The 144,179-nt window shown below is 39.3% G+C and overlaps 1 protein-coding gene across 1 annotated transcript; it reads right to left on the bottom strand.

The window, feature by feature from the left end:
• Positions 1–74,414: 74,414 nt before the first annotated feature.
• On the bottom strand, positions 74,415–142,192 carry CACNA1I (calcium voltage-gated channel subunit alpha1 I). Its single transcript, XM_053470282.1, has 28 exons — positions 142,172–142,192; positions 127,050–127,201; positions 125,608–125,793; positions 124,987–125,104; positions 119,490–119,645; positions 117,798–117,888; positions 116,213–116,391; positions 114,407–114,805; positions 113,279–113,379; positions 112,478–112,601; positions 105,016–105,084; positions 104,731–104,915; positions 103,436–103,562; positions 102,620–102,745; positions 102,426–102,515; positions 101,569–101,761; positions 98,456–98,607; positions 96,765–96,874; positions 92,066–92,199; positions 90,991–91,061; positions 88,384–88,462; positions 87,902–88,023; positions 87,183–87,503; positions 86,771–86,917; positions 84,546–84,662; positions 79,655–79,829; positions 76,485–76,657; positions 74,415–76,375 (listed from the first exon to the last, which is right to left on the bottom strand). The coding sequence occupies exons 1-28, from the start codon at positions 142,190–142,192 to the stop codon at positions 75,692–75,694; spliced, it is 4,602 nt and encodes a 1,533-aa protein (XP_053326257.1). The 3' UTR covers positions 74,415–75,691.
• Between the last annotated feature and the right edge of the window lie 1,987 nt (positions 142,193–144,179).

Raw genomic sequence — 144,179 nt, 5'->3', positions numbered from 1 at the left:
TGTTGCAAAAGAAAATAGTAAAGTATCCCTAAACAAGCCTAAATCCGTTCATTATTTTATGATTATATATTGAAAATTGCGTCTTAAAATATTTTATCCTTTTGAAGTAATTTACATATACTTGCATAAGAGAGGAGGAAACCTGTATTAAGATAACCCTATTGTTGAATATTTCACAGTTGATGAAGGTGAAACATAATGAAGAAAAACCATTATTCAACAGTATGATTGAAGTCACTTAGAGTGAGAAATAAAAAAGGTGTAATTATCCTTTTCCGCTAAGAATTATATATAATTATATATTGGAGAGTCATGACCGTCTGATGTTTAACAAAATGAACAATAAACAAAGTCTATGGTATATTTCTTTATGATAGTGTCAAAATCAAACACCTATGGGAAGACAGTCTTCAAACGCAATAGGTACAACAAAATCAATTGCTTTACCTGCCACATCATTTGATCCACTTTACTATCCAAGCAAGTACCAAGTTACCTGTTTGATTACCACCAATCAGTTTCCTACTTACCGTATTTATCCAGCAAGTCATTTAATGAACAAAGGAGTAATGCCAACAGCATGGCGATTGCTCTGCTGCTACAAAGTCCTGTGTATACACACCAAACCGTCACAGTACAAACCCCTTTATGCTGAAAGCAATGTTTTATTCTATGCTCAAGATTTTACTGGGAAATAAACCCAGCAACAAAGAAATTTTTTTCACTTTTGAAGCAATCCAAGTTTGTAACAGAGCTGGCCAGGCTATATAGGCAAAATAAATGGCAAACCACAATGGTGTGTCAGGGGCGCCACCACCTTGTTACCTCCGTAATAGTTTCAAGCATGCACATGCAGGAGTGGAATACTGGAGACATGGTTTACATTGGGCTCTAGAATTCCTAGGGCAGGTCCTGGTTTTCGTCTGTCATCTTTAAATTTATTTAACGTAATTAGGTATAAAATAATGGAATATTCTACCTGTATGCTGTTTCTTTATTGCATTGATTATGACTGGAGGCTTATCGTTAGATATCTGATGCTAGACCAAATATGGGCTTTAAGATATTTGGTACATGTCTCATAAGAGGTTAATCACCTTTGCAATAGGAACTTAAAAAACATGCAGAAGAGTCTCAGTCTTCACCAGAAGAAACACAAACATAAAGAGGATAGCGTATGTCCTATTTTGTTAATAATGTGCACACCATATCCCCTGTAAAACAAAGGCATTTTTCACTTAGCTTAAAAATCAATTATTGTAGTGCACTCATATGCCTGGAGACCACAAAGGTTTTTAATGTAAATCAATAAGTAATAATAATAATAAATTGGCCACCTGTTCATAAGATATTTTGGAATTGGAGAGTGCACAAAAATGGCTACCAGGTTAAGGAAATGGAAAATGGGAAATTTTTGATCAGCAGTTGATGGCATAAATACACAATGTGCGGCTGGCTGGGGGCAAGATGCAAGGGTGTGGGGGCATTAATTCACAAGCGATTGGTGGCTGGGGCATCACATAAATCAATACTAAAGGAGACTGGTGGCATCAATACACAATGGGGGGCTCGCTGGAGTGCACAAATACACTTGGGGCTGGTGGCATCAATACACAAGGTGGGCAGCTGAGGCCATCTCATGAATCAATACCATAGGGAGGGACAGGCTGGGGGCATATATACACATAGGGCTGGCTGGGAGCAATATACAAGGGGGGATAAACACAAAAGACATAAGCAGTGTGGAAAATAAAAAAAAAATATTGTTAGCTTAGCACGTCCGGATGTGGGTGTCAGTGTAGCAGAGACTGTCCTAGTGTGTGTGTTTGGGTGTCGGTGTTGCAGAGCCTGTCTTGGTGTGTGTGTGTTTGGGTGTCAGTGTGACAGACCCTGTCCTGGTTTGTGTGTGTTTGGGTGTTGGTGTGGCAGAGCCTGCCCTGGAGTGTGTGTGCCGTGGTGGCAGAGCCTGTCCTGGTGTGTGTGTATTTGGTCATCAGTTTCCTGTAGGAATAAATTAAACTATTTAATTTTTATTTATCTAGAGATAAAATGTGCTCTTGAATTTGTAGTCACTTCAGAGGACAAAACTTTCTAAGCCCAGAAATCAGTGAGAGGAAAAGTAAAGGTTTTGTTATTTAATCTATTCCATTGTTTAATCTTCATTAACGCCTTTCCACTCTGGTCTGCAAATAAAATATACTCCCTCTCTCCCTTAGGTCTGATCCGGTCCCCAGTCTCTCTCTTTTATCCCATCATTAAGTCCCCTGTTCCCCTCATTAACTCGCTCCCACCCTCTGGTCTGCAAATTACCGTATTTGCTCGATTATAAGACGAGGTTTTTTTCAGAGCAAATGCTCTGAAAAATACCCCTCGTCTTATAATCGAGGTCCTCTTCTAATCAGACCTCAAAATGTCTGCTGGGGCCATGCTACTTACCGGGCTTTGATCGCGAGCAGCAGGAGAACAAGAAGCTAGCAGCGTGTCACATAACTCTGCCTCCCCCTCCTTCCTCTGGGGGCGGGGCCAGAGAAGTTGCATGCACAGCCGGGACCCTGCAGAAGTCTTCGAGTGGGAGATCTGCAGTTCAGGTAAGGGGGTGGGGGAGGGTTTTTGTGATTAATGTGTGAAGTATGTGTGATTAATGGAATGAATGAGTATTTAAATGTTTGTGAATGAGTGTGTGTTAGTATGGATGTGTAAGGGTGGTGGTGGTGGTAGCATGGCATAGGGAGGCTGTACTCACACCCCTATCATCCTCAGGTTCCAGCATGTACTGGCTGCCTTGGCTTGATAGGAGTGTGATTGCTGTTAGCAGATTATATATATATATATATATATATATATATATATATACCTCCAGAAATGCCTTTTAACCCCCTATATGCCACTCTGCCCCATGATATGCCTTTTAACCCCCTATATGCCACTCTGGCATATAGGGGATTAAAAGGCATATCATGGGGCAGAGTGGCATATAGGAGGGTATAAGACATTTCTGGAGGCAGAGTGGCATATAGAGGGTTAAAAGGCACATCATGGGGCAGAGTGGCAAATAGGGGGTATAAGGCATTTCTGGGGGCAGAGTGGCAACCCTGGGGGCAGATGTGCATAACTGGGGGGGCAGGTTGGCAAATAAAAGGAAATAAAAAAATATATATTTTTCTCAATCATAGCTTTTATTAAATATGAAAATATTGTTTACATGAATTAATATTTACTAGTAAAACTTTTTTTTCCTATAGGGTAGTCTTATATTCAGGCTTTTTGTTTTTTTCCTAAATTAATATTTAGATTTTGGGGGGTCGTCTTATAATCAGGGTCGTCTTATAATCGAGCAAATACGGTAATTAAACTCCCCATCCCTTTTTTCCAGGCTTCAGTCTGATTTAGTCCCCAGTCTCTCTCTCTCTTCCCATCATTAACTCACCTGGTGCCCTCATTAACCCCTTCCCACCTTTAGGTCTGCAATTTAAATAAACTCCCGCCCACCCTTCTATATGACCCGGTCCTTAGTCTCTCTCTCTCATCCCCTCATTAACCCCCTCCCACCATCTGGTCTGCAAAATAAATAAACTCCCTCCACACCTTTTGGTCCGAGTCCGGTACCTTCATTAAATTATTTTAAATAAATGAAAAAATTGTGTATTTACTTTTTTTTATCAGATTCATTGACCAACTAACCGATTAAGAAAATGTAAATAACAAAATGTATTAAGAAGCTGCCATAGTGTTATAAAAAAAATAACACAACATGTAACCAATTTTATGATCTACTGATTAATGTCAGGGTTATTTTTGGTGAAAGTCCACTTCCAGTGCCACTATGCAGTACACTTAGAGGGATGAGGGCCTGGCTGCACAGGAAGCACATGACAGCCACCTTGTGATGTTCAGTTTCTGAAGATGCAAGCATGTATTTGAAAAAAGTATGTTTTTTGTTTCTCTGAATGTAAACTAAATGACTACCGGATACCTGTAGATCCCTATTTATTTTTTATTCTATTATTATCAGCAACAGGAATAGCACTCATAGAGTAACCTTGACCTTCTATCCAATCTGCACAATTTAGAAAAAAGGCACCATGCTGCATTATAAAATGTACTACATTTGAGATGGTCTGAATGAATTAAGTGTTAACAAAAATAATCTTGTTGTCAAATGGAGTAAATATACCAGTGATAAAAAATAAACTCTGCAATCATAAGGGTTTTCATTGCTGTAATGTGGGTTACTTTACATATTTTTTACATACAGGTTTTAGTGCTTATGGGATATGGTTATTCTTACACCACCTACAACATTTCATAGTAAAAAATAAAGCACTTACCCGGCACAGAATTTGAAGCCATGCTGCAAAATCTTAATTCATCCCCCATGATCCAACATTTCATGTTTCTTAATGCTTAATGTTATATCTTTCACTTAGAGGATGACTGGTTGCACCTTTTGCTTCTGGTTAAATTTGTGTACACAACCAACTCTATACAGACCTTTCCATTTATGAGCTATGGGTGTCAGCAATACCTGGGTAAAGCGCCCCACCTGCATGTCACTGCAGGGAAACTCCAAGGAACACCATGCCCCACTCCCTGTCCAATTCCTCTCCAAAAGTGATGTGACTTCAGCAGGACTGCTTGTGACATCAGCGGGAACGCACACCAATGTCAGATGTAACACCCCCAATGTCAGCAGGACCTCCAGCCGGCATCCTGCAAGGTATGTGTCATCCATGTGTCATACAAGACCTGCCTGATAATTATACTATATTAGATGTTTCTAGTCAACTTCTTGCAGACCTTCGCATCGAGTTATGTGCTTCGAATAATATTGTTTGGTTGTTCACTGTGTGTGCAGAAAACCATATACTTCCATATCCCCCCAAGCTGTTACTGAATGTTACAATTTTAGAGGAACATTAGGCTTGATTCAGTGAGACATCCATAATCCAGGTTCTTAATCACAAAATGACTGACAAGGTGCGGCTATCGACAGCTCACTTAAAGCTGCCCCACTCATGCGCCCATGTAGGTTCTTTGAGTATTGGACCCTCTTCCATCACTAGCTCAATCAGCCCTTTCCCTGATGAACTTCACCGGCCCTCCCTCTTATTGGGTAAATCCTGTCTTACATGTGTCATTGTTAAAACTCTCTAAACCGTATAAGTCAGGATACAGATGGTCTGGTCAATGTAGCTGATACTGGGGAGAAACGGACCAAGAAAGAGGACAGAAGAAGAAGCGGCAAGAGAGGAAGCTGAGCTGCTGGAAATTAGACAGGGACGATGAAGCAGTCGGCAGAGAAGGTAGGGAGACTCAGTCTCGGACACTACATTGTCCTGGAATGAAGATGCCCGTGACCTGGGTCTGTAGACCATCCAAAGGTCAAAAACTGTAGGCAAGCATAGAGAAAATTAATAATGAGCAAAATATAGGCAAAGGGGAACAGCAGGTGACAAGACACTACAACTGGGCAACTGGTATAATCAAGCAATGATGGAATTGCTTGGTGCACTTTTATAGGGTCATCCATTGGCGCTATTGCAACAGATGGCGTTTAGAGCTTTCTTGCTCATTGTTTTCTATTCCCTGTACTGCCTTTCAATGAGGTTTCTATTTGATTCCTCTGGTGAGAGAGCAGGTCCATGTTCAGATGCATGGCATTTGTTGCCGCCATTCTATCAAGAGTGAAAATCCTGACCTACTTAATCTGCAACCTACTTGACCTTTGGCACATCTAACCTTCCCTCTCCTTTGATGCTTAATTTGGCATTTGGATACCTAGTCTCCACTTTTCCCTTTGGTTCAGACAAATGATACAATGACTCCTTGCTTGAAAGTTTCCTACCTGCATTGAACCAGAAGGCCTTATGTGTCCTTAATGTGTACTACTGTCCTTACATGTTACTGACCAAACATGCTCACAAAGGATTTGCCTTAATCTAACAATAGGCACTGGTTATTTTTAACAGTCATATCATGTCATCGACCAACAAGGAAATCGAGCAAAGTATTATAAATAGTAGTTTTAATCCTATGTACAAGCTTTGTTAAGTAGAAATGGATCAGGTATATTTTATAATCTATACCAAACAATACCTTTCTTAGCTTTTACTGAATTAAGAGTTTTCAGTGTCATGCTTCTTCCTGTTGCATGCTCCTCTGCAGAGCCATAGCTAGCTCCTTTTGTGCCCCCCAGCTACTTTTTTTTACAGATGTTATTTTATTTACACTGCACTTACACACTGCCCATACACGCTGCCTTTACACGCAAACACTTCCCATACACTCATCTGCCCATACACACACTTGTCCATTAACACACATATACACATACACTGCCCTTACAGACGACTGCCCCCACATGCTGCCCTTACACACACCTGCCCATAAACACACATATACTGCCCTTACACACACCTGCTCATACACGCTACCTTTACAAACACCTTCTCATTAACAGGCATATACACATACACTACCCATACACACACCTGCCCAGTAACCCGCATATACACACTACTGCCCATAAACACGCATATACACATACACTGCCCTTACATACTGCCTTTACACACACCTGCCCATTAACACACAAATACACATACACTGCGCTTCCACACACCCTAGAACGCCGGACCAGTCCTGCAGCTGCTGATCGGGCGGCTGTGTGCCCCTTCCAGCTACGACCGAGGTGGGTACCTCTCTCGCCTCACCCTTCCTATGGCCCTGCTGGCATGCAACTCATGACATTGTGACGTCTCACTAGTATAGCTAGCAGTGATATATCACAGAAGAATACAATCTATGTTCTTTAGGGCTTGGTCGGGAGATTGTTACATTTAAGAGTATATTTTCTCACACACAGTAAAATAATTGTATTTTTTAAGGTTCTGGAACATATATTAAATGCAAAAGAACAGGACCTACTGTCCAACTGGAGCTGGAAAATTACCATAATAAAATGTAATTAACTACATAAGTGGATGGTAAACAAGTGGATGGTAAATGACTATAGTAACTAAAGTGAAAATAGCTGCACAGTAACATGCTAATAAAAGCCATTTCACTTAAATTATCATATTTTTAAGAAGGGCATAATACATTCCTGCAGCATAATTGTAATCAATGTGGTTAAATTTAGAGAAGGTTTTAGTGAAAGACGAAACAATTTATCATTTTAAGGTATCCAAAATCCACTGACAAATCCTATGCGGCCCAACAGTTCATCGTACAAGTTAAATAGACCACTGTACTCTTTGAGCATTCGACATAATTGATCATTTCTTGTTGTTCTTCTTAGGTTATTACCAAGCTAACCCTAGCATCACTCTCAAATTAACCATTACCCAGAGAAGGAGTAGGACACAATGCCAACCCAAGGTTAAGTTCAATTTTCCCACATCAGACATCACATATTTCATTATGAATATGATTACTGAGGCTTTTTGCCTAATCTGTTAGAGTGAAGGGGCAGATTCTCAGCTTCACACAGTATGGAGGTGAACTCTCCCTTTTCTACACTCCAGTGGTCACCAACAACCAACAAGACCACATTAAAGTGTTTAAACGTAACTCCTATTGTGAGCCAGCGACAACACTGCACTAAAACAGTCACAATGCATCAAAACATGATCCTCACCACACCTCACAACCTCCTTCTGCTTTGGCATCATAAAACAACTCTAGCCCTACACAATAAACCCCAATAAGAACACCAGTCAAAACCATGCCAAGAAATTGCAATGTTCTCTAGTATAAGCACTGCAGCAATCCCTCTTCTATAAAACATCACAACAATGCAACAGGGTCTCTTCCATTAGTGATTTAAAAGAAAAGCAACAAAAACTGTATTACAAAGTGTGACTGATACCAAAAGAGATTCCCCAACAGGGGCACACTAGGGGTTAACCCAAACTTAATTGACACTAGACGCTGAAATGTGTCCCCCCATAAAGCATAACTTTTAATCATAATGTAAATTAAAAAGTGGCTATAAATTGCCCAAAGGAAATCAAGGAAAAAGTATAAAATAAATGCGTATAAAAAAAATGCGTATAAAAAAAAATGCCCTATAAGAAATTCCCAGGAGGGAAAATCCATTACTAGCCTCCGGGTTACCTGCTTAGCAAGGTATCAGTTGGTGTATATACTAAAATGAACAATTTAGTATTTCTGTCTGGGATTAGCTAGACTGAATAAACCAATTGAAACTCTGAGTACCAGCTAGTGTAAAGTAGAGAGGGAGAAATTTAAAGAAACAACTGTCCACCTGAACTTTCCCTAATAGGAATTAAAATATAAACTTTCCCTCCAACTCACAGAAAAAAACAAAACATGCCCAATATATATATATATATATATATATATATGCGCATAAATAAAACACTGCCACATGTGCAGAGTTGCACACCGATTTATGTGCTTCTAATAATATTATTTGGTTGTTCAGTGTGTGTTGCAGAAAACCATATACATCCATGTCCACCCAAAGCTATTACTAAATGTAACAAGGTTAGAGGAACATTGGGCTCTAATCAGTGAGACAAAAATCCAAAATCCAGATAAATGATAAAATTAGTAAGTAATTCAACTCTAGGGGAACATAGTTAAGCAACAAGCTCAACCTAACATACATATTCAGCAAACCTGAGTATTTTGTATGTGCTATTTGGATAGGTTACCTTACAATGCCTCTGTTTTCTTACAAGGATTATGCAGCTGGAGCATACTGTGATTAATGAAAAAAAGTTAATGCCTTCCATGCTACTAAGATGGAATGATGACAGGACAGGTGAAGGTTGTTACAGAAAGATTAGAGATAGAGACAAGAACAGTTATCTTAGACAATAGAGAAACATAATATGAGACATGGAGGACTTTAAAACATGTGTTTATTGAGCAGCCAGTTCGGGGACAGAGGTCATTTTCATGTTGGGATACATTTTCTACTCAGCAGAAGACAGGAAGTATAAGGGCAAACTTACGGCAAATCTTCAAAAGTTCCATGTAACTTTCAAAAATTTTAGCAGGACATTGATACGTAACCTTGACCAGCATTTGTCAGAGCCTACCCTTAAAACTTATCTTGTACATGAAGGTTCAGCAGGCTAAGATTAATCTGGTACAGATCACTGTGGAATCCACTCTCTAGTGACTGCACAGTACAAGATCACCATAATATCACATCATATTGCAGCTCTTCATTACAGTGTAGCAGTGCAAGGGAGCCTGCTGTGATTTTCACATTATTCTTTTGTCTAGGCCTAAAGAAGCCTCCATATATATATATAGGTTATTTTATGCTCGTATCAACAAACTTGATATGGTTCATATCAAGTGTAGATTTGGTGGCAGGTTGTTTTTGTTTTTCGTTTAGGAAACATCTATTAAAACTTGTTTGAGTTTTTAAGTGTTACCACCAGTAACAAATTATGTAAATGCTTCAGTAAAACTACAACAGTTTTTTTTGAAGAAACCTGCTTTGTGCTTATGTATTTTTGTGCCTGCTTCCAAATCTAAATCTAGACAACTAAATCATTCAAATAATATTTACCTGCAATAGGCATTGAGGACAGACCACTTGTGTTTCTTTTAAACAAATCAATTAAAAACACTCACTTCATTGGTATTTTGTATAGCTCTGAACTGTGTGCTTTAGTTGAAGCTAATTGTATAAAAATATGGACAATATTTTGCTTATGGTTTTATTAAATTACATTAAAAGTACCATATGTGCCTTATTTTTAAAGGAAAAAGTCATTTTGCCAAGGATCAGTTAAGAGATCGGTGTCCCCTTCAAGGAACCCTCCAGGCTGTATTCAATGTATTATAGGCATATTTGCCTAGACTCCAGTGGATTGTCATATAGTTACAGGGCAAGTAACATCTCTTTTTAAATGGAAAACGAAAATTAACCGGTAAATGCCACAGCTTTTGTGGTAAGATTCAACTTATTCCACACATATTTTAATTTGATTGCAACCTGAAGCATTTGCTTTGCAGTGGTAGACCTTGAAATGGTCCATAGCTTTCCTGCCTCCCTCTTGCTGAGATCTGGGTTGCAAATCTTTTAAACTTGCCTTAATCGAATAGTGTCTTAGAATTCAGCAGCATCTCATCATCTGGAACTACTGAGGCAGCACTTGTGATCTTCCTGACCCGCTGAGTTGTAACAGATGTAAATATTTGTACACTATGCCACAATCTTACTGTTCCTATAACCTCTTCCTCAATACTAATCATCCACCTCCGACAAGGTTTTGCTGTTTACCAAGCATTTTATATATAAATACATTTTCATAAGTAATGTGGAAATTAGGTTATACGTGGTTCTATCAAGTTGCCATAGCAACACTGTTTCGGTTTCATATACTGTAGGCGCTTATGTGCATACAATTTAATTTTCGCTGTGCTCTAATATATATATTTTTACAAACTTACAAACCATGGAGAGAAAAATCATAAGGGTCATTGATAAAACAAATTAACGCAACTGTGTTGAGAATGGCAGAGACAAATGTGATCTTACCAACCAGTTACAGTATAATATATCAAATAGAGAGTTATGTTTGATGCTAATAGTAAATGAACCTGTTTATAGCATGTACTATTTCTTCCTCTGTCATGGTATTTAATATGCATACATATATAACATGCACAAACACAAGTATGCAGGTGAGAAATCGCTACAGAAGATAGAGGGTGTCCATATGGATCTCTATGCATGCATTTTATCCTGCTTACTAAAAATATAAAGTTGGTCTCAAAACAGAAATATCTCTGTCTCTTAAGTTCCACATACATTTGTCCAACTGCAGATGATAGAACATAAATCTAAACTAGTTAGTAAATAAGGGAATATGCAGTGAGATGCTCTTCAAACAATTAGGTCAAAGTATTACTCTATACAAATCTCCCAAATGGGGCGCACATCCACAAAGGGAAAAAGAGATATTTGACAAAAAGTAGTGTAACTCTGTATGCAAATAGGGGTTTAGCAGCATTGCAGGTAAGTAATGCACTCCAAGGAAATAAATTAGCTCATCATAAAATATTCTTTAATTCTTCATAGAACAGATGAAATGTACAAAAAAGGCACAGGGAAGTCCGCCATCCAGCAGCAAGAGCTTCCCAATATATCCCTCTCTCTATCTCAACGTATTTCACCGGACAACCGGCTTCTCGTGACCATAATACACCAATAAGATGGAATTTTGTCAAATATGTGGATGTGCGCCCCATTTGTAAGAGTTGTATAGAGTACTAAGTGTTGAAGGAACGCTTATATGGGTGCTGCTGCCTAATTAGGGAAAGTATTATTTATTCATTTACACCAGTGGTGTGTTTTTGCTTTTCTTGTGTTTAAAGTATTACTCTCCCTCATTTTAAAAAAACTATTATTAGTTTGTCACTGACATAAATCGCATGGCACCTCTCAGTCTAGTACTAGAGCTAGAATATGGTGAAATGACTATGATTGCCACCCATTATTTATAAAGCATCCACTTACTCAACAGTTCTAGATAATGGTGGGCATTGCAACAAATTGCAGCAACCTAGGGGAGCACCCAACCATAAAAGCATACATATTTATATTCCCAGGTTGCTGCTAAAATGATAATGACCAATAAGTATACAAAACCAAAGAAGAATGCAACACATACCCAGTAAATACCACCTAAGGCATAAATATTGGGGATTCCGTCATGCGATATAGCCATAGAGTACATTAGCTTGCCACTAGGTCAAAGTAGGGGGATCATCTATCATTTGAAACCAGTCCATTAGATAAAAGCTAAGATGGTTGAACAAGGACAATCTAATCTGTGCTGTTATTTTATTCTTGGAGCTTTGTTCCTGAAGCCCAAAAGGTTAGGTAACCAAAATGCCAGTCAGTTTGGCTATGCTCTAGCTACACTTAGTAGTGGCATCCATAGGCATTACACAAAATATACTTCTCCCTGCAAACAAAATTCCTTAGCATTGGTGGAAGCAAGAAGCATTTAGGTGCTTTTTGGACATGGGGGTTCCTCTATAGCCCTAGGCACCCCCCACTACTCAGAAAATATAAAAGGCTGTGTAAAGTAGATGTATGTATAAAATATCCATGGAACAGCTAAAAGGGACAGTAACTTTGAAGAGTTGTCTGCTTTGCAAAAAAAAAAAAAAGTGCCACAGACATTCCAGCAAAGTACAATAGGTATATTAGCCAGATTCAGTCAAGTTAAGCTTATAACATAAGCAGGGGTAAATAATGCACCTCAATGCAAATTTACATGCTTCGGGCTTTTATATTGTGCCATGAGTGCTTTTCTAACTTGTCAGACCCTTACAGCTGTTAGTATGCTGCAAGGTCAGCGTGCATTCATACATTTGTATAGATTAACATTTTATGCATATACAATTTGTTCATTAGTCCAACTTTGCATATTCAGTGAAGTGACTTCCAAGGTTACACATTTCTAGGCTAAACTGGAATGAGATGCGTACAGAAACGGTGTGAAGGGTGGTTACTGCTTTAAATTAAGCTGCTGGTCACATTGAAAAATGTATTCTAATTGAATTCAAAATTGCATATAACCCACATTGAAGGCAAAAAAAAATCAGGAACAAGGAGTGTTACCGTCTACATAATTATGTCTGGCCATTAATACCTTGTTTTTCGTAGAAGAAGGTGCAAAATCTCAAAAGGTCAATTGTTACTAAAAAGTTAAATTACTAATCATACAGCAAGAAATATGGAAATGTGTGAGGGCCACTATCTTGAATTCAGCTAAATAGAACCATGGACTCCCTGTGTAATCCACAAGTATATTACAAGCAAAGATGCTATTTAGACCATTTCAGAACTCGCTGGGGCATCAAGCTGATCAGTAGGCATAAGTGCATGGACAGATGGCCAATTAAAGAGAACTCCCCAAAGGACATTAATGCAGGCAAAAGGGTCTGCAGTAGATATATCCCTTCACTAGTTCAGGTTGGGCCTATTTGCACAAACTTTGTTGGGAGCTTTGAGGCTAAAGCTAAAGGTGTTTATGGACTCTTACTAGGAACACACACAGAGGATCCCATTGAGGATGCTTGGTACCAAATATGCTGTGCAACGCATGTGTTGTGGTTTGCCAGGAATTGAGGAGGGAGCAAGATGGAGCCCAGGGCTGCCACCGTCCCACTATGGTCCTGGCACATTTATATTTTTTAACCCCCTTATTCACTACACATCATGCCCACACCACTGACCCAACCCCTGTGACACTAACACTCAAGTGTTATTGATTTATACAATGTATTATATATTTTTTCCTGGGAATGCAATTGTAATCTTCTGTTACTGTAAATGTTATTGTATTACTGAGTTATTGTGTGTATTTTATTGCCCAGCGCTGTGTCACAGTGCCTACATTATATATCCAACGTCATCATTGGATTGTGCTTATGATGATGCTGATCTGCACAGTATTGCCGTACATTACATTTTGGGAAATTGTACTTTTTATTTGTACAAAATTACATTTTCAAATCAAAATAATCATCCAGAAACTGTAACAAAATTTTACAATTGAATTGGAGTGTCTTTATATTATATTAATCATCAATTTAGTACATCACATTGTGTATTAGCCACACATTATTTAATTAGTCACTACATAAGCTGCATGTACTGCTGGGTTTGATGTGGAAATGGGGCTTTCTGTGACAGTTTGCGTGTCTGTCTCATAGGCTTTAGAGAATCTGTCTGCTTTATAGGGTGCCTCTTTTATATATTCAGATCCAAGTGAGTAAGGGCAGTATACTTATGATTAACATAATTTATACATTTCTCAGTTGGAAATTTCAGTGATGATGTCTGTTCATTCTAGTTTTAATCTGTATTAGTCTGTAAATAACTAAATCATCCCTAAATACAGTTAAACCTGTAATCTAGTGTTTTTATGTCTACTTTGAGTAATTGGACACACATAAATATATACAATATATTAATATTAACATATTAATTTGGCTACAGTGTCGGTGTAGTGTGAGTTACCCTATAAAACAACATGGTTTTATGTGATTACATAACCACGCATTGTCCATACGCATAAAAGATATTTGGGAGTGGGGGGAGAATGACATAAAAAGCTCATCTTCTTGAGCATAAAACATAGTGATGTATACAGTAATGTATGTTAGCATTGACAAAACCTGGTTTTATCTGGTTTTGTTCCAATAAACTCACTTTATCTGCAGAGCTGTAGGCTGAAATTGTTGTCCCTGCTCAAAACACCACATACGAAACAAATTTTTAATGGCAGTACCAATGTAGTCTGTTCCTTTCTAGACTATCATTAGCCAGAATGGCAGGCTACGTGTTTAATACCAAGTCATTCTGTTGTTTACCACAAGCAGTATCATAAGGAGTTATTGTGCTTGTCTAGTGGATTAGGCTACGATAACAGAGCTAGAACACAAATAAATGGCTAACATGCAGTTGCCTTAAAACATATCATGCCAAAAAAACAACAAAAACAATATAGTTGAAAAAATATTTTAATTTTATACTAATAACAAAAATATGTGGTGTTAGTTCCCCTTTAAAGGCAGTCCTGCTGGTGTCTATGTGCCATCTGGCAATATTTATATATTTCATGCTGCGTTACCCTTGTTTACCTGCTGTGGTGTGCTTGAAACTGATATGATGTGAATTTCATTTTACTACAGCTGTAATGTACATACTATTTTGTCCCACGCCATTCTATTTACGTTCTTTATTCTTGATTACTGCAAGACCTACTACAGATATTGCTTAGAAAACCAGCATTACCTCAGTTTCACTTTTGAAAAAATCCTGTGCTCTTATTTACATCACATAACTGAAAGGTACAGTTATTTGAAAGCTCTGTTGTTTTTAATATGTCCTATGGGTAAATGATATAGAAATAAGCAGTAGAGCAGAGCATTGAACTGTTTGCACTACTGTTTACAATGGGTATGAATACATTAGGAGAGGGCCCTGTCTCTACAGTTAGAAGGCACTCCTAAATTTTGTAGGGTTGAAGTTTGCAGTTCCAGAGATTAGTAGAGGTAAGGAAGTATGATGGATACACTGTCAGAAGCCGCTCCTTGAGCCCAGAACAGGAACCAGGGACCCTGTATACGCAGAGTTGGATTACAGCGCTGATGGAATACTAGCGATTATAGAATATTACTCCAAACATCAGACAGAACCAATGTGGAGGTGGAACAGGAACTGTGTTTATTAGCGGCACACCAACTTATACACACACAGATTTTGATAAGAGACAAAGACAGACAAAACCCTGCCCAGACAGCCATGCGCAAAAAACCTGTAACCATAGCCAGCAATACCTGCACAACACAATGGATCCCGAAGGAGAGGCGACAATTCAGGGGTACTGATTGGTAGCTCGGGGTCCCAGGAACGTCTCAGTCCAAAAAGTGCCCTAATTTGTGGGCAGGGCCCCGAGCAACAGCGAGTTAAGGGAACAACCAGGGGTGTGGAGGACATGATGATATGTACTTAACTGTAAAATACACATGATTAACAGGGTAAACAGATGAAATAATAATGGAGTCAAGATAATTGTATTTGCAGCCCTATATCTGTAACAATGCTCCCCCTCCCCGACCTATAGTCCTGCCTGACCTGGCTAGATTTTGTTAGATCGTCTTGGGGCTGCCCGGGTAGATTTTTTTCCAACTTGGTTTGAGCATCCACCTTGCTATTCTGTTTTCCCGCCCAATATTGAATGGAGAAACTGTAGGGCTGCAATGCGAGGCTCCAACATCGCAAATGACAATTGTCCCGGGATACCCTGTTGAGTCAGACTAAAGGGTTTTTGGTCAATGAACACCGTGAAAGGACATCCATTTACCATATTTGCTCGATTATAAGACGACCCCGATTATAAGACGACCCCCCAAAATCTGAATATTAATTAAGAAAAAAGGAAAAAGCCTGATTAGAAGACAACCCTATTGGAAAAAAGTTTTACTTGTAAATATTAATTCATATAAACTATTTTTTCATATTTAATAAAAGCTATGATTGAGAAAAATATTTTTTGTTTTAATTTTTTCCTTTTATTTGCCATCCTGCCCTCAGAGAGATCAATGATCTGCCCAACCGGCTCTGCTTCCCCGACAGTGGGCGGGCTATTCCGGCGCGGAGGAGGCGCCCCCCATGCTATGCGCACGCTAAGCCGGGAAAGGTACGTGTGTAGACAACCTCCGCTGCCCAGGTTTTCGCTGGTGCTTGGTGATAGATGCCCTGTGGAAGTGCCGACAGCAGCTAAGGTTACCAGACAGGAGGATCCAGGTCTCCTGCAGCGCTGCAGAGGATCTGGATCTTAGTCTTGAGGTCCGATTAGAAGACAAACTCGATTATGAGACGAGGGCTATTTTTCAGAGCATTTGCTCTGAAAAAACCCTCGATTTATAATCTAGCAAATACGGTAGTTTCTTGAGAGCCCATACCAGCGCCAAACATTGTTTTTCTACTGCTGTATACCCCACTTCCAGAGGCAATAGCTTCCGGCTGATATATACTACTCGGTGCCATCGTAGGCCTTCTGGCTCAGAACGGCTCCTACCTCAAACATGGATGCATCTGCGTGAACAAGGAACTGTTTGGAGGGGTTAGGAGCAGCCAAATTGAGGTAGATGTTAAAGCGTTCTTAAGCTGCTGGAAGGCAGTCTCACACTCTGGGGACCACAGGACCTGTCAGGGTAAGCTCTTTTTGGTAAGGTCGGTAAGGGTTTTGACCATGGTACTATAGGGACAAACCTGCAGCAGTATCCCGCGGTCCCTAGGAAGTCTAACACCTGTCTCTTCGTCCTGGTGGTAGGCCATGGACTACTTGACGACTCAACAACTCCTAAATCGCGCATTCCTTCCTTCAATGCCTCAAAGGCACCTGCCCCGGTGTTTCACCAAACGCTGCCTAATCACCTGCCTAACTTGCTAACGGAGTTCTGGCTGAACAGTTCTACTAGTATTCATATATTGGTCAGCCGGAACTGATGCTTGGTTAGCAGTGAGAGGTCTCCGGTCCCATACCCAATCACATACCAGAAGTGCAGTGTTCATAAGATTGCTCCAGCGGAATTAGTTGAATCGTGTCAGCCAGAGTCTCCACTTGAGATCCAGTCATCCAGCTATCTAAAGCCCAGGACATCTTGTGCACCCGCTCTTATGAAGGTGGGCACGGGGCAACACATTTTAAAAATTGCCCCCGAATTTTCAGCTGAACCGAATGGGCAGGAAGCATAATTCATTGACCAACAATGAATGGGCCTAAAGCAAACAAAAAAAATACATATATATATATTGAATGGCTCCAACTATGGAGATGGATTTAGGAGTAGAAGATAATAGGCTGTCTAGTAGTGCACATTCAGAGACTGATAACAGTAAAATGTTTGTAGTTTATTTTTAATGAAAGTTGTCTGTTTCGGACAAACCACACTGAGACCCAAACATACACGCCAGGACAGGCTTTGCCACACCGACACCGACATCCAAACGGGCTAAGCTAAAACAATTAAAAATAGTGTTGTTGACCCCCCTTTTGTGTTTTTGCCTCCTTGTGTATCGCCCAATCCTGCTTTTCCCTTTAGTATTTATGTAATGGCCCCAGCTGCCCCCCTTGTGTATTGATGCCGCCAGCCCAGACAAAATGCTGCCCCGCAGTATGGCGGATGTATAGCTGACTAATTGGTTCCCTTCCATGAGTCTATACATCCCCCATACTGCAGGGCTCGTCAGCAATATGTGTCCTGGAAAACATGGCCAATGTGGTCACCATAATGCCCCCAGATTGCCCCCAGCCAGTCCCACATTGTATATTTATCAATTTAGTACTGATTTATGCGATACTTCCAGCCAGCACCCCCTTGTAAATTAATGCCCCCACACCCTTGCGTAGTATCATGTCAGCCCTGGCACATTGATTGTATCCACAGGACCTGCCTAGCACTCAGATTGGAAGCATAGGACATTGCCATCTTTGCACCCAAAAAGCCTCCCTGTGGCAAGGATGAGAAGAAAAGCATTCAGAAAAATGTGATATGTGACATACATACATACATTGATCTGAAATGTATCATATATATATAGACTTGCTGCAGGGCATGTCTTCAGCAGTTATGGCCCAGATTTTTGTGTCTTCATTCCAACCACCTGTGGTAGTGGTAGGCATCCAGTTAGGGCAACAAATCAACTAGGTTTCCAGGGCATATATAATTTTCACATATTGCTGACCAGCACAGGTGAAGTTTTGCCCTGCAGTGTGTGAGATGCATAACAGAGTAACTTGTTCCTTTCCATGAGTTTATACATTCAGGCCAGGGACTAGCTGCAACTATAAAGGCTACATACATTCATATAGCAGAAGGAGAGGGTGTCTCTGATTAGTGATAAGGCCTAGCACAGTTAGTACAAGGTTTAGGGCTATGAGATGTTTGGCTTGCCACCACACCAAGGCAACTCACTATAGGCAAGTCCTAACACTAATCCTGTTTAAAAACACCAAACTAGATTCCTGAAACAAAGTGACATGTCAACCAGGAAGCTCCCCAATAAACTAAGGTGAACGTGAACTGAGTGACTTGTGTAGGACTAGCTTACTACATGAGAGTCAGGCACAGGTCAATTACCGTATTTGCTCGATTATAAGACGACCCTGATTATAAGACGACCCCCAAAAATAAAAATATTAATTTAGGAAAAAAAACAAAAAGCCTGAATATAAGACTACCCTATAGGAAAAAAGTTTTACTAGTAAATATTAATTCATGTAAACTCATTTTCATATTTAATAAAAGCTATGATTGAGAAAAATATATTTTTTATTTCCTTTTATTTGCCAACCTGCCCCCCCCAGTTATGCACATCTGCCCCCAGGCTTGCCACTCTGCCCCCAGAAATGCCTTATACCCCCCTATTTGCCACTCTGCCCCATGATGTGCCTTTTAACCCTCTATATGCCACTCTGCCTCCAGAAATGTCTTATACCCTCCTATATGCCACTGTGCCCCATGATATGCCTTTTAACCCCTATATGTCCCTCTGCCCCATGATATGCCTTATACCCCTATATGCCACTCTGGCATATAGGGGGTTAAAAGGCATATCATGGGGCTGAGTGGCATATAGGGGGTTAAAATGCATTTCTGGAGATATATATATATATATATATATATATATATATACTGCTAACAGCAATCACACTCCTATCAACCCAAGGCAGCCAGTGCATGCTGGAACCTGGGGATGTTAGAAGTGTGATTACAGCCTCCCTATGCCATGCTACCACCCCCACCCCCCCTTACACATCCATGCTATCACACACACACTCATTCACAAACATTTAAATACTCATTCATTCCATTAATCACACATACACACACGCTCAAACCCCCCACCCCCTTACCTGAACTGCAGATCTCCCACTCGCAGACTTCTGCAGGGGCCCGGCTGTGCGAGCAACTTCTCTGGCCCCGCCCCCAGAGGAAGGAGGGGGGAGGTAGTGTTATGTGAGGACTGTGCTAGCTTCCTGTTGTCCTGCTGCTAATAGCACAGACGCTGCTCGCGATCAAAGCCCGGTAAGCAGCATGGCCGAAGCAGAATGAGGTCTGATTAGAAGACGACCTCGATTATAAGACGAGGGGTATTTTTCAGAGCATTTGCTCTGGAAAAAACCTCGTCTTATAATCGAGCAAATACGGTACATGGAAACTAGGACAGGAGCAGAATTAAAACACAGGGAAACTGATGCAAACCATGCACCGTAGCAAGGGCTGAAGTACTGTTTCAAAATTGAGACCTTTTTCACAACTCAAATGATGAAAAGAAGCACATAGCATTAGCTTTTCTGTAACCATCAGTGGGTTTCTACTGGATTGCTTCACAATACCTTGTCTAGGGAAATAAGTAATCAATAGGACAAATCAATTAAGCAGTCACTATAGAAACCACAGCCCACAGTGTGCGATAAAGAAATGATGACCTTTAACTCTTAGTGAGAGCGGAATCAGCTTTTCTTTCCAATTAGTCTACTTTAAAATACAAATCCTTTTTGCGATTATAACTTTTGTTCCTGCAGTTGACTTAATTTGATTGTGATTTAGGAAGGAAGCAAAAGAACATTCATTGATTGTTAATTTTCCTAACTCCTCCTTTACAATATTTTTCACAAACCTATCATTTGTTCCATGTACAACATTTTAGCAAATTGCGCAATTATATAACAAAAAAGCACCAGATGCACCAAAGAATAATATGCAATCCAAAATAGTTGGTATCACAAATGATCTATTCAGCAGCATCACTCACCTGCTGTCTTACACATACTGTACCATCAAAGGCGCTACTTCCACTGTTATTGTTAAAACCCATTATGGCCGACTTTGACGGAAGATCATTTCAAATTACATTAGACTTTTTAAAATTTTGTATTAAATAAAATGTATTTCCCTGAGCTGATCTTTTTGTTGAAACTTTTTTTATTTTTCGGGGAACTGTTGAGGTAAAATCTCTGTATTAGTATTTTTATTTGAAGTATACTTTCAACTTAACAATAACGAGTACAGAAAAGCAAATCCTTAGGGGGTTATTCACCAAATTGGTCATTACCAGGAGTGGCAGTTTCAATTCAATAACTGCAGTCTGTGCAGTCATCTCTTGTGTACAAGAGGTACTTGGTTGACCCTGCAGAATGCATAAATAAATCTGAGGTTTTATGAATGTCACCAAATTGATGGTCACGTTCTACAGGGTTAGGCAGGGGCAGGCTTACTGGTACCTAGGTGCAAGATATTTTTGTGAGTGTGGATGTAAGTCGCTACTAGTGGAGGTTCACACGACGTGTCGTTAGTTACAGGCCACCATGCTACAAAAGAAGGCACAGTGGGTTTGTACCAGATCATTTTGGAGGGGGAAACAGGAGTAGGTAGAAGTCCAATAAAAGTCTATGGACAATATACTTATTTTAATTTTTTTATTAAGCTCAAAATAGGCATTATATTTAGTAGTATCCATAAGATATGCAAGATAGTCATAATAGAGTGTATTCACAAACCTTTACCAAATAGGAGGAAAAGTGTGTGTTTAAGCCCCACATCTACCATGTTCAGGCTTGGTACATGTAGAGAACTGCAGGATATAGACTCACTGGCCACACTGTTCAATTGCTTGTTAACACAAATAGCTAATCACCCAATCACATGGCAGCAACTCAATGCATTTAGGCATGTAGACAACTTGCCGAAGTTCCAACCAAGCATCAGAATGGGGTTAGAAGGGGTATTTAAGTGACTTTCAATGTGGCAAGGTTGTTGGTGCCAGACAGGCTGGTCTCAGAAACTGCTGATACACTGGGATTTTTCACGCACAGCCATCTCTAGGGTTTACAGAGAATGGTCCAAAAAAATAAAAAATATCCAGTCAGCGGCAGTTGTGTGGATGAAAATGCCTTGTTGAGGTCAGAGGAGAATGGGTTCAAGTTGACAGAAAGGCAACAATAACTCAAATAACCACTCAGAATACCATCTCTGAACGCACAACTTGTCGAACCTTGAAGCAGATGGGCTACAGCAGCAGAAGACCACACCGGGTTCCACTCCTGTCAGCTAAGAATAGGAAACAGACTACAATTCACAGAGGCTTGCCAAAATTGGACAATGGAAGAATGTTGCCTGGTCTGATGAGTCTCGATTCCAGCTGTGACAGATGGCAGGGTCAGACTTTGGCGTAGACAACATGAAAGCATGGATCCATCCTGCCTTGTATCAATAGTTCAGGCTGTTGGTGGTGGTTTAATGGTGTGGGGGACATTTTCTTTGCACACTTTGGGCCCCTTAGTATCAATTGAGCCTTGTTTAAACGCGACAGCCTATCTACTTCCAACAGGATAATGCACCATGTCACAAAGCTCACATCATCTCAAACTGGTTTCTTGAACATGACAATGAGTTCACTGTACTCCAATGCCCTCCACAGTCTCCAGATACAATAGAGCAACTTTGTGATGTGGCCTTACGGATGCGCAGCTAACAAATTTGCAGCAACTGCTTGATGCCATCATGTCCATATGGACCAAAATCTCTGAGGAATGTTTCCAGCACCTTGTAGAAAGTATACCATGAAGAATGAAGGCAGTTCTCAAGGCAAAAGGGGGTCCAACCCAACATTAGCAAGGTGTACCTAATAAAGTGGCCAATGAGTGTATGTGCCATTAAGGGTTAGGAGGAGAACATGCTTGTGTTCAGGGTGATGTTTCAGTTGCTGTTTTTCCTGTCTGGCAAAATAACTTTTGAAACATAAATTTTGTTCACAATAAATTAAAAAAATCACAAGTAGTATATTTGCTGGACAGGGTTCGTAACAGATGCATAATATTTCAGTGCTATATCTTTCTCAGCTGCTGCTGTCCACAAAGAAGCTATTCGTTGCTTTTTTACATTTTCTTTCAATATGTTTCTCGTCAGGGTGCCATTAGGCAGTCATAATGATTTCACTTTTATTCATACAAATCAAAAAGGCAGCTGCTCTGATGAGTAACTTGTTTTTTAAACCTCTGAAAAATATTTATATCTCTATCCAAAAAAAATAAATATAGCATCAAATGACTAGTCTCTTTTCATCTTAGCAGTTGTAATACCAATCCTTAAACATTGTAGCAATGCAAGAGTCAACTCTACAAGACTCCTGTATGATCTCTTAAAGGTACATTCCAGCCATCTCTATGGGAGATTGTTCTTGCCAATGACTGGCTGCTACAGTGTCTGCTAAAGATAAGTGGTTTGTTTGTTACTTTTTTTTTGGTTCAGCAACCTAATGCATATTTAAGTACTTTCACGTCCCTAATTTGACAGACAGGCTGCTGCCAGAAGACACAAACGTTCCAAGCGATGAGTACTCACCTGACTGGCCGTACGATGCCATTTGCAGAGGGATGCTGGTGGCGCCGGGTACGCCCAGAGACTATATATCTGCCTACACCGGAGCCTTCACACTGTTGGGATTATCCAAGCCCCTGTCCATTTATCTTGGGGCTCCTAAGATAAAGGCCACATGATAAGTCAATTAAAATTATTTTAAAAATTAAAAGCTTACTCCCCATCTACTACCACTTACTTCCTGCCCACTTAAGGCTAATTGGAACTAGCATCATCCCTACTTGTGGCTAACCTTACACCACAATAGTATAAGCTCCTGGTTCCCTATCCTGGGTATGTCTGCACTGCTAGTTTTTTATATGGAAGAGCTGTAGGGCCCCCAGAAAACAGAGAGACACTCCTGAGGCAGGAATAAGCTTTGGTTTGTCAAAACTGAGTTTACTAGCAAGTGGGAATTAACTAGACTTGTGCATTCGTATTCGGGCGAACATGAAAACGAACATGAAGAGTGTGTTTTCGTTGTTCGTCCCGATGAAATGAAGAAGTGAAGATAGCGGCGGTAAAACGTACACGAAGACGAAGATGCACAAAACGAAGAATCTTGTGTTCGTCTTCGTCTAATAATCTCCCTGGTCCCTCCCCCATCTAGCCTACCTTATTTACACAGCATCGCAAGGGTTACGCGCGACGCAAGCGGAAATCAGTAGGTTCGCCGTCAAGGGTAAAGGGGCCATGAAAACGACTCTATTGGTCGCCTGTAGGGTCCTCCTCTGGCATCAACCAATTGGTTGATGCCAGAGGAGGACCCTGCAGGCGACCAATAAGCTCACTCTCGCTGCCTTTTTAACTCCTGACAGCGAACCTACGGATTTGCTGGACCAGGATTTTAAAAGTCTGTACGAGCGACTCTATTGGTCGCCAGCAGGGGGCTCGTCTGGCATCAACCAATTGGTTGATGCCAGAGGAGGACCCTGCAGGCGAACAATAGGCTCACTTGCACGGCCTTTTTAACTCCTGACGGCGAATCTACGGATTTCCACTCCCGTTAACCCCTGCAATGCTGCGTAGATGACAGGAGCAGAAATCCGTAGATTCGCAGTCAGGGGTCAACTTGGACCAGTGGTTGCCAAGTTGCGGAACCAGGATTTTAAAAGTCTGTACGAGCGCCTCTATTGGCCGCCAGCAGGGGGCTCGCCTGCCATCAACCAATGAAGTACAGGTGTACTTCATTGGTTGATGGCAGAGGAGGCCCCTGCAGGCAACCAATAGAGTTGATCGTATGGACATTTAAAATCCTGGCACCAAAGCAGCTGCGTAGTCCGTAACGTGTTAACCCCGTATTAACCCCTTCTACAAAAAACGGGAAAAAAAGAAGAAAAAAACCGAACACGAAGAATGTACATGAATATAACAAGTGGCTTAATACATTGGCATATATTAAGGCATATCAGGTGAGTGTACTTGTACTACCATTAATACTCTAATTGTAGGTTATCTGAATTATAACTGAGTGAATAACATGTTTTTGAACCTATAACAGAAACATAGATAGATTATTTATATTGGAATAGCATCTTTTTCTTAATCTCAGGTACTATGTTACTGTGCATCATGTATGCCCCTGTGTTATAAACAGCCAAAGCCTGTGGATTTTAGGTAATTCCTAGAAGCATTGTGATAATTGGTGAATTCTTACAAAAGGCTAATCAATACAAAGCTGATTTAGCTGTGATGTCTACATTAATGGTAGAGGTTACTCATGTACACACGTACTAGTCCTTAGGGAGCAATAAGCACAGCAAACCAATCATTAAAGTGAATCCATCACTGTTCTCAATTCTTATATTTTATTGTAAATAATTATAAATAAATCTGTGTTTACAGATTGAATAAGCAATGCATGTAACTTAACTTCCTGTTCCCAGTGCCTGAATGATTTTTTTCTCCCCATTGTTAAGCTGATTGTTGTTGATTGGTTCAGGTAGGCTTTGCAAGAATGGGTGAGGGGAAGGGAGAGAGCATCTGAACAGGAAAGTGATCAAATAATGGAGGATCTGATATAGGCATACCTGGGAACTGCCAGGTGAGCGCTGCTCCTCCGGTTCTCCGGGTCAAGACCCGAATCCTCCGAGCCCATTTTTTTCCTTTAAATGGGGGTTTCCCACGACATCAGCATGCAGTCCTGGCAGCGTCCCGCAAGGGATGGACATAGGCTACCACTAATCTCAGTTTCCATGAGGTAAATTATTATGCCATGTATCTCTAAAACAGTTATACAAACTATGTATAGTTTTAACTCAGATTTAGTTATGCCAAACATTGTGACAGCACCCCTTTAACATTTTCCGAATCAAATGTACTTATAATGCATCTGTATTTAGCTTTGGTTTTTTTGGAATAAAGAACCTTTATGTGTAAAATGTACGAGAGAGGTCTTTGTGCCTTGGTACCGTGTGCTGTCTGATTGGAGTGCTGACCGAAATAAACAGTGTCCTCTGTCTCAGTCAATATGCAAGTGGTTCACCAAGGTAGGCACAATAAAGATAAGTGTCTGAGATAAGGGAAGAGATCAGTTCAATGTTGAAACACAGCAGAAGCCTTTATCCTGTCACTGATTTATGTTTGTACAGCAAGACAGTTTTAAGACAAACTGTGGATCAATTGACCTGCTGGCTTGCAGTTAATCTCTGACAGATAAAACATACAGTTGCATCCTTACATTGGCAAAAAGGGAACTGTTCTGCTTTGATATCATTCAAAGTACGACAAAAGTGGTTTAGTGCAGCATAAATAAACAACAAATGTAAAAATGTTAAAATATACATTAAAAAAGGATAAGTATAAAAAAAATGTATAAAACTATAAATAGAATAAAACAGCTATCACAATACTGAAACAAATATCCACATCCATTCAGCAAGAAAACCACATAAATCTTGTAGCGCTACCACCATTGCAAAGGATTCTGGGTATGTTTATGCAAATAAGGCCAACAATGGTCACCTTTTGCCTCTATATCCACTTCATACATGGACCCCTTGAAGCAAATGTACACTGTACTATGTACTAGAATGTACTAGACTAGCCTTTAAACAAAGCCCAGGGCAGAGGTGCAAAAGCCAGATAACCTCATGGACACCTGTTTTTGTCCTTAATGGGACTCATTAGCATGAGGTTGGATACCGGCTTACTGCTTGAGGCTTGGAGCAATACATGAAGCACACATAAGTGATGCTGGATCATGGGGCACCCCCTTAATTTTAAGTGGTGGGATTTCCATCACCTTTATCCCACCACAACTTATATTTTATGTGCTGAAACAAATACACTCTCCAGGGAATCCTCAATCCCAATCAAACAAATACCAACAAGAGAGGTAATAGCAATTCTTAGTATCTGGGTGAAAAATGTGTAAAAGAGATCAGCTCTGTTTGAAACTCACACTTTTATATATATATATAGATTACTGGTTGCAGCACTCCAGCAGCAGAAGCAGCAGCAAGAATGAATAATGTCCTTTGCAGACTTCCTTATTAGAAGGTCAGTGCCACCATCAACAGTTCTCCTTTAGCAAAAAAGGGCTTTGGGATAATACAGTTATCCACAATAAAAAATCTGCAAACCAGAAATAATTTCACACAAGGTTGCCATTTCGGGCAATTTTTTGGGAAACAAATATTTTTTTTCTTTCGGTACGGGTGAATAGTGATGGGAAGTTCAGATCAGTAAAGTGAATCGGATCATTTCGAGTCGTTCATTGAAATGATCTGATTCATGATCCGATTCTTCGGGTCACTCAGTGTGACTCACTGACCCACATTTAAAAACGTGGGACGAAGTGCTGAGACACTGCCGTTGGGAGGCGCAGTGTGTGCACACCGGCCCCCTTAACTTCATTAGCGCTGGCGGCGGGAGGAGGCGGCCTGGGTGCCGCTTTTAATCCCGCTCGCAGATGCTCAGAGGCTGGTTTGAAGGTTGGTCTTGCGCCGACCAGTCCACGGACCGACCGGCCCACCAGGAAATTTCCCGGTATCCCCATGGGCCAGTCCGGCCCTGGGCTCAGCCCCCCCGTGTCCCATGATGCCATCCTCCGACCTCATGCACATGCTCACCCGCTGTAGGGATTCTGCTGTACAGAGGCGCAGCAGATCCGACTTCTGTACTGCCATATCTTAAAGAGACAGACCTCTTTTGCGGTCCATGCCTCATTTTCACCCCAGGTTGGCAGCCTATTTAAACTCTCCGGGAGTTCCAGTAAACTGCCTGTGATAGTGCTTCATGCATCTTTGGCACCAATTGTATTTTCACGCTTATTGTTTCATGCTTGACCTCAGCTTGTTATTTGACCATGTCTGAACCTCTTCACTGCATGACCTCTACTTGTTATTCTTAAGTAAAAGTCCTTATATTAAATAAAAGTAAAACTCTCAGGGGTTCTGTGGACCTCAAGCTACTAGGTTTTGATATTTTAGTATGTACTTTTGTACACGAGATTCCCCAAAAATAATGAACAGTAGCTTGAATAGAAAACTAATGTTGCCTTACTCAGCTGCCCTAAAATATAATAGAATCCTTGCTTGACCACTTGACCCAAGTGGTGAAGGAAGTCAGGGGAAATGCGTTGGTTCACACTTCATACACGTTACACTTGGGAACCCTGCTATTTTAATTCTAGAAGCTTGAGGCTCAGAGAACCCCTGAGGGTTTTACTTTTATTTAATGTAAGTTTTACTTAATGTAAGGCAGATTTACTTTACTGAGGGAGTGGTGGATATATGAAACAGCTTCCCAGCAGAAGTAGCTTGAGGCCCACAGTACAATTTTACCCGTACAATTTTAATTTAATTTTCCATTTTGGCACTACTTTAATATAATTTGGTGTTTTGATTGAGATTTTTAAATATATAATTAAAGGTTTAGTTTTTGAGTGATCTGAGGCTGGATTCTTTTCAGTATAGATATCTCTGGCATTGCAATGGCTAACCATTGCTTTTTTTATTTCTTTTACTGTATATAACCTATGGCATCGTGGTCTTGATTGTTTCCTGAAGAGGTACATTTTGCTAATACTTAGTAAGCAGCACCAGTTAGATTTATTGGACTCGTGAATGCTTAACACATTGAATCTTAACCGCATTTCTGGGAACATTGCCAAAATGTTCACAGCTTATTTAAGTCTGTCTGACTTATCAACACATTTAACATCTTCTAGTTAACTGGCAATCATCCCAGAAGATGTGAGAGGAGTTAAACAAATGAACAAACCTTAACAATATTTCAGAGGTTTTGCCATTCATTTTTGTTTGAATTGTTGGGAGCCCTCCACGTTATTAGAGGGTTGTAGGAATTCAGGGAATTGGCAAGTAACTCATAATGCATAAATCTACTGTATAGCAATGGTATGTGTTGATAAACCTTATAGGGACTCTATTTCACACAAAGCCACCGATTTATTTGCCAAACTTAGTGCTTGTAAATTGCTGCCCGCAGTAGGTGCATACTTGGGAACTTCCCTGGGTAGGCCATCCATATGTCTTTTGTGGCTAGGTTGCGGTAGCACATGTGGAAGTGGGACTAGATGTGTATATGGGCAGTGCTAGCCCCAGGAAGGATTAAGTGGGCTGAGAGTAGGAGGGGGAGTGGGTATGACCAAACATTTCTGCCCTGCCGAGAGATCTAGGAAAGCGGAAATTCACCCAGAGACTCTGGGTCAAAGCTGGAGCGTCCACTGGTGTAAGTATATGTCAGAACTTTACATGTGCTAGTTAGCAACTTGGGAAATGTGTATGTGTTCTGGAAAGAATTGACTCACAAAAAGAATGTTCACTCTCGTTCTATTATATGTGGGAAAGTAAAACTAAAATCTGATGTCAGTTTCTATATAACTGCTATTTTTAGGACCCCGCATGTCTTACAGGTTAGTGGCTGTAAGAAGAAACATCAGTCCCCTGAAAGGCTGAAGAGGACTAAGGATCCTAATGTGCTAAAAGTCTGAATATATTTTTTCTGATTAAAACTCTGCCTTGTATTTAGGCAAATGTGCAATTTTTCAAAACATTCTGGATCAAAAGCAATAACTACTGCTACTGACTTAATTCACTAGTGGTTTTATTTCCTGCACCCAAATGACCCTCATCTTTCAAAGAGTGAATGCAAACGCAGAAACACTCAAATAGCTTTGTTTTTAACATCAAGAACATCAAGCCCTAGTCTGAAAATTCAATACAGTCAAAGAGACAAATTATGAAGTGATAAATGAAAAAGGGGTGATGAATTCATGAAGTGATCTGAGCTGCAAAGAAATAACATCATTCTATACAATTCGATTTTTGCTGCCTGCTATATGTTAAAAGGAAGATCTGATGAAGTTGTAATGCCTTGGAATAGAAGCTTCCCTGCTGCAGCCTGTGTATCGCAAATGTGAATAAGATGCTGTTCTGGAGTATCCAGTACAAGTAAGACATGCTTTTGATTGTTAAAATACTTAGTTCACTTAACTAAGGCGAAATATAGTACTGTGCAAAAGTTTTAGGCAGGTGTGAAAAAATGCTGTAAAGTAAGAATGCTTTAAAAAATAGACCTGTTAGTAGCTTATTTTATGATTTAACAAAATGCAAAGTGAGTGAACAAAAGTGAATGAATCTAAATTGCAAATATTTGTGGGATTGTCACCCTTTGATAGTTCTTAATGACATTGGCTGTATGTTTGGGGTTGGTGTCATGCTGCAGATTAAATTGGGGGCCAATGAGATGCCTCCCTGATGTTATTGTATAATAGCATTGAGGAAACCAAATCCCCAACTACATTTGCGGAAGTGCAGCCCCAAACTTGCGAGGAACCTTCAACATGCTTCACTTGCCTGCAAACACTTTTTTATTGCTCACAACCGTTCAGTGAACAAACTGCCTTGTGCCATATATTTCAGATTTAAACCAATCAGCCCAGAACACCTGCTGATATTTTTCTGCACCCTATTTCCTGTGTTTTTGTGAATCGTTGAGCCTTTTTTCAAGTCAGAGGTATGGCTTTTTGGTCCCAAGTCTTCCATGAAGGCCACATCTGACCGGACATCTCCGGACAATAGATGAGTGCACCTTATGTCTTGTTGCTGTGCTCAGTCTTGCTAAGGTGTTTCACTTTTGATATTAAACCATCATCCGCAACCTTACCTTGTTATTGAGTTTGGCTGTTCCTCACCCAGTTTTTTTCTCCTACACAGCTGTATACGTTTCAGTTAATGATTGTGTTTCAATCTACAAAATAAATTGATGATCATTAGCATATGTTTGGTATAATTGTTAATCATACAACTAGCTATATGTCTACAAAATCCCTGTATTTTGTTAAATGATAAAAAATAAACTATTAACATTTTTTCACATCTTCCTAAACCTTTTGCACAGTACTGTAAATGTTGGAGGAAAAAGGACCAAAGACTTGAAATATTCACCACTTCTTAGATTATACGCTAATTTGGAAAATGTGCCATATAAGAAACAATATATGTTTTTTTTAAGATATTTGCAGCATGGATTTGTTAGAACATTTTCTGCCTCTTCTCAAAGTTGAATTATACCAGCATACACCTTATACCTCCTACTTATATGGCTGTCAATTTAATAGCTTTATTTTAAATGTTTGTAACCTAATATAAGAACTCATGAAGGGTGAGGTGTTCTGCGTGGGAGTCCAATATGCAGAGGGGTTGCGGTAGTAGGCATCCAGTACAAAACACATGGATAAATGAATGCCATACCTGCAGGATCCATGGTCAGGCCTGGTGCAGGTGCCGAGGCAGATCCAGATAGAAACAAGCATGGCAAACCAAAGAAAAAGACTGGGATACAGGCAAGGTTAAAACAAAAACAAAGGTATAAAAAGAAACATACATGCTAGCACCTAACATTAAAACAAAACTGAAGATTTAGTTGATCCTATAGCCATAAGATACTTCTTCATAACCTTGTCCCTTACCTGTTTGGAGAACTCCTTGGTCTTCATGGTGCCCCTTGCTTAGTGGTGTTGCAGACTCCATGGCCTTTGAGAGCAGGTGTGTATTTATACTGAGATCATGTGACAGATCATGTGACACTTAGATTGCACACAGGTTGAGTTTCTTTGACTTCTGAAGGCAATTGGTTGCACCAAATCTTTTTTATGGGCTTCATAGCATAGCATAGCATAGGGAGGTGATTGCAAGAGGCATCTCAAAATATATGCGATCTTGGGGACAACAGGGAAAAGAGCACCAGACAGATGGCTGGAATGTTTACTCTAGGCGGGATAGAGGGAGTGGAGGCTATTGTATTTCAACTAGGTCTGTGTATAAATGTGTTTACTGTAACTCAATAAAAAAAGTCTTGTTCTCACCCTTCATCAAGTTTCGACTGATGTTTGGGGTGCGAGCCATATACCACTTAACACTCTAGCCGAGTATTGGAGCTCTACCACATTTCTTTAGATTGTGGCATCATGTGCTGCTTTTTGAGACTTTTTTGCTTACCTTAGTTTGCAAGACAGGTTCTATTAAAATCCCTTCAGTCCTAGGGGTTTTTGTTACCTCAAGTACTGGAGCATTTTTGGGGTATGTCAGTTCAGAAACTTTTCCCCTTTCCTGCGAAAAGTGTACCCATGTAAACTATATATTATTTTTTTCAAGGAGAGAGAGGGCTTTCTTTTGATACCATAGTTGTAAATTTAGGATGAGAAATTTAGTAAACATTAGCGAAAATTAGAAAAAACGTCTATTTTTTGTATATATATTTTCCCCTCTGAATCCTCACAAAATTATGTAAAGTGATGGAAAATTCCCTCCAAATTTATCAATTCAGGTGTCCTGATTTCTGAAAGGAACCCGCAAGGTTATTATTGAATTATGTCAAGTATATTGGGCCATATTCTCTCTGTGAGGTTTTACAAATTGCTATGTACTAAGTATTCATACATGTACCCAAGATGGAAATTTGATTGAATTATTAGAAAAACAACGTTACAATTATTACATTCTCGGATCCCACACAGACTCCAAAAAAAAATAAAGACTCTTCTGTCATTTGCAACAGTTATAATCTAGCTCATTACTCCTTTCCTTCCATAATCCTGCTGAAGAAGATTTGTGCTGCGCAAAGAAAAGCAGATGTTAGGGGGATTAGGTATGAGTGGAAAGTCTTCCAATGTGATCAGTTCTGTTGTCACTCCTTTACTGTAAGCATGATTTCGGTACTTTATTGTAATGCCTTTCTTCAGTCAGCTTGTCACATACTCACTTTGAACTCATAGACATGGTGTTTTTTATTTTTTATTATTTGCTATCTGTCAAGTAACGAGAAGAAAAAAGATCAACCCCATGTGTAATTGAAAATATAATAAAAATTGGACTTTGGTCCATTTTCCATGATTTTAAGGATACCGGGTGTAACATCTTTTATGTGTTCATACTTCTTAATGGGAGTCTCTTAATGGGAGTGCTCTATGCAGCTCCACCAATGAAGAATGCATAAGTACTTTAATATGCATTTTGTTGTGCAAGGCTGTGCTGGAGCTGCCTGCTGGTTAGTATAGCGGTCATGCACACTGAAAAGCTGGCTGAACATAAATCAAACAGCTAGGAATGCAAATGGTGAGCAAATTCCTAGGAGGGGCTGTGATGAATCCATCCAGGCATTTGCACCGGAGATTTTTTTTTGTTAATTCAAAGGTAATAATCAGCTATTATAAGCATTAAAGTGCATATCATGGCTGGAGTGTCCTTTTAAATGCATACATACAACAGAAGTATCGAAAACAGATTGCTTTTACTGGGAGATCGGTGCCAAAGACATGTTACAACTTAGAAATCAAGTACAAGTGAACAGACTCACTCATCATAGAACATCCTATCCATCGGGATCATACATTAATTTACTGCCTTCCACACTCAGCAGCAAGGCCAGACTTGGGATGCCACTTTAAAGCTAGCAGCCTCCTGATAATATAACAAGTGTGGCTGACTGCTGGATATGGTTAGCCTTACACTATGTTTTTATGCTCACATAGTGTGCAGCTTGGCATATCCAGCCGGTGGAAGCAGAGGTGAGAGCACAGTGGGGTCATGTAACACAATGTTACCTACCCGCAGTGAGGATATTGTCTGTGTATTAGAGTGAGTGTATAGTGTAAATGTGTGAATGTGCTAGTGTGAGTATGTACAGTTAGGTCCAGAAATATTTGGACACTGACACAATTTTCATAATTTTGGGTCAGTACGCCACCACAATTGATTTGAAATGAAACAATTGACACGTAATTGAAATTTCAGCTTTACTTCAAGGGGGTAAAAATATCAAAAATATCATATAAAATATTTGGGAATTGCAACCATTTTCACACAAGCAAAATACATGCTTAAGCAGGTTGAGGTCAAGTGATTGACTTGACCATTGCAGAATATTCCACTTCTTTTCCTTAAAAAAACTCCTTGGTTGCTTTCGCAGTATGTTTTGGGTCATTGGCCATCTGTAAAGTGAAGTGTCGTCCAATCAACTTCACTGGCTTGATGTTGTGAAGGGAGTTTTCTTTTTACCATGAAAAGGGTCGTACAATCATCCACCACTTTTACCTTCCATGGACGCCAAGGTTTTTTTGTGTTGCAGAGCTCACTATTGTGTTCTTTGTTTCTCAGAATGTACCAAAGGGTTGATTTTGGCCTCTCCTTATGTTCCTGCTATCACTCTGATTGTTTTTTCTTTTTTTGCAGCCTAAGGCTAGGTTTCCACTTGGGTTTTTGTCCGGTGTTTTTTTCTTGATGAAAAACGCCAGGAAAACTGCCAAGAAAACTGCCACTGCATTTACCTGCGTTTTGGCGTTTTTTTCGGCAGTTTTTTCTGGCGTTTTAGCCTTTCTGTGGAAATTGCTTTTTTTGACCTTAGGCAGTTTTTACAAGTTAGAAGTTTCACCCAGCTAAAAGGGATTAGGATAAATGGCAAGTATCTGCCCTCTCCTGATGTCATTTACTTGGTAGACCCTTTTGTCTCTTTTCTGTGGTTTGTAAGGCATGCTTTATTTCGAATGTCTGCTCCTCTGGGAAGATTGACCCCAAATGATGGTGCCAATTGTTTGCTGTTGCTTTTGGCACGCAGGATCCGGTCGCGTATGTTTGTTTGTAATGGCATGTTTGTTCCAAATGGTGTAAAATTCAATATGAACCAGTCCAGGACTTTGTTTTGTGTGAAACTGTTTGTTTTCAGCCTATTTCTCGTAGGACACACAGATACTGGGTCCATCCTCTGCATTGTAACTGTGGAAAAAACGCCATAAAAAACGCCAAGGCAATAAACCCACATGGCTTTTTCATGGCGTTTTTTCTCTCCCATAGACTTCTATTGGAGAAAAAAAGCCAAGATTTCTTGCAAAAAACGCCAGAGTGTCAACATGCTGCAGTTTTGAAAAACTGCCACAGAGCCCAAAAAAGCAGAAAAACGCCAAAGAGGACTGAAAAAACGCCAGACAGAAAAACGCCAAGTGGAAATTGCATTCTGCGATTTCCTATTGAAGAACAGCTAACATCTGGCTGCAGCCGTTTTTCACAAAAAAACGCCAGGTGGCGCTATTGGCGTTTTTATAGGCGTTTTTAGCAAAAAAACCCCAATGGAAACCAAGCCTAAGGGTGGCCTGTTTCACTTGCATTTAAAGCTCCTTTGACCACATGTTGTCGGTTCACAGCAACAGTCTACAAATGCCACACCTTGAATTAACTCCAGACCTTTTACCTGCTTAAATGATGACGAAATAACAACACTTGTCCATGAAACAGCTTTTGAGTCAATTGTCCAATTACTTTTGGTCCCTTGAAATAGAGGAGGCTACATATTAAAGAGCTGCTATTCCTAATACCCGCAAATTAAAGCTGAGAGACTGTTCTTTAAACCCATATTCATTATTTGACTGTACCTTGAATTTATTTTGGTAAACAGATAAAATAACAAAACTTGTGTCAGTGTCCAAATATTTCCAGACCTAACTGTATGTGTTATATATGTGGGAGTATATATAACATATATATGTGTTATATATGGGAGAATATATGTGTAAAAGTGTATTTTTTTGAGTGTGTGTGTGTGTATAAGTGTTGGTATATGTGTGTTAGTGTGCACTAGTGTAAGTGTGTATATATATATTTTTTCTACTGTGTGAGTGTGTAAAGAGTTAGTGAGGTAGGATTCCGGAGAGTGGAGCGTGCCAGGGGAAAAGGGTACCGAGAAGCAGGTCAGGGAACAAGGCGGGTCAAACCAGAAAAGCAGGACAAGCCGAATCAGAATCCAGGAGCATAGTCAACTAGCTCAAAACAAAGAAATCTGTCACAGAAAACACGCACAGGCAAACTAGGAGAATACACCAACCAAGGGTGACCCAGAAGTGGAAGATCCAAGGTTTAAACAGGGAGAGATGGAGGCGTTTCCTGAATGTAGAGGTCACCCGAGGTTATAAGAGCGCGTTGCAGGTGGAACGCGCAATATCCGGTCTTGACCACACGAGATACTAGTTTGAAGCACTGGCAAACGGTGCGTCACGAGAGCAGCCACGGAGCGGGCCCGGAGAGGCAGTTAAGTCCTTTCAGAGTGTGATTGTATCTATCAGTGTGTATGTGTCTTTGTATATATAGATCTGGCCACCCAGCTTGTTGGTCTAAAAAAAAAATACGTCCCTACACACCAATGAAGTTGGACATCACTGAATCAAGACTCTAAAATCAGTTATTTGAACCTTTCTTGCAGGGGTTTAACTAGACTTTTACAATAAATAGGGTGAGATTTCTGATGCCTCTAGAACAGATACAGACATTGTGAGATGTAAAGCTGGGTAAGTAATTCCAATTCTTTGAGTTCATACAGTACAATCTATATACTGAGGGAAATGCGAAATGTATATGTATCAGGAAAAAAAGCAAAACATTGTCACCCTAAATTGTCTTAACCTTCCCAAGTTTACTGTAAATCAGATTTTTGTGTAACACAATACACAATGCCAAGAAAAAGTAAGTAGATCTAAGTTACATTAATGAACAAAGTATGTTTGAACAAATATATTTAAATGTATTGTTCTTGTCTATATTGAATACATCATTCAAACAATCACAGTGTGGGTTGGAAAAAGCATGCGAACCCCTAAGCCAATCACTTCAACAAAAAAGTCAGGAGTTAGCAAACCTAGAGTCCAATAAATGAAATGCTTTGTGACATCAAAACACTTGTACATTTTGAGTTTGTTATTGTCAAGAAGCATCTACTGATGTGAACCATGCCTCACAAAATAGAAATCTCTGAAGACCTACAATCAAGTATTGTTGATTTGCAGAAAGCTGGAAATGGTTACAAAGCTATCTCAAAAAGTTTACATATCAGTTCACAGATGAATTGTTTATAAACTGAGACAATTTAGTACTGTGACTACTTTCTAGAAGTGACCCACATGAATACATCATCCCAGTGGTGAAGTGTGGAGGGATCATCACGATTTGGGGGTGCTTTATTGCCTCAGGGCCTGGACAGCTTGCCATCATCGAGGGAATCATGAATTCCCAGGTATATGAAGGTATCATACGGGATAATGTCTACCTTTTGGAATGGCTCAGTCAAAGTCTATACCTTAACTCATTAAGATGTTGTGAACTGACCTCAAGAGAACCGTTCACACCAGGCATCCTAAGAACATAGATTTTCGAGCAGCAACCCAGGAACCTGAATGTGCATGCCTTTTATGCTTTTTAGGTTGTGCGCTCCATAGTTTATATATTTTGTATCCTAAGAATCTTGCTGAGCCTAAGCAGTTCTGTAAGGAATAATTGTTTAAAATCCAGCTACTGGAAGCCCTTGTTATTGGCGCCTAATGACATTCGACCATTTTTAATTGGTTTGTCTGATAAAGACATAAAAGATTATTATTGGTATTATTATTGTGTTATTAGCTTAAGTACAATGTGTTTGTCTATACCTGTGACTTAGATATACACTGCAGAGTATGATCAAAAGCATGTGTACATCTTAATTAATTAGTTTACTTCTAGCCACACCAGGTGTATAAAATCAACACAGACATGTCCTCTCCATAGACAAACATGGCAGTACAATTGGTCATACTAAACATTTCAGTGAGTTTAAAAATGTCACTGTGTCAGGACTGCAGGTACCAGGTCAAGTGTAGGGACAGGCGGATGTAGATGTGGCCTGCGATCTCTTCTTAGGCCATCTACAACTACATAACTGGCAGATGGCAGCAGAGTAAGGGGGAACCAGCAGACGGCAGTGAAATTCGGAAGGTATTAGAGTCAGGCTAGCAAAAGTCATACACAGAGAGGAAACAAATACATAGTACCAAAGGATAACCCAAAGAATAATCAAAGTCAAAAGGTAAAAAATCAGGATAATCACAATCAGGCAAGGTATAAAGGGCAAAAACAGGATCATAGTCAAGGCCAGGGGTCAAAACCAGAAAATACAAACAAACAAACAAAAAGGATCCACAATACTGCAGGGCTAGGAAGCAAAACGCTCCAAAAAGGAAGTATGGGAGCAACCCTTGTTAAAAAGGCATTTTGAATAAACGGACAGGGCACATGTGCATCAGAAACCTGAAAAATAGTCCAAAAGTAACAAATGAATGTATCCTTTGCCTAATGTCCATATTAGCTGCAGTTCCCTCTGGTGTCTCAACCAGCAAAAAAGCAATAAACTTAAACAAGTGGGTTGTGCTTTTATTATACATTATATATTATTTGTATCGGCCAGCTTCAAAGATACCCAAAATAGCACATGGGGGAAGAATTACCAGATTTGGAAAAAATGGTTTTGAAATAGCAAAACGCTACTTATTGCCCCATAACATGCAAAAAAGCAAAAAAAAAAATTGTGTATTTCTAAACTCAGGACAAATAGTAAAATCTATTTAGCAGGTTTTTTCATTAGCTTTTATAGATGATGAAAATATTTTTTTCAAGTAAAAGTCAGAAAAAGTCATTTTTTTCTAAATGTTTCAGCATATTTTATACTTTTTTAATGGTAAATGAGATGACACAATCAAAACAATGACATCTAAAGAAAGCCCTTCTTGTCCCGAAAAAAACAATATATAACTTGTGTGTGTTCAGTAAATGCGAAAGAAGAAAATTACAGTTAACCACGAGCACTGCAGAAATGTTAAAACAGCCACGAAGGGTACAAAAAAAAAAATCGGCCTTTGTCATGAAGGGACTCATGGAGAGTTCACATAGAAAGGGTTCTCAAAATCAATCTTAACAAAACGCTCCTCCACTCCTCGCACTACGCGTTTCACCCTCTGTTGGGCTTCCTCCGATGCGCATTGTTCAGTGAGGAAAGCTCGTTTTAGCCCATGACCTCTTGTTCTAAAATTGCTCCTTCTTTAAAATAATCTTGCCTCCTGTACTTTATTAAATCCCTTTAAGTATTTAAAGATTTCTATTGCACCCCCTCTCTCACAGTCGGCCCAAGACATTCTGCTGCTTGGTGGCGAAGTGTGAAATGCTGCCCCTATTATGTTATATTATGATAGTTAAAACTAAAATTAAACTTATCAGGAAGTGAGAATTGACATGCAACAGCACCTTGTCTATATGCACAGGGATCACAGATAAAATATCTGTCACTGCTGGCCACCGGTGTAATTGGTGTCAGCTCCAGGATTCACTCTGAGTGAACGCCTGACGGAAACTCACACCCATACTGCCACACGAGAGCTGACCTCCAATCACGGAGGAGAAGACACTCTGTGCAGTGCAGCATGCATTAGGTCCGCAGATAATAGCTAGCTGAGGGCTGCGGCATCAAAAATAATTTCTTGGGGGCGGCAAAGTGCCGCCTGGGGCAATTGCCCCACTCTGCTCCATAGCAAGGCCGGCCCTGCCCTCTCTCTTCTTTCCTCCAAGCTATAAATATTAAGATAATTTCTGCAGTGTAAACCACTTACCATTTTTGTAGCTCTCCTCTGAACTCTCTCTAGTGTGTCAATATCCTTCTATAGATGGGGTCTCTAGAACTGTACACAATACTCTAGATGAGGCCTGGCCAGAGATATGTAAAGTGGCATAATCACCTCCCTCTTTTTGTTACTAATGCCTCCCCCTATGCAACCCAGCATCCTGCTTGCTTTTTGAGATGCTTTATTGCATTGTCTGCTAACCTTTAAGTCATCAGAAATAACTACTTCTAAATCTCTCTCTTCCAATGTCACTGACAGAACAATGCCTTCAATGCTATATTTTGCCTTGGGATTTTTACATCCCAAGTGCATTTTACATTTATCAACATTAAACTGCAGCTGCCACACCCTTGACCGTTCTTTTAACCCCTTCAATCCCAGGGGTTTTTGGTACCTCACGTCCCGGAGCAATTTTGCAATTTTTTGCGCTATGACGGTTCAGCGATTATTCTCTTATCCTGCGAATAGTGTACCCATGTAAACTATATATAAGGAGAGCTAGAGCTTTCTTTTGATACCATAGTTGGATGATTAGCTGAAAATTTAGAATGAGAAATTTAGTAAAAACTGGCGAAAATTAGAAAAACATTTTTTTAAAATTTCCCTCTGAATCCTCATAAAATTAGGTAAAGTGATGTACTGTACTGGGCCCCTCTGATAGCAGCCTATCTGGAACCATGGGATGTGGGCCAGGGACATTGAGCATGGCAGACCCTTCACCTACAGTTATCAGCACCAGAAGGCTCTGTGGCTGCTGGGATTCCTGTCTCCCCGGTGTCCTGTGTTTTTTACTAGGAAATTAAGATGATAGACAAGGGAGGAGCTGTTGATAACACCTATCTAGATTTTAGTAAGGCATTCAGCAATGTCCCTCATAGAAAGCCGCCAGAATAGTTGAATGAATTAGGCAATGATTGAGTGATAGGAGGCAGAAGGTTGTAGTTAATGGTGTATATTCAGAGGAATCTGTACTTTTTAATATTTTTATTAGTAATATTACAGAAGGTCTTAATGGTATTGTATGTCTTTTTGCAGATGATACAAAGGTCTGCAACAGGGTAGATGTTCTTGGTGGAAAAACTCTAATGGTAAATGATCTAAGTTAACCCCTTCAGTCCCCTATGGACATACCGGTACGTCCAAAAAACGCATCCCAAGAATCCCCTATGGACGTACTGGTACGTCCAGCCCTTCTTGCAGCGGCAGGAACACATGTCGTTTGACAGCCTGGACTCCCCACTGACAGCTGAAGCCGGCATCGCTGGCTTTCTGCTGTCTGATCTGATGTAACAGCTTCTGGCATGAAAGCCGTAAAACTATTACCGTATTTGCTCGATTATAAGACAACTCTGAGTATAAGACGACCCCCCAAAATCTGAATATTAACTTAGGAAAAAAAGAAAAAGCCTCAATATAAGAAGACCCTAAAGGAAAAAAGTTTTACCAGTAAATGTTAATTCATGTAAACTATTTTTTTTAATAAAAGCTATGATTGAGAAAAATATTTTTTTTGTTTTTATTTCCTTGTATTTTCCAACCTGTCCCCCAGTTACGCACATCTGCCCCCAGGCTTGCCACACCAATATGGCACTGTAGCCCATGATATGCCTTTTAACCCTCTATATGCCACTGTGCTCCATGGTATGCCTTTTGACCCTCTATGTGCCACTCTGCCTCCAGAAATGCCTTATACCCCTATATCCCATTCTGGCATTTAGGGGGTTAAAATGCATATTATGGGGCAGAGTGGCATATAGGGAGGTATAAGACATTCCAGGAGGCAGGGTGGCATTAAGGGAGTTAAAAGGAATTGTATAGAGCACTCTGCTTCCAGAAATGCCTTATACCCCTATATGCCACTCTGGCATTTAGGGGGTTAAAAGGCATATTATGGGGCAGAGTGGCATATAGGGAGGTATAAGGCATTTCAGGAGGCAGAGTGCTCTATTAAATGCCCCCTTAACGCCACTCTGCCTCCTGAAATGCCTTATACCTCCCTATATGCCACTCTGCCCCATAATATGCCTTTTAACCCCCTAAGTGCAAGATTGGCATATAGGGGTATAAGGCATTCCAGAAATGCCCTATGCCCCCATTTAACACACACACACGGGCAGCGGGTTGACGTCTCCTTCCGCTGCAGCCGGAAGGAGGTGGAGTTGGCAGCGAAGGGTTTGTCTGCGTCCGTCGCGCATACCTTCCCCGGCTGTCAGAGATCTCTGACAGTCGGGGAAGGTCTGCGCGACGGACGCAGACAACCCCCGCTGCTAGCCACACCTCCTTCCGGCTGCAGCGGACGTTGTCTACGCGGATCGTGTAGACGTCAACCCGCTGCCCCGGCAATACAGCAGGAAGCACCGGTAAGTGTGTGTGTGAAAACAATGCATTTTGAGCCCGTACATGTATGGGCTTTGTAATTAAGAGGTTAAATACTTTAGAAAGGGGCCTACGAACCTGTACCATGCACTGGCCCTTGCTAAACAATTTTGAACCAGTACGAGGAGACAGGAACACGGGCCCCATTTCAGCCGCGACCCCTGTTATTACAAGAGTGATAACACCATACAGTAACAGACGCACATGCACACATCATATTATCACTAACACCTTACAGCAGGCATGTCCAAACTTTTTTGCCAGATTTGATGAAGTGAACATGTGCGAGGGCCGACCATTTTGCCTGACATTTTCTGAACCATTAAAATTAAATGCAAATTAACTATTTTATGCAAAGTTTATTGAAAACGGCATACCACATCTATCCCTTTCTCACTATCTCCCCTCCCTACCCCCCTTCTCACAATCTCCCCTCTCCCTCCCTACCCCCCTTCTCACAATCTCCCCTCTCCCTCCCTACCCCCTTCTCACAATCTCCCCTCTTCCTCCCTACCCCTCCTTCTCACAATCTCCCCTCTTCCTCCCTACCCCTCCTTCTCACAATCTCCCCTCTTCCTCCCTACCCCTCCTTCTCACAATCTCCCCTCTTCCTCCCTACCCCTCCTTCTCACAATCCCCCCTCTCCCTCCCTACCCCCCTTCTCACAATTTCCCCTCTCCCTCCCTACCCTTCTCACGATCTACCCTCTCCCTCCCTACCCCCTTCTAACGATCTACCCTCTCCCTCCCTACCCCCTTCTCATGATCTACCCTCTCCCTCCCTCCCTACCCCCCCTTCTCACGATCTACCCACTCCCTCCCTACTCCCCTTTGTAGGTCACTTACCGTCAACTCCTGTGTTGGGAGCGTGAGGCGTTTGTCTCGGGTGCCGGTGCTTCACTGCTGAGTGCCGGCATATGACGTCATATGCCGGCGCTCAGCGTGAAGCGCCGGCACCCGAGACAAACACCTCACGCTTCCAACACTGCACTCTGGGCAGCGCAGAGGCAGGCGGCGGCAGCGGCGAGCAGAGGAATCCTGGATTTCTGTCAGTCAGGGGGGCCCAAGAGGTGCCCAGCGGTCGTTTTCAGCAACCGCTCGGCACCCCTTGGGCCCCACTGACTGGCAGAACTCCAGGGCCCGGTCGCGGTCGCGACCCCGGTAGTTCCGCCACTGCCTACAATTTCTTCATCAGATGCCCTTGTGGCTGTGTGTGCCGGCGCAGGGAGAAGGAAAGCCCAAATCTAGCGACGTCCGAGATCGCAAGATTTGGGCTTTCCTTCTCCCTGCGCCGGCACACACAGCAACAAGGGCATCTGATGAAGAAATTGTGTAGGGGAGGGCAGGGGCGTACCTAGAGTATTTGGCACCCAGGGCGGATCCTGTATGTGGCACCCCCCCCCCACACACTTTAAAACTACCTGGCCGAAACTGAATATGACCCCCCCCCACACATCATAAAAAAATCTAACACTTTTATTTAAAGTAAGTAACACACCAAAATAGGACAAAACAATTAAATAACAATATATATATATATATATATATATATATATATATATATTGCTAACAGCAATCACATTCCTATCATGCCCAGGCATACCCAGATTCCAGGAGGCACTCGCAGACTTGGCATGATAGGAGTATGATTGCCCTATCTACCCCTTCTCGCTCCCTTCTGCCCTATCTACCCCTTCTCACTCCCTTCTCCCTATCTACCCCTCCTAACTATCTACCCTATCCCTCTTTGAAGTTCACTTACCTTTCAGGAGTCCTGCGGTGGGGGTGCAAGGCCTCTGTCTCCCAGCTCTGCCACTGTATGGAACAGTATAGAGTGATGGGAGTTATGATGTACTTAAGAGCATAATTATATAATGAAAAATACATTGGAAATGGTACAGCATAACACCCATCACTCTCACACACTTACCAATCCACACATACCAATCCACACACACATACCAATCCACACACACACCAATCCACACACATACCAATCCACACACACACCAATCCACACACATACCAATCCACACACACACCAATCCACGCATATACACCAATCCACACACATATACCAATCCACACACATATACCAATCCACACACATACACCAATCCACACACACATACCAATCCACACACATACCAATCCACACATATACCAATCCACACATATACCAATCCACACACATACACCAATCCACACACATACACCAATCCACACACATACACCAATCCACTCTCACTGTATGGCACGGACAGCGGTGGACGCGGCTTCAGTGTTGTGCGCCGGGATCTGACAACAAACCCCGGCGCACAACAGCTGTTGCCGCGCGGATCGCAAGGGAGCGGTATCGGAGGTCTTTAACAGACCTCCGGCTCCCTTGAGTGATTTTAAGACGGGTTCAAGGGAGATCCTTGAACTGGCTTAAAATCACTCAAGGGAGCCGGTGGTCTGTTAAAGACCTCCGATACCGCTCCCTTGCAAGCCTGCTCCTCCAGCGGCGGACATTACTGTCCGTCTCTGGAGGGGTGACGGGTGCCGGCAAGTTGGCACCCCTCTGATGAGCGGCACCCGGTGCGGACCGCCCCCCGCTCCCCGCTCCCCCCTAGGTACGCTACTGGGGGAGGGTTAGATTTCAACCCTCGTCTACAGTCAAACATGAACCCTGTTTAAAGTTACTGTAGACGAGGGTTGAAATCTAACCCTCCCCTACACAATTTCTTCATCAGATGCCCTTGTGGCTGTGTGTGCCGGCGCAGGGAGAAGGAAAGCCCAAATCTCGCGCTTTCCTTCTCCCTGTGCCGGCTGATGACGCCAAGTCCCGTGGCTCACTTGGGGGCCGTATCAGTCCGGAACGCGGGCTGCAATTGGCCCGCGGGCCGGACTTTGGACATGCCTGCCTTAGAGTAACACAAACACCATACAATGATGCACAGGCATGCTAACACCATACACCAATACAAACACTCTAACACAACATATGTTAATGCCACACAGTAGCACACACAACATCATACGCTCACACTTTTTCAAGTTAGGGCAAAATGACAGCGCTTACGGCAAGTTCCGCGATCTTGGCGGAAGTTCTGCAGAGATCCGGACAAAGATAGAAGATTGCAGATTGAAGATAGAAGAAGGCCTTCTCATCCAACATCAGGGCCTGGCCTCATAATTGCTGTTTTGGCTGAATGGGCACGAATTCCAACAGGCACACTCCCTAATCTTGTGGAAGGCCTTCCGAGCAGAGTGGAGGCAGTTATTACTGCAAAGGAGTGAGCAACTCCATAGTGATACCCATGTTTTTTGATTGGGCAGTCCAACCAGCTATCGTATCAGACTAGATATGATGGTCAGATGTCCACATACTTTTGGCAATATAGTATGACTCCAGGGTTCTGTGTCTATTAAGTCTTCTGCATATCCAGGGACATCAGTGAGATGGAGAGCAAACAATGAGTCATAGTTCTGAACATCCAGACAGAAGGATGGTGGTTATTGATCTGCTGAGTTTCATTTTGTCACTGAATCGTACCTCCCAATGAGTCCCAAGTTCTGCTCTGTCAACTTCTGCTTTGTCAGTAATTATTTTCTTATGTAACGTATGTAGCTATAGATCTCATGGACTGCAGTTATATTACTGATATCCCTTTTAAATTTAGACCCATTTCCCAGTACATGATTAAATGCACAAACTGCACCTCCTCCAAGAGCAATTAGACAGCTGCATGATATATTGCCCCTATTTATTTTATAGTAGACCTGATTAAACCCAAAAATGAGTTAATAACCACATAAATATTATATATAGTAATATAGTCACTTAGTAATACATTTCTTTGAGTACTGATCGGTGTTGATCTATTGGCACTTTGGTCTATAAAGCATTGCCTTGTTACTAGACAGAGCTGTAAATAATGTTTTTCTTGTTTGTGAGCAAACAAGGTTACAATTAAATGTTTTAAACTAGTTTCTTACCTTTTGGTCTACAATCTCAGCCTTTTATCCCCTGGCTGTCTAATTGCTATAGAAACCATAATCCTGGCCAATGTAGCCCATCAAAAATGAGCTGCATTCTGTTTGTGAAGGTCCCTCCAAGCTGAATGCAGTGTTCATTAAATGTAATCTGTCAGCCTGATTCTGCATCTTAGCCTACATGTTTCTTTGAAGCACTACAGTTTGCATGTAACATCTTAACACTTTAGCAACCAAAGTGGCCTACACTGTCCTATGGTGCTTTATATAGTTAATATATTTAGGAATAATATGCAACACAAAATACCAGCACAATGCAAACTTTGTTGATGGAGATCTTTTCCTCTACATCTATACCCTAGTTGAGGGTATCAAATGGCAGACAACATCACTGCTCAATTCTGAGTTTCTTTTTTATGTAAATCAAAGTTTATTCAAAACATAGAAAAAACGAGAAGGAAGAGGGTAACAATAGCATACTTAAAAAATCTGACCTGTAAGTACATGCTTTACATCAACATAAAAGATACAGCAGACTGAATTGAGGGTGTACCATATGTTTTCAAGAATACAAGAATGGCTCTCGAGGGAGAAGAACAAGTAGAAATGTTGTCACAAAGTATATCCCATGAGGGTCAAGATCGGAGGTGCCCCCATAGGGTAAGAGTCAAACTTCCAAGCCACTCAAGGGGCAAGCGTAATAACTACCAAGGCATAGGAGGGAGGGTGGTAAATGGATAAGGGAAGAGATGAATGTATAAAAAATGGGGATGGGGAAGAAGGAAGACAAGGAGATGTTAGGGAGTGAAAGAGAGATTCAACTTAAACAGGACTTCGCCCCCCCAGGGCACCAAACTCCATAGAGGCAGTAAATTGGATCCAGATTAGTCAGGTTCCCACGTAGACCTCATACTTGTCATTTGACCAGTTTCTCCACTGCCCTTCTCTCCCAACCCAGTCAACCCATTCCTTGATGAAAGGGGCTCTGGTGGACTTCCAATGTAGAGGGATCATGCGGTTTGCTGCATTGAGTGGGTGTATCATAATAGAGCCTCCCCCTCCCATGAGACAACGCAATAAATTCTAACTGGGAATTGCCAAGTGGACCATGAGTTATGGCTACCCTGAGAACTGGCGAACCAAGCAAGTAGCCCCTAGGAATAAGATTTTATATAGGTCGATTCATGTCATCTTTGTGTGTGATGAGCCCCTATCTACCATAAAGAATAGCAATATGAATGAAAAGTAATACCATTTAAAATTCCAGATTTTTCGAACGAATAGTGACATAAAGTCACAATTTTATTAACCCCTTAAGGACAATGGGCGGTTCCTAAACCCATTGAAAACCATGCATTTTGAGCCCGTACATATACGGGCTTTGTCATTAAGGGGTTAAAGACAGGAGGCGAGTATTATGCTTTACTTTCTTTACTACTCCCAATAGCAGCAAAAATGGAGTAAACTTTTTTAAAACATATATAAAGAGAAAAAAGACTTATCAAGTACATATACATGTGCATAACATAACCTAGATAACTGATAACCAATCACAGTGCAGCACAGGCTATAAAAGGTAAAGTCACAGAGTGTAGTTCCTCTTTCTTTCTGCGACCGTATACGATGAAACAACAGGTAACATGAAGAAAACCATAATCTCTTCCTTGAAACTCAGCATAAGAAGAGTACTGGAGCCGGAATTTGAAGAAAACGGAGGGACAATCCAAGAGATGAATCTTGAATCCGAAGGGCATGGAAAAAATAATCAAGCTGAAAGGATAAAACACATGCCATTAACAAATGTAAACCGGACTAAGAAATATATAACAACCTGCGGTGGGACTACTAAATATAGTCATTAGACATATAGTAAGTGGAGGGATAATACTCGCCTCCTGTCTTTAATAAAATTGTGACTTTATGTCACTATTCGTTCGAAAAATCTGGAATTTCATTAAAGACAGGAGGCTCATATTATGCTAGTTTAAAGCTAACACTGACATAAAATAAAACTATACAAATACGTGACTAGAAACATGTTGAATGGGTTTAAAATAAAATGTTTTAAAGGTAGACTCTGCAGACCAATTGGCTGCTTTAATAATGTCATGTAAGCTACCGCCTGCAATGTAAGTCTTAGAGGTCATTGCGGCACGTGAAGAGTGCGCTCCAAATTTAGTAGTATCAATCCCTGCCCTAGCCATAATTAACCTGATCCACCTAGCTATAGTAGCTGTGGAAACTGGCAAAAAGGGCTTGCGAAAAGAAATGAGTAATTGAGTACATGAATGTGATCGCAAGGGTTTAGTCAACGATTCATATATTTGTAAACATTGCACAACACATAATTTTGGATTATGTGGGAAAGCAGGGTAAAAGACCTCAGCTAAATTAGTCTTAGTGCGTCTAACGACATTAAAACGTACACCATCAGGACTAAAGATTCTATTTGAGACATCTAAGGCCTTAACATCAGAGACTCTTTTAAAAGAAATCAAACATAACAAGGTGGATAATTTTAAAGTCAAATCTTTAATAGACAATCTATCATTATCTTCCCAAGATAGAAACATGTTAAGGATTAAGTTAACATCCCAGGTGTCTTGATATTTAGGAATAGGAGGTCTCTTCAAACGGATACCTTTCATCAGTCGAACGATATACACTGATGGTTCGATATGCTTTGCCTTGGTCGTAAATGGATGACAAGAAATTCATTATTCGTGGAATAGGTGCACATACGGGATCCAAGTTTCGTTCCACGCACCAGCTAACCCAAATTTTCCAGGCTGATCGGTAAGTACTTCTGGTACCTGGTGCCCATGCCTCTGATAAGAGTTCATGAGTAGATGATGAAAAGTGCTCGTGGAAACCGGATTCCCGGAGATCAGCCACGCCATGAGAGAAAGGTTGTTCTGTAGAATCAGCGGATGATGATCCCCTTTGGAGTTTGTCAAAATATTCTGCCACCTCGGAAGTAGACGAGGTGTGTCCATGGTTAATTCTAGAAGATGGGGAAACCATGGTTGAGACGTCCAGAATGGGGTGATTAGGACTAAAGTCGCCTGTTGATTTTCGACTTGAGACAGAACTCTCGGGATCATGGCGAACGGTGGAAAGGCATAATTTGTGCCGATGGACCAATCTTGAAAGAAGGCGTCCAATCCTGACGCTTCCGGGTCTGGGCGCCAACTGAAAAACTTCGGTAATTGGCGATTTAAACGAGACGCGAACAGATCGACGTCGAGAGGACCCCAGAGATGATAAAGCTGATCGAATATTGATTTGTGTAGTTTCCAATCGCTGTGATCCGTTAGGTATCTCGAGTTCCAATCTGCTATCACATTGGATAAACCCGGCAGATATTCTGCTTTCAGAGTGATCCCGCGATCCAAGCAAAAATGCCAAAAGTCTTTTGACAACTCTGCCAGTTCCTTCGATCGTGTGCCTCCTAGCTTGTTGATGTATTGAACTGCTGAGATATTGTCCATGCGAAGGAGGATACAGCAGTTGACTTTGTCTTTGGCTAGACTTTTCAAAGCAAAGGACCCTGCCAATAATTCCAGACAATTTATATGAAGATCCGCTTCCTCCATGGACCATTTCCCGCCTGTAGAGGTCTGGCCTGCTCGAGCTCCCCATCCTATGAGGCTGGCATCCGATTCTATGATAAAGTCTGGAAGAGAGTTGAAAATGGCTTTTCCATTCCATGCAGTTATATGTTTGAGCCACCAAAGGAGTTCCTCCCTGGCTTCGATGGTCAAATAAATTTCGTCGGAATATCCTAAGCCTTGACGAAGGTGTCGAGCCTTCAACCTTTGAAGCGCACGATAATGAAGCGGAGCTGGAAATATGGCTTGGATTGAAGATGATAACAGGCCCACTATTCGTGCCAGCAGACGAAGGGATAACTTCTCCTTGCGAAGAACTGCTTTGATTTCCTTGCGAATCATCTTTAGTTTTGTTGACGGTAGACTGAGAGTTTGATGAATAGAATCTATCGTAAACCCCAGGAATTCCATATGGGGAGATGGTCGGAGATTCGACTTGTCCCAGTTGATGCAGAAACCTAGTTGCTGAAGCAAAGTGAGCGTCCAAGAGGTATGAATGTGGATAGTTTTCCAATCCTGGGCCATGATGAGGATATCGTCCAAATAAATGATGAGACGTATCCCTCTGCTCCTGAGGTTTGCCACCACTGGTTTCATCAACTTGGTGAAACACCAAGGCGCTGAAGATAGACCGAAGGGAAGGCATGTGAATTGCCATTTCGTCCGTTTCCATATGAATTGAAGGAATGGTCTGGATTCCGGGTGAACAGGTACTGTAAGATATGCATCTTTTAAATCTATCTTCACCATTAGATCGTTGGGCTTCAGGAGGTCCCTTAGACAGTGGATTCCTTCCATCTTGAAATGATTGTACTTCACCCAATGATTGAGAGTTCTCAGGTTGATGACTGGTCTCATGCCTTGTTCTTTCTTCTTCACTAAGAAGATGTTGCTGAGGAACCCTGGAGCATGAAAAGGTACTTGCTGGACAGCACCTTTGGTGATCAATTCTTGTATTTCGTTGTCTACAAGTCTGCTTTCTTCCTTGGAGAAAAGGAAGGGAGACGGAAGACTTACCTGTTCCGGCCACGCGTAAAACTCTATTCTGTATCCTTTGATCGTGTTTAAAACCCAGAGGTCGGAACTGAGTTCCGACCAGGTCTGGAAAAAATGGGCGAGTCTGCCACCCAACAGAACACGAGAAGAATTCAAAGCAAAATGTCTTACCTGAGGAAGGTGTTGTTCTAGCGAAACCTCGCTGACCCCGAGCACGCCATGGTCTTCCTCGTGACGGAAAGAATGGGTAGGATTGGTTCCCAGATTGGTAATTGGACTGATACCCGGGTTGATATCCGGAATAGCTTCTGCCTCTGTTTGAGGAGGAAAGCCTCTGTAACCCTGTTGGAATGAATCCCCGCGGCCGGAAGAGCGGCCTCTACCTCTTCCGGCCCGGCCAAAAATTTGGGGCTGAAAAACCTTTTTTAGAGATTTCTGGGCCTTGTCCAGAGATGAGAAGATGCCCACAAATTTCCCAATATTCTTTAGAAACTCATCCCCGAATAATAAGCCATCAGCAGATGGTCCTGGCTCCTCAGTGGCCATATGGGCCAATTGGGGGTCAATTTTTATTAAGATAGACCTACGTCTTTCAGAGGATAGTGACACATTAGCGTTCCCTAATAGGCACATTAATCGTTGCAACCATCCACGTATAACATGGACATCGACAGGAGTGTCTGTGTTAAGGGACTCCTCGGTTAGATCAAGCATTTTAGTGACAGGTCCAACCAAATCCAAAAGCCTGTCTTGGCAATTTCTAAATGGTCTATCCATCCCTTTTTTGGGATCTTTGCCAGATTTTTTCAGATATTGGACAATTTTCGGATCAAGTTCTGGCGTCCAACAAGCCTTATTAGCCAACGTTGGACGGGGGCATTCAGCCCGCATTTTATTCCTAGAGGCCTTGGTTAAAGCTTTCCGGACCCAATGCTCTACAAATTTCCCTACAGTGGAATTTGGAATCCATTCGGCTGATCTAGGATGCCTGATCTTCTCAGGATTAAAAAAGGGATTCCCTAAGGAATCTACTAAGCCAGAATCTGAATCTGATCCAACCTTTTCTGAAGGATCACCAGTATTGTCGGCATCCTCCCATTCAGAGTCAGAATTATGATCAGGCTCTGATTTATCATCATCCACCTCGCTATCACTAGTTTCAAACGAGTCTGGTTTCGCTCGTCGAGAAGGTTTACCTCCGGTTTTTTCCTCCTCCCGGGGTGAGGGTTTTTTGTGTGAACTTTGTGCACACGTCAGAGAACTGCTTGAACTTTGCAGCATACGCTTAGATTTGTCTTGGTCCAAGTTACACTTTTTAGAAGAGTGAGTAGTGGGACCGTCAATGTGTTTCCTCTTCTCGAGTTTTTTGCGAGGGGTATAGTGTTCATCCGAATCACTATTAACATCAGCTACAGACCAAAAGGTTTCAGCAGGAGATAAACTAGTTTTCTTACTCTGAGGCCTAGCCTTAGACATTGCCACAGCAGCTGCAACAGATTTCGTTAGGGTATGTTGCATATTAATCATTGCTGCATTAACAGCATCCTGAACAGACTTCTGGACAGAGGCATCCAAAAGGGCTTTAATTTGCTCCTCAGGCATGTTATCAACTATATTAGATAAGTCCTCTTGAGAGGACAGTGCAGATCCTTTAGAGGTCATGACAGATATAAAGGATAATAATCTGAGGGGAAATATTTTTGCCACAATGTACTTATATATACTATACTAATAACTGAGGGTAAAAGACCACAGGGAACTAAAGGCCAATGAAAACTAATAGAAAAATGAACTTCCCACACTAAGGGGAAAGAAAAAGGCAAGCTGACAGGCTAAACTGATATTTCTGACAGGAAAAACGCTGTAACAGCTGGAAATGGAGCCTGCCCAGTAATAAATATTCATAAGACCTGTTTTCCCGCCCAAATTATGAGGCGATACAAATATACAGGGACTAAATGTATAAAATAAAAGGTACAGAGATTCAAAATAAAGGTATTAAATATGATAAATATAATAATATATCACAGAAATATAAAGGAAATTAGGCTAACACCAGAAAAAATTTTGTCTTGAGAGAAACACAAAATTGTACTTATCTCTGTGCTGGAGCAGCAAAGAAAGAGGAACTACACTCTGTGACTTTACCTTTTATAGCCTGTGCTGCACTGTGATTGGTTATCAGTTATCTAGGTTATGTTATGCACATGTATATGTACTTGATAAGTCTTTTTTCTCTTTATATATGTTTTAAAAAAGTTTACTCCATTTTTGCTGCTATTGGGAGTAGTAAAGAAAGTAAAGCATAATATGAGCCTCCTGTCTTTAATGAAATTATACTTACAGCATCATAATGTATGTTTACATTAATGTTGCCTGAAAGACAATATAGTATCAACCACCCAGTGGGTCAATAGTAAATATATTTAAGCCAATAACATAACACCTCTCTCTTATCTTAAATATTGTTTCCCCCCATCTAATGCTATCGGATGTTAAAACTTCATTTTAGTCTGAGCATTTATAATTGACTGAACACAAGCAAAACTAATTTAATGCACACATAAACAAGATACCTTTCATCAATAATCATTTTTACCGTATTGGTTCATGCACATAACATGCATCATTAAGAAGAAAAAAAACATTTTTCTTTCCAATCAAAACGCCTTATTAACGTTGGATTTTTTTTTTTTTTTTGATTTGCAATCTAAGAACTGCGTTTAGCCTTTTAAGGATTCATTAGTTGAGCAGAGCATGTCTGGCACTTTTATGATTAAAGAGAAATTATTTAGAGGTGTAAGAACAGGAGAGACAGTTTGAAGAGTGAGTGATAGCAAAGTGTGTGAATGAGATACAGGATTGCTGTAGTGTGAAAATACCTGTCCTAATGAGCCAGGAGTGTTCTTGTAAGCCAAATGATGAGCCCATTGACTATAGAATATTATATATTGTTTCCTTTCATGCCTTGCGGGAAATTAATAAATAGACTTGATGGGGAGTGCAAGTCTTCAGAGCGAGAAATATAAAAAAGATAGATGTTTCTAATGACCTTTGAATTTTTTTCCAAGTCCTTTTGCAGAATCTTCCGAGTGCTGCAACTAGAAGTAGGAGAAAACAAAATGGAATTGATGTGAACAATGGTTGACTGTTTTATAACCCCCTGTTTTTTTGATTTGTAAATCAACTACTATCTAGAGTAAGTCAGTCATCATTTAAATGAAAGTGCTGTTTATCAAAACAGAACTCAAGTCTCTTTATTATGAATTTGTGAAGAATATAAAAGAAAATTGACTATTTTACCTAGCAGGAAATAACCAAATATCTGGTGACATATTTCACTGTTATACAAGTGGAGTTAAGCTGCTGTTATGATGCTATGTAAAGAAAGATGACAATAATTTTAAAGTAATACACAGAGCCTTTTAATGCAATTATATGTTACATTACTGCCAATGCTCTGTTCTGGATCAATCTTTATGCAATATAGTTTAATGTGTTGCCCATAATACTTAACCTAACAATGTTCAGATAAGTAATTTGTCTTCTATACTATATTATTGATACATTATGTAAGGGAGATAAATGAATAAAATAAACTGGTAAGTGTTTATTATAATACATTATTATACGGATATTGACTATGGTTGACTAACCTAGTTTTATTACCTTTACCATTAGTTACCTTAAGTTTCATACAGTATCAGGGAACAGAAGGCTCCATATCCATCTGCCGAGATATTTTTTGCAATTGGGAGCTTGCCTTGGGCCCCATAATGTTTAAGGATAGCCCTTAATGCAACCTGTATATCAGCTCTGTACCTTTTTCTGCTAGCTGTAAAGCATACAAAAATATTCAACGTTTGTCCTTGTAAGATAACACACATGCCTTGGGATCAACATTTTTTAGAATCTACAAATCTAACATTTAGTTTAAAAAAACAGTATAAAGTATACAGAGGCATCTCCTTTGCTTACTTTAGCAAGGATGATTCCAAAACACACTAAATCCCTTTATTTGGAGTAGTGCACGTTTACAATTGCAAAATGTTCTCCCAAAACAGTATGGAGCCTCTTACTGCTTATTTACTTAATAAGAAACTTTACACACATTGGGATGAAAAGACCTATGTTGCAGAGCAGCATAGCAAGGCCAACAAACAAAGCCCTATTCCAACGCAAAAGTCTCTGTTTTGTGTGCTGTTCCATTTCTCAGGTACTTAAACAGCTTGAAAATGTATTTTTGCTGCAGATTTGTGGACTTCTTTATCTGCACAATGGTATGAAAATAGTATAACTTCACAGGGAACATTTGGCATTTACAAATACCTATTATAATGTCTCATGAATATGATTACAATGTAAATAGGCGTGTATATGTCTATTTAGTGTGGATCAGAATAATAACCATTATCCTAATGATAAGTATAAAGGCAATCGATACATTATATCTATACTCACTCCTAATTTACTGAGAGGTGGTAAGACATGAAACTTAAAAGTAAAGGAGAACAAATTAAAAGCACTCAAATCCAAACCCACAATGCATACTTTTAAAACACACTAGGCATTAGTACTTTATTTTTGCCAATGCTCATTAGCTCACCTACTATGTCAGGGCACCCCACAAGAGGGGAATACTAAATTAAATACAGTATCACTAAACCAAGACAAAATGTTCCAGCTTCCAAATAAACTACGAATAGCAAAGAAGCAGGCAGGCTATGACCACCTGCCTAATATTGTGTAGGTCCCCATTTTGCCAAAAAAACAGCCCTGACCAATTGTGGCATGGACTCCACTAGACCTCTGAAGGTGTGCTGTGGTATCTGGGACCAAGCTGTTAGCAGCAGATCCTTTAAGTCCTATACGTTGATAGGTGGGGCCATGTGTTCTCCAGGTAAGTGATAGACACGCAGCCGGCCATCCACATAAGGTAAAAGAAAATGTGATTCATCAGACCTGGCTATTTTCTTCCATTGTGCTGTGCTCCAGTTCTTATGCTCACATGCCCATTATAGGCGCTTTTGGCAGTAGACAGGGGTCAGCATAGGCACCCTGGCTGGTCTGTGGCTATGCAGCCCCATACACAACAAACTGTAATGCACTGTGTATTCTGAGACCTTTCTATCAGAACCAGCATTGACTTTGTCAGCAATTTGCGCTACAGTAGCTCGTCGGTTGGATTTGACTTCACCGCCCACGTACATAAATGAGCCTTGTCTGCCCATGGCTCTGTGCCAGTTCACCACTTTTTCTTCTTTGGACCACTTTTGATAGGTACTGACCACCTCAGACCCGGAACACCCCACAAGAGCTGCAGTTTTGGAGATGCTCTTACCCAGTCGTCTAGCCATCACAATGTGGCCTTTGTCAAAGTTGCTCAGATCCTTATGTTTGCCCATTTTTCCTTCTAACACATCAACTTTGAGGACGAAGTGTTACCTTGCTGCCTGATATATCCCTCCCACTGACAGGTGCCATGATAACAAGATTATCAGTATTATTCACTTCACCTGTCAGGAGTCATAATTTCATGGCTGATCATTGTATATTAACCGTTTAATTTTAATAGAGAGCTCAAATCTAAAAGAAGAGGGACTTATTACTGTTTTTCTAAAAAGAAAAATATCTGATAAGCTTTAAAAGAGGTTGGCAGCTGCTGGGTAAATAGACATATAAAGTTAAAAACCATGATTATAAGGTAAAAAATCAGCACTCAAATCAAGTATAAAGCCTTTCTTATCAGAAATACCTGGTTTGGAAGGCCATCTATTTTCCCTTAGTTTAGTAACACTTTATTTCAGTTAGGACTCACCTCTCATGGGGTACCTTGACATGGTAGGTGAGCTTATGAGCTTTGGTCAAAATAAAGTACTAATGCCTAGTGTTTATTGAAACTATGTATGTGTTGGTGTGGATTTAAGTGCTGACAATATTTTGCTATTACAATATATTTGAATTTATTTTCAAGCAAAAATACACATTTGCACTTGATAAATGGATGAGTATTATACACACACGCAAAATATATGGCATTTATAACAGTTATTTCCCAGAATTTAGGGTCAGAATTTTATTCATTGGTAGACTAAAACTATATGTTACAATAACTACTCTTTTTATTTGTATGTTTCGGAGGAAGCTCTGCTCCTTTAAGAGGGACAAGAGCAACAGTTTTATTTTTAATGTCAAGCAAGTTAATTAAAGCGCAAAGGCACCACAGTCTGATTGTAATCATTGGGTTTCAGTGAACCGCACGCACTGATTATAAGGGACAACTTTAGACCTTGTCAATCAATGAAATTGCTTATCTAAAAGAGTTTCTCCTGAAAGAAAAAGCTGTTTATACATGTAAATGTATGTTACTTACATTACTATTTCAATTTCATCCTCACGCTGTTTGCCCTTCATCTATTCATTTATGTTGTCAGACGTCTCCATTTATTCCCACTTTCACTCCATTGACATTCAGTAAATATTATTGTTTTCTCTGTAAATGATGCAAAAAATGGATTTTCATTTCCAATGGAACATTTGCTTCCTAAATGCCAAACTAAAGAGAAAGAGTGTAAAGATTTTGTAGAACCTCTTTGAGAAATCACAAATTTTAGGGCCACACAGAACCCTGCTTAGTCTATTGAAATCACAACAGCTCCTTGTAACCCATGATTACATGGTCTCTGACCTACCTTTATCCTTTAAAAGTCATAAAAATACTGCTTCACTCCAGCTGGATAGCCTTTCATTCCTCTGCGAAAGCGAGGGAACTCCTGCAGTAGATTGCCCTGACCAGCGTTCATCGCGCTTCCCTTCTTCACACCATGACTTCCTGTCTTCCCGTCTCCTTACTTTCCTGTTGTCCAACATGCTGCAGCAAAAAGCCCCCCCTGTACTATAAGGAAATGTCTGCTGGCCCAGGCCTGGCTCAGGGGTGGTCATGATAACTGTGGCCCTCATTGGGCAGTGGGGACAGACACTTTTCCTTTGTTGCACTTCTACTCAGCTATACATTTTTTTTTATAAATGGCTGAATCCGGGCAAATGGAAGCCCTGATGAGGGACTACATTGAGAAACATGAATGTGCCACTCTGAAGAATCTCTTGGAGAAGGCACATGTGATGTCACCACACAGAGAGCCACAGGAAGCTGCAGGGAGAAGAAGGAGAAGGGCCAGGAGGTCAAGGCCTCCTTCCAGGCTAAGCCCCAGTCCGACAAGAAGCCGGGATCGCAGGTCTGGCGAAGCGGGAGCAGGAAAGGCGAATGGCAGAGCTGAACAAGGCCTACCTACTTGACGAAGCAGCAGATCCAGTTCATCGACCAACAGGTAAGCTCCAGCGACGAGTGGTCGAGGAAGCCCGGTTCCCAGGCCTGGGGCAGAGCCAGCTTGACCTTTCAGGGGCCCACACACCTGTCAGTGCTTCCAAGGTAGTGACATGTGGCGCATGCATACACATCTGAAAGTATGCGGAATGCACAGAATAGGGGAGCTGAAGCCGGTTAAGTAAGGGAAAGGGCCGCTTCGCATCACAAAGTAAGGCTCGTGCCTCTGGAAGCCAGAAGTGAGCCAGGACAGTGATTAACGGAGTGGCAGGCAAGGATAAGGAGGCGTGCCGAGCGAATGGTGGCTGAAGAACATCAGGATGCTGATGCCGAGTCGACATCTAAACTGCAGTCATGTGAGGAGGAAGATCCTGCAGCGGCACACCCTGGTCCTAGTTCATCTGGAATGCAGAGACCCAGCTCCAGTTTTTCAGTTGTGAGTCATGGGGTTGTAGAGTTTCGGGTGAAGGGTTAGGTGAGACGAGTAGTGGATAGGTTTGCTAGTCCTGGTGACACACTGGGTTGTACTCAGTGAGCTTTAGCTTCTGTGTCAGGGCCCAAGGCCCCTCCTTTTGTTCCCCTTGCACCCGCAATAACATTTAGATTTAACTTGGGGAGCGTATAAGGTTTATGATGGTCAATGCTGATTTAAGTATGACCATGTCAGAACTAGAGACAGAGCAAAGCGCAGGGTTGTGATCAAGGCTTTAATAAGCAAAATAAAAACAAACAGCAACAGCAAGATGATAATCCGAAGAGTAGTCAAAAAGCCGTTCAAAGGTCAAAGCTGGCAGCATAGGTTCAATAAAGAGGTCACAGTCCAATATCCGGGGCACAGGCAAAAAGAGGAATCCAAAGGGTAGGCAAGGGTCAAGACCAGTAATCCAAATAAAGTTCCAAATAGCCTGTAGAAGGGAGTAGGGAACACTAGCAAGCATTCTGTGAAGGGGTTACAGGGTTTTTATAGTGTCAGTGATCAGAGACCCCTCCCCTTCACACCTGGTTTCCTCCCCTCCACAGCTGATCTCCTCCTCTTCGAATGGTAAGGATAAGGGTGAGGTAGGATGACTGCACCCCTTCTTCCTCTGATTAGCCACTCCTCCCTGCTTCCACCCTTCCTCTGGAGTACAGCCACGCCACCAGGAATGTGCACGCTTTTGCCAATCGTGGCGCACGTCAAAATCGACGTCGTGATGCGGCCTACCCCGCAAACGGGCAATCACGCCACGAGGAGACTGCTGCCTGGAACCTGTCCCCTGAGATGAAGACCCACTCGATGAAGTTGGTGGAAGTCCCCGATCCTGACAGACCAGCAATTCCACCAGAAAATGGCAGTTAGACTAGGGCTTGAATTCGGTATGCAGGATTGCAATTTATGGGTTTTGTTGATGATGGTGGAAGCAAAAGAGGTCTGTGTTGGCACTAATGAGAGCCACTGCAGGTGGTACAGCTCTTGCGCTTTAGGCATTAGTGCTCACACTGAGGGCAAGGAAAAGAGTACTCTGGTAGGAACGATGCCGGTGAGCATTCAAAGGATGCTCCCATGGCTAGATCAATGCATTAGGCGGTGGGATGCATTGTTGTTGGAGGATGACTTCAGTAGGGGGTTTTGGATCCCCTATAGTCCATTAGATTGTCCGTTTGCTGGCAACTTAGTCAGTGTTAAGTAACAAAAAATTTGTGGAAGAAAACTTGTTGAAAGAGGCCAGGCCTGGCAGTGTTGCGGGCCCCTTTGTTATTCTCCCATTCCCTAACCTTAGAGTTTCCCTATTTTAGAGAATATTGACACTTGTTGGATAGGATAGGGAGCTCAAAGAAGGTTCAGTTGTAGGAGATTTAGTGCTTGTTAGGGCATCTGACATCAGAGCCGGGGCTTAGGTGTTCTGGGGCCCTGTGCGAACTACTCCTCTGGCGCCCCCCTTCAAACTACCCCCCTCTACCCCTTCAAACTACCCCCCCCCCTGTCCCTTCAAACTACCCCCCCTGCCCTTCAAACTACCCCCCCTGCCCTTCAAACTAGCCCCCATCTGCCCCTTCAAACTACTCCCCCCCTCTGCCCCTTCAAACTACCCCCCTCTGTCCCTTCAAACTACCCCCCCTCTGTCCCTTCAAACTACCCCCCCTCTGCCCCTTCAAACTACCCCCCCTCTGCCCCTTCAAACTACCCCTCCTCTGCCCCTTCAAACTAATGAGAGCCACTGTAGGTGGCGGACCCCGCATTGTCGTTGGGCGGCGTCGGCGCTGGACCCCGCGCACACCCCAAAGGCTGGCCCTGCCTGACATTTCCGTGCAAGGTTATGCTGATGGGTAGAGCCTTTTGTAGGCGCCTTTTGCTGGAACAGAAAATTCCCCCGGAGGGACAAAGGAGGGACGATTTTGCGTTTCAGGTAGTTTCAGGAAGACATCCATGAAGAAATAGCGGACAAACAGTTGGTAATAGGGGACATGAGAGATGGAGAGCGATCAGGAGAAGACAGGTAGATTTGAGTGTCATTTGAATATTGATGATACTGGAAGCCAAATTAGTTCATTAGTTTCTCAAGAGATGAAGAGTAAAGAGAGGACGAAGGACTGATCCTTGCAGGACGCCAACAGAAAGTAGAAGAGGTGATGATGTCTTGCCAGAGAAGCAATGGTTAGACAGATATGAGGAGATCCAGGAAAGAGAAAGTCAAGAAGAAGGTGGTGATCAACAGTACCAGAAGCACAAAATACAGCAGTATTAGAAGGAAGATGTAAACTTTTGCTTAGACAGAGAGCAAGTCATTGAATACTTGGGGTATTTCGGTCAACTCAGCTACTTTTTTTAACCATTTTTTGTTATATATTTTATACTAAATGTTGGATTATTCATCTAAAAGTGGTTTTTCATATCTGAAAAAAAGATCAATTTGTATGGGTACAGTAAAAATGAAAAAGAGGAAGAGTTAAACATATTGCAACGACATGCAGCAATGAATGGGTTGAAGTATATATGATGGCTGGAATGTCCCCTTACCACCCACACATGCATATACAGACAGTGACAACTTGTAGATCAGACAGAGTTTACAGTGCACGTCAATTTTGCACAAAGAGATATAAGCAATTATTAGTCATGCTTTGTCACCCTAAATCCACCTTTATTCATACAGCAAACAATACCAGATGTATATTGTAATAGAGGTAGGGAGAAATTAAAGTTTGAGCTTTCTAAGTGCAGGCTTTTTTAATAATTTGAGATCTACGTTTCCTTATTTATCTGGCAAGATGGCAGCTGTTTTTTTAAGTGCAAAAACACTAATTTATTATTCACCTATTTTGCTAAAACGGTGCACTTGTATATTTTGAAGCTTTGGAAATGTTCTAATATTAAAATAACAATTTCAATTAAACATAAATGATACCATATTTCCCCAAGTATAAGACTCTCCTATGTATAAGACGCATCTTAATTTTGGGGCCCGAAATTTGAAAAAAATATATTACATAAAATTATTGAACTGGCTGCCTGGGCATTATATGAGTGTGATTGATGTTAGCTGCTAGCAATTGTTAGCATTCACACTCTTATCATGCTCAGGCAGCCAGTACATGCACATCACTTTCAGCCTCCCTGTGCCCCCTACACTTGCATCCATGCTATCACACACACACATACATATATATATATATATACATTCAATTACTCCCCCACCCTTACCTGAACTGCAGATCTTCTGGTGCGGCTCGCAGACTTCCCTCTGTGTTGCTCGAACAGGAACTGAGCGGAGTCATGTGATGTGATGTACATTCACATGACTCCACTGGGTTCCTGTGTCGCCGCGACGGATCAAGAGACGCTGCTGAACAACACAGAGGTAAGCAGCAGGTCCCCTTTTCACTGTATAAGACGCACCCAGTTTTTAGACCCCAAGGTTCGTCTTATACATGGGGAAATACGGAATATACCTTACTGTATTTAATGTTATCATGTACCTATTATTGTGAGCACATATGCAATGGTGTAGGAACTGTCCCTCATTTCCATTGAGGTGTATAAAAAAGAACAGTTGGTGGAGGCAGTAGTGATATATTGGGCGAATAGACAGGTGAGGCTCCTTATACAATGGGCAGCTCAAATGTATTTAGTTATTAAATATATTAATTGTACTAAGCAGCCTTCATCCCTATGGTATCTCTTTCTCACCATGACTCAGTTTTGAGACTTTTCGTGCACATTTTTGCTTTCCCCCATGTCTTGTCTTTAAACCTATCATTGCTGCCTGCTGCATAGTGGCTTGCCTTCACCAAATACCATTATATGAATATGTTATTCAGTGTGTTGCTCTCAAACCAGCACTGCTCCACTGTTATCATTTTGCAACATTCATATATCTGTCAACAAAACAGCACATATTAAATCCAACACACATTAATTAAAGTACTATACAATTATTCGGAGAAGTAATGCATCTGGTGTATAACTATTTGTTGTGTTTTAAAGCAAAATCTCAGCCATATCTGATGTGGTGGGTTTGCATCTGCAATAAAAGTATAAGGCTTTGGATTCAATTTATACATCACACTTATAACATGCTTGCGCAATCTTCATTACATTTGTTTCCTATCAAATACCAACACCATCTGAAATTACACAGGTATTTTAATATATCTGGCACAATCGGATGTACCTGCTGTTGAGAGCCTTTTCTATACTACTTTGCAACAAAACTCTTGTTTTCTGACAGTGATGAAGACAATGAAACACAACACAAATTCCTATTGGTGTATTCTGACCTTTATTTTTTTTTGCTTCGGGCTACATATATTAAAGCATTGCAGTTATTCATATATGATTGATGCATCCAACAGTCTGGAAATTGAAATGTGACCTGCTGTGAAGTATAACTGTAGCAAATGTTTATGGTAATCAAAACAAAGCAAGAATTCAATGCATACTCAGTAAATACCATTCAAAAACATCTAACGCATAAATATTGGGGACTCTGTCACACTACACGGACACCGCTATGTCAAAGTACCCCAACTTGTTCATGGTTATATTGCTTACCCAAGAGCTAAATCTGTGGGACTGAATTGCATTTTAACCCAATGAGACTCTCATGTGACGTATAGCCTTCTCTGGACACCATTAAAAAAAAAGACACCTGTGTGGCAGGAGGGGCTGCTCAACCTTAAGGTTTGGTCAGAACCTGCAAGTATGCACAGAAAAAATATATATAAAGAACTGAAAGCGCACAACTGAAAAAGCATAAAAAGCAACCGTATTCAAATTTCCAGGTTGCTAAAAGAATAATAATGACCAATAATGTCAGGAACTGGGTCCATGCAGATGACTGTAATGACCCAGGGCGCCCAAAGATGGAGTTCAGGAGTTCAGCATGTAGTAGCGGAGTCACAGGATAGGGCCTGGTGCAGGGCGACTGGACTCACCCAGGTGGTGAGCATCTAGGGTTGTGCAGCCACATACCAGCGCCCTGATATAGCAGCGGATGTAGTCCAGAACGAAGCAAAGATATATCCTGCAGGCACCCTGGAGCAGGCATGAGACATAGCACTAGACTCATGTGTGGGATGCTGCAGGCTGGGAGTGTGGAAGCTAAGCAGAGTAACAGCTGAAACATAGCGAGCAAGGGACAGGGAGCCCAGGCAAGAAACATAACCAGACAAGATATACATAATACAGGGCACAACAGGGAACAAGACAAGGACTACTCAAGATCCAACATGAACAGGACACCCCTCTACCGGGGACACAAGACCCCTCTACCCTTATACATGCCTGTCCATAAACACATACACATTGCCCGAGGTGTGCCTTTACACACACACACACCTGCATATACACACACATATACAAATACACTGCTCTTATACACACCTGCCCACACACACACATATACAAATACACTGCCCTTACACAAGCCTGTCTATACGCACAAACACACATACACATACACTGCCCTTACACAAGCCTGCCCATACACACACACATTTACTGACCTTACACACAAAAGCTTACAAACACACGCACACATACACTGCCCTCACATCCCTTTCTCCTCATCTCTTACCTTCCTCATCTTCAATCATGTCATAGGAGCGTGAGGTCTGTCACTTCAGATCTCTACTTTAGTGCTCCCTAATCATTATGCGCCAGCTATTGATGTAGAGTACCAGGATTAGACATCATATCCCGGTGCTCCACATCAATTGCCAGCGCATAGTGATTAGGGAGCACAGAAGTCAAGGTCTGAAGTGACAGACCTTCCGCTCCCTAATGGTGTGCGAGTTAGAGGGAGGTTGTGATCCTCCGAACCAGCCCTGCTCACTGGGTACTTCCTACACAGACCAGCACTTATGGTGCTTGGGTGCGCACTGCCAACAGGGACGCCCGATGAGCAGGGCTGGTTGGGAGATCACAATCTTGCACCTGCCTCAAGACCGTCCCAGGGAAGGTGGCCTCACCACTCGCCCCCTCCCCTGTATATACACTACTGTTTTAGGGGCTCCGTGGTGAATTACAGGGCTCTTAGAACTGCCCATTGTGCCCATGCGTTAACACAGCACTGCCCCAATTGGTCCTGCAGCTGTAGGGTTCCAAATTCAGTGGGGGCAAAAGAGTGGAGAAAATAGCCCCCTTGCCCCCTTTAGTGATGTCTATGGTCATTATTACTCTAGCAGCAACCTGGGAATCTGAATAAGTTTCCCTTTTATGCTATTTAGGTTGTATGCTCCCTTTCTGTATACATATTTACATATATATTTTTAAAATAATGTTTATGGTAACGTTTTCCTGTGTAGAGTGACAGGTAGAACAGGGTAGAAACACAGATTTTTACTATGTTGATCATTTTGTGATTAAAATAGGAACCAGGGAGATTTCAGTTTGTTTATGTAATTTCCCACAGAAGTTATATCAGGGAGAACCTTTGTAAGCAGTCGCTTGTGTGAGAAATTCCACTGGCTTTCCAAAAGAGCATTGGAAACACAGAACACCCACACACAGACTGACGGAAGCCCCCACGTGTACATACACATACACAGACATGCAGCGGTGACAGATTTACTCTGCAAAGTCACAATATTACGATTCAATGAAATCACACACTTTACATTCATATTTTGTAATTATTATTTTCTCAGGTAGGTAAAACAAAAACTGTTGTTTGTAGGCGAAAAGAATATAAAGTAGAGTTACAAGCTAAAAGTTATATATATGGGATTGTTTAAACATGGGAATTCCAAGTGGTTAATGTTCCTCCCACGCATCTTCTAGCTATTACCATCTAGAAATTATACATAGATGCGCAGTGCATCTTGAAAAGCCTTTACATATGTTCATTCTACTGATAGCAAGGGTAACAGACAAAGCTAGAATAGCTGGACTGCTGAGAAAATATTTTTAAACTTGCACTTAAGAAAATATTTTAACAGGGCATCCTTAAGTAAAAAAAAACATCACTGTATTAAAGGGGAACTGTCACCAACACAGCTTCTAGCATCATTATATCTGCCTACAGATGTGCATTTTGCATTTTGCTTGTCATTTCTAAAGCTTCAAACTGTGGAAATAGATTGCGGAGCTAGCATTTTAATCTATTTCTGTTAAGAGTGCCTACTCCTTTTGTCAAGAGAAGGAATACCTTTGTGTGGGAATAGGTAGGGATAGCCATGCAGTTGCTGAACACATAAAGTCAATGATGGCTGAATATATAATATGTATATAATAAATAAATAAAACATGGTCAAGATCCTGAAACAAAAGCACCCAAAGATAAATTAGAAAGGAGTAGAATAAACTGTAGTGTTTGGCACTGGCTTAGAATATAATTAAAGACTCAATCCTTAATCGATCTTTGCCCTTGCCTTAGATCCAAGATTACCGTTATGCCTATACCTGGGAACTTTTCGGCTTCGCGGGACGCGGCCAGGACTGCACACTGACATCAGCGGGCGGTCTCGCTGATGTTGGTGGGCGATCCCACTGACATCGGTGGGCGGACCCGCTGACGTTGGGGGAGTTCCCACTGACTTCAGTGGGCGGTCCTGCTGATAACAGCGGGAAACACCCCCATTTAAAGGAAAAAATGGGCGGGGAGCGGAGCGTGTCAAAACCCTACTGCCGCGACCCGGAGGATTCGGGTCTTGACCTGGAGAACCAGAGGAGCAGCTCTCACCCGGCAATCTCCAGGTCAAACCCGGGGAGGTCCCAGGTATGGTTATGCCTATCCCATGCTTGTTTTCATTTCTGTACTTTATTAACCCCTTAAGGACAATGGGCGGTCCCTAAACCCATTGAAAACAATGCATTTTGAGCCCGTACATGTACAGGCTTTGTCATTAAGGGGTTAAACTCTACCACATTACCACATTTAATGAGAGGCTGTTCCACTTATCTTTCATCCTCTAAGTAAAGTAAAACTTTCTTATAGTTTGTCTGAACAACACTGTGTGGTATAACAGGAGGGTCATATAGAAATTCTCTATGCTAATGCTACAGGTCACAGCATGCAAAATGATGCAGAATATACATTTTTTGACCAAACGTATGTGGACGCCTAACCATTACACCTGTATGAGCCCATTCATAAACCATAGGCCTTAATATAATAATATATAATATAATATAATGTCGTGTCCTGCTTGTTAGTACAGCAGACGCCACTCTTTGAGGGAAGCCTTCCACAAGATTTTGAACTGTGTCTGTTGGAAGTTTTGCTTATTCGGCCAAAAAGGGAGCATTTGTGAAGTCAGGCACTGATGTTGGTTGAGAAGGCCTGGCTTGCAATTGAACCAATTTATTATTCATGGAATTCACTGAATTTTCCCAGACCATGATTGAAGAATTCCCTTTCATGAGTATATTATTGCTACACATCGCCAGGCATTCCTTTGAATGAGTTGTCAGCAGCTTGTCAACAATATGTATGTTGGTAAGAAAAGTGGCATCAGACAGGAAGACAGTAAGTCAAAGACAGACAAGACTGAACAAAGAATTCCAGTGTACAAACGTTGTATGCTGGGAGGGAGATTGTTTGTTGACAGACCTGGCTGGGAAAGGCTGTCAGCACCAGCCATCTCCAAAAGCTAATAAGCAAACTAGAAGAACAAAGGAAAGAACATTGAATACGTAAGACGCAGAAACACTATTTGAGTTGGGAACATTATGGAAAGAATGTCAATCAACTTGCCAAAGTGCACATCAGTGAAATATGTGCCTATCATGCAATAATATCCTTAAAGGGCAGTGTATTTACAACCATAAGGAAATGGTGTTCCCCCACTATATATGGCCTATATCAGCTGGTGCAGGCAAAAATAAAACCTGATATTACTATGTTACTGCAGAATATATGGCCACAGATACCATTCAGAGATTATGGGTTTCCTATGCTGGAAGTCATGGTAGGATAAGGTATTTTAGAGCTATCATTTCTCGGTTGATCTAGCCTTTCACGATTTCTACAGATTATGAGCAGTTGCACTTTGGTTAAAGAGAGCCATATCCTGGGCTTAAAATTTCATAATTCCCAAAACACATTATGATCCAAATTGTAATGGCCACAAAAGTGACTATAGCCAGGAATTGGGAAACTTCATATCAATACAAAATGGAGAAATGTATTGCCATCCAATTGGATAATTTAGATTAATTCAATGATTGGTGGACCCCCTGGTTAAGTCGTTATCAATCATAATGACACGAGAACACAGAGAATAAGTTGGAAAAAACAAGGGGAATTTCCCCTGGGATTCTAACTTATAACCTCCGATACATAGAGCATTTCGATTAAAAGTAGTCAGACAGCCTAATTATTTGTTAATGTTTGTTTTGGCTATTTGTTGTTTTTCTGTTATATATGTTCACTTGCGTTAATGTTTGTACTCCTCCAAAAGAGCATTTGTGAAGTTAGTAATGGGAAAGTAAATATCTGTGATAAGAGGAAAATACACAAAAGTCTGAAAATTTACATAAAGAATTTTTTTTTTAAAAAAAAGATCATTGATTAATTGATTTAAGATCATCTAACCAGTCCACTACTATCCCATACCTCCCAACCTTTCAAAATGTGAAAGAGGGACACTTTTTTTTTTAAATCTCGCGGAACTCATCAATACAAGCAATTGCACTTTACGTCGTGCTCGCATCACCACTTAAAACACGCTTTGTTTTCGTCAGCACAGTCATGCATATTACATTGAATAGAATTCCCATAAGGCTCAGCCAGACATACTGCTTCCATTGCCTTTCCACCCACCTGCCCATAAACACACATATATACTCCATTTACACACACATATATACTGCCCATACACACACCTGCCCATAAACACACATATACACCGCCCTTACACACATATATATACACGTACACTGCCCTTACACACACATATACACGTACACTGCCCTTACACACACACACACACACATGTAGACTGCCCATACACACACACATATACATGTACACTGCCCTTACACACACACACACATATATACATGTACACTGCCCTTACACACACACATATACACTGCCCTTATACACACACATATACACTGCCCTTACACACACACATATACACTGCCCTTACACACACATATACACATACACTGCACTTACACATCTAATTATACTGCATGAAAACAGTCAATGTAAGGTAAAGCATTGCTTAAGACATTGTGAAAATTCCTTATACCATCCGTATCAGTGGATAAATGTGTGGCCTAATTAGCTGAGAGAGGCTAAAAACCCAGTAAGCCAAAATATTAATGAGTTTGAAGGTAAGGGATGAAAAAAGAGGTTGTGGGATTTAAGAAGGATATAAGGACCAGCCATTGCCCTAAGGAAGTAGAGAAATATAAATAAGTCATAATTACTTTACTAGATGTCAAATATCCAGCCTATTCTCACCATTTAGGGATGTAAGACTTTGTACGTGTGGTTCTGGTCACATGAAAGATCAAATATAAAAATGCAAAAAAGCAGGCATATACTCAGATAAACTGTTTACCCTTAAAAAATCACATCTAGCATGTTCTCATGAAGCCCTTGAAATACATGATGGATGAAAAAATTTATTACAAGTCCTATTTTAAGAATCCATGGAGTGTACATTCTGTGTTAGGTTACCATTAGGATTACACAGATTAACTATTTTCCTCATGTAGCGAAAAAGCTAGTAATTACATGTTGGGTTTATCAGAGCATGTTCCTGCATAAACCTGCATCAATTGTGGCATTGCGTTTACCATTGCATGAGCTGTCTAAAATCCAGACTTTTTTTTCAAAAAAGCAGATTGTACAGTAAACTCACTGGTGAGCAATTTAACCCCCAGGGCACCAATCGGAAAATAACGACATACACATTTAGGGGGTATATTTCATAATGACAGCGATTTTAACCACTGCATGTGAGAGCAAAACAAATCTCTCCACATCCAACGAGATCAAAATAAATGATGAAACGAAATTCCATTATGTTAAATAAGCTGTAAAAATTAGTAAAATTTTAATTTAGCAATTCTATAACCAAAATGTTTGTGTAAAGCCAGTAATTAGGCAAATGTTTTTCCATTATAAATAAAAGTCTAATTATATCGATTAGTGAGGATTATGTGGTACAGGGATCGCCTGTATTTAACATTTTTAATAATTAAATCTGTGTCAGCATTAAAAGGATTACATTTAACCCTTTCATTGACAACTATATATGTGTATTAAGTGGCTGCATGCTACTGGACCTGATCGGCTGCTGGAGTGGCAATAACACTAAGTATGTGGCCCTATCGGCCACCAGTCCACCAACATTTGCTGGTGCATAAGATGGTCAGTTCAGTCACTAGTCGGTCTATGAAGCAGGTAGCCCATAATTACAAACTCTAGAGGAAGGAGTGTTAACAAATACAATAAAAACAAATAGACATGAATTATTTTATATACGTTTTTTCATTAAAAAAAAAAACTTGACCAAAGACCTTTTCTGGAATATAAATCTGGTGCAGTGGAAGTGAAAAGGGCTGGCATACTTGTGGACAAGTACGTTCTCTACGTATATTTTGTTTCACATGAACATGAAGAAATTAAACCCCTTCTAATGTGTGCCTAAACTGCATTGTATTAGGTACTGTCACCTACATGGGCCGCATATTCATTACAAATCTGCAACCACAACTATTGGATACATTTAGTAAGGGGCGAGAACTGTTATGAAAATTATCTATTTATCTATCAGTTTTACTATTGGTTTGGAATTTATGGGGAAATAGTGGGAGATTATATATATATTATATATTTTAATTTTTTTTAACTATATCATGTGATAGGATACACTGTTTGACTTTGCATATATGAATTGCTTAACTTGCCTTGAATAAAATATGTAGATGTTTCCCTAGGTAATGTGTAAACTGGTTATATGGTTGTGATATAAAACTGCCAAAATTGGGCCATTCTCCGAAGAGGAAAAATGTACCCCCGAAACCTGACACACAAAGGGTTAAAATGCATCTTACTGTGTTTGCTTCAGTTGTTTTCATACCTTGATTCAGTTAATTAATATCTTTCGATACATTTCAGGGCTTTATGCTAGAAAAGCATTACTGCTCAATTAAACTAACCACATTAAGGTTATTTAATTAAACTGATTGCTAGAAATGTATCCACTTTAAGTGTCTTGGTAGAGGTCCAAGTTAGTTTTCATTTGAAGTGGGGGTTTCACCAATTTACTCCTCTAAGCTTCATGCTAGAAAGGTATTATTGATATTTGGTGAGACCCACACTTCAAAGGGAAATGAACAAAGACCTCTGGCAAGACCCAGGTCTGGGGAATGCTTGGGGAAAGATTGACCTCCCTGGTGATCTACTTCTGTAGTACCTTGAAGCCCCAGGTTATGCAGTCACAAAGAAGATACACTCTGGAAGAGAAGGCATTGTCCAGAGGGCAGCTAGGGTCAAACCCATGGCAGTGACACCTGTAAATATCTCACTGTTACACAACCCATGACCAGTAATTATTTTCTCTTCATACAATTTTCCCACTGACTATACCTGTCAATAAATAACTATTGTTATCTCAATACCATTTACTTGAGTTGTTATCATTCTTTATTCTCCATCAATATTTCCTTTTTTGTTCAGTATCTACTTCTATCTTTATACCTTCAGCAAAATATTGTAAATAATTAAAAAAGAGAATAAAAAAGGAGAAGAAAATCCCAGAGAGATGACAGAAGGTTTTAGTTTCCATGGCTACATCTTTCCTGGGGCATGCAGGCTTTATTTTAGCTCTAAGCAGCGGGGGACGTGAACACAGGGGCAGAGAAACATAGAAAACCTCTCTCCCTGTTATCAGCTCTTTAAGATCTTTGTACATTATTTAGCCACAAATCAGTATTAGAACAACATTTAGTGCTACAATGTCATTTGGCATGAGGTTTGCGAAGCATGTTGCTCACAAAAGCATGATTATGTGTGCGCATAATGGCCTGTCATAAAGTTTCTCATAGTAACATGGGCATTGGAAAGATTTGAAGAATTGTGTCATAACAAGAAGAAGATCATTTTGACATTCAGTGGTTTTAAAGACAGACAATTCTGAATATTATGAGATCCTTTTTGTAACACTTTTTTTTCCCCTAGGATGCTCATGCAAGCTCCCTTTACAGCTAGTTCTATAACTATGCACAACCAGGTACATTTCTTATTTAATGGAAAAAATAGATTTTTTTTCTCTCTCCATTATTTGGAAAGGTAGTATATCTCTGACAAACTCAATATATTGGTTAACAAACTTTATACTAAAGGAGGTTTTGATGCATTTACTCTCACAATTAAATTAAGAAGTCACCAAAGGCACTAATTTAGATAATGCAATAGTGAATTGGTTCTGAAGATTATTTGTGCTCGACCTCAGGAAGTAAAGCTTGGAATATATTCTTATTGTTAACAATTTAATTTTGTTGTTACTAAATAACACTTAATAAAATTTGATTCATAACTATATATATATATATATATATATATATATATATATATATATATATGACACAGCTGAACTTTAACATGTAAAGAAACTCTTCTAGACCTTGCAGATATTATATTTAAATATAGCAAACTTATAGTGTAATTATGATTTGAAAATAATTAGGATGATGATTCAAGAAGTGGGGTTACAAAAGGCACATGAGGTGTTTCCTGCTTACACACACTATCATTTGACATTTAGAAGTTTATTTTGAAACGCATAGTAGGTGAATGATCAGTGTTTCAAACATTTCATCTCACCAACCTATGTTTTATGGAACATGGTACATTTTTCCTGCAAGAAGGGGTGGTTCAGCGTTTCTTGAGGTAGAAACTCACTGGATAATTAATTATTAAACTAGTGGGATGGCATTAAAATATCTCTCATTGCAAGGTCAACTCATAACGTTTTGAAGAAGCGTACTGAGGTTGGTCCTTCAAAATACATAGATATAGCATTGAAGTGTAAATGTTTCAGCTCAAAGGCAAACACATGTTTAATGTATAAACTCCTCAATTAAGTGTTCAGAGGCTGAAAACTTTTTGTTGATCATTAAATAAATACAGTGTTGTATACAGTAATGTAGTTTAGTTAAGAAGGTGATATTTTGAGTGGCTTTCTCTGCTAAACACCACACTGAGCTGAATGTTTAACGCTAAGTCCTGCCTATATAATGTAGACTTTAATTTATTGAGATGATTAAGACTTAAACATGCTATTATTTACTACAAGCCAAGTTGTTTTTCTTGTAGATTGGGATACTATCTCTCTTGCTTCCTTTATAGTATAAATGTGACATAGTATAACATACATCCTTCACAAGGAGGAGAAACACAATTTATTATTGTATAGTTGTATAGTTACATGTACGTAAGTGTTTGGATTCAACATATTTATGTTCTTTATGTTGTTGAGTTACATGGCTTATCCTAGATTCATCTAATTTGTTATTGTTTTAAGGTAAAAAAAAGTGCACATTTTGGCCAGAAAGTGTGTTTGCATAATGAGTGTTCACCTCGAGAAGGGAAAAATACTTAAAAGTTAATTAGGAAATTAGGATATTATCATGTCTCAATAGGGTGTATGGAGTTCAAGACAGAGATCTTAGTCCATGCCAACTGAGCTGATTCTACAGTGTCATAGACCATACGACAGCGTCAGGCTCCTCATGCTTGCCTCTTTCACAAGTTATTATATATGGGCTGCAGTGAGCGTGCACAGCATTATAATGCTTGTCAGGGCCCCTTGTGGCAGTATAATTTATCTGGTGGTGAATCAGTTGATTACATTTTACACATTTTTCCATTGTGTACAATGATTGACTTGTGCACGTGGTAGGCAGATAATCCTGAACATAAGGCAAAGTAAAGGACTAAGTAAGTCCATTGTAGAAAGAATAAACGAGTTGACCAGATGAGTCAAATGACTCTAATCTGCCATTAAGTGCCATGTTTTTGGGGTTTCTTTTTTGGTATGTGTCATCACAACATGTAACATCCCCCACACAGTCCTGTTTTTCAGTAAAATAAGTCAAGGAAATGAAACTGGAGACTCACATGCAGTGGATGAAAAAACGCAGGTTTCTAATGTAATAGTCTCTGTAATGCCAGAGCCAGAAAATCTAAATATGAATAACTTAATAAAAAAAATTTTTTAAAAACATCTTAGGACATCGCAGATGTCTTTTGATCTGCAGGGGCCCTGTATTTACCCGCTGCATGCAGTCGCAATCTATTAGTATAGTGATACCTGATAGACAGTTTAGCGCTAATTAGCATTGCAACAATATAATGGAACCTAAAACAAGATAAGATACCACTGATATAGAAAAGGTCTCAGGGGTGCATATGTATGAAAGTCTGAATATGCTGACTGCAGCTCAACATAACTTAGTGTCCTAGTTTTCTTTAGCATCATCTGTCCCACTTCAGTCTTATATTTTCACCTCAAGACAAATAGAAAGTGATGTCTGTAATTTGTGGTCATGATATAGTATCTGATTATGGTAAGAAAAGAACAGAAGGGAACGGTTCATCCAATAAAAATCCAACATGAGGTCATGAAATATTACATGGTGCTAAATAATGAAATGTAGAATAAATCGGTTGTATGTTCTGAACAACTTAAATGTCAGTGTATTAGTCTTTTGTTTCAGCTTTACTTTTTTTTAGGACCAACTACATTATTATTAGAGAACCAATAAAATCAGACATTTTTCACTTCATTTCGGATGAATTGTACAGCAATGCATCATCCTGTCGGGTTTGGCATTTGTTATATTTTTTTTTAAATCTTCAGTTAGTTTAGAACAGGTGCAAAACAGGAGTGATAATTTTCCAGAGTGAAATCAGTGATAACTCATTTAGATGTACATCATACAAATATATAATAAAGACTGGCAAGTTGAAATGTATCATCAAGAACATCTTAAGTTTTCCTAAATGATTAGCACACCATAACTCCCTTTTTTAGTTATACCGAATAATGCAAAGTTGTCTTCTTTTTACCCTTTTCACTTAATTCTTTGTTGTAGTTTAGCTACCCAGGAACATCATCACACAAACAACAAGTGCCCAGCGACCCATGGTTATAGCTTTGCTTGCCATCAGACTGTGGATTTAACATGACACCACAGTATGAACTGGAAAATGTAATGGAAGCTGCAATCGCAGAATTACAGGGGTTTTGTTTAGGCGCAATAGCTCCTTTATTTCATACACGGCAAACTTGTCATTCGACTTTGCCATTTAAATTGAGATTTTGTAAGAGCTGTTTACATTTCCCGTTGGCTGCTGCTTTTATCAGGTTGCTGCAGGGAATGTGCGTTTCGCGGCACCAGGGGAGGGAGAGGAGGAGAAGGTTAGCTGGAAGTTATTTACCATCTGAAAACCAGGTTGTTCAAAGCCCTTTATTAAAGAACCGCTGAGTAATGGATCAGAGAGTGTACAAACTAGGCATATGGAAATTATCTTCCAAAATATTCAAGAAGATTCATTTTCCAATGAAACAGAACTGCAGGACCATCATTTTTTGTTTTTCTTAAATGTGTATGTGCTGTGGCGAAAACGGGAGTTCATTTCATTTATCCAAATGTATTGCAATCCAAAACATCTAACAAAGAACCTGACTTTATTGAATATGTAACATTATTTGCATTGCAACATCACCCACTTAACCCCAAATTCAGCCCTAAGTAACATGAGGCTTTTAAAGTAATATTACCAGTAGTATCTGCTGCAAATTATATCTTTGTGAGTATGTTGTTGTGTCAAGAGGGTTTGATGTTTTTTCCACTGCCGAAATGCCTGCTACACATAGCAGACTAAGAATTAACTTTGTTTTTAAAGAGAAAATAGTTGAAGACGTTACCATTATTGGTTTTAACATTTAAGAATGTATTCTTTGAAGAGGAGTTAGTTATCTTTTTCAGGCATCTGATATAAATAAAAGAGACCTTTGCGAACTCAAACTGCTCCTACCTAGGTTGCTTCAAAAACTTTAAAATGAAGCAATTCTCTACTTCTTAAGTTCTTGGTTTTGCTTCCAGCCATGTGAACTGGTGATAGTTTGTTCCTATTTTCTAAAACCAAAATATGAGGTCATAGGTGGGTGTCAAGATTCCAGTTTAAGGTTCCTGGCGAGCAAAAAGTAGTTGTTAAAATAAAATTAGCAGTTTCATTAAGTAAATCATTCCTTTCACATTTTTTAAACTTACATTTAAACATTAAAATGGCTGTTTAACTGTTTTCAGCTGAAACATTAAAATGTCACCTACACATTTTATGGGAAAAGGATTTGATTTTAATTGTGGGTAGAGGTATAATATCATTCTTATACATTTTGGTTTCATTAGACATTATTTCTCAGAAGAGCTAAAATAATTATAATAAAATGGTCAAAAAGAGGTAGAATGAGATGACCTCTGGCTATCTTAAAACTGTATTATCAATTTAAGATGCACAGAATTGCCTGCATTAACTATGAATTGGGGATGGTTCAACTTGATAGACTTGGGTACCTTATCAAATGTCTCACTATATAACTAGATACTCTAAGAATTCATATATTAAATGGGACATTCCTAGAATTTTCCTTAATGGTAGAAAAGATTTTCAGTTTTATATATGTGGGTAGGAAGAACATCAAAAGTACCAAAAGTTAACTCTCGTCCACCAGATATTTGTATTGCCACATAAAGATACCTTTTATGATACAAACTTTTAAGGAAGTCCCAAGCGAGATTAAAAATAAAATATATATAAATAAAATAATATATCATTATATATCTTCATACTATGTGTAATAGCCTCATTGGCCGGTTACAGTACAGTGGTTCCTTCACATATTCAGAGCACAAGAGCACAACTGCTCTACCTCTGAGTTTTCCCATTGCATTGCTTTGCTGGCTCACACAGTGAGGTAATGTAACATTTCCTGCCGGTCTGTTTGAGAGCCATAAGGCTTCCCCCGCTTTTGAAGAGTTAGGTAATCACACCCCAAAAAGCTGACCCTGCCACCCACCCAAAAAAACTCATCTGTTTCTCCGACTATTATTGCCAAAATCCACATTTCCTGAGACACTATTGGCAGGCATTTCCCTTTCCACCGTTGGTAATTTTCCGCTACTATTACGGCTCTCTTGGTTCTCTGAAGGAGTAGAAGTTTGGTAAAAATCCATCACCCATGATGGCATTGAAAGGAAGCCCTGTGGATCAACAGCATAAAACTGTTTAGTGCCTCTTACCCTGGAAGAGGCAACAGAAAGACTGTTGACACTGCTGCATTTTTTCATAGCACTACCAGGTGGTGCCAGAGAAGCGGGTGGGGAAAACAGAGATGTCAGTGATAAACTACTAAGGGTCTCTGAGGGTTCGCTTGTTCCTCTCAGGCTTCCTCCTGCCCCTTCTTCATCAGAAGGGTCCATGGAGTCATGAAGAGTACATCCAGGGCTAGTGCTACCACCACTGCTATGGCTGCGCTGATGCCTCCGAACCTTCTGTAGGGCAAAGTTTGGACGGCTGGTTCGTCTCTGTATCATAGAAATTGAAGAAATAGGCAGAGTAGTGCGATGGGAGGCAGCAGCCACCCGCAGATCAGGAAGGTCCAGTGTACACTGGGGAGAGTCACTTAAATTTAAACTGTCCTCTAGAGTGGTCTGTAAGCTGTCCTCTGAAGTTGCACTTCCACTTTCCATAGATGAATTACTTTCTGTGGCCTATAAAAATATTAAAAAAAACTTTAGATTTTGACCCCTGCTGTTATCAACCATACAAAATAAATGCAGTACAACCTATGAAATTCTAAAAAACCTATGATAACCTTACCTGCCTAAGTAACGAACAGTTAACATCTGGGGAACGTAAAGTAGCCCATGATTCTTGGGAGGAGAGTTTGGGAAGGCTCTTATTGAGTGAAGGGTCTTCTGAATCCACCTCTGTGGGAGAGGCTGCTGGATGAAAGAAGTCGGCAGGAACAGGCAACAGGGGACTTGGTGTGCCTGTAGAAAGAGGGGGAGAAACTGGTGGGAAAAGGTTGGAAGACAAGAAGCGGAAAATAATTTGTGGTTACTCTTACTAAAAGAATACATTAAATTGAAAAGTGTATTTAAACTTAGCACACTGATGGTCTGAAAAAAGAACTTGTTCAATAAACCATGATAACAAATTAGGATTTTGCCATATCAGCCCAAAGAAAAATCAATTCTTTAGGCAAATTTGATACCTTTTATTGGGCCAAAAAAAAGATGTAAAATTACATAAGCTTTCGGGCCCTCAGAGGTCTCTTCTTCAGATGGAAACATCAACATCAACTAAATCAGTCACTGAAATTCAATTGAAAAAGACACATTTTTAAAAACAGCATTCCCCATAACCTACACAACACAGCTCTCAAAGACCAGTGTTCATCTTACCTTTTGTGGAGGTGCTCATGAAGATAGGTTCTTGGCAATTTGTAGGTGTATATATATATATATATATATATATATACACTGATCGGCCATAACATTTTGTCCTCAAAGTTGATGTGTTAGAAGGGGGAAAATGGGCAAGCATAAGGATCTGAATTACTTTGACAAGGGCCAAATTGTGATGGCTAGACAACTGGGTCAGAGCACCTCCAAAACTGCAGCTCTTGTGGGGTGTTCTGGGCCTGAAGTGGCCAGCACCTATTAAAAGTGGTCCAAAGAACGAAAAGCGGTGAACCAGTGACAGAGACATGGGTGGCCAAGGCTCATTGATGGACGTGGGGGCGAAGGCTGGGCCATGTGGTTAAATCAGAAGAGGTACAGGAAGGGTTTGAGGAACACAACAACAAGTTCAAGGTGTTGACTTGGCTTCCAAAGTCCCCAGATCTCAATCCAATTGCGCATTTATAGGATGTGCTGGACAAACAAGTCTGATCCATGGAGGCCCCACCATGCAACTTGAACGGCCTAAAGGATCTTCTGCTAAAGCATGCCCCCCAACTGTCCCGATTTAGGCAGGACAGTCCCGATTTTGGGTCTCTGTCCCGCCATCCCGCCTATCCCTTCCTCTGTCCTACTTTGTAGGGGCAGAGGAAGGGTGAGCCCGGGGCTGGACTGGCCCACCAGGAAATTTCCTGGTGGGCCAGCAGGTCCATGGGCCGGCAGACCAACATTCAAAACAGCCGCTGAATGGCTGCGAGGGGGATTGAAAGCCTCTTCCGGCCGCCGGCCCCTAATGAAATTAAAGGGGCTGGCGTGACCGCACCGTGACAATGGCCGTGCCTCAGCTCTTTGTCCCACGGCCAGTGTGTGTAAGGGCAGTGTACGTGTCTATATTTTTCTTTAAGGGCAGTGTACGTGTATATGTGTGTGTGTGTAAGGGCAGTGTACATGTATATGTGTGCGTGTAAGGGCAGTGTACGTGTATTTGTGTGCGTGTAAGGGCAGTGTACGTGTATATGTGTGCGTGTAAGGGCAGTGTACATGTATATGTGTGCGTGTAAGGGCAGTGTACATGTATATGTGTGTGTGTGTGTGTAAGGGCAGTGTATGTGTATGTGTGTGTTTATGGGCAGGTGTGTGTAAGGGCAGTGTATGTGTATGTGTGTGTAAAGGCAGTGTATGTGTGTAAAGGCAGTGTATGTGTATATGTGTGTTTATGGGCAGGTGTGTGTAAAGGCAGTGTGTAGGGGTCCTGGGAGGGAGGCTAACATTAGCCTTTTTTAATTAAAAAAATCTCTGCTGCTGTGGACTACTTTTCCGATGATGCTCTGCAAGCATTATGGTGGACATCTGGCTGGCTGAGAATCATAGGTATTTTAGTTCACCTAGCATCTGCAGCTTTACTGTTGCTGCACTTCCCATGACGCTCAGCCAGCATCATGGAAGTAGTATGTCTGGCTGAGCCTTATGGGAATTCTATTCAATGTGTAGGTTATTTTGTAATATGCATGACTGCGCTGACAAAAATGAAGCGTGTTTTAAGTGGCGATGCAAGCGCAACATTTTAAAGCGCAATTGCTTGTATTGGTGAGTTCTGCGAGATTTTTTTTAAAAAAGTGTCCCTCTTTCACAAGTTTAGGTTACCAATCAATTTGTCTATAATTGGCATCCCTAACAAAACCCCTTGCTGAATGTTAACACATGTGGTTTTGTAAATACTGATATATGAAACAATGTAGCTTCATCCACTCCTGTACCTGGACTCACAAATGACTAATTACTACAATACTGTGATAATCAAGTGGCCACAGTCCACTAATTTCCTTAACCTTTATCCCACCAAGTAGTGTTATTAACTGATTTTTCACATCCATTCCCGATATATTTTTAAACAAGTGTCTGTAAAAGCAACTGACTGCTGTAGCAGAATCAAGGTACAAATTCTGCTACCCTAAACAGGTATGATGAATTATGATGAAATTACAGAACAATTTCTAGATCAAATTAAGGATGTTTATATAGGATTAATTCCATAATCTGTCACACGTGTAATACTGTTTCTTTTCTCCAGATTATCAAATAGATGCAAAACTCTAAATGTGATATATGGAAAACCCTATAGGTGTACAGTTTGTCTGGACAATATAATCCAGCCCTGTGTGCGGTCACATAAGTCTTTATTAGGACTGATGAAGAAAGGCAGCAAGAAGCTGAAAAGTCACTTTGTCACCTGTATTGAGTAAATAAAACCGACACATGCCATAACCTCGTGCGGAGACCCTGTTATAGAGACTGGCCATTTCATTTTCCCGTGTAAGTCTAAGTCCATCTACACAGTGGTTCTGTAGCGCACACGTTAAAATGTCACTGCCTACAGGAAAATATTCTGGGAATAAATCATCTTGTTCTGTGTTAAAATAACCAGGCTGCTTATTACATCCAGAAAAAAAGCTGCGTTGTCTTCTGTTTTCGGCACAAAACATCAAAGCATTAGCTTTGTATAGAAACAGGGTCACTGCTACTACAAAAAGAACCTGTTGGTTATTCAGCTGGACTTGAATAATGCGGTCCCCATACATTTCTCACCTGGGTTATTGTCTTCTTTCAGCCAGCTATCCCAGGACTCGGCTGGGGTTAATGACAGCTTCTCCAGCTCACATATATAGTGTTCAGCTGTAGGTAAGTCAGGGATGCTTGCTAAGGGAAAAAGGTTTTCTCCAAATACTCCAATTCCCATAGAGTCTGGACTGTCTTGATCATCCTAATAATGAAAACATAAAAACTTGTTCTGTTTGAATGCAAAAAAAAAAATCAACATTAGTTCATAGCGGCAAATTGTTTTACAGCAGAAAGCAGGAGATACTAATGAAATAATTATCTCACATAAAGTAAAATGACATTGAGTCAAATTTATACAGAGGAAGTTATTTCTGTGTGAATCCCCAACTGAATGTTTGGTACCATGCTTAACGCATTCCAAATTAAAAATGCATTCAATGATTATGCTAGATACATCCCAAATAATGATTTTATATTTCCTTCTTTTAATAACAATTGAAACATTGCATCTCTGTTGGAGGGGAAAAAAAACACATAAAAATATCAAAGTAGCTATAGTTTCTACTATTTGCTTCAGTCAAGGTAATACCTGCATGGACCATTATTTGTCAACACTTTCCAGCCACCGCTACCTCTAACTAGAAATGATGAAAGGCCAACCATAGTGAATTTCTTCTGCGAGAAAGGCTGAGCTGGAAAAGTTCCCAATGTTAGAGGACATTTTTCATTTTATCTTAAGTCACTGCTAACATTGTTAACAATGTTCTTTGAAGCCTAATATACACTGCTGTAATAACCCTCACGACAAAGTTGTAGAACAGCATGATTATGTGGTTATATCTTTCAGTTGTAGTTTGCTTTGGTTTTAATAATTCATTGTGTCCTCAATACAGTAATACATATAACAATGAAAGAGGTATTTTTATGTCAGACACATAAACCACCATCTCTTGGCTTTAAAATAACATAATCTGCAGCAGACAAAACACTTGAAATACCAAATGTCAGCTTGAAATATTTTGCCAATAATCATTTTCTATCGTACTGGACCATAAGGGTGTTTTGGAATACATGTTAAATATAGGCTTTAGGTAACACTTATCATTGTAGGACAAAAGGTCTGGTTCACCCTTTTTTCTGGAGCACAGGAATGGATAAAAATTGTGTACATGTTTTACCCAAAAATATGAGCATCCATCAAAATACTGACAGGATGTTCTGTGTTCCCAGAGGTTCTGCTCTGATCATTTCTGTACCCCATAATTATCGTTAATGCAAACATGGTCTTTATATTTATTTTTATATGAAGAGTGCATTTTTCTGTAAAAAGGGCTTTGATATTTTTAGCAGGAGAAGCTCAACTGAATATGCCTTATATCACTATTGATGTACTTATATCATAATGCTTACAGTGTTCAATGCCTCAACAACCTGCTTTAGTGAGTAAATACCATAGCCATGATGAAACTGCCTTTAACATCTTGTCCCACTACAGGCACATCTAAACACAAGCATCGCCAACACAAGAAAATATTTAAAAAAAAAAGTAAATGTTAAAGGCATTTTTGTAGAAGAACATAGAAACAAAAGGGATAAAACAAAATGTGAAAGGATCCATAGAAAACCTCAGCAAGACCCTCATCTATAGTTATGATGAACCTGTAGAGTGACCTTTGCAGTCAAGGGTGCAATTATTTTACATTTACATTCAGTTGCGAGGCTGAGTCAAGAACAGCATGAACTGTCTCTAGAATGAAAATTGCAGTTCAGCCCCCTGTGATGGTGATGCTGGAAGGGGGTGTTTTAATAAGAGACTCCATTTTTATATACCAGTTTTACTTATCTTTATTTCATGATTTTACTTATATCTCCCTACTTGATGTTTGCACTTGGATTCTTATCTTTTTTGATGAGACAGAGCATCCCGTGGCTCAAACTTCAAAGTGTAATCACATAGCACGCCACATTTGCAGGGTATGCCTCTTGTGACAAGGACAGGATCCTTTGAATTGAAGCTCACACCCGATCCATATTTACATGACTTCAGAGTAATCTATTCTGTCCAGGAGTAGGTGAGCTAAAATGATCAAATAGGCTTAACTTGGCTACTTAAAAGCTATATTTTTGGCTACTAAACTATCTGACTAAATGTGCGCTGCCTTATGTATTTGCTTTATACTTTCTTCACAATGATCATAAATCTTTTTCATCTTTACAGTGCTGTGAAAAAGAATTTGCCCCTTTCCCAGTTTTGCATAATTGTCACACTTAAGTGTTTCAACTCATCCAACTATATTATTTAATATTAGACTATGATAACTCGGCAAAACACAAAATTACGTTTTCATTTCATGTACAGGAGGAAAAAAGCTATCCAGGCCTTCTATGTTAAAAAGTACTTGCACCCTTATTTATCAGCCAATTAACCAAATGCAATTGATAATTGGGTTGAATTTCACTAGACACACCCAAGCATGATTACTGCCAGTCCTGTTGAATCTAAACATCAATTAAATACAATAAGAACATCATACCAACAGGCAAACACAGTAAGGGGCTGTTTTAGTCATCCCGACTTGCCATAATTGATGGAACCAGAAAATCCTGGAGGAGAACTTCTGGTCATCAGTTCAGAACAACGATCGCCTCAGCTCTTTTAAATTAGGCGTCCGTCGCCATACAATATATGGTGGACGTTGACGTCTGGGGGAGGGCCATTACAGCAACACCATTTGGGTGAAGAAAGCAATCGTTCTATTGTCGTGAAGGGGTTAAAAGCGCCATTTTCTGTTTACTCACGTTGTCTTTGTATTATGAATAAAATTAGTTGGATGATGGAAGACGAGAAAGGTAAGAGATGGGGAGAGGCAGTGTATGTGTATATACTGTATGTGTGTGTTTGTAAGCTGGTGTGTTTAAGGGCAGTGTATGTGTGTGTGGGCAGGTGTGTGTGTTTGTAAGCTGGTGTGTGTACATGTATATGTGTGTTTATGGGCAGGTGTATGGGCAGTCGTGTGTAAGGGCAGTGTATGTTCAGGTGTGTGTAAGGGCAGTGTATGTGCAGGTGTGTGTAAAGGCAGTGTGTGTGTTTATGCATGTTTATGGGCAGGTATTAAAGACAATGTGTAAGGACAGTCATGTGTAAGGGCAGTGTATGTGTATATGTGTGTTTATGGGCACGTGTGAGTAAGGGCGGTGTAAATAAAATAACCTCTGTAAACAAATAGCAGGGATGCACAATTTTCCATTCTTGCCTCGGGCACAAAAGGAGCTAGCTACGGCTCTGCTCACAACAAGCAGGCAGCACAAGAGCCTGACTCTCTGTCTCTGCACTTATTTGTAAACTAAGTATTATGTTAATCCAATAAAAAAAGGTATCATTGCATACTGCAATATGTTGGTATTTTGGCATCTTATGTATATATTTATACATATATATATATATATTTAGTTTTTTCAGTGGCATGATTTAGGGGTGGAACTTATTAGTGCACCCCAGTTTTGACTGTGGTATCTTATATATTGTTCCTAGAGTTGCCACTGCACATGAAATGTTTAAGTAGCATGGCCAGATTTTCCACAAGGTTCCCTAATCAGAGCCCATTTTAGGAGCGCCATGGGAAACTCATGCCCCACCTGGTTACTATAAGTAACTTAATTTGTTTTTGCCAGTGCACGGACAACCATATCACAAAACAGTGTGGAACATGGTCAAATTAATCCTCTGAAATTCCAACCAGCTACAGAGAAAAAATTATTTTTTTAAGGGAACCGAGGTGAACTACAATTGAACAAATCAACTAAATTAAAGATACAGAATATGAAAGCATTCCTGATGTAATGACTGATTAAATAAAATACATCACACTTAAAAGTCATGGTTTGATGGTAATGACTTTTATACACAAATTGAATTGTCATTCAACATCTCTAAGAAACTTATGTGATTTGGCTAATTGCATCACATTTTAGGCAAAACAAAAACCATCAATAATGAATTTCCTTACTACTGACAGAATGTAGGTAAATGGTGATCAGGTAAACTGACCCCACAGTGGAATAACTAATTCCAGTTAACTTAGGGGAGATGAATTCAGGAGAAAGAAAATTGGACAGTGCAACGGAGATGGAGATTACCAGATCTAGACCAAATGCTGGGACTTGATCATGGTTTTATTGGTGCTAATTGAGACATGGTACCTCAATTGTGTTGACTCTGGTATAGTCACCCATACTCACTTACACGGAATCTTAAACCAAAACTCACTAAGGGCACGTTACAGAGAGGTGCGCTCAAACATACACATATAAAGCCTTTCATACAACAAATACTCAGACTGTCATAGACACAGATGCTCTGACATACAAACAATTCCACAGAATCTCACATACAGTCTCTAATGCACATACGTGTAGACGGAAAGTTGAATGTACAATAAACATACTGTTATACCGTATATGTCATAAGTAAAATCTCGGGTTAGAATGTTATGTTTGACACATAAACAACTAGAAAGTCATATCAAAATGTGCATTCCAGTGGGTTTTGCATACAATATTCGTACAATAAAATATAAAAAAATTAAATGCTGCAAAAATGAAAAGAGAAAATGAGAAATGTGCTCAGGGCATGCTTCCCCTTCTCGGTGTCTGTTCATTCGCCAGCTCAGGTGTTGCTTTCAATTAGACGCCTAACACAATGCATTTGTTGCATATGTGATTTTTTTCTGCTATAAAGCACCATTCTCATAACATCCAATTTGGCATTTCCATGAAGCATTAAAATGAACGAATACAATGGGCTGTTGTTATCTAGATGATTTTGATAAGCCTACTCGAAATAATCTATGGGGATCAGGGCAATAATTAAAATCTCCTCTGCTTTGAATTTCATTTACATACAAAATACGCTTTTTACCTTCATCTCCTTTAACTGACTTGTGACCCCTTGATCTTCTGAACTGAGATCATCTGTCAGTACTGAAGAGGACTTCTCAGAGGTTAAAGAAAAGGCCTCCATTTCTGCCAGCTGGACCTAAGCAAAACCATTATTAGTGATGTGGATCTGTGAGTTAACGCGTTCAGACTTTTTTTGGTGTCCTGCTTAGCATACAATCTCTTATTAAAGAATTAAGCTCAAAGAAGCTTTAGTTAAATCACCCCTGACCGTTATGTCTGTAGGAGAACAGGTATTTTATGCTAATCCAATATGCAAATCCTGCAGTGCATAAAGTCAATACAACTCATAAGCAATGCATTAACCCCTTAATGACAAAGCCCGTACATGTACGGGCTCAAAATGCATTGTTTTCAATGGGTTTTGGGAAGCGCCCTTTGTCCTTAAGGGGTTAAAACTAGCACTGCTGTTTTTAGTTAAAACCATTGGGGTACCTGCAATCTCCAGGAGTGCGCAGTGGCTTAAAATGTTTAGTTAGTAAGAGTTGTGTTAATCAATACGCATTGCAGGAACGTTAATTGCCAATTATACCAACAGTTTCCACATTGCTGTGGTGTTTTTGCAATGGACATCATTTATCAAACAGTGGAATTGCATTACTAGACAGGGCTAAATTTGGCTAATTAGAATTTCTACACCAGATTGCAAAATCTCTTCTATCGGGAGAAAGCTGCCCATTATAGGGACTGCCTCGGCTATAAAGTGTTCAGCTGGTCTTGTTAAATGCTCATACAGGTGAAACATAACAATGGCAGATTTTTACAGAAAGCTTTATTGTGCCATTTCACTACTCAATCTCATTGGTTTACATTACATGTGGATTCAAATTAAATAACGCTGAATTTTACAGAAAAAGATTTGGTTGAAAGGGCTATTGTTCTCAGACAGGATGGATCTATACTGCCATAGAATTTCCATTACTATTTCATAACATTTGTTTCCTCTTTTGTGCTCAATAGTTAAATAATTGGATTCTTAAAGCCTTGAAACAGCTGGAAAAATATACATTATTTTCCCACGCAATAGGCAAATTTGGATGTCTTATTTATATTTGTTTTTGGATGTGGCATTAACGATTCACTTAACTTTTCTCTTTAAAGTTCTTATATAGAATAATATTATTATACTTTTTCTGGTTCTAGGTCATCGTGGTGTCTGTGATCAGCTCTCCATATTCTTGAGCTGAGAGATGATTGTTTTTACAAAACAGATTTAGTAAATCCTAAATCAGGGGTAAGTAACATCATATTTTCTCTGGAAGTTATGAAGAACTACCTCCCTGTAAGCTTCCGTTGTTAAACAGAACATTCTACAAAATAAGCAAAGCCTTTTACTTTTATACCAATGGTTCTTCAAACTGAAGAACCCCCTTTGGAAGTGTATTATCCAAATTATTGTTTATATGTATTTTAATTGCAATTATGGAAGTAACCACAATAGCATGTCCATTTTGGTGGAGCCCCCTTCAGCTCCTTTTAGATATTATTAATGAACAATTATCCTATTATGGACTGTCGTTAGATTGTAAGCTCTGCAGGGCAGTGTCTGAAAAAAACCATTGCTGTACATTAATTCTATTAAAAATAACATCTAAGTATGCTTAGGAAGGGCCTGCAGGAATGTGGAGGCACGCTCCTGTGAAAGCTTGGGAATGCTATCTATGTAGATTTTGGGATAGTAAAGGGGTTTTAGCATTAGAATAACCTACCATTGCAGAAATCATATACCCTAAGCCTTTTATTTGACACTGTTTGCTTTATTTGTATTTTTGACAAATGTGTAACCTGTGGAAATTGGAGATGAACAAAGCACACATGACCCTTTCAACTGGATGTGACTGTGTGACATATATCCACAGCTAATGAAACATACTTCATGATGTAGAGGCATGATTTAATAAGACTGAGCGATGTCATTAGGTCTAGATCACATATGAACTGTGATGCATCCTCACAAAAACTAGACTTAAAAGGGTTGCACTGTCAAGCCATGCAGTGAATGATGTGACTTACATAATAGTAGAGTGACACATGCTATATTATCCAGCTGTAGTCACCTATGCTTTTATGGACATAATTAGTAGAGTAACGTAATGGATTAGCATGATCTACTTATTTCCATATAACCCTCACTAATGTCATTCTATCCACAAACACAATGAAAGGCAAACAACGAATGGATTTTACCTCCTGTTTGTCATGATTGCATTTTTCACAGACTGCAGGGGATGAGTAATGGTGGAAGACAGAACCAGATAAATTATCAATGATCATCAATTCCCCTTCAAATGAGTCCTTTATTATCAAGGAAACGCTGTCCAGCCACAAATTCTCCTAAAGTAAATGTCAGATTTGGAAAAGAAAAACACAAATTATGAATATTATGAAGTTATGGTTTATAACATGGACTCAGAAAGCCTTAGCCTTGAACAGGTAGGAATCCGAGTATACAGATAATAACGTGTGGGGTGTTTTATTCTGTGACTTTTCTGCCTGTGAAATGAAAGCAATTATTTTTTGAAATATACAAATTTAAGATACAAAATATGATAAAGAAAATGTTTCCTCTCTACATATGCTATAACATGCGGTATATTACCTGGGCAGGAGAAAAACACCTTAAGCTGCGATGGCCATCAGTGGCTGGTCTGCCTCCACGTCCCCCACTATCCAAACCAGACACTGGAGACGTCTGAGTACAAAGACCATGAGCCAGTTCCAACTCAATTTCTGCATCAAGCTCTGCATCCTCCTGTGCTTCTTTATTGCTGTCATCCAGGTGTTTCATTAATACGGCTACGACCACGTTAATTAGCACAAACTGGGCCGTGAGCACAAAGCTCACAAAGTACAGAGGAGAAATAAACTGAAGGTTGCTTAAACAACTACGGTCATCATTGGTGCAATCGCGTAAGGTATCCTGGCAGAAGATAAGAAATCAAATGTGAAAATATTGAATCTCCATATCGCACATAAACACAACAGCTTAAGGGGATCTTTAGTTATTATGTAGCCAATTACTCAGTCTAATGGATTGACAACACATTGAATTATCCTTTTAAGCCTGTGATTGCTGTGTTGCTTATTGTATGACAAGATGTTATGGCCTGGCTACCACTAATTCTCCAGGGTAATTAGATTCTAACAGCACCAGAACACGATTCATTAGTTCAATGATGGTCAATGATAATCAAGTCCATGTTTACTGGATGTATAAAGTCTACTCAACTAGAGGCACAACTACCAACGTAAACTAGTCTCTCACAACAACCAAAGACTATTTTAAGACTTTAATGCTTCACAAAATGAATTTCTTACCTTCATTATTCCATTCCAGTTGTCCCCAGTAGAAACTTGAAAAAGAGTCAAGAAAGCCATGCCAAAGTTCTCAAAAGTAGCATGACGGCTCATTCCCTCACAAGGATGATCATCATTGCAAACTATGACAAACATGTTGTAAGACAAATATGTTGGTCATTAGGGACACAAACATAATAACCTGCATGCCTGAGCTCTAAATTAGGACATAATGTCCAATTTGCAGCCACCAGGAGATCTGCAGTTTATAGTCCTATCTTTTACCCCAAAAGAAAACAGAGCCTTTGGTTGATGTTAAAACCATTTATTGGGTCAATGTAGACAAAAACATGAAGCTACCTAAACATGTATGTAACTTACAAGGTAGCAATTTCAAATAAAGACTCCATCTTGAATGGAGTCTTTATTTGAAATTGCTACCAACACAACCAATCCTCTAGATAAACCTAGTTAATTTTATCGAGTACATGCTCATAGCTCACCTAGTTTACCAAAAAGTTCCACTCCCAGAGCAGCATAAATGAAGAAGAGAAGCATGAAGAGCAGTCCCAAGTTTCCTACCTAAAATAAAACCAATCAAGTTAAAAGAGAACAAAGAGTTTGATGTTACAGCATGTTTACACTTTGAAAAACAGCTCTGTTGATAAAAGTACATTATTGGTTTCACTTAGTACAGTTTTCTCTGATGTGTTGTGGTGATGTATGGAAACCTTGAACACTTGACCATCTAGTAAACCCATTCTTTTCTGCTGTAAAAACATAAGCCTAAATCAGTCCTTGTGCATGTATTAAGATTCAGGATAGCTTTATACCTATCCCATGGATGTTTAAATTCCCTTACAGTATTAACCTCTATCACTTGTGCTCGGAAGGTTCCACTTATCAACCACCCTTCAATTATTTCATCATTATTATTATTATCTCATGACTAACATTTCTTCTTCATTCATATATTGAACTTTCTTGAATCATTTTATATATTTAAATGCAAACTCAATCTCTCTTAATTTATCCAAAATATATCCTATTCTAATGAATACCTTCAGAGTTTATTGGTCTGGATCATTGGATTGACTGAAAAACATCACATTGGTGGATTATGTGGTATTCACTGAAGTAAAAACAGATTAAGAATCCAATGTCCTAAGAAGGGTACCAAATTAAGCCACCACATCCATGCATCATGCACATCATTCGCATTATAGGTGTGCTTTAATGGGTATGAATAATCCTATAATGTTTTATGTAATGGGTTACTCCTTCTTCTACAACCGAAGCAATAGGCCAAGTTGTCTACTGGCTAATGAACATTTGCATAATGTATATCTTAAAACCTGTGACAGCACATTTCTCTAAAGTGTTTTCTTTTCCTAATAATAACTAAGATTACAGATTATATGAATCAACTGATATGTTTATTCAATAGTAGTAAGGTCACTCGAGATCACAATTTACATTATTGGAGTATGACTTTCACCAGCTGATATATAAATTGGACTGAATCACTTTGGTTAATGGTCATTAAGTTCATCAACATAGTCAGTCTCAGGTAACTATTTGTTGGCTTGTATCAGTGCGTGGTGTGATGGTCCTAATCTAAAATTGGGTGTGTTTTGTAAACCTGGATTGGTAGAAATAACAGTTTATACAGTTGTTTCACCTGATTTAGAGAACATCTCTTTGCCGTAATCTGTGAAAAACCCTTTTAAGATCATGTTTCCATTCCCACCTATACATGAATGATAAGGGGACTTGCACAAACCATTTAATCCTGTTCTGTATTTATTCATCTTTGAATAGATCACAGTTGTATATGTGCACTATTTATTCATAACCAGATAAAGAACAAACAACACACATAACATTCAACAAGTCAATAACTATGAAAAGCAACATATATTACCCTCTGCATTTTTCTATGGAGATAAGTACGGCTTCAAAAAGATTAATGTGCCTGCGCAGTGTAAAGGAAGACATCAGGAAGGAGGCTGATAAACCATCAACTGATGTAGGCCTAATGCTGTTGGGAATACAGACAGCAGACGTGCAGCTACTCTGCCGATTAGTGACTTTAAAAGAACAACTATTAAATGGGACAGACGGAGAAAGCACAGCGATGGTTCTGTAAATTGGTGGAATACCAGAGTGGATTCATAGCCCCAGGAGAACCGTCTGAAGCATGAGTAGCAATATGAAGTGAAAATCATCAAGTCTCATGTAAGAGCAGTGGATCTGATTTGAAATCAATAGTGATGTTGTCTTTTTTGTGCCATGCTTAATGATCACCTGCCCGAGATTTGAAGGAATTAAACTTGCTTGGGGCCAGCTCATTCATCAGGAAACAGACACAAATCTCATTCTGCCTCCTGTCATTCCACCCCTTCAAAATGAAATGCATCTGGGGGTTTCCATTCTCAATTACGCTAGTTTGGGGAGGTCTGCTCTCCTAAGGGAGCCAAAGATAGAGGGGTGGAAGCAATCAGTAGAAGATATAGAGAGAAATTGATCAAAGCGGTGGAGGCATACCAGGGAAGCAACAACAGAGTTAAATAAAGCTTGTAATAAAGAAGATAAAAAAAGATAAATACAAATTAATTTTAAAAATCCTGAAACATTAAGAATAATCTCATAAATACTAGTGATAAACTGTATGTTCTTTGGAAAGAAATGCAATTAAGACGTTGTTGCATATTATAACGAGATTGAATGTTTTTCTTTTGTTAAATGTGGAAACTTACTATATTAGACTAAGTTACTGTATTATGATCTGCGAGAGTATTGCGTAACAATAGAGGAAAAGTTATCAGGTTATTGTGATAGTGAGAAAAAATAATTGGAACAAATAATGTACATATAAAAAATGTATGTTAAAAATGACTTGACAGCTTTGTCAGAAGGACATTGAGGGAGGGACAGGTCAATTGGGCGAGGGGGCTAAAAGGGAGAAATTGAAGCCAGTACGGGCATATGACTTCCTTTCTCCTTTTAGTTCCTGTATGCAGAGCTCAACGTTTGAGAAATACACAAAGTGACAAAAAAAAGAGATGATAATGAGATGACCCAGGCGGACAGGTCACCTTTTTCATTACCTGTGGGAGAGCTTGCACCACCGTGTCCAATAATGCCCTCATTCCTGTTGCCATTTTTAGCAGCTTCAGCACTGTAAAGCAACAACGATAATATGATCACACACGACTTTAGCTTCAACCAAGAAATACAAGTATGGAACATCAGTATTTTTTGTACCAGTGGACATGTCTGTCGCCTACAATGCTTTTATAAATGATTTTATAATTATTAAATAATTTTACATTATTGCAGCTGTTTTGCAGTTTTAAGATGAGAAATATGTTTTAATAATAAATATATAATCTCTGCACCTGTTATAAAAATAAGTTTCAGGTACAAAATTGCATTCTATTAAGGGTAGGTGACTATTATGCTCTACACTTAAGAGTTTGTAATGTAATGTAGATGTAAAAGCAAATCTAGAAGAGTTTTTCATTGTCTATTTGTCTCAAAAGATGTAAAGAGATGAAAGAGTTCCCAGGTATGGCTATAAGCCACCACACACAACCATTAATAACATCTGTCATTGCTCTGGTAAGAATAGAGGTGGACTTTGCCTGGTATTTCTTTTTTTGAGTTTTTTTTTTTTTGTTTGTTTGTTTCTTTTGTTTTGCGCAAGCTCTACAGAGCCCTAACTCACAAAAAGCAATGTCTGATTTTGTATAGCAACATAATGAGCTTATTATTGATTTATATAGCACCATCATATTCCATGGCACTATACAATGGGTAAACAGGACATAACAAGTTGTGTATAACATAACAATTTAGACTTACAGAAATAATATACTGTATATTACACTTATACAGTATATTTTTTGTTCAAACTGCTCATTTACTAATGTACATGGTAATGCTGCTATGCAAGCTATAAGTCTCTTCTGTTTTGTCATTACTTCTTTGAGATATAAATCTATAAAAAGATTGCTGTTTTCATGAAAATGGTAAAGCAGAACATGGCCCTATGTAAATATTGGTATACATTTCCAGTTTACAATTCTCACTGCATTGCAGATAGGTAGACAGTTCTTTAACCTGATAAATAATGGAAAACTGTACACAATAAACATTAATAAGCTGACACAATATCATTACCCCTGGTGATGCGCAGCACCCTCATTATGCGAATAATGGTGGGATTGATTGGCAAAGCAGCATTAATCTCAATCTCTTCCAGAGTGATACCCATTACGGACAGGAGCACAATGGCCAGATCCAGCTGGTTCCACCTTAAGACAACACAAAATACAGTCAATCATAGAAGGGTGCAGGACGAATAATTGGAAAGACATCCATAGCTAGGTCAGCTGGTTAAATGCATTTTACTAAAACTGACTTTACTGCCTGTTGGAAGGCTAATAATAATAATTAACAATAAATAAAAAAAATAATGATTGGTTCAAACATACTGTCCATTTCTAATGTAATGTAACTATGAATCTAATTATTGTGCATTATATAACTACATTACCTTCATGTATCTAAGAAAGTATCCTGTATATCATGTCTGTTAACTGATGAGAAATGCATCTGATATGAGTGTCATGCACCTTCTTTAGTATGCAATTTTATCATTTAATATGATAAATGATATGCGACTGGGCACAGCCCTCCATAGTGTTAACGGGCTTGTTGGGGAGACCTCCCTCTTAACCAGTCCATTGAGTAACAGCATTGGAGGGATATGCAGCAGAGGGTCTACCATCCCCCTGGACCTGCCATCTTAGGCCTCGTTGGCCTAGGTCAGAATACGGAGTTCACCTTGAGAATAGCACTTTGTGTACCTAAACTGTTCAGTCTATGCTGGATTGGAACTATGTGGTGTTTTTATAGTATTATGCCTGCTGAATATTGTTTTTTTTTTATGGCTTGAAATAAACATGCCTGTGTATACTACAATGGAGGAGTATGTGAATTCTCTGGGGCATGCTTGTAAGTGTCATAACAACTGCCATTTTAGCACCACCACGCCCTGTGGATATAATTATTATTTGAGGAAAGGACTTGATCATGCTAATATAAGTTATATCTACTCACAACTGTGCTACTTGATATAGTAGTTTATTTTGAATTTTACATTACTACCTAAGTAGGTGTGAGTGGCTTTAAAGTTAGACTCCGGCACTCGTGATTCATATATATATATCCAGTTACAAAAAGTTGGGTATAGTGGTGGGTGGAAGGTACATTAACTCTTGCATTGGCTAATTTGGCCTTACTAAGGAGATTAAAGCACCAGGGAAAGATATTTGCTGGCAAGTTAAATTACTTCTGAGAATACCAAATTTGGGGAAAAATTCACTTATTTTAATATTTGCCAAGTTAACTGACAAAATAAATGAAATTAGTATTACAAGGTTTTTTTTTAGTTTTTTCTTTTTCGCATTAGCTGTGAACAAAGAGGTAAAACTGTTTTCACTTTTTAATTTTTTTATTCCAAAAGATAGATTATATAGATGAATACAGTTTAAATTAAAAGCCCTACTTGCCCTGAACATTTGTGTGGGTACAATAAGTGAGAAAGTGGGAAATTATGGTTGTACAGAGGCATAGCAGAAATGTTGAAAATGCTGTTATCCACAAGTGTAAAATGCTTTTGACATAAGGGGTTAAGGTTCCCTGGCAAACGTTTCTAAAGGACTTTTTGCCACAATCCCAATAGTACAACACTGGTCCAGTTACCAATTACCATGTCACATGAAGCACTTTAGTAAATATATTCCTAAAACCACAGACTTTACTAGCGAAAGTGAAAGACATATTTGCATTATCATATTTGATAAATATATATCCAAGCCTTTGAGAACTAATAAAAAATTGTCATACCAATTTTTCACAGCATTTTGATTTATTACATTGGGAACTAACAATTATGTATATATATATATTTGAATTATGCATGTGTGGCTAGTACCATTACAAATGCTCAGCAATTTCAAATCTCACAGACTTCAAAAGTTGTGACCTCAGCCAATCACAGATGGTCCATACCATGTCATTATTGATTAAACAGACCCAAACATAAATATCAAAACTGATTATTAAATCAAATTTTTTTCTAAATTATTGAGAAGTGGAACACCAGATAATCGATGATGCTTCAAAGATATACAATTCAAATTAGAAGAAAACAATTCTGCTACATCAGCATTACTTAGAATCCAACACCTGCAATAAGGTTTAGGTCTGCAACGTTGAATAAATTAATCTCAAACCAGATAATGCTGTATTTATTTACGTCATTCGGCCAACCTCAGTGACGAGAGAGTATGCACACAATACACGCTACAGATTTAGGTGGGATGTTTCTTGTAATAAATTTTGAGCCTACTTTATTAGAACACCTAAGTGCTCTGTAAATCCAATTAAGATGGAATCTTACTGGCTTTATTATAGTTTAACTTAATCATTAATAGATGGAATCAGTAACCTTACACATTCCATGGAAATGTGGCTTGAGATGAAGGTTGGCACCTTCCACATTCCCTTACAGAATTTATTTAGGAAATGTACTATCATCATGGACTAATTTTCTAACTAAACTCACAGTGGCATTCACCTAAGTAAACAGTGGTCACATATGACAACCAAAACTACTTGGCATTATATATATTTATCTGGCAAAAAGTGCAGGAATCCAGGCTGAATGATAAGCTTTAATGCACTTAGCAGCCTAAGGCTGGTATTCTTTATAACCATATTGGTTTTATTTTTTTTTAATTATGTGAATGATCTCCTTCCAAGTAAAGATCAAATGTGCAGTATCTCCTTACACAGAAATTGCTGCATGAGGCTCAGCATGAGAGTCTGCTACTCAACAATTCTTACACATGACACACATAGTTCATCAAACAAGCCTGGGGCACTTTACTCAGTTGCATTCAGCTCGCAAACACCCAAGCTAATTACACTGTTCACTGAGATTGGGGCATCATTAAATAAGTCTGCAAAGTCATATCTTCCGCTACCCCATGTACGCCCCACTGATCAAAGGCACTAATGATTTCTATTTAATTACAGGCCTAGCCATATAAGCTTGGGTCACATTTTACAATCCTAAAATTCAGTCACCTACCTGAAGAAATTGCTCTGTAATGACAATAAATTTTAATTTAAATAAACCAAAACATGATAAACATGATACAAACTAAATTTAAAAATGAATCTAGTCATGTGAAAAAGAAACTATACCCTCTTTGAATTCTATGGTTTTACATATCAGGACATTATAACAATCATCCATTCCTTAGCAGGTCTAAAAATAAGGTAAATACAACCTCAGATGTACAACAACACATGGCATATTACACCGTGTCATGATTTACTCAAAAAAAAATAAAGCAAAAATGGAGAAGCCATGAGTGAAAAACTAAGCACACCTTATGATTCAATAGTTTAAAGAACCACCTTTCAGCAGTAATAACTTGAAATAATTGTTTTCTATATGTGTATCAGTCTCTCGCATCATTGCAGAGGAATTTTGGCCCAATCTTCTTTACAGCATTCCTTGAGGTTTACAGGCAATTGTTTATACTTGGCTCTCTTAACGTCTGGCCACAGCAATTCAGTTTCATTCATTGTGTGGTAGATTTGCTAGTGTGCTTGGGATAATTTTCTTGTTGCATGACTCAATTTCAGCCAAGCTTTAGCTGGTGGTCAGATGGCCTCACATTTGACTCTAGCATGCTTTGGTATACAGAGGAACTCATGGTTCACTCAATGACTGCAAGGTTCCCATGTCTTGTGGCTGCAAAACAAGCCCAAATCATCATCCCTGAACAACCATGCTTGACACTTGGTATGAGGTGTTTATGTTGATATGCTGTGTTTTTTGCCAAACATGGCACTGTGTATTATGGCTAAACAACTTTACATTGGTCTTGTCTGTCAAAAAGACATTGTTCCAGAGGTCTTGAGGTTTGTTCAGATGGGACTTTGCAAACCTAAGCTGTGCTGCCGTGTTCTTTTTAAGGAGAAGAGGCTTTCTCCTGGCAACCCTTCCAAACAAACCATACTAGTTGAGTTTTTTGTTATTGTACTTTCATGAACTTTAACATTTAATATGCCAACTGAGGCCTGTAGCATCTGAGATGTAATGCTTGTTTTTTTTTCAATTTCTTTGACCATTGCACAGTCTGACCTTGAGGTGAATTTGCTGGCACATCCACTCCTGGGAAGATTGGCAATCTTTCTCACTGTAGAATGATGGACTTTAAATTCTTTGCAAATTGCATTATAACCTTTCCCAGATTGATGGGCCACAACAATGCTTCTCTAAGATCATTGGCATTGTGTTAACATACACCTGAATGTTCCAGACAGGAACATTGGGTTTTATAAAGGTGGTCACACTTGCTGGTGATCAAATGTTACTTAGTTTTTATACACATGGCTTCTCTATTTATGGTGTAATGTGTCATGTGTTGTATTTACCTAATTTTTAGACCTGCTAAAGAACAGATGATTGTTATTATAACCTGATATATAAAACCATAGAATTCAAAGAGGGTGTTCTTTCTTTTGCACACAACTGTATTTGGATTTTGTTAGCAAATACAATGTACATTGTAATTCTATTAATAGTTATAAGCTCTTTTTGAAAGTAATATAATATGCTCATCTAAAACTATATATACAATGTACATGTGTACTCATTTAATGTGCTCCCTTTTCTTGTGAGTGCTTTTATCTATTTTTTCCACTTTAACATAAACCGTTTTTAAACACGTGTCATGCTTACCATGTGGACAGTGTCCCTTTAACAAACATATCCTATTTTAATTAGGATACTTACCTATCCTTAAAGAATCGTCTAAACCCAAAAGCTACAAGTTTCAGCACAGCTTCAAGTACAAAGACAGTAGTAAACATGTAGTTACAGTACTTCAAAGCCACTTCAAGAGACTATGGAAGAGAAGAAATTATGATATAATACACATACACTTACAGCAACGTAATGCATAGCAAACGTACCACACAGTGAATTACAATAATTTTGATCTTGTATGGAATGTATCAGCAGAATTCTATAAAGCTCTCTGCTATCAATAAGTGCGGTATAAATACACAGAACACTGTAGTTAATAGTGCTACTTGTCTCACTCGGGAATGCTTTAAATATGTCTCCAGATTTATCTAGCAGGACAAAGGTAGCTTACTCCACTCACAGGAATATATTTTTACATTTATACTTTTTCAGATATGTCATACGCCCTCCCATTGGATTGTGCATATTTCATAATGTATGCATCAAACATACGAATTGTGGGTGTTTGCACCATGAATGAAAATATACCCTGTGAGGCATGAAAATCTAATTTACTTCTGTTAATGAATTTTCCTGCATCCGTAATAAAACATAACACATGAACAGTACAAAGACTCAACTAAAAGGCATGTAATCACTCTTCCAAATCCCCACTTTATTATAAAAATACCTACAATGCAATGCCTAAGAAAGGAAACCTATAATAAAACGTTATTATTTTTATTCTTATTTTTTTATTTCTACAAAAAAATGCAGAAACGCAGATGTATAGAATGTGTAAAATGTGTAAAATTTTAAAACTAATTCTACTGATATTGAATTATAAGCAAATATAGTACTGGTAAAAGATATATCAAAGTGAAGTGTTCATATAAATGTGGAAGTTTTGTAGTAAGGCGATAACTCAGACACTGCACATTTTCATAAGTTGAATCAATAAGGATTGAGGTCACATCATTTTGTAGAAGCTGGGAGTTGCTTGGAAAATTGCAAAATTGTGAAGCACTTGACCCAGGTTACCCTGATTTTTGCATAACTAAACTTGTGGTATGTCTATATGGAAAATGAGACACAGGCCCAACCGTACTAAACGGACAAACTAGATTCTTTAATTGGTCCGCAATCAAGTACATGTAGGAAGGGGTGTCACAGATATAGTTTGAAAAGGGCACTGAAAACCATAGAAGCCACCTTAGAACTTCATCAATTGGACTCTGGTTCTAACTCTGGACTTTGAGAGTTTACTCTCACCGTGTAAATGAATATATCAGTGCTGAAGCAAAGATAAACAGGTACAAAGGATTCCAGTTTAATTTACAGTCCTTAATTTTCCTCTGTACCTTGTAACATTTTCATTGTGGACAGCAACATACAATTAAGTTGTGAAAAGTTGGCAGTTTCTATGAAGTAAATGATTTAAAAGAGAGCTGTCCAATCCAATATTACCTAAGATCTATGTTCTTATACTTTCAAACACATTATGTGTTTTCTTTTCATTTTCTGTCTTGTTTTAGTAATGGTATGTAATTGACAGATTTATTTTCTACTGTGCTGTTTGCAAGAGCTGCTTTTTTGTGTTGTTTTAAAATATAGTCTGACCCTAAGGTATTTGTGATAGTTTTCATGAAGTTGATGCTAGAAAATTAAATCTGGATAACTTGGTCAACAATGCCACATACATTTGCAGTACTGCATGCAATGAACTCTTTTCTACTTACCCTTGGTTGACTGTAGTGTTCCAAGGACATTGTGACAACATTAAGGCAAATAATAATGGTGATGAATATATCTAAGTAGTGGCTAGTACAGACAGAATGAATTAAAAGGCGTGCAGGGCAGTAGGTGGCATAGTACGGTAAGCGCTGGGCTTCTGTGGGGAAAAAAGAGAGAAAATGTAAAGACAAATTACACTCGAGAACAAGAGGTATATTGGAAAAGAGAACAAAATGGATGGCACATGCTGGTGAAGAACAATAAAGAAACAAAGTTTTAAATACAGAAAATGAGCAGATAGAAGCATGGAATGAAATGAGCAGTGATCAAAAAACACAGTCATAAAAGAAAGTAACAAACATACAAACTAATATTGGCAAATAGTTGTGCTATTCCATTTACAGTATCTCACAAAAATGAGTACAACCCTCACATTTTTGTAAATATTTTATTATATCTTTTCATGTGGCAACACTGAAGAAATTACACTCTGCTACAATGTAAAGTAGTGAGTGTACAGCCTGTATAACAGTGTAAATTTGGTTTTCCCATCAAAATAACTTAACACACAGCCAATAATGTCTAAACCTTGGCAACAAAACTGAGTACACCCCTAAATGGAAATGTCCAAATTGGGCCCAATTAGCCATTTCCCCTCACCGGTGTCATGTGACTCATTACAATGTCTCAGGTTGTTACAAGGTCGCAGATGTGAATGAGGAGCAGGTGTGTTAAATACTGGTCACTGGAAGTTCAACATGGCACCTCATGGCAAAGAACTCTCTGAGGATCTGAAAAAAGAATCGTTGCTCTACATAAAGATGGCCTAGGCTATAAGAAGATTGCCAAGACCCTGAAACTGAGCTGCAGCATGGTGGGCAAGACCATAAAGCAGTTTCACAGGACAGGTTCCACTCAGAACAGGCCTCGCCATGGTCGACCAAAGAAGTTGAGTGCGCGTGCTCAGCGTCATATCCATCGGTTGTCTTTGGGAAATAGATGTATGAGTGTTGCCAGCATTGCTGCAGAGGTTGAAGGGGTGGGGGGTCAGCCTACCAGACCATACGCCGCACACTGCATAGCTGTCGTCCCAGAAGGAAGCCTTTTTCTAAAGATGATGCACAAGGACAAGTGTGCCATGCCTACAGTCAAGCATGGTGGTGAAAATGTCATGGTCTGGGCCTGCATGAGTGCTGCCAGCACTGGGGAGCTAAAGTTCATTTAGGGAACCATGAATGCCAACATGTACTGTGACATACTGAAGCAATGCATGATCATCTCCCTATGGAGACTGGGCCGCAGGGCAGTATTCCAACATGATAACGACCCCAAACACCACCTCCAAGACGACAACTGTCTTGCTAAAGAAGCTGAGGGTAAAGGTGATGGACTGACCAAGCATGTCTCCAGACCTAAACCCTATTGAGCATCTGTTGGGAATCCTCACACGGAAGGTGGAGGAGCGCAATGTCTCTAACATCCACCAGCTCCGTGATGTCGTCATGGAAGACAACTCCAGTGGCAACCTGTGAAGCTCTGGTGAACTCCATGCCCAAGAGGGTTAAGGCAGTGCTGGAAAATAATGGTTGACACTTTGGGCCCAATTCGGACACTTCCACTTAGGGGTGTACTCACTTTTGTTGCCAAGGCTTAGACATTAATGGCTGTGTGTTGAGTTATTTTGATGGGAAAACCAAATTTACACTGTCATACAGGCTGTACACTCACTACTTTACATTGTAGCAGAGTGTCATTTCTTCAGTGTTGTCACATGAAGATATAATAAAATATTTACAAATATGTGAGGGGTGTTCTCACTTTTGTGAGATACTGTAGTTCAAGTCGTGAATGCCATCATGAAGCCCTCAAATGGTCATAACTTGTCTAGAATATGGAATAGCATGGGTTAATAAACACTGGACTATACTAAGAGAAGAATGACAGTAATGACAGCTGAAAAATCACATTTGAACATGGCAAGTCTGGGATGAATAGAATAACCACAACTGTACTAGAAATTAAAACATTGGAGTAGTTAACCCTTAACTGCCAGTGAAGCCTGCAGCGCATTGTAGAATTATGCCGTGCAGGTCCCTCTGGAAGGGAAACAGTTATGGGTAAAAAAGGGCTGGGGTAATAGAACAGTACATTATAAAATATTGAACCCATTTTGCATATAATTACATATAAAGCAAACCCTTCTTCCCTTTTCTATCTCAGTGCTTCTCAAACTGCAGTCCGTGGACCATCAGTGTAACTTGGGATCTTTATGGTGATGCCCAGAACTATTAAGAGTACATAAGTATGCATGCATGTTCTTCCTTGCATAAACAGGAAGTGGGGTGGTCCTTGGCGTTTTATACCATGCCAAAGTGGTCCACGGACCAAAAAGGTTTAAGAATCACTGCTCTATCTTTCTTCTCTCCCACTTTTGAGCTATGTTTCACAGTTTGCTGGCCTTCATAATTTAGTCTGACCTGACCACTACTTTTTTTTTAAGTTCTTTTTTTTGTATTAAGGTATCTTGCTTTCTCGCTCCATATATGAGATATATTCACTCAAAACAGTGAATACATTTGGTGACAATAAACAAAGCAAGGCAATGTGAGACACTCAGTAGGTCTATGAATCAAATCAGTCTACAAAACCAAGAGTATACTGAAGGTGTACTCTGCAGATGTCTAGTAATTCATTTTCTGTTTCATAATGTGTGCACAAACATACATTTCATAGACCCTCAGGTTATTTTTTATTCTTAGGATCTATATTTTAGACTCTAGTACCATTTGCTAAGGAACAAGTAGGTAAGATGTGCAAATATCTTGTCAATAATGGATCTGAAATCCAAGCTATTTTTGTATTATTTGTGCATCATATATGCTGACACATATTCAGTACTGGTGGCATGTCTTTGTCTTTTTTGATACATAGACCCTGCTGGCAGTTGTTGTTAAAAAGGTTGATTTCTATCAGTTATAAGTTAACCAGATCTACAAACTGAAACTTGAATGGGCATGATAGATTATGGACACTTATAGTGGCACTGAAGGCAGGAGGAAGAAGATAGGGAGAAGTTATAGTGCCTACGAACCGACCGAACACTTAGGCTTTCTCTTACTCCTTCTTTTTTTCTCCAACCGCCTAAGGCGTTTCTCCTCTCGTCTCCGGGCTTCCTCAGCCTCCTGGTGTTGTCGGCACTTGTGGAAGTTTTCTACTACTACACCCACAAACATATTTAGTACAAAGAAACTGACAATGAGTAGGAAAGAGATAAAATAAAGCAGCATCCAAGGATTGTGATTGGTAATAGGCTAAAAGGCAAACAAGAAAACAAAAACAATTAGAAGCCATTTAATATAGCACGTAACAAGTATCACAGGTACTGACTGAGAATTATCCACCTTTGCCACCTCAACAGTGCAGATATTACTAATTTCGCATATAAAAGTTATTTTTTTAACAAAAAAAAGCGTAAAAGAATTTAATATAGAGCAGATCCACTTGTGGCTGTTACATATACAAGAATAATGTTGAGTTAAAGTCAAAGGGCTAGTTATGCACCTATTTAACATTTGGCATACAAAGTATTCGGTTCAGAATAAGGTTCTGGTTAAAAGCTATGCATAAGAGGTCTAAGGAAGGATCATTCTATGAAGATGAAGATATGACAGCTCTAAAGTTCATAGTTAAATGCTGGCTTATTCTTTAATTCCCAAAGCTGAAATACCATTTTGCATTTGACCCCCCCCAGTAAAAAATAAAATAGAAATGTCCACTAGCTAAAGTATTAAAAATAATGAAGCTGCTACCAATCAAGATAAATATCTGCTTTGAATGCTTAGTCGTTTTTAAACAATTTTGGCAGTCATAGGTGGTATAAGGTGGACATTTTTATTTTTTCTGAATAGGTCACTAATTTGTTTTTGTTGTTGTTTAATCACTAAGCTATATTAAGGACAAAAACAGAAATTCTACCTGCTGGTCCACAGCCACTGCATCTAGTCCATTATACATGATATTAACCCATCCGTCTTTAGATGCCAAAACAAAAAGTGACATTAACGCCTGAAATTGAAAGAAGTTACACACATTTAATTAGATTTTGTTAGTTTGCAAATCCCACGAAACTTAAATAAAACTGACGTATTTAACCGTCTGTAAGCAATTACCTGCCCCAGGTTATCAAAGTTGTACTTATGGTGTACCCATTTATAATTGGCCGCTTCACAGTCTGACCTGTTGGTGACATTTCGAACATCTACACCAAGGCAGTAGAAAAATTTTCCCTTAAAAAGCTGCAGTAAAGAAATGAAGTGTGTAAAGAATTACAAAATATAATTACAGAGAACGCATGTGGCCCAATTACACTTAATGAGATGAATGAACAAAGGGCAAAACAAAGACCCCACAGATACCAATAAATTAAAAGCAGGCATTTTTCGATTGAGCGCCCATGGTCACCTTGTCTATTAAGTTCAGGTAAGTAAAACTTATGTAAAAATAGAAAATTCTTTCTGGGCTTGGGTAGATTCCCATTTACATCTTGTGTATCTCTAAACCAGGCAGCTCCACGCCTACAGCATTCTACAGTCATTAATATGTGTAATATAAGAATTTGACATAGGACAAGGTAAGAGAAAAAATATACTGTAAAAAATGACATTTTTGAAAGGTAAAGACAAAGAATACAGTAGGACAAGGGTCATCTTATAAACACTTAAATGATAGGACCTATTCACCAGGGGAATATTCCTAAGGAGGTTTTCAAACACGGTCATTAAGGGGCATTCGCAAAACATCCAAGACAGATGTCAATACAAATGTACATTGAATAGAGCAACATGGTGGCTTTTATTTCATTTGCAGCTAAGACGCTCCAATATTCTTCTAATATTCTTCATAGAGTAGAGTAACCTTTAAGGGTTCCTCTAATAGTAAAGGGGATGTACTGTGTGTAAGAATACAGGGCAAAATCAAATTGTTACCTGCACACCTAGAATCCCAAAAATAATAAAAAAGGCACAGCAAATGAGAACAATATTTCCAATAGGTTTTAAAGAAGATATTAGGGTCTCCACCACCAGTTTCAGTCCAGGAGCTCTGCTGATAACCCTACATGGAAAAGAATATTTGTAATTATTAACCATAATGTTTACAATCAACTAAGCTTTTTAAAGTAGCTGGTTGTGTAATTTATAACAACTATTTGTTTTTTGTTTTTCAAAATAGCAAATCAATTTTGGTCAACAACACATATGTGGCTTGATAAAATGTGGAGAAAGATAATACAGCTTTTAAAACGTTGGAGATAAGTTTAGTGTATCTATAGTCGTGTGAAGAAGAAAATACACCCTCTTTACATTCTATGGTTTTACATATCAGAACATAACAATCATCTATTCCTTAGCATGTCTAACAATTAGGTAAGTATAACCTCAGATGAACAACAACATATTATACCGTGTCATGATCTATTCAACAAGAATAAGCCAAAATGGAGAAGCTGTGTGTGAAAAATAAGTACACCATCAATGCTTCAATAAGAGGCTAAGTAGCAGACAGGTCCTGCTAATTAAATGCCCTTGAATAAGTGATCATTAGCAACTGTGACCACCTCTATAAAAGCCAAAGTTCTTGCAGTTTGCTGGTCTGGAGCATTTAGGTTTGTGTTAACACAATGCAAGTAGTAAAGACATCAGCAACGACCCATCAACCTGGGAAGTGGTTTAAGGCCATTTCCAAGCAATCTAAAGTCCATCATTCTATAGTGAGAAAGATTATTCAAAAGGGGAAAGCAAATTCACCCCAAGTCCAGACCTTAGCCTAATTGAAATGCTGTGCCGGGACCTTAAGAGAGCTGTGCATAAGCAAACCTCAATGAACTGAAGAAACGTTCTAAAGATGAGTGGGCCAAAATTCCTCCACAACGATGTGAGAGACTGATAGTCACACAGAAAATAATTACTTCAAGTTCTGCTGCTAAAGGTGGTTCTACATGCTATTGAAACATAAGGTGTACCTATTTGCTTCTCTATATATGGCTTCTCTATTTTGGCTTTATTTTTGTTCAATAAATCATGACATGTTGTAATATGTCATGTGTTGTTGTACATCTTAGGTTGTATTTACCTAATTTGTAGACTTGCTAAGAAACAGATGATTGTTACTATGTCCTGATATGTAAAATCATGTTTTTTTTTCACAGGACTATCTATCCATTTGGTCTCCCAAAGAATATATGGAGAATGGAATATTTTCATATGGAATCATAGTAGTTTACCTTAGAGGTCGTAAGGTTCGTAGAAGTCTAAGCACCCTTAGGACTCCCAATATTTTTGCTCCTCCAGCTGAGGCAACAGATACAACAATATCAATAAGTGACACAAAAACTAGAAAACCATCTAAGATGTTCCAGCTGCTGCGAAGGTAAGCCTGATCCCCGAAGTAAAGTCCAAGAGAGACCACCTAAAATAAGCACCAAATGAAGACAATTCTACATTAAAGCATGGATGGGCAGGTAACTGGAATGAATATGGGATTGCTACTATGCATTCAAAAAACATACCTTTAATGTCATCTCAGCTACAAAAATAGCTGTAAATATATAGTTTGATATACTCAGGAAAATCCTCTCCTGTGGGAAGAAACATAAAGCAAATTAGGGGGGATGGATTAATGTATATCTCCTTGTGTTAAATACAGAAAATCCCCAAGTTCTGCAGAGTGTATCTGTGTAAAACACTCTCAGAACACTTAGTCTTGCTCTATTTAGCTTGATGAAGCCTGTTTTGTGGGCTAAAATGCTGTTGTGATGAATGGGAGGAAAGCATTCTGAGTGGGCCTGCATTTCCTATACACTTGCATATGTAGTTGTATATGTAGACATATTAGTCCTGTCCATGAGAGTATAGCCAATGTTCTATAACACTATTTGTAACAGAAATTTGCCTAGACAGAAACATCCTACTGTTTCCTTTTGGGTAGTTTTTGCGAACTTGTCCAAATTTATAACTTCATAACAGAAGGTCATCAGTTGTGTGTTTATAAGTAGGACTTGTGATTTTTAAATTAGCTCTAAATATTAAGAAATCATTTGGTAAGAACCATATAACAAAACATAACATGCATCTCACATTTTGCATTTTCTTTAAGGTGAGTGTTTTCAATGATTGAAATCCCTCCTGTTCAAGCATCGCCATGCAGTGTTTCACATGTCTGTTGGGCAGCTATGGATAGTCACATATATCCACCATGAAAATAAAATAATTGTGTGCTGCATCATCTATTTTAAATAGTATGGCATTTTGTGCCAAACAGATCTGATGTAGCCATTTTTCTTTTATCTTTTCCCCTTGGAACCCAACAAATAATATTGTGGCACATAGTTTCTCTCATCAAACCTTACTTAAGAAAGTTGGGTAACAAGCTACATTAAAACCAGTTTTGGAAAGATGTGCTCACATTCAATTGCAGTTAAAACAAGTTGTATGGTGAAGTTGTCAGTAGAGTTTTTTTTTAAAGATTCCAAATGCTAAATAGAACACTTTCGGAAAATGTCATTGATAAAAGGCTAATATTTTATAACCGTGAGGGAGAGAGATTGCCCTTCATCTGCTGCCCCACTGTGCCATATTCAAAATAGAATACATTCGGAATATGTTGTTGATATAATGCTTATATTTCATTACTGTGAGATAGAAAGAACGCTCTCCTTCTGCTGTACCACTGTGCCATTGTTTCCAATGGTTCCCTATACCCTCTATCATTAAATTCAAATTCCTGGCCACATAGAACCCAGTATCCAAATACTCTCATAACTACCTTCATTCGCTCTTCTACCAATATTACTTTTTTCCACTTGCATATTCAGGATTTCACCCATGCTGTACCTCTTCTCTGGAATTCACCAACCTGTTCTGTCAGATTTTGACCTTCTTCCACACTACTGATGTAACAGGTACATCATGCCAAGGTATCCTCATAGGACAAGTGAAGGTACCTGGTAGGGGATGCTTAAAAATGTCCCCACATCACCATGATCGAGGGGGCATGTCCTTCTATGTTTAGATTCAATGTTTTAATTTCAGCCTATTAGTATTCAGTAGGCAGGGTTTAGCGCTAGGACCCACCAAATATTGGAGTGCCTTGGTGTAGTGGTGGGCTAAGCATAATATGGCCATAAGATGTGACTAAATATCCAATTATCACATAGTCCTAGACTAGTCCTGTATTTATGTGTTTCACTCTTTAATGTGACTGTGCCCTCTTTTCCCTGAATCATCTGAGGATCTTGGTTCCTCTCTCCTCTCCCCATGTCCCAGTTTAAGATTTCCTATAATTGCTTAAAGGAGAAGCATCTGAGGATCTCGGCTCCTCACGCCATCCCTTGTGTTCCTTGTCTTGTTTCCCTGTCCTTTGTTGTGTCCTGTACCATGTATGTCCTGTCTGGCTATGTTTCTTGCCCAGTCTCCCTGTTCATTGTTCTGTCCCCCTTGCTCGCTCTGTTTCTGCTTTTACTCTGCTTAGCTTCCCTACTCCCAGCCTGCAGCATTCTGCTCATTCCTCTGTTGTGCTATGTCTCATGCCTGTGCAGGGTGCCTGTAGGATATCATTCTGTCTTGTTCTGGACAACATCTGCTGCTATGTCAGGGCCCTGGTATGTGGCCGCACAACCCTAGGAGCTCAACACCCTGGAGAGTGCAGTAGCCCTGCACCAGCCCCTGTCTGACTCCACTACTGCGCAATAACTCCTGAATTCCATCTTTGGGAGCTCTAAGTCATTACAGTCTTCTGTATGAAGCCAGTCCCTGGCACACTCTTTGTCAAACTTTGTGGTATTAATTTATTTTGTGTTCTTTTTCATAAACATTGTATTTTAGGTATAAATGTACAAACCTTGGTATATGTAACTGCCAAACAACACGCCAATATGTGTTTCTGCAACATCTCTCGACTACAGTGACACCACCCATGCATGTCTGGTTGGTTGGGGGCTAAAAGGCCACATTTAAGAAGTGCGCTTTTTTTTCTCATTTTGACATCTGATCAGTCTGTGCCTCTGCCCTATTTGGGCCATCTTTGAACCCGGCCACTAAAATTTACCCCATCAAACCATTCTTTTTTTTGAGACACCTCTTGGATATTTGAAATGCTAGTATGTTTCATTTTCCATGTCAGGATTTTTGAGAAGATATGGTACTAATTTTAGTACTTGCTCATAAAAGTTTTATTTTTTTAATATTTTCTGACTTTTTTTTACATTTTGTTGAAACTGGATGGTTCCCCTGATGGTGACATCACTACATATTATTTTTAAATATTCGGCGTTGCTGAATGCCTTGACATTGAGGCATTACAGCAACACTGTTTAAGTGAAGAAAACAATCTTAGATCGCTTTCTAAGCTTGGTTAATGCCATGACGTGCCAGGTTGTTAAGGGGATAAAGACTGGTCCTTTAGAGCAAACGTGGTAAAAAAAAAACCCTGGTCCTGAAGGCTCACTAAAAACCTACCTAATCCAACCTACCTACTCCTAGACATATACAATGTTTCCTCTTATAACCCGCAACCAGCATTCTAAAGAAGCCATCCACCATGCCCAACTGCAAGATTAACACAGAGTTTTCCATATCACCCTCACTAAAATGAACCCATCCTCACCCAAGTACTCTTGTCTCACTTCCTTCTCAACCACCATATAGATTGTAAGCTTGCAAAAGCGGGGTCCTCTTTTACTTCTTTACCAGCATGCTTTAATGTTGTTGTTTTAAATTGTCTCTGTTAGTTATTTTTACTGCCACCTATTGTAACAGTGCTACAGAATCTGCTGGCACTATATATTTTTTTTATCTAATGTATTGATGAAGTCACAGTATGTGGCAAAATACATGTTGGGATTACCATGTCAAACAGTGGCTCCCCTGCATATGGGGTACATCTCTGCTTTTCACGGCAGTAAGAAAGAATAATAATAATACTAATAGGTTGGGGAGATAGGCATAGGATCGCTTCTCTCATCCTTCCTTGCTTTAAATGTGTTTCCTTATCATGTATAATTCAGTGATAGAAAACTGGTCTGAAGGGTGTTTTAACGTATCTTTGAGCTAGAGCCGCATTACCAGGGAAGTTCATTGACTTCAATACTGGATACAGTCACAGCCCATTTGCCGCTTACTGATCTGACCCTATAGCAATATCATTTGTAGGCATCCACTGTTACAATACATACTTGGCTATCACCCCATTAACTGTTGTCGTCTTGTGAAGAGCGTGTTTGAAATCGTTTTAACTCTATAAAGCTTAAGTCTTACTATTTGTCTTTCTCTGCCTTTATCTACCACCCTTTGGTAGTAGTTAGACTTGTGCACAGCAAGCAGAATGGATTCAGACGAAATGTGTAATAAAAGAGACTGAGCCAATAAGGCAGGGCACCTCTGCTACATAGACACATACATGTTGTACATAAATTCCTCTAATACTGGCTAAAAGAAGAAGACTTGATCCCCCAGAGTAAGGAAGGAGATTGAGCCATAGAGGCAGGACAGGTTCTGGTAGACAAACTGAATTCCCCATATTAGAGAAAATAACAAACATTGATTCCCCATAGTAAGGAAGGACGTAAAATCACAGGGAAGGGTAAAATAGACCACCCCAGAGTAAGGAAGGAGATAGAGGAGCAGCAGTAGTTAAGCATGTGGCCTGGGCAGGCACTGTTTGAAGTTCCCCAATATTAGAAAGAAAGAACAAAAACTGACCCTCCAGAGTAAGGCAGGAGATTGAGCTACAGCAGCAGCAACTTGGCTACTCGGTATAGGGCTGAATTTCCTCCTCAGAGTAAGGAAGAAGTAGCAGCAGCAGTTGTAAAGCATGGTCTGGGCAGGCATTAGCTCCTTGGTGCAGGACTGAATTTCCCCAATATTCATAAAAATTAAATAATTGCCAGCCAGTTTGCCCCTGAAGAAAAGCTGTGCTGTTGTGTGTCCACAGGTGTTGGTTTAAACCAGAATTGGTGAGATGTCCACCTTACCCAGGAACTTTCACAATTTGCACATTCCAGTGGGCCCATCTTCCATACTCTCAAACTAATCCCACAATTTACTAAGGCACTGTACACCAGGTGAGGTAGCAGTGGTACTAGCTTTCTTTCCCATGAGAGTATTAGTAATGGTGGTGATGGTGTTACTGGTGCCATTGCATGTAGGGGAACCTGAAGTATAGCTACCCTGCTGGTGCTTTTGTAACATAGATCTGCTACTATCATCTGACAGTGTCTGCCCATTTTTACTCTGGTTAGAAATGTTCCAGTGATGGCAGTGCTTGTGGTAGTGGGGAATCCTAAGAGCGGGTTTTGGTGGCACTGGTAGTTGTTTTATTCTACGCTTCACAACAGAATAGTTTACAACCAATCTTTCCTTTAATCCAATTTATGCACCAGAACATGACCCCTCTGTGAGATGTTTTATTGGCTAAAATTGCGCATCAGGTTGGTATATGGGGTGGACAATATTTTACCACTACTACAGCAAGGATGCTTGCTAGTACTGCTGTTGCTGCATGTGGCTGGTTGTTTTTCTGACTCCAGGCAAGAAGGCTTTAGCCTACTTGAGATTGTTATACCAGGAGTCATCTGAATACTTTTTCATGCATACCTGCCACCTCTACCCAACCCACAAAAAACTGAAATCATTCTGTCACTCTAAATTGAGTCAAAGTTAAAAGTGGAAAACAGTCCCCAGTCTTGCCTAATTTGCCACCAATCAATTTTTTGATTTGTTATTTGGGTTGTCCAAAATTGAGTCATTTTGCTGGTAGTGTAAATATGCAGCTTAAAATCAATTCAGGAACAATAATTGAAACACATTGCCCTATTTAATTTGTCACTCTAAAGTAATGGTTTTGTGCTAACCTAAAAAGGAGAGGTTCTTCTATTTATAGTGGCAAGAAAAATTAAGTAAACTCTTTATAATTACCTGGTTTTCAGCATATTGGACATAAAAATGTGATCTGATCTACATCTTAGATTTAATAACTGATCCAAGCTCCTTTGGCAGGAATAACCTCAAACAAGCCTTTCTGGTAGCTACAGACATGCACAACTTTAGTAGGAATTTAAGACCACTCTTTCTTACAGAACTGCCATATTCCTAGGATGTCTGGTCTGAACGGCTCTCTTAAGGCCATTCCACAATGTGGAAGCCCTAAATCATGATGCTCCCCCCCCTGCACTTCATCGTTTGGATGATGTTTGCATGTTGGTATGCTGTGGCCTTTTTATGCCATGCATTGTGCTGGGTGTTCTTCCAGAACACAGGATCCTAGTTTGATCCAGTTTAACCATTTCCAATGATTCCTTAAAGTCTTTAGCTGGTTCTTTTTTTTATCTCACTGAACATTCTTGCCCCCAAGGAGTAATCTTAGCTGGACAGCCACTTGTAGGGAGAGTAACCACAGTACTAAATTTATAAACAATTCTGGGCTGATGAATATGAAAACTCTTTGAAATTACATAGTAACCCTTTGCAGCTTTATTTTTTTTGCAGGTTTTCTGATATTTCTACTTTGTGAGCAGGGCCGGCCCGACAATGGAGCCGAGTGGGGCAACTGCTCCAGGCGGCACTTTTGAAGGGGCGGCACTTTGCCACCCCAAGCCTTTTTTTTTTTTTTAAAGAGAAAGAGAGAGAAAGGGGCGCCGGTTTTCGCTTACCAGGCTGCCAGTACCCGCTCGGCGCCCCTCTCTCTCTCTCCTCTGCGGCGAGTCTCCCTGTTCGGTCTCGGTGCCGGCTTGTAATGCTGAGTGCCGGAAGATTACCCCATTTCCGGCGCTCAGCATTACAAGCCGGCACCGAGACCGAACAGGGAGACTCGCCGCAGGACTGCTGAAAGGTAAGTACGGGAGAGGAAGGGTAGATAAGGGGGGGAGGGCCGGCCCTGTTTGTGAGACATGGGTCAGACCAGCAGATACTTCTTGAAAATAGCAAACCCATGTTTTTTTATGTCAAAGTAGCTCTAAACACCTCCAATTCTGTTTAATTGATTTGACTGTAGGTTTGCTAACTCCTGATTCCAATTAGCTTTTGTTGAAATGAGCAGCGTAGGTGTTCACATACTTTTCCAACCCACACTGTAAAGGGCACCATGAAATATGAGGACAGTATTCAATTATTTCCAGGGCTAGTTTTAATTCCCAGTCCGGCTCAGGAAATAGCTACTTTCTGCTTAGACCTCTACAAAAATATGACACAGTTAATTATGGTTCAACCCATGATAAATTGTTTATATCACACTATTACTTGTTATATGTGCTCATAGTATGGGACAGTTGATAACTGTTTGTGTCGAATGTTACAATTCACACTGACGCTCTAAAGTAATCACAGATTTGCGTTTTTCCCTGACATCACTGCTAATCTCAATTCATAGTCTATGTATCTTGTTACTGTCTGGACATTACTAAATAAATGTATGGACAATTCTAGCTTTAAATGTACAATATGTCTGAACAACAGACCTATGTAGTCTTGAAAGCTTGCAATCTAACGTGATTGAGTTAGTCAATGATCTTTACCAAATTTGCTCTAGGCCTCTTAAGGAGCGAGTAAAATAATCTGCATTTGCATGACCAGAAACTTACTGCATCATAGCTTGTGCATAGTAAAAAAAAGAAGGAACTAGCATATGCAGGGGAGCCAATGCTTTACTAAAATAAATGATCAAGATAAAATGACAAGCTTCACATGAACAGAAGTTCATTAAAAAAATACAGGTTTTTCCTATGACATACAGCAAATGAAAAACACAATGCATTAGAAAATATTTATTCATTTATTGCTAAGGTGTACTTAGAACATTGCTCTATAATATACTGCAGACCTCTTTGGCACTCAGTGGGTTAAGCTCAATACTCCTTGCCATCTGAGCTTCAGTGGCTTAAAGACTTAATCATGGCTTATTGGAATAGACAACCATAAGATGAGTGAGAATTGCAGTAACCGAGCAAAACAATATTAAAGAGGAAAGATCTCTCTCACCGTACTCTTGTGCTCAATCTGAGGCCTCTCCAGGGCGATAGTGATGCAGTTGAGGAAGATGAACGCAAGAACGACATAGTCAAAAAGCTTGTGTGCAATTATTGTCTGGCACATGATGCGGAACCTACATGGAAACAATTGGTCAGCATTTGGAACCAAAGGCATGACAGACACAATCACATTCTATATAACAGCAGTATGGCAGCTGTTTGATTTCAATTCTTTTCAAATGATGTCATCACCTACTAAAAATATAGGACAGAATTTACAATAAAACTGATAATCATTTATATTGTAGAAGAAAAAACAAGTTTACAATTTGGCAATGTTGGGGTTTTGGGGATGTTTTCAGGCTTATGTGGTACAATACTGCAGTTATTTAATGTGGTATCAGAATATTAAATTGAATATTGATTGCTTTCCAAATACACTATAAGAAATGGTTTTGGGATGCATGCACCTTAGCATTTCCAGCTAACACTGTCCATGGTGTGGATTTAGACTCAATTGATATGTGTCTACTATGTCTAAGAGAAAATTTACAGTTTGGTTTGTTGGGTACCAGGATGACATGGATGCATGATCTATTAGAAATCAATAATACCAGCTGAGCCCATCAACAGAAATGAAGGTACATGCAAGTAGCATGCATACAAGTCAAAGGGTTACATCATCATTGATGTGTTCCCTGATGTTCCCACAGCTTGGCTGTATCATCAGTTTTTATTGGCCATCAGACTGTTAACTTTATTTGATTTCCCAATGTTTTAAATAACAAATATTTAGGAAAAACATGTTTACCTGTTCTGAGGAGAGAAAAGAAATATAGACCAGTCTTCACGTAATTCACACCAATCAGGTCTATATGCTTCAATCATTTTTCTGATTCGGAAACAGAGACTCTGTAAAGAAGAGGGATAATACTTTATGACCTCGCACATCTCTCTACTTCTTCGCATTTGTCATAATCTATTTACAAGTCACTTGTTTACATTTAATTGGAGTTGTCATCTGCTGTCCAAGCTCTGCAATGTGTGATTGTGTTGTGATAATCTCTCTGTACATGTCCCTGTGTTTACCCTGCTATATAAATTGGAGCACTATCAAAAAAAAAATGATTACTTCGCTTTCTACTGTCATCATTTTATTTCACAGAAATACTTGGCAACAATCGCTTAAAGAAAAATATCATACAGAATATGCCCAATCTGATACCATACCCCATACGTATCAATAATGTACTAAAATGAATTGTCTTTTTATCATTCTTGATCAAGGAACTATACAGTAATTATATTTACTCACATTACAAATGCGTGTATTTCAAAAGAGCTATCTGTACTTAATCCAAGTTGAAGAGATTTGCCAAAGTGGATTATTTCCAGACAGAAAAGCAATTGGACACTATTAATTTCCATGTCTTTTTTCACTAATCTAAATAATACAGCTACATTTTTGTCTTGAGAAGTGGCCCCTGGCCAAACTTTAAAATTCACATTTATGAACAGAAATGAGTTACTCAATAGAATACAGGAATGTATATTTTTTTTCAAGGCTTTATTTTACACCAATTCTTGTACAATTGTTAACAGCATAGTCTCAGCTCGTCAATTAGCTTTGTAGCCTTCGTATGCTTCTTTCACTGAATTGCTTGCTAACAATTATGCTTTGTCTTTTTTTTTCTTATCTTTTTTTGCTCTCTCTTTATCTCTGTCTCCTGAAACGTTTGCATATTAACATGATAGGGAAGTAAGGTAGAAATCAGAAGTGCATACAGGGATAAATGTTTTCTTTTATATTAATATTGTGTATCTATCCTAAACTTAAACCTTAAAGACTGACCTTTCTAGGGAATAGAGGTTTTTCTAGTGAGGATGTTGTTCTAAAGCAGGGCATCATGTTTTTGGAAATTCAAAGAATATTACTTACATAATCAATTTCTTCTTCTTCTTCTTCCTTATCCTTCCGGTTATTCATTTTTGGAAATACATCTTTCATGACTGACTGTGTTTTTCCCATGGGATCCTGGTGCTCCCCTAGTGTTGAGTTTTCTTTGCAAGGTACCCTGTGGTTGGCATGAACTCCTGGCTGATCTGGAATATCTGAAGACCCCTTATTGTCGAGCGACATCGCCCTTCTGTGTTTTAGGCTTGATGCCCGCCTGGAATGACTTCTGTCTCTATGGTCCTCTCCCTGAGAAAGTAAGGATTCGTGCTCTGCAGTAAGAGGTCTTGGCTTTATACTCGGACGGCGTCCTAAACTGTTCCAGCTAGATCGCCTGCTGCCCCATGCTCCACTGCGGCCCCAATGAGATGCTCTCGACCCGGTCTGTTAAACAAAAAAGTACCGTCAAATCTTCTAAACTTATCATAACATACTCTTTATGATTTTGTTGTTTTAAAAATTCAATTTTACATTAAATTGCACTTTATTTATATATAGCCAGCAGAGTTGCAATAATTCAGACAGAATATCACAAAACTTCTGTAGTCTCTTCTTAAATAATTACCTTTTAATGGTCTATTGAGATTTACAACACTCTTAACCCCTTAAGGAAAATGGGCGGTCCCAAAACCCATTGAAAACAATGCATTTTGAGCCCGTACATATACGGGCTTTGTCATTAAGGGGTTAATTTTCCTGTTTAACTCATATTTTATATGTACAAAATATAGTCTATGGTACTATGCTTTAAACAGTTGCCAACATGAGCAGATATCTGTATGCGTATGTACAAAAAGGCATCATACCCCATCTTGCACAATTAATTTGATCACCGCCAACAGAACCCTAGTGTGTTCATATTACATAAGTGATCATAAGTGATCTGCCATCTGTGAAGCTTTTTTAAAATGTAATTTCATTTCTTAAAACCACCTATAGTTTGTGCTTTTGTTTTGGATTAAAATGTGATATTTAATGTAGATATTAATATTACTCTCTAGTAAGCAAATAAACTTGGAGCACATCTTATACATTATTCTTTTTTTTTGCCACATGAATATTAAGTGTTACTGGCAATAAATATGTGAGATATAATTTCCTATGATTAAAGAAAGGAAAGGTTTTTATTCAAGAGTGCTAGGAGTCGTGTTTCTAACGCTGCATTTAGTTCCAAAAGAGTTAAAATTGGTATAGTAGGTGGCAAAACTAATTTAGACGTACTGAACCGGAAATGTGGGATTTGGGCAAGTGGCAGATCTGCTTTAAAAAATTATAAAGAAATGCAGAAGAAATTAACAGCTTAAACTTTTTTTCACAGAATATAATTGATTGTAGAAGATATAACTACATTTTAGTTATTATTGCTGCATGGGATGTATAGCATACAATGGTGTTTTTAACAGTCATGTCATAAATATACCTGCTGTATAATTTGACATTGTAGAAGCTTTAAAACTGTTCAGATTGTACTTTTCGATATTGACATTGGTACTTAAAGGGTAAACAATGTATCAGAACAAAAAACCCTAAAATCATTGATGATTCATGCATTTGCTTTATCTCGCAAATTTTACTGTACTAATAATAATAATAATAATTTGTAGAACAGATATTTAAGATGTCCAAATATGTTTATGTTTTCTTCGCTTATATTACATTACTAATATAATAAATAGTCAATGGGTTTCTTTACATAAGACAATATATTAATATATATAATATATAAATAAGTGGACTTTTATTAGCTAGTTCCATACATCCTTAACTGCTTCTTTAATATTAAGTATTAACCTGTGATCGCTGGTCATAGGTCGTCCTGCCCAGGGACATCACGCTGCTTTTCCTGCAGTCTACCGCTACAAGGACTTGATCCCTCTGAAGGGAATTTCTTGAAGTGTTCATTACGCCACCGGTAATCTGCTGATTTGTAATTGGTGTGCTTTCCAGGTGTCCATTTGGGGTCATCGGGACTGCAAAACATTGAGGATTGAATAACAGAGGAGGGAGATACAAATAGATTGTAGTAAACAATAGGCTGGCTCAGTGTTAATCACATAGCTGGACACTCTGACTAATGAAAGTCCAAGGAGGAAAGGATTAAGCAGGACTTCATTAGCATTGCCACATTACTGTATAACTACCGTACAATATTTACTTTTCCATGGCACTTCCCCTTCGAGGCAGAATACACGTCTAGTAGATAATAATGGTTAGATGTGAAACCCACCCAACTTTCTATACGCTCCACTCATCTTGGCACTACCAATCTTTTCTAGCAGTTTTGTTTTTATACACATGGGTGTCATCAACATCTGTGACCACCTAAAATATATACCACTCCTTTCTCTACTGATGCAGATAATCCGCCATTTATCATTTTCGATACAGAAACAACCCTCTCATTTTTACTGTATGATGAATTTCAACATGAAGAAATTCATAATAACGGATCTCATTTGTATCCTTTATACAATGCCTCACCAAAATGCGCAGTATTCATTTTTTGTGATTTATGGTAAATTAACTGACTTTCCAGTAAATTTAACACAACTTGAAGGAATTGTAATTTATACTCTGGTTTGTTAGATGCTCTTTAAATAATTGCTTTGAAAAATGTCAAAAAGAAATAACAAAGCAGTATATGTAAAAGGTATTGAATGCTATGGTCTACATAACATAGACAGTGAAACTCTCTTTTTCTAGTAGTGTACCCTTTAACATGTGTTTATTGCATCTACCGCTTTTGCCCCAAGTTTAATTTATTCTTGGGTTACCTCCAGAAGCCCATCCTACTTGAGTGTAATTTTAGTAATCATGTAATTAAAATTATTTTAATTAATTTTCCATTATTTGGCAAGGTATGCTAATTTCAGCATTAAAAAAACAATAAAGAGAAGGTCCACTGGGAAAAATGTTTTTCTCCTTAAGCATAAAATACAGTGATATATATAGTAAGGTAGGTTACCAATGATATTATCATACTATTTTTCACCTTTTGGTGACTTTCCCTGCTCAACCACCAAACCAATTTGATTTATGGCAATGCTAATGAAGTCCATTCCTCCATAGACTTATTAGCATATCTGGTTGATAAAGAGATAGAACACCTACAAATGGCTAATATGCTGCTGCCCAGAAATATTTTATAATGCAACAACTATAATTGATTTTTTTTTCAGATTAAAATAATTAGATGTAGATATAAAAAAAAAATTGAAATGTTGGATTGGATTTTGTGGCGATCACTCCAATTTTACCGTATTTGTCCATTTTTTCCAGCTCACCTAAATAATGACTTCATTAAACCTGTGTAAACATGTCATCACCATCCTTACATTCCCAAAGTACAATAGACTTTTTTTTTTATTATTGTTACCAGATCCCAGCTGAGCCTCGTGATATTTCTCGCATTCTTCAATATTTGATGAGCTCCTGTCTTCATCAGAGAAAGACCTATTGGCATCCCCCTATGAGTAGAGAAGCAACACTAATAATGGCATTTTCTTACACATCACATGAATAATAAAAAAATTATATTGTGGGGAAGATAACTTCAAATTAAGAAATCTGATTTGATTGACAAGATCCAAAAACCACTGGCATAAATTCAATTTGGTCCAAGAATGCACCGAGGTCACGTAACATCATGTTACGTGACCCACAGTAAAAGCGAAACTACTTAATAGTGTGAGCGAGCAGCTAGAAGGAAGGTTAGAAGGTCCAACCCTTCCCTAGGTGCCACCAAAGCCAATGCCGCCAACCCGCCCCCCCCTTAGTGTTTCAATCCTGGTGGCTTAGCTCCAGCCAAATGGATACTTTGCTTTTTTAATCAGTGTTTTAAAGTGCTGCAGGGTGTAAGCGGGCCATGAAGCATAACTGGCTATCTGATGTATATGAACGCACCAGAGCATGGGTCATCTGAGGTCGTATGACCACATGCATTAATGTTAGTGCGCAGTGTTCAGCAGAGCCAATATTGGAGCTGACTGGAGAAGAGTACATCATATGCAGGGAAATGCATTCAACTGAGGACGGGGAACGGATAAATGCATTTGGGATGATTCCCTCCATGCAGTTACAAAAGGAGCGCATGAACATTTAAAGGGACCACGCACTTATCAAATGAATTTAAGTGCATTTGATGGCTGGAGTGTTCCTTTAACCTGCACGCAACAAAGAACCTGAAAGCCAGAAAATAACACTAATAAGTCATCTTGTCCTTAATATTTTGGATATAATTTGTCTTGAACATATGAATATTTCTACAGATCATTTCTACTTGAGTCCAGATATTTCTGCCTAAGTCCTTTTGGCTGCAATGCAAAATGAAGATCAGAAGTATTCTTGGCTGTCCAAAATCATGGTGTATTAATAATATAATAGATGGTAGGCAATAACCAGAATTAGAAGCTTGTAGTTGTTGAATGTTATAAATCATAATATAGGAAACTCATGCAGATGCACCATTTAATTTATATTCCATAGCAGATGCAACATAGAGACCCACGAACAACTGGTCAATAAGTATAGCTTGGCTTCCTTTAAATATTTCACATTTTAGTCTATAAAAATGTGTTAAACTATTTGAAATAATCATTACGAGTTGACAGTTCGCTGCAGTATAAATAAAGGGAATGCTTCTGATTTATTTTTTATTACATACACTTAACAGTTAAGTACGACATAAAAAAAACAGATAAAGTCAGGATTATTAAATCGCAATAGGTTATTTGTATTTTTTGCCATTGAAGAGAAAGTTTTGCATGAAATACAAGTAATTCAAGGAAAATGATATTTCCGTTGTAGGGGGCTTCAAATGGACCGTTTAAAACCGTCGACAATGTCTCCTGCTGCTAATGACTTGTGTGATTATATATTACCAGGCATGTGCAAAGTGCTCCTTATAATATCACTGGCATGTATCTAGAAATCAGTTGCACAAATGCATTTTAGATTTTTTATATCAAAACCAGGACATATATATGGAGAGAATATCATGTAAACAAAGCTTGCAAGGTGGCCCAAGCAAAACAGATTTTCAATACAGGCAATGATGAAAGCCACTTACCTCTGCTTGAAACCCTTCTACTAAGATAGCTACAAGTAGGTTAAAAAGGACATAGTTTCCAAATGTCATCAAGGCCACAAAATAGAGAGCAGCCCAAGGCGATGTGCTGGCCATACCATTGTAAAGCACCACGTTCCAGTCCTCCTGTGTCAGGATCTAGGGAAAAGTACATACTGAGCTGACATTAACAGTCCTTTAACCGCTCCAGTCTGAGCAGACACCAAGTGTAACTAAAAGTTTTCACTAAAAACACATTCTAAGTACCACGTAAGGTTATCTATTACCTCTCATTACGCTGCAATATATTGTTTGACCATTATATTAATTAACATTGGTTTGAAGCCTGGAAAATGAATTGTATTACACGGAAGTGCTGTGGGTCAGGGGTGTCCATCTTAGCCACTTAGGTCCTGCTAAAATATAGGGTTTCTCTAATATGTAATAAGCTCATTTACATCTTAAGAATTATGTTGCCTGCTCAGGGAGCTGAACTGAATTTACAACAGCAGAAAAATGGGATTCAGGAGAGCTTAATATGAGAAACAATGCATAAAGGTATAACGTGGTGGGGTCCTGCGGAAATGGTAGTGCTCAATCAATGAACCAGTTTAGCAGCCCTTAGTTTAGCATCTGTATCCTTCTGAAGGCTGAGGTCTCCAGTTTTATGTGCAATACAATGAGGTCTCACCAGTGCCCTGTTCAACAGCATGAGTACTTCCCTCTTTCTACTGCTAATACCCATCCTATACAACCAAGCATTCTGCTAGCATTACCTGCTGCTCTATTGCATTGTCTGCCTACCTTTAAGTTCTCTGACATAATTACCCTAAATGAGGTTAGGACTGTATCAAAGAGTCTATACTTCACCCTTGGGTTTTTATGCCCTAGGTGCAATTTCCACAGCTCAGACCATGTTTCTATTTTCTCTATTAAGTAATTGGGTCATTTGGTTTATCCCTCCAGGAACATCAACCCTGTAGCAAATCTTTGTGTCATCAGCAAAAAGACATACCTTCCCATCAAACCTTCTGCAACATCACTAATTAAAATATTAAAGAGAATGGGTCCATGTACAGATCCCAGAGGTACTCCACTAGTAACAAGACCTTCCTCCAAGTATACTCCATTGACTACAACCCTTGGTTGCCTGTCACTCAGCCACTGCCTAATCCATTCAACAATATTGGGATCCAAAAGAGATTTCAGTTTATTCATAAGTGGTCAGTGTCAAAAAACTTACTGAAATGTAGATACACAATGTATACTGCACTACCTGCATTTATTATTTTTGTCACCCAGTATCAATCAATAAGATCAGTCTGGCATGATCTTCCTGAAGTAAACCCCTGCCGGGATTTGTGTGTGTGTCTGGATGGACATGTATATGTGCGTGTCCGGATTTGTGTGTGTCATTATGTGTGTCTCCCTTTTCTCAGGTTAGGATTGTATCAAACATTCTATACTTCGCTCTTGGGTTTTTATGTCCCAGGTGCAATATCTTGCATTTATCCACATTAAATAACAATTGCCACAGCTCTGACCATTTTTCTAATTTACCTAAATCATTTGTCATTAGGCTTATCCCTCCAGGAACATCAACCTTAACCAGCCTGGATGTGTATGTGTGTCTTGGTATGTTAGCATGTGTGTCTGGGTATGTGTGTGTCTGGATTTGTATGTGATTATGTGTGTGTGTGTCTGGAATTGTGTGTGTGTCTGGGTATATTAGCACGTGTGTCTCGATATGTGTATGTATGTAAGCATGTTGTCTTGGTATGTGTGTGCCTATCTGAGTATGTGTGCATGTCTGGGTTTTTGTGTGTGTTTCTGGTTATGTGTGTGTCTAGGCTTGTATATGTGTGTCTGTCTGGGTATATATGTGTTTGTGTATGAGTGTGTGTCTGGGTATGTTAGTGTGCTTGGGTGTGTTAACATTTCTAAATACAGACAGCCTTCCAACTCCCCTTATGTTTTCTCCGCAAGCCTTGCTTCTTTCTTCACTGAGATCTACTGGTTTTACTCCTCTGTTACTACCTTTCCTATATTTTTTCCACAGCGGGTCTTAATGTTATTTCTATCTAATACAATAGTCTCTAATGTCCTCTCTCTGTTATTTTCTCCCACTGTGGATCTTGCTCCTTTCTCTAAACTACTGTGAAAGCTAACTCAAGAGTTAGATGTGCTATTTCCTTTATCACCTTCGCATTATACTTTATGCTTTTATCGGCTTGTGAAGGATAAAAGGCAAACAAAAACCTCCAGCTGCTTGCTCTCTCCTGTTCTAGAATCATAAGAAAGGCAGCAAAAAAAGACAGACCTTTAAAGTCACATCCAGATATTTCCACCACACAAATGTACAAGCAAAGAGTTAAGTATCAGAAGTTCGAGGTTTATGTTTCTCCTACTCTGCCAAATATTACTAGTGTGTAACTGGATACATCCATACTATCTGGAAATGTAAGATCATCTTTAATTTATTGTTTGAATTTCGGGTATTTCATTATGGGCTCCCATGTTTCAACGGAACTCAATTTGAGTTGATTTCAATACTGACCTCAGAATATGTAACTGCATTTCTGTTTTTGTGTATATAATGTTTGAAAGCAAGCATTTAATTGTGGGATGTATACTGTTACAGAACACACATAATATTTCTGCTGATTTGGACTTTTGAAATCACACCAGGCATTTCTAGACACAATAACCCAACAAAGATCTGTCTTTGAAACAGGGGAAAGCTGGCACCTTTTAGCCCAGGGGACAGGCAAAGCGGAGCTGCCCCATCAGCCCATTGTGCACCTCCTTTTGGTCATTTACACACTTATATACACACTCACGCTACAAACATATGTACACTAACACACATATTTACATACTCAGGTTAACAAACATACACACGCATGCTAACACTCCCGCTAACACACACTTACACATAACAATCACACTAATACACACATTCACACTCATACTAACACACACAGTTGTAATAACACACTTGCACAGTCATGCTCACAACCCCATTAAAACACACACATACCTAATCCCAGTAACATACATGCGTGCATATATACTCAATCTCTTTCTAACACTCTTTCTTATCATCTCTCTCATTTTCTCCCTTTCTCACTGCCTCCCTCACTTATGCACACCCTTACCCCTTCTCTCACTCCTTCATTCCTCTAACCCCCTCCCCCCTTAAACTCATTCTTTGGTAATTATAGCCAATAAATGTGGTTGTAGGAACATGTAGGTTGTACACAAAGCCGATGGAGATGACAATGCACAATGCATTGCATGGTAGGCTCACATAAGAATGGGTTACATACTGTAATTGTGCTATAGAAACAAAGTCTAGGTAGAAAACACACATGCCTACACATATGGCAGCCTTCTTGTACCTTTGAGGGCTACGACTCAACTTGATCATAATCATGACAGAAGGTGATGGGAATTGTAGTCCACAAAAATGCATCTGGTAAGTTTTACCTTTTAAAAAATAAAAATGAATTCTTGTTTCTCTGGGTTTTTTTATTAATTTTTTATGGGGGTTATATGGGGTGCACCTGCAACATCACAGGTCCCTGCATGGTAGCAGGGATTAGGCTTTTTATCACCATGTCAGCCGTCTGATCTCACAATAGATCAGCTGGTAGCACGCTGTAACTTTTACTTCTTTCAGTGCTTGTTGTCATGGTAGCCAGCAGCCATATTAGGTCACCTGCTCCAAGGACCGATCAAGAGGATTTTAACTTTACTCTTTATAGTTGAAGAAGCCAGTGATTGGTCTGAAAACATTCAGCCACTTTTTCTTCACATTTGACATTAACGCAAAGGCTTTCCTCTTTAACAGAAGTGTACAGTTTAACATGCCAGACTACGTCTGGGGAAAGGGTGAAACTGGCTACCGATCAGCACAAGAGACAGTAGCCAGAAATAGTTTTTTTCAGTATGGCTTTTGGCGATTGTGGATTCGATATCCTAAAGTGCAAGCACATCCACAGTATGTGGTTGGCATCCTAGGACTTTAGTGTTAGCTGTGCTGTTCCACACAAATATATACTGGTTCTGAGTACCTATATACAGGCTACCAGTTTTTAGAACAGCAAGGAAGAACTGAAATCATGTTCTAGGACATTTTCTGCTTATAACCCTGAATGTGCTGAACTGAATAAAGCTAGCCCAAATCACAATGATATAACACAGCAGAGTCCTAGTATACAAATGTGTGCTATAAATGGCATAGCGCGCGTACAGAACGCGCGTGCTGTGCACTAAATAATACAACTTTTTGTGTGAAGTCCTGAGTGCCAGGTAATAAGCCATAAACTCCATCTGCATTTTTGTGCCTATGCCTGAGCACGAGAAAACTGATTGCACATTTAATTCAGGAAAGAATCATTTTTTTCCACCCTGCTGTGGTTTAACCAGAAATGGCTTTATAGTTGTTTGTATGACTCTCTCAGAAATCAACAGAAATGTACCCTAGTAAAGGTTAATCTTGATAAGCTTGTTTCCTTCCTCTTTTCTTTTGTAACAGCACAGGTTCTGCAAAATAATCGTTACCGATACGTCAAATACCTAGATTCTACCAGATGCAAATCTAAGATTTGATTTATACAACATATGTATAAGCAACCACAGACAGTTATAGAGACCTTGCTGTGAAATATCATGAGATAATCAAAGATCAAGAAATTCATAAAAATGGAGCAATATTAATGTTAAAAAAATAGAAATTAAAAGACGGTTTATATTAAACCATAATCTTTAAAAAAAAAGTACAGGTCCCTAAATAGGTTCCGATATATGTAATCCAAAAATCGTTAAAGCTCAATAAATATGGCCAACATCCTTGTATGTCAAAAACTGGTTGTTACATTACTGGTACTCTTTTTATGCTTGAAAACAAGTATACTTTATGTTATCACAAGATATAAACATCCTTATCATACTCCCAACTATTTCATGTGCCCATATCAGGGTACCGTTGTTGGGGGGTGGGGATAGAGGTGGGGCCGGACCACCCATCTATCCTACCAAACTGGCCCTCAGTTTCAATGCATCACAAGGTGGCCACCAGCTGCCCTAGATATCTGTATTTTACAGCTCGTTGACCTGGTCAGGAGGATCAGATCTCCTTTCCAGCTCATGATTCTCACTTCCTCCAAGAGCAAAATAGAGGGACATAAATCAACAAGGGCACAGATCTCTAAACGTTCCCTTTAGAAAAGATCCTGCCACCACAGTAAACCCAACCGATGTAGATGGAGGTATTGGAGCAATTTCCAGGAAAGGGGGAGGGGCAGAATAACTTTTAGTTCATGTGGCTGCCTGCTTGCTAGTTACACCACAGCAGGTTGGCCCAACAAAACTTGTTTTTACTACCTATTCAGTGATTAGTTTTTTTTAAATGCAATTATGATAAAAAGGTATTTTAAGTAAAGTAAAGTATTCTAAATAAAACAAATATTACATAGAAAATGCAAAAATAACAAACCTGGAAGACAGTTACAATGGCCCACAACAGTGAGTCAAAGTTCTTGCGGTCAGGAACGGTGTCTCCAGAATCAGTTCTTAAGCTGAATTTACATCCAAAGATATGCATTCCTAGGATACTGCACAGTGTTAAAGAGAATATTAGCCATTATACATCTTATAATGTGAATTTCACAAAGAAAACAACATACAAGTTGAATGTTATGATTATTTTTGGTGGCTAAGTAAACTAAGTTTATGCAGTTTATACAAAGTATGTAACAAAATAGTGTCTGAATGTGTTAAGGGGACCTTCTTCATCTTTGAGAATTACAGAAAACCCAAAATAAGTGAAAAAAGGCAGTTTTCTTAATAGTGACATTCTTGGCCATTTGTAAGAAGTGTTAATAACACTTGTGAATATGTCAGAAGAACATCATAACATTAGTCCTTGCTTTACAAAACATTGCAAATTACATAATTTTATACCCACTGTACACCGTTCCAATGCACTTGCACAACCTGAAACGTTAAGTATGTTTTTCAATCAAATTAAATTGAGCATAAAAGAAATAAAAATGAGAATAGCCTATTAATTTGTGATATGGAGATCAAAAGAAAAAAACAAAACATATTTTCTCACCTGAAGATAAAAATGAAAAGCATAAGGAGCATACAGAATGTGGCCACATTGTCCATGGTCTTCATTAGGACGACTAACTGGCGCCTCAAAGCAGGCATAAATCTCACCAGCTTCAGCACCCTCAGAAGGCGGAACGTTCTCAGCACAGAGAGTCCTCCATCATTCTGCCCAATGATTTCCCAGACACTGAGGAAAATAGGAATAACAGTATTAGTTCTGCATAGCAGAATATTATAACACATTGATTAGTCTTAAAAATGATGTTTGTCCATCAAGTTCTCCCTATCATGACTTCTTGAATGAGACACCATAATTGCCTTTATATCAATGTCAATGAATAGTTGAAGAAATGCTAATAATATATTTTCAGCAATGGCCTGTTGAACATGTACATACAGATGAGTTTAGAAAATATAAATCTTAAATGATTATTATGGAGAAGAAGGATCTGAAGCTTTCACATGTATACATATTTCATAGTTGAAGCTCTTTTGTACATACTTAATGATTTGAATGATGCGGTTCTGAAAAAATATGACATCTAATTACATAGACTTTATCAAGGAAGAGGATGAGAGAAAGAATGGCAAAATAATGGTAACAAGAAAGATAACACAAGGCACACAATAACTTAAAAGGTGCTAACACAGCAAGTGAAAGGCAAGAAAGATAAAAATGTGTAAAAATGAAATGTGAAGCATGATATGATCACAGAAATACAAAGAACCAATGAAACAAATGTCAAGTCATCGTACAACAGTTATTGCTTGCAATAAAAAAATCTTATCAGTGAAATAACAAAGAAATTCTGCGCCTGGGAAATGTTTCTGACCAGGACTTCTCTACACTGGGCTGTGTTATGCTGCACCATGGCTTTATGTGATGACCTTGGCAGTTGCCTCTCTTGTCTACCCCTAGATACTCCTCTGGTTATTGGCTGAAACAAAATAACTAAAAGGCAGTGGCAGAAACCTTTGAATTATTACAAAATCATACAAGTCATTCAAATTGTGAAATGAAACATAAATCTATGCTGCATTTTCTTCTTTCATGTTGATGCAAGTCATGCAATTGGCCATATGCTTGTATTTGAGTTATAATTAAGTTGGAGTAATTCAGAGACCTAAATAAACCAATGTTTTACCGTATTAATCTGACAGGGAAAAACAGCATTTGCAAACCTGGCTAGGCCATATACACCACTTAGCTTGATCAGGGCTGGGGATTCATATCTGCACTTTAAGGACAGCGGCTGATTAAATGGCTTATATGTGACTGCCTGCTGGATACCCTATGTCACACGCTAAGCACTTACACTTTTGTAAATACACTAATAGATGATAGCAGCAATAATGGTAGGACACTTCATATGGCATGGCCCACTAAGTGTTTGACTTCTTTGGCCAATGTCCAGCCCAGGCCAGGTCAGGGGGGGACCATACCTGATGATGACGATAATGCCATCAAAGATGTTATATGGGTTTCTGAGATAGTCAAACAGGCCAAAGGCTGAAAGTTTCAGCATCATTTCCAGGGCAAACATGCTGGTGAAAACAATGTTGCTGATCTCCAGAATGTTGGTGAGCTCCTCAGGCTGTTGAAAGAACAAAGTTAAATGTTACAATCATGGAAGAAGCACACATCAGGTTCTGTGGAGGCTCCCTCTGTATTAACATATTTGTGCATATTAAAGTTAGTGGTAAAAGTACAAAGTCAGCAAGATGATTATAAAAAGGAATTGTCACATTGAACCGGATTTATTTAGTTTTTTTCTATTCACTGGAGGATGTCCAGATTATCTTTTCTTATGTTACTCATTTTTCTTTGTACACATATCTGGAAGCTGAAAAGTACTAAACATTACATTCATAATCCAAAGGTTTAAGCAAACCTATAAACCTGGGTGAAATTATTTTTTTACCAAAGGATAAAGTGCAGTATTCACAGTTTAACTCAGAGTTGCCCCAAGGTGTACTAACTTGAGTCACGATCGAATTCAAGAACCAAGCTTTGGAAATCTCCTACTGCATTGTCGTGGTGCAAGGCTTGATAGGCTTGGCTAATTACAGCGCCAAGAAAAAGTAAACAAACCCTTTGGCATTACCAGCATTTACTAATTTATAAATGTGTCTTAAAATATGATATGATCTTCATCTTCACCTAAGTTACAATAATGAACAAACAGAATCAGTTTTAACTAATAGCACATAGCTTTTAGTAATGTTCTTATCCATATTAAATAGATCATTCAAACATTCACAGTGTGGGTTGGAACCCCTAGGCTAATTACTTCTACAAAAGCTAATTGGAGTCAGGAGATAGCAAATCTGGAGTCCTATTAATGAAATTAGATTGTAGGTGTGTTTTAGAGCAACTTTGACATAAAAAAAACACTGAAACATTTTGAGTTTGTTGTTCTAAAGAAGCACCTGCTGATGTGAACCATGCCTCACAAAAAACATTTCTCAGAAGACCTACAATCAAGAGTTTATATATTCATCAGTCCACAGTTAGACAAATTGTTTATAAGTGGAAATAATCTAGAAGTGTGACTTCTCCTCCTCGAAGCAGGTGCCCAGCCAAGATAACATGGCCACAGCGTAAAATGATCAATGAGGTAAAAAAGAATCCTAGAGTAACAGCTAAAGGCTTGAAGGAATCAGATCCCAGACTTTTACCCATAAGAGATGCTGAGGAATGACCTTAAGCATCATACATCCTAGGAATATGGCTGAACTGGAATATGTTCTGAAAGCAAAAATGGTCTAAACTTCCTCCTGAAGGTTGTGTAGGTCTGATTTCCAGCTACCGGAAGCACTCGTTTAAGGTTATTGCTGCCAAAAGAAGTTCGACCAATTATTAAATCCAAGGGTTCACTTACTTTTTCCACCAGCACTGGGAATGTTTAACGGGTTTGTTCAAAACATAAAAGATTATCGTTGTGAGTTATAAGCACGTTGTGTTTATCTATACTTGTGACCAGGGTTAGGAACAATTAATGCAGAAAACCAGGTAAATGCAAACGGTTCATTTATTTTTTCTTGCCACTGTTTGTCTCCAAAAAGGGCTGAGCTGGCCTTCCAAAGGCGACAATAAATTAAAAGGTACTTCCCAACTCAATGCAGCGGCAACCCAAGGGAAGACAATAGGGTAGACTGCTTGTATAACTGCACATATAACACAACTGATTCTCATGAAATCAATCAAACCTTTACTTGCACAGGAGGAAGGCAAAGTTGAAAAGTTTTCTATTCCACCTGAAGAAGCCACATTACTTGCGAAACACGTTGAGGACATTAAGTAAAGATTTGATTGATTTCACGAGAAGAACCAGATTTTATGTATCCTCTTGTGAGTCCTTATATTACACTGATTTATATTTTGCGTTATATGTGCAGTCTACAATATTGTATTTTCTTCTTTTTTTCCAACTGTGCAAGCGCCCCTTAGTGGATCTCTTGACAGCCAGAGACAAAACAAGGTCAACAGATATGGCAAGGTCAAAACCGGGAAGGCAAGAATAATAAGCAATAATTACCAAACTGGTTCAGTACATGTGTGAGAAAGAGGGGGACATTTTAATAATCATAATAATATAAAAAAACGTTATATTTCATATATGCAGATAATCAAAATGTTTAAAATTATTTGTCTTGTAGCATTTGCATATCCAAGATATGATAGGCTAAAAATGTGCAACATATAACACTTCCTGGCACATTAGCAAGTGACAGGTGAGCATCTCTGCATAATTATTAGCAGATATGACTAACCCCTTAAAGAGTAACTATGCCCCTTTGTACTCATTACATTACTGTATGGTATTATACAGAATATTAATGTTTACTATTATCATTTTCTCAAGTGAATGTGTTTTATGCAAATATTAATACTGCAAAAAAAAAATCCATGCAGCACAAACACACAGAAAAACCAAAAGCCAGTGTTCATTAGACAGAGCTCTGTTTTTTATTAACTCTAATTATTTAATGTGTTTTGTGCAGTGTACCTCCAACTGAGCTTTGTTTATTAATGCCTCAAATATTATCCAAATGACTTCACAGCAAAGGAACCCTCACGTTGATAATGGCTTTTAAAACTAGGTAGCAGGGAAATCCTGGAATTCCGTGGCATATATTCCCTAAGGGCCAAGACAGTCTAAGAATAGCTGCACAAAGTATTCATTCAGTATTCACTAAGGATGAGGGAACATTTAACTGCCTCAGACTTTGAGTTTTAAGAGAAAATCAGTGCTAAGCTTTGGTGAGTTACTCAGCTCTGAATCTCATTTGTGGCAACCAAAGAAAAGACTCTCCTCTTGGGCATTTTCTTGCTGACACACAAAGGGTGTCTACTAAGGCACAAGAGGTATGGTTTAATTTTCTCTCCAAATCATATATGCCAGACCTTGTCGGGATAGCATTGTCCAAAATGTCTTGGTATGTTGAAGGGGACTTACCAAGACATTTTAGACAATGCTATGCTTCCAACTTTGTTGGAACAGTTTGGGGAAGGCCATTTTCTATTCCAGTATGACTGTGCCCCAGTGCACAAAGCAAGGTCCATAAAGATGTGGTTGGGTGAGTTTGGTGAGGGAGAACTTGACTGGCCCGCACAGAGCCCTGACCTCAACCCCATCTAACACCTTTGGGATGAACTGTAAAGGAGATAGCAAGACAGACCTTCGTGTCCTACATCAGTGCCTGACCTTACAAATGCTCTACTAGATGAATGGGCAAAATTTCCCACAGAAACACTCCAAAATCTTGTGGAAAGCTGTTATAGCTGCAAAGGGGAACAAACTACATTTCGATGTTTATGTATTTAGAATACAATGTCATAAAAGTCCCTGTTGGTGTAATGGTCAGTTGTCCCGAAACGTTTGTGCATATAGTCAGGGGTTAACTAGAAAACAGAGTGCCCCCAACTTCAACAACTGGTCTGTGCCATCATTGCCCCTAAACAACTTGTGTATGCCTGCTTTGCCCCCTCCCGACATACACATATGGCACACATATGTAAACTAACAAAAATTACACACACTTAGAATGAATGGGTACGTGTGTGTTAGTATGACACACACGTTATCTCACCTCACTTACACATCCATGCTCACACGCAAACACCTACACATCCATGCTCACACAAACCATGAAACATCCATGCTCACATACACACAATTGCACCTCCATACTCACACACAATTACACATCCATACTCACACACACAGTTACACATCTATAATCACACACACAATCCATGCTCACACAAACAATTATACATTCATGCTCACACACACAATTATACATTCATGCTCACACACACAAGTATACATCCATACTCACACACACACAATTACACATGCATGCTCACATACATACATATATATACACAAACACATATACATACACCCCACCTGCCCCCACTTAACTCTTACAGCTCCTGCTGCTTTCTCTCCGGCTGCTCGCATACTGTATGGGTAGCCTCTGTTTCACCACAGGGTCATGTGATGCACCGTGACCCTGATACGTTCCTGTCTCCCTGTGCCAGTTCAAAATAGTTTAGAAAGGGCCCTTCCAACCTAGAATGGTGTGTTCCAGGTCAGAAGGGCTCTTTCTAAACTATTTTGAATCGGTATGAGGAGACAGGAACAAGGGGTTGCAGGGGTCACCCCGGTCCCCCTAGAAGCACAGGTCACACTATAGAAGCCCTGGCAGAAGTACCGGCCAGCAGCAGCGGAGGTTGTCTGCGCGCATTGCACAGACCTCCACCGGCTGCCCCACCAGACACCATGGAGTCTGAAGCACAGGGGACCAGTCTAGGTCCCACTGGTAAGTCGTGTGGAGTAAGAGTGGCATGAGGGGGTATAATGGTTTTCTGGAGGCAGAGTGGCATATAGGGGTGTATAAAGGCATATCAGGGAGGCAGAGTGGCATATAGGGGTGTATAAGGCATATCTGCGTGGAGAGTGGCAAATTGGGGGTTAAAATGCATATCTGGGGGGGCAGATGTGCATAACTGGGGCAGCGTGGCAAATAAAAGGAAATAAAAACAAAAAATTGTTTTTCTCAATCATAGTTTTTATTAAATATGAAAAAATTGTGAAAGTGAATTAATATTTACTAGTAAAACTGTTTTCCTATAGAGTAGTCTTATATTCAGGCTTTTTCTTTTTTTCCTAAATTAATATTCAAATTTTGGGGGGGTCGTCTTATAATCAGGTTCATCTTTTAATTGTTCAAATACGGTATATTCCTGATCTTGTAAAAAAAAGAAACCCATGATATTTTTCCCTTGTGTGCTATAAAGTAATATGCACACATGTACAAAGTGGCAGCACATAAGTACATGCATCGAAATCACTGATAAATAAATAAATAATAAATAATAAAATGATGATTACTATTTTTTTTACTTCTTACCTAATTAGGAGAGGTTTCAGAGTGGTGTTAAGCAGTAAATTAGTGCAGCTTAAGTATTCTTAAAACACATTAGCAGTGAAAAGAAGGCAAGCTGAGAACAACACTAAAACACATCATGTTCCAATTTAGCTCAAGTGTTTTGCTTAGGAAATATGTGTTTTACTAGGCTTCTAGGCTGCAAATGGACTCTGTTACCTAAACTGTCAATATGAAGAATACATAAAAACAATTTATACCTTGTGCTCGCAATGTTGACAAAAACAAAATCAGATCACATGCCCACTTCACAAGTGTCCTTTCAGATGGGCAGTCCCTCTTAGATCCAAATGCCTGTGTCCTACAGTGTGTCTGTAAAGATTGTGTATTACTGCATTGCACTCTCCCATACTATCAGGGCTGGATTAAGGAGCACATGGAGCAATTACTCCAGGACCACAGTCAGAGTGGTAGGAGGCCCAGAAACCCCATTCTGTAATAGTAGCCTGAGCTCCTCGAACTAGAGTGTCCACATGTCCCGGATTGCCCGGGACAGTCCCGCAATGGGACTTTAAGTCCCGGGTCCTGGGCAGCCTCAATGAGGAGTCTGAGTGAAGGAGGTCTCAGCCAATCAGGAAAGACTTCTCAACTCTCCTGATTGCCTGAGCGTTCAGAAGCTGAGTCCCTCCTTCACACCAACTCAGAGTAAGCTGCAGCCAGAACCAGGTATGTGTGTTTGACTGTGTGTATGTGACTGTGTTTGTTAGTTTGTCACAGTGTTTGGCTGTGTGACTGTGTTTGTCAGTTTGTCACAGTGTTTGGTGGTGTTACTGTGTTTGTCTGTTTGTGTGACTGTGTTTGTCTCTTTGTGTGACTGTGTGTGTAATGTCTGGTAATAGAGGAGTTAATGCTCTGAATCTACTCATGCCTGGTATTAGATGGGGTTACCATTCTATATCTACTCATATCTGTAAGGATAAAATGTATTTTACGTGTATGTGACGATGCGCATATGCGAATCAGTGTATAAATGGTATAAATAAACACGAAGAATGGATGGAAGAAAGAGGGTCAAAATTAGCTTAGAGTTTTAGAGTTAAGGTTAAGGATTCTAGTGGACTGGTTAAATAATCTTAATTAAATTAATTACATTTATTAATGATCTTCATTAAATCAAAACTTTAGTGAGTCTTAGGCATTGTGAGAAATGGCAGGCGGAGGCTCACCAAGTCTCACACAAAATAAGCTCACTCTGTAAAATGCTCAGATGTGGTACAGCAGTGTCAGATAAACCACCAATGTTTAAGATTACATTTTCCTGTAATTAAAGTTTGATATTAATGCCTAACTGACAAATATCTATACTAACCATATTTTTTATCTTTCTGTAAAACACAAAAGCATATTATTTAGGATGTTTGACATCCTAACCATTGACTAATGTTTTTCCTTTCTGTATAATAAAAATGTTTTTTTAAAAAAACAATAAAAACAATGTTAAATAAAGCAGTCACAATGAAATGAATGGATCCCCTGTCTGCTTTGCTCTTATATAGGCTCTTCATTACGAGTCTGCTTTTTTTCCCTTTGAACGATGCAGCAGAGCCATTGGACAGGCTCTCAGCATTATGTGACAGGAGTGAGCTGATTGGACAAACGAAGATCAGGTCACTCAATGCCCCTCCTCTTGGCGAGATTCTCCTCCTCTTAGTGTAGTTAAAATGACGGCCGCGGTGACAGAACGAATGAACAAAGATTTTCATATCGCGCACATTAATTTTTTGTTTCTTTTGTCCAATGTTACATTTGTTTGTTTGTCATTCAGACAAATGGACGAAATGGTAACATTTGGCACAAAAACGCATTCGCCTAAAAAAGTGAAAGCGCAAGTTTATTTAAAGCCATGACTGCAAACTCTACCACCAACTCTCCCTTTATGGAATAGATTCCAGCTTGTCTCCAATAACTCATTCTTGTCCTATTGTTAGGTCACTGATTTTGTTGATTGGCTCACTCAGTTTTTATAAGGACGGGGACAGAAAATAATGATGTGAGATGTCAGAATAGGAAATTGATTAAATAATACAGACTGCCACTGATCTCAGCCTTTATGAGAGGAACGTTTAAACTAATATCTTGATAGGACATTTCAGAGGTAGCATATTCTGAAATGGACTGGGAATGAAAATCAGCCCTGTCATCTAGATACACACAGCCATGTGCTACACTAAATGCTACAGGACCAGATCAGCTGCCCAAGCAATAAAAAAGGTATATGAGACATACTGGGCCTATGTATATTTTATACACATGTACAAAACATAATGATCATACATCCTCCAAGTTTATGCTTGTGCTGTAATTTACATTATATTAACCATATTAGTAATCACTAAATGCAGGCAGCCATTTACCCTGATTTCTAGAGAAATTCAATTTCAACATACCCAAAATTCTAATTCTAACATAAAGAGAAAATATGGTGTCTACTAGTATATACTGTCTGACTGAGATGTGCTAACATGTTAACTATATTACGAGATTATCTGCACCACATTAAGGGCCATTGATATAACACTATGGTGACCACTCAGGCTATGCGGCAGGTGCTGGGGTGGAATTACTGCCTCTTTAAAATATGCATATATATTTTTAACAATAGCAAACGTAAAAACTCATACATTTTTTTGATTCTGTTGGCTCCCTGAGTGTTGTCTTCATTTGTTTTGCTTCTAGGATATATACTTGGCTTCCTTTGGGATTAATCTGTCCATTATTCTTGATTTTAAAACAAAGTAATCTTTTTATGTTTCAGTTGCAAGCTTTTATCACTTCACATATTTTTGATATCTAGTGTCACTACCCATATTCTTGTTAACAAAACTGGAGACTTTTTTTGTTAATTAGTCTTGAGCAGTTTAACAACCCTGAACAAATTAAATTAATCCCCTTGGTTTCTAAATTAATTTTCTCTCCCATTTTCCTTTAGTGAAATGTGATGAAACTTAAGCTCGTAACCATCTTTTCTCAAACACATTTACTAATAAAATCTGTACACAGCTCCATTAATGCTAGCAGCCTAAATGTGCCCATAAACTTTTCCTGTAAATAACAGCCCTGATTGCAAAACTATTCAGTCTTAACATAGTTTTTCACAATACAGTTGTGGTTTTTATGATAAATTTAAAAGTCACAAGACTGAAATAAATTTGAGGTCAATTAGTACAAAATTAAACTATATAGAAATACACCACATGTATCTTTTTTAGTACTCAAGTTCCCTTATTCATTTTCCCATTCACTTTGTTTTCAATGCCCTCTATACCTCTATTATATCTCATGTTTGACTTTCCACTGTCCATGTCACCTTAACTCATGAACAAAGCTGGTAACTTGCTGGGTTTCATGCAGAGTCTTCAAGGAATAACTCAGGGAATCCAACCTTGCGAAGTTACTACGTATGCTCATGAAATTATGTCTTCTTCGTCAAGATCAGCTACCTCTTTCCTCTTCTGTTTTTTTCACAGTAACTCCTTTCCCACTTAATACCATACATTTTACACCCCCTATCCCTCCATCATCTTCTCCCAACAGGTTCTATTTTCAAACACCTCCTGCATGCAAAATAGCTTGGGGCAGAGGAAGAGGCTAATGAAGGGATTCTGCAGACCCCCACCTGCATTTGCAAAAGCAACACCACAAATATTTAAAGGGACCATGCCGCTATCATATGCATAAAAGTGCAGATGTGTCCTGTTAAATTCTATACCCTACTCCTATTACCACTTCTGAAAACTGGGGTTTATCCACTATACTATGATTTAAAGGTGAGACTTACCTTACCGTGCATCCAGACTGTTTCTCTTGGGGAAAGACTGATCTCCCCAGAGCAGTCCAATCATAAAGCATAATTACAATGGTGAAAATAGATGTTTCATCGCAACTTACCAGCAACTCTTGGTTTACTCAATAAACCCCAATATGGCAGTACATGTGTGGGTTTTAACTACAAATATTCCATATGACAGCTGAACACGAAAATCAATTCCCAATGTTGAGGAATAAAGACTTGGATTCTTTTCAAATTCTAGTAATGTGTTTCATTTGCATCTGTCTTGCACCTGGGCAACTGGGACACAGTATGCTATTTTTCCAATCTACAGTAATCTGGCACGGGGCTGCGTTTATACATCTGATATTTTTTTTCAGTGGCTTTTCTACCTCTGGGACAAGTTCAGATGCTAATTTGGAACAACGGGTCTATTAATAAGAGTATTCTTGCTACATAATTACTGTCATATCAGGAAAACATTCCAAATGATCCTTTATCTGCATTTACATCGTTATGGAAACATGCATGAGAGTTTAGTTTAAAAACAATGTGCTACAATACTATAGTAAGTACTATAGTACTGTAGTAAGTCAGGACATCTGAATGTTTGTGTTGTCATCCATGGCTCCGCCGACATACAGGGATTCACCCTATGGAAAAAATTGTTTCCTCCCCTTTCCAGCAGGCACAGTGCACGCTAAAATGATGATGACCCTAATATAAGGATTGCAACCGAGACATAAACTGAGTAGTCAGGATTACCCCGCTAAATGGCACTCTTGGCAGCTGTGTGGATTTTTTGAGATATCATACATACTTTGTGCCTGCTGGTTGTAACCCAAAGTAGCTTTAACTTCTTAAAAGGAAGTTTGGTATTTTAAATCCTATTTAAAATGGAATACATACTATTTACTATCATGAAAGATGCTTATAAAGAATAATAATGAAACAGTTACAAAATTTACATAACACATCCCTGTCCCATGGAAGAAAAATGAGTGATGTAAACAATTACATATAAATAATGAATAATTATGGTCTATTCACTAAATGTCCAGTGAATCTAAGTTGGCAGACCAAAAGTACAAATAACAAACTCATCAATCTTAACTTCTTCAAAGTCACAATGAAATACCAAAAACAATGTAGCTTGAAATGCCCTGCCGCATGCCATGTGGGCATAATCCAGCCGTTGGCCGCTGGCCATAAGGTGTCAGAGTTGCCTCGTCATTGCCAGTATGGCCCTGGCACCAAGACAGATTTTGTGGAAATTATGGTCTTAAGGCAGAAGGGCAGCAATAATTCTACTAGTCAAAAATTTTGTATGTTACTTTAAAAATGAATGGTGCTTGCTCATTAAGAATTCAGCACCCAACTATCCACAAAATTAGAAAAAAAAGAGAAAATAGCATATCCCTTTTTAACTAGTTGGCCGTAATGCAACACTTGGGAAGCACGTTTCAGTTAAAGATGATTCTGTCAAGAATGACTTGCAAGCACTCTCATGGTGACTTGCAAGCTCTGTGGACAGGTCATATCAATCAAGTCAGCTCTTTAATCAAACTGACAACTCAGCTTGTTTTGTGAATAGACTTCTGTCTAAGAGTGCGGCAATGTATAAGCCCAGGGGCGGATCCTGTATGTGGCACCCCCCCCAAACACTTTAAACACTGCATAGCTTCTATCGTTATATACTGGCGCAGACATTGAAGGTGGTACAGCATTACTGTTATTGTTATATACAGAGGCAGACATTGATGGGGGTACAGCATAACACCTATCACCATATACTGAGGCCGACATTGACGGGGGTACAGCATAACACCTAACACTATATACTGAGGCAGACATTGACGGTGGTACAGCGTAATCCCTATCACTATACATTGAGCCAGACACTGATAATAGTGCAGCATAACTCCTATCACTATATACTAAGCCAAACATTGATGTGGTGTAGGCCTACCACTTCATTGTCTGGCTTAGGGATGCACCGAAACGAAAATTCTGGACTGAAACCAAAAATCCAGCATTTACCTGTCCGAAACCAAATATGACCCCCCCATCATAAAAAAAAATCTCACACTTTTATTTAAAGTAAGTAACACAGCAAAATAGGACAAAAAAAATCAATAACAATATTACTATATATTATATATATATATATATATATATATATATGATTGTTAACAGCAATCACACTCCTACCATGCCCAGGCATACCCAGATTCCAGCATGTACTAGCTGACTTGGCATGATAGGAGTGTGATTGCTGTGATTGTACATATATATATTGTTATTATTATTGTTCACGGCATGTATACAATAATAATTTATGGAAACATAGCAAGAGATAAAACTACAGGCATAGATGATAGGTTGCACAACCCAAAGCCAGATCTGGCATCCACACTGCCCACATAGAACCTGACCAGCACTAATTCACACTTTCATTCACATAATTAATTCACACAACCATTTATTCTCTCTCATTCACACAAATTTACACATTCATTAATGCATGCTCACAAACTCATTATCTCCCTCATTCAGACAATTCATCCACACATTCATTCAGTCTCTCACTCATTCTCACTATCTACCTTTCCCCCTTTTCTACCCCTTCTCACTATCTACCCCCTCTCCCTCCCTTCTTTCTTTCTTTCTTTCTTTCTCACTATCTATCCCCCTCCCTTCTCACTATCTACCCCCCTCCCCCTTTGTAGTTAAAGTTTTTGGACTTACCATCCAGCGGTGGGAGCACGACACCTCCGTCTTCCTGCTCTGCCACTGCTTCCTGCTCTGCTGCTGCGCTGCTTCACTGCTGAACGCCGAAATATGACGTCATATTTCGGTGCTCAGCATGACATGCCGGCACCGCAACGGAGTTAGAGGCCTCGCGAAGGAGACTGAGGGGCGCCGGGGATCCGGACATGTGGTCACCCTAGCCCGTGGCACCCCCCTGACGAGCGGCACCCGGGGCGGACCGCCGCCCCCCGCTAGGTACGCTACTGCATAAGCCATGGTATAAAAGTATGCCTATTTTCTTGAACCTGTTGAAAACCTATTTATTTATTACTGAGCCATTCACAATGTTTATAAATTGGCATTATACAAATAAAAGATAATAATAATAGCCTTGTTACTGGCATACATTCCTTTTTACTGTAAGTGAATACCTCTATAAAATAATATGCAGATATGTATTTACCTTTTGCCTTGCCCTAGGCCTAACCTATGAAAGCACCCCTAGCCTTCTCTGTGGCAAGCATCTTCACTGTATTAACATGCTCAGTGTACCTCTAAGAATTTCCGTATACAATGTTATATCCTACTGCTATATGTCCTACTGAGCCGGTACAGTCTCCATGGTGTATCAAATATCTCCCTTGTAAACAACCAACTAAGCAGAATGACACCAGGGGGTGACTGCCCAAAAGATGGACTGCCATTTCCCTGGCCCTGCTAACATAGGCCTAGTCGGCCTGGACCACAATACGTCATTCATTGTATGCACTGCTTTTGTGTCAATATGCCAGGTCCTTTTAATACATTTGGAAAGACAACAAAACCATAAATAGTCTAAATTATATCATTTAACATAATTAACAGTATAATATACTATCTGCCAAATCCTACAATGGTATCAGAACACATGTGGTCCAAGACAAAAGATTGCATGGACCATATGAAGAAGACACACCACCTTACTGACTTCTCTACATATTGGATAAATCTGGCATAGAGAATTTTCTATAGCTACATTTAAAGAGACATGAATTTAAGCCTAAACACAGAAACAGGCTGACAAGTGACACAAGTTTCATGGACAGAACACTCAGATGTAGGAACACCGGAGAAATGCAGCAGAAGGTATAATGAAATCTAGCTTTTATTGAGATATACACTTTCTTTAATGTATCTGAGTTCAATACATTTTAACTGAATAATTACTATTATGCTGTAAATCCAAAAATGGCCCCTTAGTACTACTTTCATACTTACTATCTTGTCTATTATTTATGTGAATTGTAATATTATGTTATAAAAATCTAATAGTGTTATAAAATGTCTGAGCTTCTTTCATATGCATTCTTTTTTCTTTTTTAAAACTATGTCTCCATTATGGCTCCAATGAGCTCTTTAACTACTCATAATTGCCCTAGAAATGGCATAGTGATCTGGATCATTTAATCTTTTAGATCTTTAAGAAACAACAAAATTTCCTCATGGTTCCTTTGTGACATTAGATGGAAACTTTTTCTCCTTTGGCAGATACACTTCATATAACATAACAAATGCATTTTGGCCTTATGTACATTGTGGGGGTTGACTTCTGCTTTAGTTGAAACTATTTGTCAATATAATACCTTGTATTGTTATTCCTTATGGAAATGGCTGGACCACAATTTACTAACCTCTTAATTAAATGCCTTGCTAAAGTAATGCAGTTGAATGAAGGAAGAGAGTCTAGGACTCTGAATGTATAATTATGTATTATTCAATTTCCTAGTATGTTGCCTTAAGACCGTCTGGCTGCCATTGATGAGTGGCTGGCAGAAATCTCTTAAACTAGTTATATTAATGGGTCTGCATGTGAGCTTCAATTCTTGTCTCTGTCAACACAGATATCTATTCTGCTCCCTTGTGGTCAGACACAGTTCTTTAGGAGCAATATCACAAACTGGCGCACTATCCATGACTAGGCCCTTTGCAGATGGCAACCAACTAACGATGACACTTTACTTTACATGTATTTTGACAAATTTTAATAATTTCTCTTTGCGACTGCCAAGTTTATCCACTGTTCACTAAATGCTAGGCAGCTCTGAACTTCATCAATGACTATTATTTAGAATTGGTCGCATTTGTTTCTCTGAATGCATAGGTGTTGAGTTTACCACAGCTCCTGTCACATTTTCTGTCACATTTTCCCAGCTGAACATTCATCTGGTAATTTGGTCCTAATAGGCTATTAATCACCTGTCAAAGCAATCCCACTGAGATGGAATGTGCCCTGGCAGAGACGAGCGGAGAGGCGGAGATAAGAGGGACAACTGGCAGAAAGTGACAGGGAAAGGGGAACACACAGGGTGAGAAATACAACATGGTATCTGAAATACACAGGAATAAAAAACCTTCTTAATGTGACAGACATAGTGTGAAGGAAAGTTCAAAAACTAAAAGTATGGATCAGGTTTTGAAGGTCCTATTAGATTTATGTGTATTCTGTGGCAAGGATCTCAGAATCCAGTCTCGAGAACTTTCTTCAGAATGTCCTCGCAGGACCAACAGTGAATCAATCAGTGACACGGTAATTTGACAGATCCATCTGTGCAGATCACAGTGCCACCTGTGCTCATGTTTTAATAAGTACTGAGAACTCCTAAGGAATTACTATAAAAACGCTTTGGCTAACGAGCTGATAGAAAGACATTTTGTTCTAGGCCAGGCAAGTCTTTTGCAGTGCAGAAAGAAGGCAGCCTCTAGATCAGTGGCCATAAACCAATTTAAATATGATGATATACATTTTTTGAGGCTGGAAAATGTTCTTACCATACCATGCTCAATTAGGTAGGTGGTTGCAGGAGCAAATGTAGACATATTTAAACAACAAATGCCAGTGTATAGTACAAAAGCTACACATTGATGTATCATATAATGTAGTGTCTCTTAGTGTATACCCAGATGTTAGGGGCTTGGGAGTCACCATGCAAGAACTTGTAAGTTAATGCCTAGATAAACCTGATGCAAATTTTAAAAATAATACATATAAATCTACCAGGATAATAAATCATAAACCAATGCTTAGGACAGAGTACGGAGACCCTGGTCGTGAGGTGCTGTCTTGAGTAATGTTTAGGGCACCATATACACTCACTGGCCACTTTAATATGTACACCTGTTCAATTGCTTGTTAACACAAATAGCTCATCAACCAATCACATGGCATTTACGTATGTAAATGTGGTCAGGACAACTTGCTGAAGTTCAAACTGAGCTAGGATTTACAGAGAATGGTCCGAAAAAGAGAAAATATCCAGTGAGCGACAGATGTGTGGACGAAAATGCCTTGTTGATGTCAGAGGAGAATGGGCAGACTGGATTGAGAAGACAGAACTCATTCGAGGCAACAGTAACTCAAATAACTCAAACAACCAAGGCATGCATAATACCCTCTCTGAACGCATGCAACACGTCAAACCTTGAAGCAGATGAGCTACAGCAGCAGAAGACCACATCGGGTGGTGGTGTAATGGTGTGAGGGACATTTTCTTGGCACACTTTGGGCCCCTTAGTACTAACTGAGTATGGTTGAAACACGACAGCCTACCTGCGTATTGTTGCTGACCATGTCCATCCCCAGTATGACCACAGTGTACCCATCTTTTGATGGCTACTTCCAGCAGGATAATGTACCATGTCACAAAGCTCACATCATCTCAAACTGGTTTTGTGAACATGACAATGAGTTCACTGTAGTCCAATGGCCTCCACAGTTACCAGATCTCAATCCAAAAGAGCACCTTTGGCATGTGGACAGTGGCGTCGCTACAGGGGGGCAAGGGGGGGCAATTGCCCCCCCTAGGTTATTCCTTGCCCCCCCTGTTGCCCCCCCGCCAAATTTGTAACCCTTTGACTGCTAACGACGGCATGGTGCCGTCGCTAGCAGTCCCAGTCAGGTGCTAACGACGGCACCATGCCGTCACTAGCACTACCTTACCTTGATGGAGGTCTGTGGACCTCCATCACCAACAACCCCGGTGATCTGCCCCTCACACTGAAGGGCATCACCGGAGCCACCCGATCTGCCCGGTGACGTCTCGCGCAATGACGCGATGACGTCACCGCGCAACTTTATTAACAACTGACAATTGTCAGTTAAAGAGGTATGGGGGCATGCTGCTTAGATGCCTGTATCTCAGGCATCTAAGCAGCTACATACCCCCAACATATACCATTGGAAAGGTAATCGCCTCGCCTTTCCAACGGTATATAGCTTGTAAAAAAATAATAAAAAATATTAAGTTAAAAAAATAAAAATGTAAAAAAATGATTTGGGGGTCTCTAAAGGCAGATAAAAAAGATCAAAATGGCCTAGAGACCCCCAAATTAAATTATTTAAACAAAGTAGTTTAACTTAAAAAAAAAAAAAAAAGTTTAAGTATTCTAGCTAAATGATCACTGTGGTAGCCAATGTTACCACAGCGATCATATAGCTATAAAAAGTCACATTCCCTTTTTAAAAATGGCCGATACTAATTTTTAATCCTATGATCCCTTTGATCATGGGGTTAAATTTAGCCAACGGTAGAGGGAGGCAATTTTTGAAATCCTGATGAACTGCAAATATTATTAAAATCAGCCATTTAGCCTGTGCGGTACGTGAGTAACCATATCATCCCTGGAGCGCCTTGCATTTTTACTACAAAACTTATTTTTGCTGTAAAAGTGATTTTTTTTCTCCCTTTACCATCATTTCTTTGGGATTGTAAGGGGAAAGAATGGTGTGTGTTTCTGTGAGTGAATGTATTTAAAGTATGGTGTGTGTGCTTCTGCGAGTGAATGGAGATATGAAAGGCGTGTGAATGATCAGTAATTAGGGTTGAAGCCTTGACGTGGCATTACTGCTCATGTAGGAAGTTAAATTATGGCACAAAAAGTACACATTTGCAAGAACTACACCCCTTGGCGCATCAAATGAGGGGCTGCATGTGTTTCTAGTACAAACCTGGAGTGTGCTAGACACAAATGTCTCTATGGATAGAAAAAACATATTTTCAAGCCAAAGCGACATATTCCATCATTATTTGTGCACTCAACTTTTGTCCTAGAAATACATGTAGCCCCTCATTTGAAGCTCCAAGGGGCGTAGTTTCTTAAAATGGATGAATTGTCTGAATGAGGGAGAGCATGAGTTAATGTGGATGAATTGTCTGAATGAGGGAGAGCATGAGTTAATGTGTGGATGAATTGTCTGAATGAGGGAGAGCATGAGTTAATGTGTTTGCGTGTATCATAGATGTATAATTGTGGAAGGGCAAATATGGCACTAGCAGGATGTTTGAGCATTGGGGACCGAGATGGCACAAGCCGGGTGTATATGGGACAAAGATGGCAAATCGTATGTGTGTAATCTGGGCGCTGGTCAGGTTCTATGTGGGCAGTGTGGACGGCAGGGCTGGCTTTGGGGTGTGCAACCTGTGATCTATGCCTGTAATTTAGGGGGTTTTAAATATACCTTTAATGCCGTGTTTTTATGTGAATTCCAATTGATCTTTACCTGCAAAGCTGGGTTTTTGTGTTATTCTGTAGATCCATATCTGCTATGCTATGTTTCC

Source organism: Spea bombifrons, chromosome 6, assembly GCF_027358695.1.
Source record: "Spea bombifrons isolate aSpeBom1 chromosome 6, aSpeBom1.2.pri, whole genome shotgun sequence".
NCBI classification, from domain to species: domain Eukaryota; kingdom Metazoa; phylum Chordata; class Amphibia; order Anura; family Pelobatidae; genus Spea; species Spea bombifrons.
This window is presented reverse-complemented; position numbering and strand designations above follow the sequence as displayed.

Excerpts from the sequence above, each read along its gene's own strand:
- CACNA1I (XM_053470282.1), bottom strand. The coding sequence starts at position 142,192 with ATGGTCAGCAACAATACGCAG. Across the intron at positions 119,646-124,986 it reads CCATTGTAACTGTCTTCCAG|ATCCTGACACAGGAGGACTG; the intron begins GTTTGTTATTTT and ends ACTTTTCCCTAG. Across the intron at positions 96,875-98,455 it reads AACACTACAGTCAACCAAGG|TCTCTTGAAGTGGCTTTGAA; the intron begins GTAAGTAGAAAA and ends TCTCTTCCATAG.